Source organism: Scyliorhinus torazame, chromosome 1 (genome assembly GCF_047496885.1).
Source record: "Scyliorhinus torazame isolate Kashiwa2021f chromosome 1, sScyTor2.1, whole genome shotgun sequence".
In the NCBI taxonomy this organism is placed as follows: Eukaryota; Metazoa; Chordata; class Chondrichthyes; order Carcharhiniformes; family Scyliorhinidae; genus Scyliorhinus; species Scyliorhinus torazame.
Window position 1 is genome coordinate 88,774,261 of NC_092707.1, and position 141,830 is coordinate 88,916,090.

Consider the following 141,830-nt stretch of genomic DNA (forward strand, 5'->3'; position numbering starts at 1 on the left):
TGGAGACGGGTAATCGGGGGGGACTTCAACACGGTGCTGGACCCAGGGCTGGACCGGTCCAGATCTAGGACCGGGAGGAGGCCAGCAGCGGCCAAGGTGCTTAAGGGCTTCATGGAGCAGATGGGAGGAGTGGACCCCTGGAGATTTACCAGACCAAGGAGTAAAGAGTTTTCCTTCTTCTCCCATGACCACAAAGTGTACTCCTGGATAGACTTCTTTGTCCTGGGAAGGGCGCTGATCCCGAAGGTGGCAGGAACGGAGTATTCGGCTATAGCCATTTCAGATCATGCCCCACATTGGGTAGATCTGGAAGTAGGAGAGGAAATGGAGCAGCGCCCACTCTGGAGATTAGATATGGGACTGTTGGCGGACGAGGGGGTATGTGTAAGGGTGAGGGGATGTATTGAAAGGTACCTAGAGATCAATGATGAAGGAGAGGTCCAGGTGGGAGTGGTCTGGGAGGCGCTGAAGGCAGTGGTTAGAGGGGAGCTGATCTCCATAAGGGCCCATAAGGGGAAACAAGAGGGTAAAGAAAGGGAGAGATTGTTGGGGGAGATTTTGAGGGTGGATAGGCAATATGCGGAGGCTCCAGATGAAGGGCTATACAGGGAAAGATGGAGATTGCACACGGACTTTGACTTGTTGACCACTGGTAAGGCGGAGGCACAATGGAGGAAGGCACAGGGAGTGCAGTATGAATATGGAGAGAAGGCGAGCCGGCTGCTGGCCCAACAACATAGGAAGAGGGGGGGCGGCGAGAGAGATCGGAGGGGTTCGAGACGAGGAGGGAAAGATGGAACGGGGAGCGGAGAGGGTGAACGGGGTGTTTAAGGTATTTTACGAGAGGCTATATAAGGCTCAACCCCCGGAAGGGAAAGAGGGAATGATGCGTTTCCTAGACCAGCTGGAGTTCCCGAAGGTTGAGGAACAGGAGATGACTGATTTGGGAGCGCAGATTGAGGTGGAGGAGGTGGTAAAAGGAATTGGGAACATGCAGGCAGGGAAGGCCCCGGGACCGGATGGGTTCCCGGTGGAGTCTATAGGAAATACGTGGACCTGCTGGCCCCACTTCTGACGAGAACCTTTAATGAGGCTAGGGAAAAGGGGACACTACCCCCGACGATGTCGGAGGCGACGATATCGCTGATCCTTAAAAGAGACAAAGACCCGCTGCAGTGCGGGTCATACAGGCCTATTTCCCTCTTGAAAGTAGATGCCAAGCTTTTGGCCAAGGTGATGGCGACGAGGATAGAGGACTGTGTCCCTGGGGTGGTGCATGATGATCAAACAGGGTTTGTTAAAGGGAGGCAATTGAATGCTAACATACGGAGGCTGTTGGGGGTGATGATGATGCCCCCACCGGAGGGGGAGGCGGAGATAGTGGTGGCGATGGATGCAGAGAAAGCATTTGATAGAGTGGAGTGGGACTACCTGTGGGAAGTACTGAGGAGATTTGGATTTGGAGAGGGGTTCATTAGATGGGTTCAGCTCCTGTACAGGGCCCCGGTGGCAAGTGTGATTACAAATAGGCAACGATCTGACCACTTCCGACTATATAGGGGTACAAGACAGGGATGTCCCCTGTCCCCGTTACTGTTTGCGTTGGCAATTGAGCCATTGGCCATAGCGCTGAGGGGCTCTAGGAAGTGGAGGGGGGTACTTAGAGGAGGAGAAGAGCATCGGGTGTCATTATACGTTGATGATTTGTTGTTGTATGTCGCGGACCCAGTGGAGGGGATGTCTGAGATAATGCAGACACTCAGGGAGTTTGGAGAATTTTCAGGATATAAATTGAATATGGGGAAGAGTGAACTGTTTGTGATGCACCCCGGGGAACAGGGCAGGGAATAGACGATTTACCGTTGAGGAGGGTAAGAAGAGATTTCCGGTATTTAGGGATCCAGGTGGCCAGGAATTGGGGAACCTTGCATAAGCTTAACTTGGCATGACTGGTAGAGCAGATGGAGGAGGACTTTAGGAGGTGGGACATGGCGCCCCTGTCATTGGCGGGCAGGGTGCAGGCGGTTAAAATGGTGGTCCTTCCGAGGTTTCTTTTTGTGTTCCAGTGCCTCCCTGTACTGATTACAAAGGCCTTTTTTAAGAAGGTGGACAAGAGCATTATGAGCTTTGTGTGGGCTGGAAAGACCCCAAGAGTAAAGAGGGGGTTCCTGCAGCGCAGTAGGGACAGAGGAGGACTGGCACTGCCGAGTCTAAGTGATTATTATTGGGCCGCCAACGTGTCAATGATATGTAAGTGGATGAGGGAAGGGGAAGGAGCGGCGTGGAAAAGGCTGGAGGTGGCGTCCTGTAGGGGAACTAGCTTAAAAGCACTGGCGACGGCGCCGTTGCCGTTCTCCCTGAAAAAATGCACCACAAACCCAGTGGTGGTGGCAACTCTAAAAATTTAGGGGCAGTGGAGACGACATAAGGGAGTGACGGGTGCCTCAATGTGGTCCCCGATAAGGAACAACCATAGGTCCGTCCCGGGAAGGATAGATGGGGGATTTAAATCTTGGCAGCGAGCAGGAATTGCAAAATTGCAGGACTTGTTCTTAGACGGGACGTTCGCGAGTCTGGGAGCACTGACAGAAAAATATGGGTTGCCACCTGGGAATGCATTTCGCTATATGCAAGTGAGGGCATTTGTGAGGCAACAGGTGAGGGAATTTCCGCAGCTCCCGGCGCAAGAGATCCAGGACAGAGTGATTTTGGGGGCATGGGTGGGTGATGGCAGGGTGTCAGATATATTTAGGGAAATGAGAGACGAGGGGGAGACGATGGTAGAGGAGCTGAAGGGAAAATGGGAGGAGGAGCTGGGGGAAGAGATTGAAGAGGGGCTGTGGGCAGATGCCCGAAGTAGGGTAAACTCTTTGTCCTCGTGTGCCAGGCTCAGCCTGATACAATTCAAGGTTCTACACAGGGCGCATATGACGGGAGCTAGGCTGAGTAGATTTTTTGGAGTGGAGGATAGGTGCGGGAGATGCGCGGCCCAGGGAACCACACTCACATGTTTTGGTTATGTCCGGTATTGCATGAGTTCTGGGTGGGTGTGGCAAAAGTGATCTTGAAGGTGGTGGGGGTCCGGGTCAAACCAGGCTGGGGGTTGGCTATATTTGGGTTGCAGATGAGCCGGGAGTGCAGGAGGCGAGAGAGGCCGACGTGTTGGCCTTTGCGTCCCTAGTAGCCCGACGAAGGATTCTACTTATGTGGAAAGACGCTAAGCCCCCGGGTGTGGAGGCCTGGATCAACGACATGGTAGGGTTTATAAAACTGGAGCGGATAAAATATGCATTAAGAGGTTCGGCTCAGGGGTTCACCGGGCGGTGGCAACCGTTCCTCGACTATCTCGCAGAGCGATAAGGGAAAATAGGAAAGGCAGCAGCAGCAGCCCAGGGGGGAGGGGAGGGGGGGGGAGGGCTCATTTGGGTCTTCAGGGGTTTTATGTGTGTGTTTATATATTAGTTATTTATATTTGATTTCACAAAGTTACTATTTTAGTTATTATTTCTGTTGTTTCTTATTTTGTTGTTGGTAGTTGCCGATAGTCCGCATATTATTTATTTAAAAAACGATCCATGTATATATTATTACAAGGTTGTAAAATGGGAAATTTTTGTTTGATCGAAAAACTTTAATAAAATATATTTTTTTTAAATTAAAAAAATAAGTTCCATCCCACCATCAGACTCACCATGGACTACTCTCCAAAATCTGTTGCATTCTTGGACACACTAATCTCCATCAAAGACGGTCACCTCAGCACTTCGCTTTACCGCAAACCCACGGATAACCTCACGATGCTCCACTTCTCTAGATTCTACCCTAAACACATTAAAGAAGCCATCCCCTATGGACAAGCACTCCGTATACACAGGATCTGCTCAGACGAGGAGGAGCGTAACAGACATCTACAGATACTGAAAGATGCCCTCGTACGAACGGGATATGGCGCTCGACTCATCGATCGACAGTTCCAACGCGCCACAGCTAAAAACCGCACCGACCTCCTCAGAAGACAAACACAGGACACAAACGACAGAGTACCCTTCGTCGTCCAGTACTTTCCCGGAGCGGAGAAACTACGACATCTTCGCAGCCTTCAACATGTCATCGATGAAGATGAACATCTTGCCAAGGTCATCCCCACACCCCCACTACTTGCCTTCAAACAACCGCGCAACCTCAAACGAACCATTGTTTGCAGCAAACTACCCAGTCTTCAGAACAGTGACCACGACACCACACAACCCTGCCATGGCAATCTTTGCAAGACGTGCCAGATCATCGACATGGATACCACCATTACACGTGAGAACACCACCCACCAGGTACGCGTACATACTCGTGTGACTCGGACAACGTTGTCTACCTCATACGCTGCAGGAAAGGATGTCCTGAAGCGTGGTACATTGGCGAGACCATGCAGACGCTGCGACAATGAATGAACGGACATCACGGTACAATCACCAGGCAGGAATGTTCCCTTCCAGTCGGGGAACACTTCAGCAGTCAAGGGCATTCGGCCTCTGATCTCCAGGTAAGCATTCTCCAAGGCGGCCTTTAGGACACGCGACAACGCAGAATCGCCGAGCAGAAGCTTATAGCCAAGTTCCGCACACGAGTGCGGCCTCAACCGGGACCTGGGATTCATGTCGCATTACATTCAACCCCCACCATCTGGCCTGCGAAATCCTACCAACTGTCCTGGCTTGACACAATTCACACCTCTTTAACCTGGGGTTACCCCTATCTCTGGATATGTAAACGCTTAATTAACTGCAAATGCTCGCATTCTAAGCATTTTGGTGTTGAAAAGGACAATGTCAGGAGTGGATTTTTGAATTTGCATCTTTGCATCTTTGAATTTGTCTATATATATGTTTCTGGAACATACCTCTTCATTCACCTGAGGAAGGAGCAGTGCTCTGAAAGCTAGTGTTTGAAACAAGTGGTGTTGTAAGACTTCTTACGATAATCAGACTGCAGGTTTATTACTCTAATTACAGTCAGCCCTTGTGTTTATTACTCTTTTGATAATCTGACCGAGGGTTTATTACTCCAATGATAATCAGATTAAGGGTGTATTATTCTAATGATAATCACATTGGGGTCTGTTACTCGAATGATCACCAATCTCGGGGTGTATTACTCTAATGATAATCCGTTTGTGGGTTTCTTACTCTGGGAATCAGTTTGTGGGTTTATTACTCGAATGATAACCAGTCTGAGGGTTCACTACTCTGATGATAATCTGACTGAGGGTTTATTATTCCAATGATAATCAGATTGAAGGTTTATTACTCTGGTGATAATCGGGCTAAGAGTTTATTACTCTAATGATAATCAGAGGGTTTCTTACGCCAATGATAATCGGTCTGTGGGTTTATTTTTTAAATATAAATTTAGAGTACCCAATTGTTTCCCCCTAATAGCATGGCCAACCCACCTAACCTGCACATCTTTGGGTGGTGTGGTTGACACCCACGCGGACATGGAAAAAATGAGCAAACTCCACACAATGACACAGGGCTGGGATTGAACCCGGGTCCTCAGCGCCGTAGGCGGCAGTGCTAACCACTGCGCCACCGTGGCACCCAAATCTTTGGGTTATTACTCCAATGATAATCAGTCTGAGGGTGTTTTACTCTAATAATAATATAATAATATTATTACGGTAGCCTTGTGGATAGCACAATTGCTTCACAGCTCCAGGGTCCCAGGTTCGATTCCGGCTTGGGTCACTATCTGTGCGGAGTCTGCACGTCCTCCCAGTGTGTGCGTGGGTTTCCTCCGGGTGCTCCGGTTTCCTCCCACAGTCCAAAGATGTGCAGGTTAGGTGGATTGGCCATAATAAATTGCCCTTCCACAATTGTCCTTAGTGTTGGGTGGGGTTACTGGGTTATGGGGATAGGGTGGAGGTGTTGACTTTGGGTAGGGTGCTCTTTCCAAGAGCCGGTGCAGACTCGATGGGCCGAATGGCCTCCTTCTGCACTGTAAATTCTATGATAATCTATGATAATAATAATCACTTATTGTCACGAGTAGACTTCAATGAAGTTACTGTGAAAAGCCCCTTAATAATAATCAGTCTGAGGATTTATTGCTCCAATTATAGTCAGATTGAGGGTTTATTACTCAAATGATATCAGATTGAGGGGTTATTACTCTAATAATAATTAGCCTGTGGGTTTATTACTCTAATGGTCATAATCTGTGGGTGTATTATTCTAATACTCAGTTTGATGGTTTATTATTCTAATAATCAGTCTGAGGGTTTATTACTCTCATGATAAAAAGCCTGATGGTTTATTACTCAAATGATAATCAGCCTGAAGTTTTACTTCTCTAATGATAATCAGTCTGAGGGTTTATTACTCCAATGACAATCAGAAGATTTCTTTATCCAATGCTATCAGCCTGTGGGTTTATTACTCTAATGAAATCAGATTGAGGGTTTATTACTCTAATAATAATCAGCCTGTGGGTTTATTACTCTAATGGTCATAATCTGTGGGTGTATTATTCCAATAATCAGTCTGAGGGTTTATTACTCTCATGAGGATGCAAAGTGAGGAGGATGCAAAGAGGCTGCAGGGTGACTTGGACAGGCTGGCTGAGGAGGCAAGTACTTGGCAAAGGCAATATAATATAGGTAAATGTGAGGTTATCCACTTCGGTGGCAAAAACAAGAAGGCTGATTATTATCTGAATGGTGACAGTTTAGGAAAAGGGGAAATGCAACGAGACCTGGGTGCCATGGTTACTAAAGGTTGGCATGCAGGTTCAGCAGGGGTGAGGAAAGCACATGGCATGCTGGCTTTCATAGCGAGAGGATTTGAGTATAGGAGTAGGGATGTCTTGCTGCAGTTATACAGGGCCTTGGTGAGGCCACATCTTGAGTTATGTGTGCAGTTTCGGTCTCCTAATTTGAGGAAGGACATTCGTGCTATTGAGGGTGTCCAGCGAAGTTTCACCAGACTAATTCCCGGGATGGCAGGACTGATATATGAAGAAAGACTAGATCGACTGGGCTTGTAGTCATTGGAGTTTAGAAGAATGAGAGGTGATGTCATAGAACATATAAAATCCTGATGAGACTGGACAGGCTAGATGGGGGGAAAATGTTCCTGATGTTGGGGACATCCAGAACTAGGGGTCACAGCCTAAGAATAAGGGTAAGCCATTCAGGACTGAGATGAGGAAGAACTTTTTCTGCCAGAGATTGTGAAGTTGTGGAATTCTCTACCACAGAAAGCTATTGCGGCCAGTTCGTTGGATATATTCAAGAGGGAGCTGGACATGGCCCTTTCAGCTAAAGGGATCAAGGGGTATGGAGGAAAAGCAGGAGTGGGATACTGAATTTGCATGATCAGCCATGATCATATTGAATGGTGGTGCAGGCTCGAAGAGCCAAATGGCCTACTCCTCGACCTATTCTCTATATTTCTATGATAGTCAGCCTGATAGTTTATTACTTTAATGATAATCAGTCTGAGGGTTTATTACTCTAATGACAGAGGATTTCTTTCTCTAATGATATCAGTCTGTGGGTTTATTATTCTAATATTAATCCGTCTAAGGGTTTGTTACTCTAATGATTTGCCGCAGAAGGCTGTGGAGGCCAATTCACTGAGTGTCTTTAAGACAGAGATAGATAGGTTCTTGATTAATAAGGGGATCAGGGGTTATGGGGAGAAGGCAGGAGAATGGGGATGAGAAAATATCAGCCATGATTGAATGGCGGAGCAGACTCGATGGGCCGAATGGCAGAATTCTGCTCCTATGTTTTATGGTCTTAGGATAATTAATTGTGGGATTGTTACTCCAATAATAATCAGACTGAGGGTTTATACTCTAATATCATCAGATTGAGGGTTTATTACTCTAATGATAAGACAGGGGTTTCTTCACTGAGATTCAATCTGAGGGTTTATTACTCTAATGATAATCAATCTGAGGGTTTATTACAGTCAGGTTCATTACTCTAATGGGATCAGACTGGGGTCTGTTAATCTAATGATAACCACACTGGGGTCTGTTCCTGGTTCCAGTCCTTCTCAGGCCCCCCTCCCACAATCTTTTTTTCCAGTACATCAACCACTGTATCGGTGTCGCTTTGTGCTCTTGTCCGGAACTGGAAAAATGAATCAATTTAGTTTGAATTTTCACCCTTCTATCACATTGTCCATCTCTGACATGTCCCTTTCTTTACTTTCTGTCTCCAGTTCTGGGGATAGACTGTCTACCAATATTTATTACAAGGCCATCAACTTCCATGGTTTCCCTGAGTACATTTCCTCACACCGTGCTTCCTGTAAGGACTCCATTCCATTGTCCCAGTTTCTCCATTGCATCTATTCTGATGATGCTACCTTTCTGCATGGAGATTCCACACTATCCTCCTTGTTCCAGAATAAGGATTTTCCCCAACTGTGATTGACAGGGTCCTCAACCATAACCCCCCCCCATTTTCTGCAATACTTTCCTCTCTCTCCTTCTTTACTTCCTAGAACTAAAATAGTTTCCCTTGTCCTCACTTTCCACCCTTAGCCTCAATATTCAAAGAATCATTCCCCCACCATTTCCAGCATGATTCCACCAGCAAATACATCTTCCCATCTCTCCTTTGACAGAGTCATTGGACTTGAAAAGTTAGCTCTTTTCTCTCCCGACAGATGCTGTCAGACCTGCTGAGATTTTCCAGCATTTTCTCTTTCGTTTCAGATTCCAGCATCCGCAGTAATTTGCTTTTTCCCCATCCCTCCTGTCAGCATTCCACAGGTAGCCCCTCTGTGACACTCTGGTCCACTCTATCAACTACAATACCTCACCTCTTCCAACCACACTTTCTCATGTAATCGCAGTAGATGTAACACCTGCCCCTTCACCTCATCGCCATCCAAAGCCCCAAACACTCCTTCTATGTGAAGCAGCGTTTTCATTGTACTACTTTTAATTTAGTCGACTGTATTAGCTGCTCACGATGCAGTCTTTTTGAATGATTTATTTTATTTGTCATATGTACCGAAGTACAGTGAAAAGTATTTTTCTGCAGCCAAGGGAACATACACAGTACGTACATAGCAGACAAAAAGAATAATCGACAGAGTACATTGACAAATGGTACATCGACAAATAGTGATTGGTTACAGTGTGGAACAAGGGCCAACCAACTCCGGTACATGTGCAAGGGCAGCATAGAAACCAAATGCAGATTGGGTGACTGCTTTGTGGAACACCTCTGGTCAGTTCGCAAGCATAACCCTGACACCTTCCAGTCACTTTCCATTTCATCACCTTGCTCACATTTCGGTCCTTGGCCTGCTACAATATTCCAGTGAAGCCCAACGTAAGTTAGAGGAACAGCACCGCATCTTCCGCTTAGGCACTTTACAGCCTTTTGGATCCAACATTGAGTTCAACATCAGGCTCATGAACTCTTTTGACCCCCCCCCCCCCGCCAAAGTGGCAGTTTGTAGCTTGTTTTCACTTCCCAACAGCTGACCTTTATTCTCCTATTAACGCTTACTCTGGACCAATGCTTTGTTTCTTTATGACTATCATATCCACTCCCTTTGCCTTTTGTTCCATGGCATGATTGGTATTTAATATTTCCTGCACTCTAACCTATCTCTGACCTCTTTTGTTCCATCTGACCCACTCCCCTTTTTTTAACAGTTTCCTTCACACAGATACGACTGGACCAACTTCCAGTACTTTAAAAAAAATTATATTCAGACTGGGATTTGTTACTCTAATGATATTCGTTCTGAGGGCTAGAATAATAATCAGACTGGGGTTTGTTACTGTAAAGATATATAGGCTGAGGGGCTGGTACTTGAATGATAAACTGCTTTCTTCATTCTTTCACGGCACTTGGACATCACTGGCTAGGCCAGTAATAGATTTAGATTTATTGTCACGTGCACCGAGATAGAGTGAAAAGTATTTTTCTGTACTTTGCTGAAAAGTACAGCGAAGGAGGTTGAGGGGTGACCTGATAGAGGTCTACAAAATTATGAGGGGCAAAGACAGAGTGGATAGTCAGAGACTTTTTCCCAGGGTAGAGGGGTCAATTACTAGGGGGCATATTACTAGGTGCCGGAATGTGGCAACTAGGGGCTTTTCACAGTAACTTCATTTGAAGCCTACTTGTGACAATAAGCGATTTTCATTCATTTCATTTCATGGGTTTAAGGTGCAAGGGACAAGGTTTAGAGGAGATGTACGAGGTAAGTTTTTTTACAGGGGATAGTGAGTGCCTGGAACTCGCTGCCGGAGGAGGTGGTGGAAGCAGGAACGATAGTGACATTTAAGGGGCATCTTGACAAATACATGAATAGGATGGGAATAGAGGGATACGGACCCAGGAAGTGTAGAAGATTTTAGTTTAGACAGGCAGCATGGTTGGCGCAGGCTTGGAGGGCCGAAGGGCCTGTTCCTATGCTGTACTTTTCTTTGTTCTATTGTTCTGTGTACACTCCAGCCGGATCATACCACACATGAAAAACATAATTGTCCCTCCCAGGGCTGGTTTAGCTCAGTGGGCTAGATAGCTGGTTTGTAATGCAGAACAAGACTAGAAGCACAGGTTCAATTCCCGTACCAGTTTACCCGAACAGGTGCCGGAATGTGATGACTAGGATCTTTTCACAGTAACTTCATACTTGTGACAATAAAAGATTATTAAATTGTCCTTCAGAAGGTGGTGGTGAGCCACAGCCTTGAACTGCTGCAGTCCACGTGGTTCACCCACAGTGCTGTTAGGAAGTGAGTTCCAGGTTTTTCATCCACTGATAGTGGAGGAAAGGCAATGTATTTTCCAAGTCAGGATGCTGAGTGACTTGGGGGTGAACTATCTGCTGGTGGCATTCCCATGCGTCTGCTTCCCTTGTCCTTCTAGGTGGTAGAGATTGCGGGTTTGGAAGGTGCTGTCAAAAGAACCTTGGCGAGTTGCTGCAGTGCATCTTGTGGTGTATCTGGCTGCCACTGTGCACTGCTGGTGAAAGGAGTGAATCTTCAGAATCAACCATAAAGAACGATGTTGGACAGTGAATACAGTAGACTAAATTGAAAGTAAATTGTTGCTTCACCAGGAAAGAGTGTTTGGGGCTTTGGACAATGAGGAGGGAGGAAATAAAGGGGTGGGTGTTCTACCTTCTGCGATTGCATGGGAAGGTGCCGTGGGAAGAGGAGGACATATTGGGGATGATAGGGGACCAAAGTGTCACGGCGGGAACATCACCTTTGGAATGCTGATAGTGGAGGAAAGGGGAGGCAGTTGCATAGTGTTATTGTCAGTGGACTAGCACTCCAAAGACCCAGGGTAATGTTCTGGGAATCTGCGTTCAAATCCCACCACGGGATTCAATATTGACGCAGAAACCATTGTTGATTGTTGTTAAAAACCCATCTGGTTCTCAAATAACCTGTAGAGAAGGAAATCTGCCATCCTTACCCGGTCTGGCCTACATGTGACTCCAGACGCACAGCAATGTGGTTGCCTTTTAACTGCCACCTGCAATGGCGTAGAAAGCACTCGGTTCAAGGGCAATTAGGGATGGACAATGAATGCTGGCCCACATCACATAAAATAATAAAAACAAATGTTTCCTGAGGAGTTGGAACCAACACACATTTCTTTATCCAATAGCTGGATTTTGCCTCCTGACAGTCATGTACCTGTATTCCGAATCACATTCCCATAACTATTTATCTTCACACTCAAGCCAGAGGCTTAACTGTACTTTCAGCTGCCTGGATTACACAGCAAATAATGAATGCACGTGTGCAAATTGGACACCAATTGGTTTCCCCGACTGATACATCTACAGTTTGGCTGTTGTGCTGTGGGGTGTTTACATCTTTAGGGCAATTTTCCTGGGAGTTCATTGAGTGAAAGGGGTGAGGGTGGCATGGTAGCACAGTGGTTAGCACTGTTGCTTCACCGTGCCAGGGGTCCCAGGTTAGATTCCCGGCTTGGGTCACTGTCTGTGCAGAGTCTGCACGTTCTCCGTGTCTGCGTGAGTTTCCTCTGGGTGCTCCGATTTCCTCCCACAAGTTCCGATAGACGTGCGTTTAGGTAAATTGGACATTCTGAATTTTCCCTCTGTGTACCCGAACAGGCGCTGGAGTGTGGCGACTAGAGGATTTTCACAGTAACTTCATTGCAGTGTTAATGTAAGCCTACTTGTGACACTGATCAAGATTATAAAACAAAAACCATGATGACTACCTCCATATCTCCTACACCCTCACTTTGCTGTGTATTATTTTTCTCTGCTTCTTTTGACTCAATTAATTATTAACAAATCTGCCAGTGGTTTAGATTGTGCAGTGATCTTGGAGTCTACTTCCTGCCCTGTGGACAGATGGGCATCAATGCGAGGAAAAGATGATGGTAGGTTTCATTTTGCATCTTACTTGTAGAAACTGTATTCGAGTCATTTGCCTTTTGAATGATTCCAATTCGCCTTCCCACAATGTTTCTCGCTCTCTCTCTCACACACACACACTATCAATGGATAATAAATTGGAGCAGAAACTCTGGATGATTTTCCCCTTTTGGGTCCAGGAATATTGTGTACAATTTCTTTCACCACAAAGTCATCTGTAAGCCCTAGCCCACACTGAAACAGAATAATCAGAGACAGACTAAAGAATGTATAACTGCCGTTTAATGCATAACCTGGTTACATTATGGAAACGTGACTAATTCCTAAGTATGGGTGTTAGCATATATTTCCAAGGTGTGCAGGACACAGCCATGATTTCAACATTTGATCTAATCTACAAGGCACTACGGTTTACAAATGGATCGATGATAAAACCAGGCTCAGCTCCTCACAGCTTCTACATCATGGTAGACTTGTGGTTATCCAGTTTGTTGGTGCCTCAAGTTTGCACGTCATGCAGTGGTTTACAGTATCTGCACTCTAGGAGGTACTAAGCCCAGGCTGCCAATCCTCTAGGAGAAATCCAGGGGTCACCAGGAATTAAAGATTAATCGCCAGAACACTGCTGTCAGTAACCTGGGAGGAGGGAGGTTGAGGGGGGAATTCATGGAGGCATTAAAATAAATTCCTACATGACTTCCGGTGGCGGAAATTTTACAAATACTTCAATAAAAATACATATTTTGTAAAAAATGACTTCCAGTGGCGGATTGTAGAGCGAGGTCACACTAAAGATAGCTCCTGCCGGAGTTCTCGTTTTTGGTCTTTTTATTTTATTTATTTATTTTTAAAAATGTAAAGTACCCAATTCTTTTTTCCAAATGAAGAGGCAAAATTAGCATAGCCAATCCACCTACCCTGCCCATCTTTGGGTTGTGGGGGTGAGACCCATGCAGACATGGGGAGAATGTGCAAACTCCACACGGACAGTGACCTGGGGCTGGGATCAAACCCGGGTCCTTGGTGCAGTGAGGCAGCAGTGCTAACCACTGCGCCACCGTGCCGCCCTGTCTGGTCCTTTATGCCCAGTTCCCGGGGGGAAATTTGTGGGCAGACCCAGCCCATCTAATGGTTCTTTGTGAGGGGGTGTCATAGACTGCAAAAAAGACAGGTGGAAAGAAGGGTACAAGTGTTAGCCCTTGAGAGGAGATGGGGAAGGTGGGAGCAAAGATGGCGGAGGCAAGTTCGGCAGGTGGGCTGCACCTATCAGTGGATAAGCTGATGGAGGTAATTGCAGCAGTGTTTGAGAAAGGGAGACATGGGAAAGACCTCAGAGATGGTGCGGGAGCATGGATAGGAAGTGAAGGGGGTGGAGGAGACCTTGCCGTGGCACAGTGACCAGATAGCCTCACTAGAAGCTGAGCTGTTGGTGCTGGAGGGCAGGAACAAGGGCCTGAGGACGAAGGTCGAGAATCTGGAGAACAAGTCAAGGAGGCAGAACCTCAGGATCTTTGGGTTGCCGGAGGGCCTGAGGCCTACCGAGTACTTTGCCAAGAGGCCCACGAATGGATTAGTCACGTGGAACGTTAGGGATTAGGGGGGCCCAGTGAAACGAGTGAGAGTTTTCTCTCATTTGAAGAATTTAAGGGCCAATGTGGTGCTTTTGCAATAGACCCACCTGCAGATGAGGGATCAGACTAGGCTTCGGAAGGGCTGGGTAAGCCACGTGTTCCACTCGGGCTTTGATAGCTGGGTCCGAGGGATGGCAATCTTAATTAACAAAAGAGTCTGGTTCCAGGCAGATAGGGTGTGGCAAATCAGGGAGGTAGGTACGTAATAGTCACTGGGATGCTGGAAGGTAAGTTGGTGGTGGTGGTGAATGTGTACACTCCAAATTGGGATGATGTAGCCTTTATGAAGAGGTTGTTGGACGCAATACCAGACTTGGACAGGCACCAGTTGATCTTGGGGGGGATCTGAACTGTATTCCGAATCCAAAATTAAATTTGTCTAAGCCATTTGGTCCCTTCAGGGGTAGCAACGGTACTGATGACATTTATGAAGGGGATGGGAGGGGCGAAACCATGGATGCTTATGCATCCTGGGGCTAGGGAATTCTTCTTTTTCTCCCCAGTACATAAAGTATATTTGCAGATCATATGTTTAAATCTGCGAGGCTGGAAGCCACTTTTGGGGGGTGGGAGGGGAAGGGGTTGGAGAGAATGGGTGATCTGTTCCTGGAGGGGCGGTTTGCCAGCTTAGAGGGACTGTCGGAGAAGTTTGGGCTCTTGCAATCTGACTCGTTCAGATATTTACAGGTTCGCAATTTTGCGAAACAGATTTTCCCGACATTCCCTGTGGCGTCGTCAGCCTTGCTAATGGAGAGGGCACTGACTCGCAGGGTCGGATGATGGACAAATTATGTCGGGGGACTCAGTAGCGTCGGAGGGCGCTAAGGCCCAGTGGGAGGAGGCGTTAGGGCCTGTGTTGGTTGATATGGTGTGGAGTAAGGCCCTGTGGAGAGTAAACTCCATGTCATCGTGTTTGAGGCTTTGCTTAATAAAACCTAAAGTGGTATACAGGGCTCACCTGACTAGGTCCAGGATGAGTTGGTTCTTTGCAGGGGTAGAGGACAAGTGCGAGCGCTGTGCAAGGGGTCTGGCCAAACAAGTGCATATGTCCTGGTCGTATCCCAAGCTTCTGGGTTTCTGGGTCTCCTTCTTTAGCACCATGTCTGTGATTCTGAAAATTGAGCTGGAGCTCTGTCCCTTAGGGGCCATATTTGGGGGTTTCAGACACACCAGAGTTGCAGACGGGCCTGAAGGCTGATATCCTGGCTTTAGCCTCGATGATTGCCTGGAGGCGAGTGCTGATGTGGTGGTGGTCAGCTTCTGCACCCAGTGCCTCAGTGTGGCTGGGAGATCTGATGGAGTTCCTATACCTTGAGAAAGTGCACCGTCAGGGGAGCAATTTAGGGGTTTTACCAAAGGTGGAAGCCGTTAATTTCAAAGAGCTGATCACCGCCAATTGCTAAAAGAGATTTGGGGGGGGGGGGGGGGGGGGGGGGGGGGGGGGCTAGGTGTTTCTTGGAGTGGTGTGGTCGGTGGGATTGGGGGGTTGTTATGCTGATTGGTTGTTTTGTTTTTGTATTATGTATAAAATGAAAATAGTTGCATTCAAATATATTTTTCCAACATTTCTACAACACCTTTAGTCCAAAGATGTGCAGGTTAGGTGGATTGGCTATGCTAAATTGCTGCTTAGTGTCCAAAGGTGAAGTGGAGTTATGATTATACGGCGTGGAGTTGGCCTGGCTAAACCCAAGCTGCTTAACCTTTTTAAACAGACGCGGAGTGGGGAAAATCAGAGGCCAGCTCACCTGGAACAGCTCTTGAGCACCTGATTCTGCAACAGCAAGAGGCTTGGGAGAGCAGGCCTTTGGCTGCCTTCTCAGCCAGTGTACAGTACAGCACACCAGAGACGAGACATACTAAAGGTGACAAAAGTAGAGCTTAAAATCTCAAATGATGTTTCATGGACTGGAGCAGCAATCGAATTGGAGTCCAGAATAATCCAGAGAACTGAGAGATTCCCTCTCCAATCCTGTTTAATGCAGAGACATGCACACATTGTAAATTCTAAGTGTTTTTATCTTCATGTTTAATTGTGGTGCACAAACTCCGTTTCCTCAGCTCCATGTTTGACCTCCCTTTCATTTGCTGCTCATATTGTCCAGGAAATGACATATGCTGCAGAGTAACACTACCACCTGTTGACAGATAATGCAAAGTGCACATGCCTGAAAATACCCTCATACAGCAGAATGAGTGGAGTACCAGAGGAGAATACCGATTGGGAGATGAAAAAAAAAGGCCACAGCCTAACTAATTTGCCATTTCCCAACCTGGTTAGACTGATAAAGGAGTTGTTGGTAAATCATAGTGATCAATGATCACACAGCACTGTGGGTGTACCTAACACCACCTGAACTATAACAGTTCAAGAAGACAGCTCACCACCACCTGGAGGGACATTAGGGGTGGGCAATAAATGCTGGCCTAGCCAGCACACCATATCCTGTGAAAGAATACATTTTAAATTCTCTAACAAGGATAACAATTGGAGATTTGGGAGATGTATTTTGAACCATAAGGGGTTTGGACAGAGTAGATGGGGAGAGACTGTTCCCATTGGTGAAAGGGTTTAAAAATGAGAGAGCACTAACTTAGAGTAATTGGCAAAAGAAGCAATGGAGGCATGAGGGGGGACGGTTTCACGCAGCGAGTGGTTAAGATCTGAATATAGTGCCTGAGAGCGTGGTGGAGGCAGGTTCAATTGAAGCATTCAAGACATAATTGGATTATTTGAAAAGGAAGAATGTACAAGGTTCCAGGGAAAAGGCGGGGGAGTGGCACTCGATGAATTGCTCAGTGGGAGAGCTGCTGCACACACGATGGGCTGAAATGCCTCCTTCTGTGCTGTGATTCTGAGAGATTCCAGGACTAAAACAGACACGAGACAAATAAAACCCCCAATGGCTGACAGCTTTCAGAACCATAGCTACCAAATGACCTGAACTCCACCCCACTCACCACAGCATGCTCCTTGCACGATGGGGGTTTGGGTGCTGACGGAAATAACACATGTGGAGCCCAAACTTGGAATACGGCTTCATAAGCAGTCGGCAAGTGTTGGTGCTGTATCTCAGAGCTCCAGTGTACTCAGTTGTGAAGGGCTTGGAACACCAACCTGATCACCCGATTTCAACCATGACACATTCCTGGAAGGCTTTGAACAGCGGGGAGAGCAGCTCTCGACAGGACAAGCAGCAATATGCTGGGGAAATGACAGTTACACATACCTTGTCACGCCCGAGCAGGGCCGTGCACAGGCTGTAGTTGGCATTGAGACGTCTGTTCGATCCACTTGAGGGTGGTGGAAACGGTGGTTGGGGAAAACAAGGGGAAGGAGCCATCGTCTTCAGAATGCAGAGGCTAAAAACCAGCTCAATGCCATTCCAAAATGCAGCTTAAATTAAAGCTTTTCTCTCAATGCCTCCTGAAAGGGATTTTTCTCCAGGTACTGTAGTGACCATCTGACTGAGCTGAGGTTTCAAAAGGGATAACATCTAACATCATGAATGGCGGTCTTAGCATGTCCTGCTGTCACTGGCTCTCATGGGATGGGAAATGTTCTGTGAGCTTTACCAGTGAGCGTTCCTCATCTGTGCTACCTGGTGAAGCAGTGCCGTGTGGCTGGCGTACAGTTTCTGCCGCTGGTTGATGTCCATCCATTTCACTGCACCCGCATCGTCCCCCGCTTGAAGATTCAGCTTTCCCACACTGTCGCCTGGAGCAAGAGAGCAGCAGAACTCAGCAAAGGGGCTGGAGAGTTATATTGTTTGGGAAGGGTATAGCACACAGGAGGGGCAAAGAAAGAGGGGCGGGTGCCATACTGATAGATTCAATCACAATTCAAACCTGAAGATTGGACCATTCGACAAAAGGTTGGAAAGAGAGCGAATCACACATCACCCGAGGAAATATTCCCCAGTGAGAGTCACCACCACCAGGAGAGAGGTAGGGCAGAAAATTGACAAAATTTAAATACACAATACATCCAACAATACCAGGCCAGGGTGTCTAACCATGCTGAATTTTCCAGGACCGTTCCAGAATTTGGTTTCTGGCCAGTGTCTGAGCTTCTGTGGACACCATATGTCCCTGGATATGTTGTGTCTGTGCGCTGCACTGCTCCACATGAACAGGTCCAAGCCCACAAAACTACGAGGGAGCACAGGGAGCCAGTGCTAATTTACTGAATATGTTTCCGGCAAAGGAGGAAGCTGGAGATTCCGTCTTCATCATAGGTTTGTTCACAAAACCCTGATTATGTGCAGACTACTTTTCCACACAGCCGCTCCCTCCACAGGCAGAAACTGATTCTTATGCAAGTGCCCTAACCTTCCCCCAAATTACTCTTAATGGCAGCTACAGCATACACTCAAGTTATCAGGGCAGTTATAACAATAACAGCCAGCACTCTCCTTCTGAGAGTTGTTCAGCTTTGATGGGTGGGTTTGAAGTGGGATTGTCTATGGCTCACAGACCCACCATCAGCTCCTATGGGTCACACACCAGCACCTCCCCTACCCCCTGGCCAAGTGTCCCAATATTTCTTTTGACCCCAGAGTCGGTCACCATGACTCAGGCTTTTGATATTTTTCCAAGATTGGGCACCTCTGAATCTGCATCAAGCCTAGGCTCAGCCATTTGCTGAAATAAATGAAGATCTTTAGAGATGGTGAACCCCATTTTCATTTCACCACCAGGGAAGCATGGGAGGGTGGGGGGACTCCAGGTGCCGGGTTTCTGTTGAGCTGAAAGTTCAATGAAACTTTAGGTGTCAGCTGTGTTCACCCAACTCATAATGATTGAGAGTTCAAGTTCCACGTCCAAGACATGGCCACATATTCCAGGCTAACACTCCAGTGCAGCAGAGGGGATGCCACACTATTGGAGGTACCATCTTTTGGATAAGATGAGGCCCAGGTTGCTCTCTGAGGTAGGCAGAACCGATCCTAAGGCACTATTCAAAGAGGAGCAGGGGAGTTTTCCCCAGCGTGCAGTCTGATATTCATCCCTCAATCAACACAACAGCAAAACAAATAGTTTCATGGCTGTTTTGGGGATTTTGCTGTGGATAAATGGCTGTTACATTTCCCACAATGGTGAGTGCCTTTAACATCCTGATGTTGTGAAAGGCTCTATATAAATGCAAGTCTTTCTCTTAAAATCAATAATATAATGTATATTAAAAGAGGGGCAACAAGGGAGAGTGGGGAGCTAAACCCTCTACAGAAAGGCCTGAGGTTGGAAGATCAGGATCAGCACATGAGAACTTGAGCACACAGAAATTACAATGGAGCCTTCACTTCCCCTTCCCAGGATAACATCCAGTAATAACGGCAAAGCAAAAGTAATTACCCTGCTCATCATGGAAGTTCATAGCCACCGTCTCGATCCAAGCATTATCAGTATTCCGAGGATCGTCAACATATCCTTTGAAGACCTGAGGATGCAGAACTCAGTTTAAGATTCAAATGGAGGTGTACTTAGAATTCTGGCATCATTATCTTCAGCCTCCAACTGTACTGAGTCAAACTGCCTTGTAGTTTGACCGAGAAACAATTAAATTCTTGACCAACAGAACATAGAACAGTACAGCACAGAACAGGCCCTTCGGCTCTCGATGTTGTGCCGAGCATTGACCGAAACCAAGATCAAGCTATCCCACTCCCTGTCATTCTGGAGAGCTCCATGTGCCTAGTCAGGATGGCATTGGGGCGGTGTTGCTTCAAAGAGACGACACGTCATCCTGGGTACCAGTTACATATGCGTCACGGGCAATGACACCCACTGAGACCAGATATGCGCAGATTGAGAAGGAGTGTTTAGGTCTTCCTCACCGGCCTCCTCAAATTTCATGATTATGTCTACGGCTTGCCAACATTTACTGTTGAGACGGATCATAGGCCTCTGGTCCACATTATCCAAAAGGACCTGAATGACACGATGCCTCGTTTGTAGAGAATTCTGCTCAAACTCCGGAGGTATGATTTCAATTTGGTGTACACACCTGGTAAAGAGCTCATCATTACCTATGCATTGTCCTGCTCCGTCAACTCACCCAGTGAACCACTGGAGATCATCCAGCACATTGACTTGCAGGTACAACTGTGTGCAAGCACTCTCCCGGCAACAAGTGAGAAGATTGTTCTCATCTGAGAAGAGACGGCCAAAGACCCCCTGTTGTAGCAAGTCATCCACAACCTCAGCAATGGCTGGCAGAAAGGGCAATGCCCTCAATTCTACGTCAAGGACGACCTGACGCTGATCGATGGCATCCTGCTCAAGCTGGACAGGATAGTCATCCCGCTACGTCTCCAGAGCATGGTGCGTCAGATTCATGAGGGACACCTGGGCGTAGAAAAGTGCAGACACAGGGCCCAGCAAGCTGTCTACTGGCCTGGCATCAACCAGGACACCACGGACATAGTCCTGAACTGCGAAACCTGTCAGAGGTTCCAACCAGCGCAGAGCAAGGAGACGCTCCAACCACATGACCTAGAGACCTCTAAGTGCGATTGAGGGAGAGGAGTGAGAGACGGATAAGAACAGGTCAGAATGCTCGACTGATGGAGGAATGGGGCAGTGTGGAGGGAGGAACAGCACAATGACAGTGTGAGGGGACTAAGACCTCAAACTGAATATTTTTATAACATATATAAGTAAGTGCATTGCAATTTCTACAAATTTTTAAAACTGAACAACGACCTGTAAAATGGCTGGAACTATATTTGTCTGTGAACTACGTCTGAAACTACACCTGAACAAAATAAGCCATGTTGCAGTTTCAGGGAAATTCACACCTTGTTATCTCTGAGGAGCTACCAATGACCACCTATGGACTAAGGGAGTTACAGAAAGGCAATTCATATTTGATAACCCAGGCTGGCCAGCAGAGATGGAATATCTACGGAGACGATGGACTCGCAAACATTCCTTTTTTCCTCATAATGGCCGAGGCATTATCAGCCTGGAATACAAAGCCGATTCCCAGAAACTGGATAAGCATCCTTTGTCAAAGACATTGTGGCGAGGTAATGTCATGTAACATGGGCCTCTGGCTTGTGGAACAAGTAATATTGCCTTGCCGAACTGCATAGCTCAGTCTACAGTTTAATATTTGACTAGCAGGCCACATCAAAGGAGTGCTGGCCCAGGTTGGGCACCTGACCCCATCTACCCTGCTTCTGCTGGAAGCTATACCATCATCTACAAGACTGATTCATCTGCTTGTCTATCTCATCGTGTGAAGTCAATGCCACTAGTGATATCGAAACAAACCTGTTGGACTTTAACCTGGTGTTGTAAGACTTCTTACTGGAAAAGTGAATTAACTAGCACTGGTTTTTACCCAGCGACCTCAGTGAAGGAATATCTCATTGAACTTTGATTCTGAACTCTGGGACCCAAATGAAATAATATTTATTTTCTCTGTGGTCTCTATATTGTAAATCACTTGTTTCTCTGTCCCTCTTTCATATGTGAATACGAAGGGGGCATTGCTGACCGGGCGGGCAGGAGATCCGACAGATGGCAGCAATGAGTGGGGGCATCAACTGAAGGCGGGTCGGGGCTAAGGTCAGGATGGCATGGAGAGCAGAGCCCCGTGTGTGGCAGAGCAGTCAGATCTGGAAACTGAAGACAACTACGAATCGTCGGCTCTTGTTGGATGTAAAGATACTAAATTCAAATTACTGGATTATGAAGAAATCTGGAATTAAAAGTCTAATGATGGCCATGAAACCATTGATGATTGTCATAAAAACCCATCTGCTTCACAAATGTCCTTTAGGGAAGGAAATCTGCCATCCTTACCTGGTCTGGCCTATATGTGACTGCAGAGCCACAGCAATGTGGTTTTAGGGAAATACATCTGCCATCCTTACCTAGTCTGGCCTACATGTGACCCCAGAGCCACAGCAATGTGGTTACAAAATTCCTTATCAAGGGCAATTAGGGACAGGCAATAAACGCTGGCCTAGACTAGCGATACCCACACCCTGTAAATTAATTTTTAAAAACTCAAACTTTCTTTATAAAAAGCTTTCCACCACTGGGGTTTTCCACACCTCATTTTTAATATCTTGCAGAATAATTGACAGAGTTTGAATCTTCCGATTCATCAACAACTCCATTATCATTCTAACATTTGACTGCCAGGATGGGAGGCGAACTAGATGAACTGTGGTCTTTCTCCATCCAAAATCCCAGGCTGGATTCTCCGCAGCCACGTGCCGAAATCGCATTTGGCGAGGGGGCGGAGAATCGACATTTACGCGAGAATCGGGCCCGCGCCACTCCCGTGATTTTCCAGTCCCCGGAGAATAGCTCGCACGTGAATTACGTGAGGCGGTTGGGAGGCCCTCGCAGCAATACTCCATTCCCGACCGGCCGAATTTCCGATGGTGTGGTTCTAACCACGTCTGGCCGGTCGGAACTCAGTCCGTGGCCGCACTGGTGGGGGGGCGGGGGGATCAACCACCGGGCCGGCCAGGGTGGCGATCGGGCGGGTCAGATGGAACGGTGCGGGAACAGATCGGTGGGACCTTGTTTGTTGGTCCAGGTCTGCCGGCTGAGTCCGCCATCGCGTTCAGCGCGGCTACTGGAGGCCGCCGCCGTGCGCATGCGCGGACCCAGAGCCGGAAGTGCGGGGGCCCGTATCCGCAGCTAACCTGCGAGAATTACTCCGGGTCCCTGCCAGCGCCCTGCAGGTAGGTGAATTGCTCTATATTTTTTTCAGGAAAGTTTGGAGTAAAACGCCAGGATTTTTACGCCGGTGTGGGGAAAAAGCCCCATTTTTGGAATATCCAGACCCTTATTTCCAATGAATTACCAGCAGTAGTTCCAGGACACAAGAGATCCAATCCATGGTGGTCTGTCAGGATGCCAAAAGTACCCACTGTAAGGTTTTCGGGCAATTCGGCCCTTTTTGGAACTGCCCAAGAATAAAACTCAGAGACTGTAAACTGACTTTTCAGCCAAGAGAACGTAACCAGTTTTCCCAGCAGGCTTGGTCCGCTGAGCTGAGTAGGGACATAAGTATTTACAAACCCCCCCTAGGAGCTACAAGGAAGAAGGAGCCAGACAACGAGATAAGATCAAAACACAGACAAAGGGGCACGGGAATACACAGGGGGCCTGCCTGCAAGCAGGACAATGGGATGGTCATAGCCCCATGCAAATGTAAATGACTTTGCCTCCACCAGAGCAGTATCCAATCAACACCCCATCAACATAGCAGCGATCTCCAGAGCAGATGGAAGACTTTGAACTTCTTCACAAGGGAGCTCAACCTCGTTATCTCAAAAAGCAGACTGGAGGCGGACCTAGGGGAGGTACTCCTATCTTGACAGGTCTGACAGGCTCAACGGGGGCAGGACCAGCGGGAACTTTAAACCTTATGGATTCAATGCAAAAGGGGCTGGCCGAACACAGGACAAAGCCAGGTAAAACAATATAAAAGGGGCTGTGTTTCGATTGAGGGTCTCTTGGTTCTTGGCTCGACCTCTGCACCCCTGACTTGACCTCTGCAGCCTGTGACCGTAAGTACCCTGCAGCAGCTTGCGAAACTCCCTTGACTTTAATAGTGGTTGAGGCTTTGGGGAAGGGAACTTGTTTTGTGCCTTGTGCTATTGCTAAAAACTGTGTAATCATAAGAATTTTCGTTGTGTCCGTTATAGTACTTTTGAATAGACTTAGTTTGTGTTAGAGCATAAGATTTTATTATATTTTCTTCTGTTGATGATTTTGACCTGGGTTTTGCAATAAACCTTGATTTGATGATAATTGGAGTCGTTTAAATTCTTCAATCTTTCACCAGCGATCTCTGACCAAGTCATTGTTAAAATATTCCTCACCTTAATTCCGGGTTCAAGAATCGAGGGTCATCTTGAGCGATTCACTCAGGACAGACTGCTGGTTAGGAAATAAACAGCAGTGTCCTATTCTCTCTCTTGGGAAAGCTACTCTAGCGAAGTAGGAACCGGGTGGGTGTTGCACCACCGGCAAGAGAGAGAATCACCTGGGTATTGGTAGGGGTCTGGAGATCTGTGTGATATAAGCCTCAGGCTGCCGGTTAGGAATAAACGGCAGGCTTGATTCAGTGCTCTCTTCAGTGGAAGTATCCCAGTGCGACATCCCCTGGCCTCTGAAGTTTCAGTGCCAGCTGGAGAGAGACACACACAGATACTCAAACCCCAGATATCGGCCCAGTAGTGGAGTAGCAGAGATGGCACCCTCTACAATGGCAACCGCGGCAGGACCCCGGTGGTTTGGAGTATGTGACTTGGCAGAGGGGGTGAGGGAACGAAGTAAAATGGAGGAGAGAATCTCCTCGTATTTGTGGCAAAAGGTCAACCTCACCAAACCTTGGGTCTCAGAACTAATCAATGCGGAGCAACCGGTAATGGCAGCGGCTGCATGGACAGAAAGTAAGGCGCACAAAAGGCACTTGGAGAAGGCAGTTTGGCTGGTTTGCCTGTCTCAGCAGGTAGTCAACACAGAGCAAAGGATCGAAGAGTTAGAGCAGGAGGCTAGCGCAGCGGAACGACTGCGGGAGGAATTGGCAGAAATGAAACAGGAAAGCGAGTCTAAGCGGTGCGAGAAGGACTATCTCCACTGCCAGATAGTGGAGGGGAAAGAAAAGGAACGGAGGCTCCAGGAACTCTATGCTCGGAGTACAGAGCAGTGTAGGAAGCTGGAGGGGAAGTTCCGGGACATCCAGGCAGCGTACCGAGTGGCTCGCGAGGAAGTAGGGGACTGTGTCCATGGGCCGTGCCAGGCACGAATAACGGAGTTGGAGGAGACCTTGTCCAAGTTCAGGGGACAGATACACCTGGTAGGTCCAGGGGGGTTCCCTAGGGGCAAGGTGCTCCTCGCAGCGGATGATTCCCCAAAGGCCAAGGGGAATAGACCGCCTCCTGAGGCACCGGGATTGTGTCCGGGTCGGCAGGGGGGGATCGGACTGCACGTTCAGGGGCAAGTCCAAGGGGGGTCGGCAGGGTACCCCCAGCTGGCGGCGTGTCCGCCTGGTTTCGTATGTGGGTCCCCATGGGATGGGGACAGACCGCTGCCTGGGATGCCGGTGATGGGGCCGGGTCAGCAGGTAGGGTTTGGACCGCCCGGTCAGGGGCAGGTCCAAGGGGGGTCAGTGGTGTATCCCCAGATAGCGGCGTCTCCTATATGGGTAGTTAGCCCGGGGACAGGGGGGCTACCCAACGGGGCAGGAGAGCTGGACAGTGGGGAGGAGGAGCAGGAACCCCAGGTAGGGCAGATGTGCCCTGTCAGACAAAGAAGGTATGGTCCCCCGGCGGGGCTGGCGAATAGGGGACCGGTTGAGGGCGACATTATCATTCCTCATGGGGCATCCGCGCTCAGGGGGATGGTGGCCCACGTTCCCAGGCTAACTCCAAAAGGGGATCCGTCGCTTCATTTTATGGAGGTGGAACAGGCAGCCAGCATTAATGAATGCGACGAGGGGGAGCAAATAAGGATGCTCCTGATGACCCTAGATCCCCAACTATGCAGGGCAGTGACCTCCGGGAATGGGGGACGACCTGACACATGGGTGGCAGCACGGACTGCTGTTCTGGAGGCAATGGGCTTGAATCTGGGTAGCCCCTTCATGAGGGTGGGGGAAACCAAGCAGCAGCTAGGGGAATCGCCAAATATGTTCGCAGACAGGCTGTGGACTGTCTATGTGGAGGCGTGTGGGACTCCCGCGGATAGGCAGAATTTAGATGAGAGAACAGCCCACTGGCTGAAGACCCTCGTAGCTAACTGTCTCCCTCACGTTAGGGCAAAGGCCGAACACTGGTTCGACCCGCAGAGTCCGGACCTTAATGAGGCAGAGGTCCTTAGAAAACTCACCCTTGCATATCGCAACGGGGAGAGGAGAGAGGAAAAGCCCCATAAGGGTCAGGTGCATGGAATCACACCAGCACCCCCTAAGAGCGAGTGGAAGCATGAGGGCTCCCGGACCTCCGACAAGAAACCGGTATGCTACGGGTGTGGGAAGGCCGGGCATTTCAAGAGTGAATGTAAAAACCCTAGCAAGCAGGAGAGGGCTCCCGCAGTAGAGAGTCAGACCCCGGCGGTAGGAGCAGCTGCCCCGGGAACCATCGAGATAAGTAAAATTTTAGCCCTTTTGCAAGGCTCAGGACAGGTGGCAATGGCAACGGGCCAGGGCCTGCCCGCACCCACACCACAAGAACCCGTATGACTACCCAGGGAGCAGCCTCAGGAAAAAGGGAGCGCAGGGGTAGTTCTAGCCCCAGACCCTGGTCCGGTCCAGGTGCAGGGTCCCATTCTGGAGGCTGCCTCAGCGGCTATTTGCAGTTTAAATCCCTTAAGGTGGGACCCATGCGAACGCCACATCAGCCAATTTAAATTGTTCCACCCCATAAGGGCAAGAAAGAGCAAGGTGGGGGGAAGACTGGGGGTGGTAGTGGAGAAACCCCCCGTAGAATTAACGACGGTGGGGGAGGTCCCTGACTCCACGGTCACACAACCGGGGACAAGGTGCTGTCCCGAAGGGGCAGCCCCAAAGAAAACGACAGTGCTGCAAGCACCCAGCCCAGGGACAGTAACGATTCCCAAGCCATTACCTGTGGGTCAGGTGGCCTGCCTTAGTATAGAGGCTAAGGAGGCGGAGGAAGTGGAGGTATCACCTTGGGCTTGGGAACCAGTCAGGGGACGAAGGAGCAACCGGGTCTCCAAGCCCCCTCTAAGATGGTCCCCATCACACCTCCCTAGAACCCGGTCCCGCAGTAAGGGGGCCCGAGTAGAAGGGAACGCTGAGGGATCCCCGAACCCTGTTGGGGAAGGAGAGGCAAGGGGCAGCCCGAACCCCCGGGAGGGGACGGTCTGGCCCGAGCCGTTGGACCAAACAGGTGAACTGCCCCAGTTTAGCGGGGCACAGTTTTAATTTGGCCACCCGGAGACGGGTGGCATTGTATATAGCATTCCCCCCCTGTTAGTTCTAATTAGTGTGTAGTGGTGTGTGGATTATTTAGGATCGTGGGATCACAGAAGCGCCTAGTGCAATGGTATAATGATAGCAGCAGGCACTAGGACCCTGGTGGAGCCGGGCTGTGGACACAGAACCACAGACAGGCTGCGGCAACTTCAAAGCGGGAGCTGCTGCTGCCGCCGGATAGCAGCAGGCACTAGGACCCTGGGGGAGCCGGGCTGTGGACACAGAATCACAGACAGGCTGCGGCAATTTCATGTTGATTTCACAACTTCAAAGCGGAAGCTGCTGCTGCCGCTGGATAGAACCCATGCACTTTAAGGTAGGTAGGGCTGTAGAGGCAAGGATGTGTTTTGTCTGTTTTACAGATGGGGCACCCGACGATGTGGAGCTTGCTGATGATCTTGGCGACGGTGGGACCGGGAGAACTCCGCAGAGGCGAGACAGAAGAGTCCTTCGACTGACCGGGTTAGGGTGACTGAGGGCAGGCGGGTGTGTTTAACCTGTGAGGGGGACGTTCCTTTGGGGAGATGGTGGTGGCCCAGGAAGCTGAGGCTGGACATGAGGGATCGGTCCTCGGACTGGGAACGCCTGGACAACACCTACCGGACCATCACGGGGTCACCGGGTAGGATCACCGTTTGCTGGGATAAGTGGTGGACTTCTGACCAGGGCATTTATTCGTGTTTATGGGGATCTACCAAGGCATGTCCACAAGGGGCATTAATCACTTTTGTAAGGTGATGGCAGAACCCAGGGAACGGGGTGAATTGACCGCACTGGGGAGGGATGTGTAACGCCCAGGGAAGGGATGACTGTAAAAGCTACCGAACTGCTGGTTCAGGTAAAGCGACCTCTGCCCACAGCCCAACCGATCGACCCTCACAACTGTCCGATCACCACCAGGGGGGCCTGAGAATGGTTTAGTGTTTGTCCCCACAAAGAAAATGTTGTACAAGGGGGTACATTATGCTGTCGCCTCAGTTGGACTAAACCTCTCAGCTGCAGGTATCGACGACGGAGGAAAAATGAAGAGCCTTCAACGGGAAGAAGCCCAGTGCAGCCCACAAAAGAGAAGCCGTAGTGTGATAAATAGAGTCACATGTAAATAGTTGTATGGATTCGCGGGTTTCAGTTACTTGATTGTGATATATGTACAGGGACCCTTACGTTTGGGGTTCCGGTGAAATGTGTGTATGTTACTGTGTGTTTGAATTAAGTATGGTCTTGTCTTTCCCTTTCAATGAAATCAGGGGTAGCCTAGATTAAGGGAACTGTCTTGGGACTTGTAGTTTCGCATGTTGTTGAGGGGGGGCCTACGGTCCACACAAAAGGAAATGATTGCCCTTCACCTGTGTCGATACGGTCCAAGCGGGTAGGGACGTATCGAAGGGGCATCTGTAAGGTTTTCGGGCAATTCGGCCCTTTTTGGAACTGCCCAAGAATAAAACTCAGAGACTGTAAACTGACTTTTCAGCCAAGAGAACGTAACCAGTTTTCCCAGCAGGCTTGGTCCGCTGAGCTGAGTAGGGACATAAGTATTTACAAACCCCCCCTAGGAGCTACAAGGAAGAAGGAGCCAGACAACGAGATAAGATCAAAACACAGACAAAGGGGCACGGGAATACACAGGGGGCCTGCCTGCAAGCAGGACAATGGGATGGTCATAGCCCCATGCAAATGTAAATGACTTTGCCTCCACCAGAGCAGTATCCAATCAACACCCCATCAACATAGCAGCGATCTCCAGAGCAGATGGAAGACTTTGAACTTCTTCACAAGGGAGCTCAACCTCGTTATCTCAAAAAGCAGACTGGAGGCGGACCTAGGGGAGGTACTCCTATCTTGACAGGTCTGACAGGCTCAACGGGGGCAGGACCAGCGGGAACTTTAAACCTTATGGATTCAATGCAAAAGGGGCTGGCCGAACACAGGACAAAGCCAGGTAAAACAATATAAAAGGGGCTGTGTTTCGATTGAGGGTCTCTTGGTTCTTGGCTCGACCTCTGCACCCCTGACTTGACCTCTGCAGCCTGTGACCGTAAGTACCCTGCAGCAGCTTGCGAAACTCCCTTGACTTTAATAGTGGTTGAGGCTTTGGGGAAGGGAACTTGTTTTGTGCCTTGTGCTATTGCTAAAAACTGTGTAATCATAAGAATTTTCGTTGTGTCCGTTATAGTACTTTTGAATAGACTTAGTTTGTGTTAGAGCATAAGATTTTATTATATTTTCTTCTGTTGATGATTTTGACCTGGGTTTTGCAATAAACCTTGATTTGATGATAATTGGAGTCGTTTAAATTCTTCAATCTTTCACCAGCGATCTCTGACCAAGTCATTGTTAAAATATTCCTCACCTTAATTCCGGGTTCAAGAATCGAGGGTCATCTTGAGCGATTCACTCAGGACAGACTGCTGGTTAGGAAATAAACAGCAGTGTCCTATTCTCTCTCTTGGGAAAGCTACTCTAGCGAAGTAGGAACCGGGTGGGTGTTGCACCACCGGCAAGAGAGAGAATCACCTGGGTATTGGTAGGGGTCTGGAGATCTGTGTGATATAAGCCTCAGGCTGCCGGTTAGGAATAAACGGCAGGCTTGATTCAGTGCTCTCTTCAGTGGAAGTGTCCCAGTGCGACATCCCCTGGCCTCTGAAGTTTCAGTGCCAGCTGGAGAGAGACACACACAGATACTCAAACCCCAGATATCGGCCCAGTAGTGGAGTAGCAGAGATGGCACCCTCTACACCACCGACACCAATTACTCATGTAATTATACATCAAAGCACAAAGGCTCGTGTAAACCAAATCTTTGTTCTACGAATATATTTTATCCATTATGTACTGTGATAATTAATAAAATTTTCACACATGTAGTACAAACCATTGATTAAGGAACAACAGGATGTGCTACTCATTAAACATTTTCATTAAACAGTCAGGCTTGCTACCCACAGTTATGTTTGAGAAGCTGAGTTAGGGCAGGACCGAGGTTCTCAGGGACCCACCCTATCTAAGTAAACATTCTTCCTACCCCCCCCCGGATTACCTTTACCTTTCCCACTGCTCTCTGGTCAATTTCTGAGTAGCCCCTTTCTCTGCTATTCTGATTCTGGGATTGTTAAAGAGAGCCAGAGTGCAAAATATTCCAAACTGTTTATATTCACCTCTCTGGGGAGAAACAGTTTGAGGATCCGCTGAAGTGAGGCTATGTTTTACTGTACACCATCGAGCCAGCTGCACTAGGAACTGCCTGTTCTCTAATACACATAAATCAAATCTCTCCCCGTACAGCCATTGCATTGGTTATCTTTACTCGTAATGCATCTTCACTGTTTAGTGCAGGAAAACTGACTAGTCTTTCATAAACATCTCCCATTCCCTCCCTTTCTCACACACATGCACTCTGTGTAATGCCTGATATTTATATAGGATATATAGAAACAGGCCACTCTGCCCAACCAGCCCATGCTGGTGTTTCTGCTCAACATGAGTCTCCTCCCATAAACCTAGCATTGCAACCATCTATTCCCTTCTCCCTCATCTGTGAGATATAACGGTACAGCTTCTTTAATCAGCTAGTGTTCGTAGACACTGCGGAGCACCATGCTGCCTGTTTGGATTAGATGATCCCCGGTTTAATCTCCAGGCTATGCCAGGTTCACTGTTGGCAAGTAGGTGGATCTCTCCAATTGGTCTCAGAGAACCCGCTGACATTCATGTTCTAGGCTTGTACCATCAAGAGCCATCACCTGGGAAAGATATGGAGTTCTGACAGGCAACAACGGATCAGTACCCGCGCAAACGTCAACACTTTCCTAGATTTAGCATGTGCTCATTGCAGCATAAAACTTCCTCTGCACATTCCTTCAACAGCACCTTTCAAACCCGAGATCTCTACCATCTGGAAGGATAAGGGCAGCAGACAGCTGGGCACACTACCGCCTGCAAGTTTCCGTTCAAGCCAGACACCACCCTGACTTGGAAATATATCGCCATTCCTTCACTGTCGCCGGGTCAAAATCCTGGAACTCCCTCCCTAACAGCACAGTGGGTGTACCTACAACACATGGATTGCAGTGGTTTACGAAGGCAGCTTACCACCACCTACTAAAGGGCAATTAGAGATGGGCAATAAATGCTGACCGACATCCCATGAATAAATAAAAAATACTCTGCCCCGACATCAAATATAAAACCAAAATGTTGGACAAAGAAATGCCCTAATGAAATTCCTAACCCCAAAGAGAAAACTGCTCACAAAAAATTCTACATTAAATGTCAGCACTATAGACATACCATGTGGAGAGACAGTCTCCATGTTTCTATCCTCCATTATGTATAATTAGGACATAAATACTATAACAGTATTTATGTCCTAATGTATAATAGGTGGCACGGTTGCACAGTGGTTAAGACTGTTGCTTCACAGCGCCAGGGTCCCAGGTTTGATTCCCGGCTTGTGTCACTGTCTGTGTAGAGTCTGCACGTTCTCCCCGTGTCAGCGTGGGTTTCCTCCGGGTGCTCCGGTTTCCTCCCACAAGACCCGAAAGACATGCTTGTTAGGTGAATTGGATATTCTGAGTTCTCCCTCAGTGTACCCGAACAGGCGCCAAAATGTGGCGACCAGGGGCTTTTCATAGTAACTTCATTACAGTGTTAATGTAAGCCTACTTGTGACACTAATAAAGATTATTATACTGACCATCTCTCCAGCTTGGAACAGGGTGTTGATTAATAATTTCATTTCTTGTCTCTCAGCTTCTGGTAACTGCAGGGAGTTCAATGCTTCTTCTCCAAACTCTCTCCTGAGAGTGACTGACACTTTCTCACCCGGGTCAATCATTCCCTGGGAGGAAAAAAACAAAGAGATACGTCTTTTGAAATGATCACCTGGTCTGTACCCATCGTTCTAACTTTCAGTCCTGAACCTTTTAGACATTGACCCAGCAACCAATTCAAGCAGCATGAACTGTTATCCCAGACAGACTCTTCGAAACCAGAATCCCTGGAACTGAGTGGCAATCCCAGATTAATGTACATTGTGATGGAACTGAAGGCCAATTGGAGATGAGAGAAACACGCTGATTCAAAAATGTAATTGATCAACATGGGACTTGTATGGGGCAGTGGCACGTGTTTCCCCACATTGTGCTGAGTGTTCCGTGGAGTTTTAAGAGCAAAGGAGAGATAGAGGGATTCAGTGAGTGTTCCAGCTCCTGATACCATCATGTAAATTCTCCTCCAGAGGAAACTCAGGGCTGCGTGGCCCGTTTCGATGTCAAACACCAGTCAATGCTCACTGTGCACGTAAAGAACAGCACTCCTGGGCAGGAACACTGGTGCGTCAGGAACCGTATCACACAAAAATCTACTGCTCACTGCAGAGGGAGGGAGGAGAGAAATCTGGAGGGGAAAAGAGCATCAAAAATGATCGGCATCTGACAAGAGTCCAAAAGGTTGTTTTGAAGCCTCCGGATAGGCTGGAATCTGATTAGACACAGGGTCAGTATTTCTTGCACCCTTACTTACCCCAGGAATTGCCCACTCCTCGTTGTCTCTTCTACGTATTGCTACAAACTGCAAGACAGGCTTCCCAGAATGACTGTGAGTCATTGTTTTCCCAGCCTCCCTCTTCCACCTACAAGAGAGTGAGAGAAAGGTTCCTGAGATGCAGATCAGTGGGCAGGAAATTTCATTAGATGCATCAGAAGTTAATGGAGGTCTTGTTAGTGCTACAGGTAGGGCAATGCATTTTACAGTCCAGGTTTTTGCTCAAGGCTGTTTTCCATTGGCTGCAATTGGAGAATGAAAACTCAAATACTGACTTCCAGTGGCAACATGTAGGGGAGCAGTCACACATGAGGTAGCTCCCACAAAATAACTTTATTTAAGCCCTTTTCGCCCAATTTCTGTAGGAAATTTGGGCTGAAGTTTATTCGTGTCGATGGGTTAAGTATCCCACATCAAGGGGATACCCAATAGATACAGGACCAGGCAGCAGGAAAAGAAGGAATTATCATCTAACTTGGAAGCTTCGCAAGCCTTATCTGGAAAGCAAATGGTGGCGACTTCTACGGTATCAGGGTCCACTCCACTAACTGCTGAGATACGTACAGGCTGCAGAGTAGATCATGCTAAATTGCCCCTTAATTGGAAAAAAAATTTGGGTACTCTAAATTTTTACAAAAGAGATACGTACAGGCATCTTAACGGGGCAGCTTCAGACATTACATTGGGAGGTCACGGAGGACCATGAGAAAGCGATTGAGGCAGCGATATCCTCGATTCGAGCAGTCCTGGCTAAGGTGGTGAAGGTGCAGGGCATGGTACTGAAAGAGGTGGGGGGGTTGCTCTGTCTGGGCAGAATGATCCGATCACCTCCCTAAAAATGGAGATGGCACAGGTGGCAGCCAACAACAAAATATCAAGGGAAAATTGGTGTAGGAGACAGAGTTTGCAGGTGGTCGGGTTGCCGGAGGAACCGAGCCTGACAAAGTTCAGGTCGCAGTTGTTTTGGAAGATGGTGGAGGAGGGGGAAATGGAGATCCCTCCTGACTTGGATTGAGCCAACAGGTCGCTGAGGCAGAAGTCCCGTGCAGATGAGCCACTGCGTGCGATCATTGTGCGCATACACAGTTTCCCAGACAAAGAAAGAGTTTTACGGTGGCCAAAGGATCATTGCAATTGCAGGTGGGAGGGCCATGCGGTGAGAATTTATCAAGATGTTGGAGCGGAGCTGGCCAAGTGGTGTGCAGCATTTAACAAGGCCAAGACTGCGTTGTATCACAATAAGATTTGATGTGGTTTACCCCATTCGCCTCCGAGTGACTTATGAAAACAAAGACCATTACTTTGAGACTCCAGAGGAGGCTGAAGCGTATGTGCAAAGAAGTGGACTGGGGTTGAGACAAAGTGTTTTGTATTGGTTGGGTGTTGTTTGTATGGAGGTGGGTGGGAGATTTCTGGTATTTGATGGGGTGTTTATTGGGTGGTTTTGTAGCTTTTTCTGTGAAATGTAATTGTGCAGGTTGGAGGATGGGTGTTGTTTATTGTTCATACTTCTTCCCTTTTATTTCTCTCTCCTAGAACTAATAAAATTGGACTTGGGCAGGGGGTTGGTTGGTGTTATGGAATTTTGGTGTTATGAAAGTGTTGGAGCCACCCTGCTAGCTAAAATAGTTTGCTAATGGCAGTGAAGGGGTGGGGATATCTGAAAACTACATGTGGAAAGAGTTAGACAGGAAGTGTGCTTAATCTTAAACGGGTAGCATCACCAACAACAAACACGCCACCACCCCCATTCTCACTGAGCCTTCTCACTGAGCCTTCCGAGTCATGCCTTAAATATCCAAATTGTGGAGGAGCCACAGTTACACTTTGCTACACCCCAAGTATTTAAAATTATCTCATTTTTCCCTTCTCTCCCATTCAGTCTCTGACATCTGGTCAAAACGTAACATACTCTTTCCTCTGTAAAGATTCTGTGAAACAAATGTATGGTTTTTAAGCATCAAAACCTTAACACATATACAGTACCACAGGTATGTTCAGTTCCCTGGTTCTTCCAGTAACTTTTTCAATGTATTTCCCCAGATATTGAACTAATTTATGGAGTCTACTTCAATAGTTGTGTATGATTGCACAACATTCAGTGAAAACCTCCCCTTCTGACTCCTAAAATCCTCACTTTTAATTTGTCTCTGGTATTTTAACCTATTGTCACAGACGACTGATTGGGTTAACTTCTTTCATAATCTCAAAGGTTTCTACTGTGTTACCCTGAAGTTCCTTTCCAAAGAAAACAAAGGCAAATTCTTTAATTTTCCCTCATAACTTAAAATTCCAAAATCCAGAGTCATCCTTTTTCCTTATCGGTGTCCCCTCAAGAGCAATAATGTACCTCTTGTGATCTGGTGTCAGGGTTAAGCATTCAGATTGAGTTAAGGTAGGTTTAAAGGAAGGTAACATTTGAGCCATTACAGGGAAAATCAGATGGCAAAGAGAGTTTGACTGGATAGATGGAGAGGAACTATTTCCTCTGGCAGAGGCTTCAAAAACAATCTTAACATTAAAGCTGGGCCATTCAGGGCTGATATCAGAAAGTACCTGCTCATAAAGGGTGGTGCAAATCTGGGACGTCCCTCCCCAAAATTTGTCAAGGCTGGTGAGTCGGTTGAGAATTTGCAAACAGAGATTGATAAAGTTTTGCTTGGTAAGGGTATTGGATATGGAATCAGGGAGGGTAAATGGGAGTTAGGATGCAAATCAGCCATGATTGAACCAAATGGCTGAACAGCCTACACCCCTTCCGTGAGACTGCCTCAAAGCAAAGTGGCAGCTGTTGGACATCATTACACTGCAAGGTCTTGCCATACAAACTCATCCTCCAAATTCAATGTCTTGAGATTACCAAATAAACAAAGAGTACATACCTCGTCACAATCGGGTCTGCTGCATGATTAGGGCCCCATCTTCCCAGGAGTCCTCGGCCCCTCACTCCAGTCCTTCCACAAGGATTTCTGAATAAAAGACAGCAGAGCCAATTATTTTGTGCATCAGCCAGAACACTCAGACAGCGTGACGACCCTGACTTATACAAGAAATCCAGGTACGACCTCCGCAAAGCCATCCGAGATGCCAAGAGAGAATATCAAACCAAGCTAGAGTCACAGACAGACTCTCGGCGGTTGTGGCAAGGACTAAACAACATAACGGGCTACGGGCTCCGCCTTCAACACCATAATCCCAGCCAAGCTCATATCAAAGCTCCAAAACCTAGGACTTGGCTCCCCATTTTGCAACTGAATCCTCGATTTTCTGACCAACAGACGACAATCAGTAAGAATGAACAACACCTCCTCCACAATAGTCCTCAATACCGGGGCCCCGCAAGGCTGTGTACTTAGCCCCCTACTCTACTCCCTGCACACACACAACTGCGTGGCAAAATTTGGTTCCAACTCCATCTACAAGTTTGCTGACGATACAGCACGGTAGCATAAGTGGATAGCACTGTGGCTTCACAGCGCCAGGGTCCCAGGTTCGATTCCCCGCTGGGTCACTGTCTGTGCGGAGTCTGCACGTTCTCTCTGTGTCTGCGTGGGTTTCCTCCGGGTGCTCCGGTTTCCTCCCACAGTCCAAAGACGTGCAGGTTAGGTGGATTGGCCATGATTAAAAAAATTGCTCTTAGTGACCAAAAGGTTAGATGGGGTTATTGGGTTACAGGGATAGGGGGGAAGTGAGGGCTTAAGTGGGTCGGTGCAGACACGATGGGCCGAATGGCCTCCTTTTGCACTGTATGTTCTATGTTCTATGATACGACCATAGTGGGCTGGATCTCGAATAACGACGAGTCAGAATACAGGAAGGAGATGGAGAACCTAGTGGAGTGGTGCAGCGACAACAATCTCTCCCTCAATGCCAGCAAAACTAAAGAGCTGGTCATTGACTTCAGGAAGCAAAGTACTGTACACACCCCTGTCAGCATCAACGGGGCTGAGGTGGAGATGGTTAGCAGTTTCAAAATCCTAGGAGTGCACATCTCCAAAAATCTGTCCTGGTCCACCCACGTTGATGCTACCACCAAGAAAGCACAACAGCACCTATACTTCTCAGGAAACTAAGGAAATTCGGCATGTCCACATTAACCCTTACCAACCTTTACAGATGAACCATAGAAAGCATCCTATCAGGCTGCATCACAGCCTGGTATGGCAATTGCTCGGCCCAGGACCGCAAGAAACTTCAGAGAGTCGTGAACACCGCCCAGTCCATCACACGAACCTGCCTCCCATCCATTGACTCCATCTACTCCTCCCACTGCCTGGGGAAAGCGGGCAGCATAATGAAAGACCCCTCCCACCCGGCATACTCACTCTTCCATCGGGCAGGAGATACAGAAGTCTGAGAACACACACGAACAGACTCAAAAACAGCTTCTTCCCCGCTGTTACCAGACTCCTAAATGACCATCTTATAGACCCTCTAACCTCATTAACACTACACCCTCTATGCTTCATCCGATGCCGGTGCTTACATAGTTACATTGCGCATCTTGTGTTGCCCTATTATGTATTTTCTTTTCTTCCCTTCCCATGTACTTAATGATCTGTTGAGCTGCTCGCAGAAAAATACTTTTCACTGTACCTCGGTACACGTGACGATAAACAAATCCAATCCAATCCAATCCAAGTAGTTATCCTGGAACTGACTCAATTGGAAGAATTAATGAACATTCACCTGACTTTGGTTCAGGACACTGTGGGGATACCTCATTAGACTAAGGCTAAAACATCTTAATGAGTGAAACTGATGTTATAACTTGCAAAGGACAAAGAAAAACTGAGCACTAAATGGGGATTTAGTTAATCCCGTCACACTGTTCCCTCTTTTGTCTTCTTTGGCAACTGGATTTTGCTTTCCATCCAGCGGCACAGTGGTTAGCACGGCTGCCTCAGTTCCTTGGGTGACCGTCTGTGTGGAGTTTGCACTTTCTCCCTGTGTCTGCATGGGTTTCCTCCGGGTGCTCCGGTTTCCTCTCTCAGTCCAAAGATGTGCAGGTTAGGTGGACTAGCCATGATCAATGGGCGGGGGTTTCAGGGATAGGGCAGGGGAGTGGGCCACAGTTGAATGCTCTTTCGGAGGGTCAGTGCAGACTCGAATGGCTGTAGGGTTGCGCTGTAATGATTCTATGGATTTCTTCCATGGATCATCCTACATTGTACATAGGAGGTACATTGGCACCTGCTCACAGAACACTTTCTAAAATGCTAAAGTACATGATTGCTCTCCCTTCATATCTCCTGCTAAAAGGGAAACTCCTGGTCGCTGCTTGGTGCCTCGCCACAACAACGCATAGAAACTTAATCCAATCTTGTTGCAATTATAGGAGCAAACTCACAACCTAACACACAATAGTGTGGGGTCAATATTTTGGGCATTGCATGGAGGGTTGTACAAGGATGCGATGAATAGTTTGTGCAGAAAGTCATCACAATTTGTGAGAGTCTTTTCTGAATCTTTGCGTTCTTCTGATTTCAAAACCCCGTCATAACCTGTCCTTGGGAATTTCAATTGTTATAACTCACTGCTCATTTACTGAGAAGAGGACAAATCTGAGCCAATGCTCCTCACAAAACCTCAAGAACGTAGATACAGCACATTCTCCCCATGTCTGCGTGGGTTTCACCCCCAGAACTCAAAGATGTGCCGTGTATGCGGATTGGCCACGCTAAATTGCCCCTTAATTAGACAAAAAATGATTGGGTAATCTAAATTGTTTTAAAAAGAACATAGATACAGACTTTCTTTTCCATCCATCTACCCCCTCCAATTTGTTGTTTAAGGGAGGCAGTTGTATTGTCACTGAATGAATAATCCAGAGGCCCAGGGTAATGCTCTCGGGTCCCTGGATTGGATCCCACCACATCAATAATAATCTGAAATGAAGTCTCATGATGGCCATGAAACCATTGTCGATTGTTGTAAAAACCCATCTCATGTCCTTTAGGGAAGGAAGTCTGCCATCCTTACCTGGTCTGGCCTACATGTGACTTCAGATCCACAGTATTGTGGCTGACTTTTAACTGCCCTCTGAAACGGCCTAGCAAGCCACTCAGTTCAAGGGCAATTAGGGATGGGTAAAAAAAATGCTGTGCTTGCCAGCGACACCATTATCCCATGAAGCAATAAAGAAAAAACACGGTACCTATAGACACTTAAGAATAATGCCCTAACCTTTCCCCAATCGGTAACAGCTGCTCCTGCTTACAACTCAAGCATTTCATTGTGACAGAATTGCAATGTTTACATTCCCCACCGTGATTTACTTTTAAAAAGAAAAACTGCAAATTTTGTGCACACCTAGCTGAGTCATGTTATTACTCGAGATATTAGGATTCCAAATTCAGGGATAGCACAGCCGGGAGACAGAATGAAGCCCTGACAGAATACCTCAATTCTCAACTTCAGAAGAGTACTGACTTCAGCACCTCTTTCTATTTAGCACACCAAGCAGTCTGTGATCTGAGATGGTTATTTCCAAGTTAGAAGTTGTTCCATTGCTATGTGACCCTGCAGTGGAGATTTTCATCCCATCGGCCAATGTAAAACCCACACCACAACCCATTCAGCCTTTCATAATTTCAAAAATGTGCCCCAAATATTCTCTCTCCCGTTCTTTTTCATTCCAATGAGAAGAAGTTCAATGAAAAGGGGCCGCTTGTTAAATTGTTCCCGAGGCAAGAGGGGCACAATTTTCCCATCTGGAGACTACGTGCTGACGCCGGAGTGAAAACCCGGAGTGCTTTACTCCGGCGTCGGAGGCCGTTCCCAGACCCCGATTCTCCCACCCCTGGGGGGCTAGGAGCGGCGCCACGTCATTTACGCGCGCCAGGCCTTGGCACCGCGTAAAAGCGGCGCCACGTAAATGACGTCATCCGCGCATGCGCGGGTTGACCGGCGCCAATGCGCGCATGCGCAGTTGCCGTCCTCCCCGCGGCCGCCCCGCAAGAAGATGTCGGATAGATCTTGCGGGGCAGTGGAGGAAAAGGAGGTCCTCCTTCAGAGAGGCCGGCGCGCCGATCGGTGGGCACCGATCGAGGGCCAGACCCCTTTTGAGTTCTACCCCGGTGAAAGAACCCCCCTCGCCTCCCCACAGGCCGCCCCCTCCCCACTGTTCCCGTGCTATTCCCGCCGGCAGCGACCAGGTGTGGATGGCGCCGGCGGGAAGCCGTCGTTTTGGGCAGGCCGCTCGGCCCATCTGGGCCGGAGAATAGCGGGTGTAGCGGAGAATCGCCATTTTGGGTGTCCCGGGCGATTCTCCGGCCTGTGCCGCGCAGAACTCGACGGGGCCGTTCTCGCCGCTTGGGTGCATCGCGGGAGGGCGTCGGACTGGAGTCGCGGGGAAAAATTGCGCGCCAGGCGATTCTCCCAACCGGCACGGGAGCGGAGAATCGTGCCCGAGGTGTTATATGTTTCCATTGCCAGCATTCAAGATCGGCACTGAAATGACATTGACAGTGGAGAGATTCAGTCTGACTATGTTGGCTCAGGTTCTCCAGTTAGGAGTGCTGTAAGCCCACAGCCACTGGATTCACACCATACAAACCGATTTCACCAAGTCCCTCACAGCCAGCTAGACGGTAGAGACTTTGCACCCCATTGGGATGCATTTAAACCAGAATGAATACAAAGTCCATGTCTAACTTAGTGCACCACCGGATTCCCCAGAAAAATAAATTCTACTGCTTTATTCTGTTCAAAATAGAAATATCTTAAGGTTTGCCATATTGAGGTGATCAGGAAACACATTTATACATCCCTCATGTGGTACTCCAGTGAATAGAAACAGCACTTCTCAACGTCACTGGAGACGAAAGTCAGTGGCAGGGGCTCTCAGACGCTCTGCAATGAACAATTTCGAGGGACCATGTGAAAGGAATGCATACACAGTTTTATAGCAATTATTCAGCTTATCACCCTCTCAGGTCTATTTTATATAAGTTTCAACGGCAGAAAACAGCACCATATTATGAGAGGAACAGGGGTTCAAGTTGGCAGAGGCATTGCATGGACATAGAGAGGAGGCCTCACCTTGGGAATCCATTGACCACATTATATGAAACAATATGGGACATTCTATCCACGCCACCATCCAAATGATTGAACTTCAATGGTGTGTCCAGCTCTCCTTCATCACTGTAAGTGAAAACAAAAAGATCAGTCCTGTTACTGTGCTGTGACATGAGGAATGCGATGAATGTAGGAATTTCAGATATTGTATTGTAAGTATTTGGTGCAGGAAGAGTTAAAAGCCGGTGTCGGAGATGTGTTTGACAGCTGCAGTCATGTTTTAAAAGCATCTTGGTTTGAAGGATTGGGGCCAAGGGTGCAATTAAAGCATTGTAAAAAGCGTGGGCTAATGGAGTGCTGTTTTGATTAAGGGGATTCCTGATGGAGTTAATTAGATTTCAGCTTGATAAGGTGATGTCGTTGCTGGGTGGAGCTAAGGTATCAAGCATTTTGTAGGAGTACCAGGTTAGTGCAGTTCTCAGGGGCGGCACAGTGGTGTAATGGTTAGCACTGCTGAGTCACAGCGCTCAGGCCCCGGGTTCAATCCCGGCCCCGGGTTGCTGTCCGAATGGAATTTGCACATTCTCCCTCTAGCTGCATGAGTCTCACCCCCACAACCCAAAAATGTGCAGGGTAGATGGATTGGCAACATTACATTGCCCCTTAATTGGAAAAATTAAAAAATATATTTAAAAAGGTCAGTGCAATTCTGGATGAAGCTGTGACAAGTCAGGCAGATGACTCTCTGTAGTTCAGTTAACAGTATTTAAAGCATTGCAGACTTTTCTGAGAACAAGGAGGAGCTAAAACAAGCTGAAAAACAGTTTCTGACAAGCTGAGAAACAATTTCTGAAGACATACAGCCAGAGTTTCTGCATGGGTCTGACAGGAGTCAGGTCTTATCTTTAAAGCACTGTCAAGAGATTTTTCGTTCTTAAAGAATGTATCTGTAAAGCAGGTATTCCTATGTGCTGTTGGTCATTACAGTGGATAAAGAGCTCAGATGGTTTATTTTCTTGTTGTTTAAGTGGGAATAAAGATAGCAATTAAGGGTACTGTATTCACTGTATTGAGTAGTACTGTTTAAGGGGTAACTCCAAGTTATTTTCTAATGTGATATTAAAGATTATAATACTGTGTTAATAATAGTTTGTTTTAATATATCATATCCCTATTTCTGTGTCTAATCTCTCCTGTAGCAAAGTATCCTTTCCTCACAGTCTTACAAAATTAAAATATTGGTGTTTCTGGCCAGTATCGTAGCCACAATTGGGGTCTGGTCTGGGATCGGATAGGAAGAGGGAGGAGGCATGTCATGGGTTCAATGGCACACACTCTATAAATTACAGACTCAAGTGAGTTATGAAAGCCACAATGCCATAAGCTGCACTCCCACTTCTGAAAGACAAGGTTCCAGGTTCAAGTCCCACTCCAGTGACTGAGCACACACATCAAAGCTCACACCCCAGTGCAGTACCGAAGGGGAGCTGCAATGTCAGAGGTGCCGACTTTCAGATGAAATGTTAAACAGAGGATCCACTTGCCCTTTTCGGATGGACACAAGAGATTCCATGGTACTATTTCAAGGAACAGCAGGTGAATTAACCTTTGTGTCCTGGCCAGTATTTATCCCTCAATTAACATTTTAAAAATTTACTGAGTCATTGTCGCATTGCTAATTGCGGGAGTTTGCGGGGAGTATAAATTAGCTGCCATGTTTCCGACATTACAATTGTAAGCCAATGACGGCTCCCGACTCCATCCATCTTCAGTAACCGCCCTATCCTCAGAGGGTGACATGAGCCAGAGCCCTGGCTTCTACACCAACCCAGCATTATGTTCCTGTTTACTTTATTTTTAACATTAAAACATGTGTGCTGAGCCTATCAAAAGTCAGCCTGCTTCATATGTCACATTCACCACATGGTACAAAGTGCACCAATAAATGTATCTAAGTATGTGCATTGTGTAGTAATACCATAGCAACTACCACAGAACTCGCAGAGCATTCAACCATTAGTATCATGTATGTTATTGGTCCAAATGAATCTTTGGAAAGAATGGATCGATTCTTAATTCTGTTGAAGAGAGAATCTTAAAGTGACCCTTGTTTGATAAATAGTGAAGCTCACTTCAGAAATGATTACATTTCAAAAATGGCTCTGAGCCATTTTAAAAAAAAAATTTGATTTATTTTTTTAAATTTGCAGTTCCCAATTCTTTTTTTTCCAATGAAAAGGCAATTCACCTAACCTGCACACCTTTGGGTTGTGGGGGTGAAACCCACGCAGACATGGGGAGAATGTGCAAGCTCCACAAGGACAGTAACCCGGGGCCAGGATCGAACCCGGGTCCTTGGCACCGTGAGGCAGCAGGGCGCCACCCATATAAATGCAATTCTTACTTTTGTAAAAGCAAAATACTAGATGCTGGAAATCTGAAATAAAAACAGAAAATGCAGAATAAACTGTGGGTTTGGCAACGTGTAGAAAGAGAAAGTTAACGTTTCAATTCCATATGACCTCCCCCAAGGGTCATGTGGACCCCCCCCCCCCCAGGTCATATGGGCTTGAACTCTCTCCCCAGGTGCTGCCAGACCCACATTTAATCCAGCATTTTCTGTCTTTGTTACTTTTTTTAAATTGCCATTTATTAAGGAAGTGTTTGTTTTGTTGATATTTATTTAGCATCCCTGTTTTGCTTTTCTCCCTTTTCAAGCGAACTAGCCCATTTTTGAACTCGTTGAGTGGTTTGTAAAAGTGCCAAGTGCTCAGGGAGCATCCCAGACTCAGGAGTCAGTTCAGAGGCTTGACCACATCATTTTCCATTGTGACACTAATGGGACCCATCTGCCCTCTCAGGTGGATACAAAATATCCTATGGCACAACTTCAACGAAAAGCAGGATGCTTCTTGACAGTATCCTGGCCCATGTTTATCCTTCAACCAATATCACTCAAGAGCAGATTATCTAGTGATTATCACATTGCTGTTTCTGGGTTCTGTATTGTGTGCAAATTGCCTGCCGCGTTGAGACATTATAACAGTGACCGCACTTCAAATACATTTTTTACTTTTTCCAGTTCTGATGAAAGGTCAACAATCTGAACTTTTTTAAATTATCCGTTCATGGGACATGGGCGTCGCTGGCCAGGCCAACATTTATTGACCATCCCTAATTGCCCTTGAGGCGGCAGTTAAGAGACAACTACATTGCTGTGGGGCTGGAGTCACAGGTAAGGAGGCAGATTTCCTTCCCTAAAGGTCATTAGTGAACTAAATGGGTTTTGGGTTGTGTGTTGGGCCCTCAGATATTCAATGTATTTATTAATGACTTTGACAACGTGATAGGCACACATCCAAATTTGCCAATGACACAAAGGTAGATGTCATTGTAAGCAGAGTTAATGGAAGCAGAAAGTTATCCAGAGATATCAATAGATCATGCGGGTAACCAAAATTGTGGCCAATTAATTTTAACGTGGATAAATATGAGGCCATCCATTTTGGACTTTACCAAACTGGAAAATTCCTAAATGGTGAAAAGCTAGAAACAGTGGAGCTTCAAAGAGGCCTGGGAGTCCATGTGCGCGGGTCATTAAGATCTTGTGAACAGATACAGAAAATAATCAGAAAGGTGTTTGGCACGTTTCTATCCAGCGATCTAGAATACAAGGAGGTAAAAGAAATGGTTCAGCTGTATAAAGCTCTCTCTAGACTGCACCTGGAGGAAAGTGAGTGGTTCTGGGCAGTACAGCATGTACTCACCAAAATACCACCCGAGCAGAGGGATAAATGATGCAAAGAGAGATTACACCAACTAGGGTTGTATTCCCTCAGGTTTACAAATGAAAGGGGCGATTCGATTGAAATTTTCAAGCTATCAAGAGGAATAGATAGGACAGAAAGACAGAAACTATTTCTGCTGGAAGGGGAGCCCAGGTCGAGGCGGCTGTTTGGGAGTGAAATTAGGAAACATATCTGTACACACACACCACACACACACACACACACACACACACACACACAGAGTAAAAGCAGTTTGGAACTCTCTTCCACAAACAGCAACTGATGCAAAGTCAATTGTAAATTCAAAATCAGAGATGGATAGATTTTTGTTATCCAAAGGTATTAAGGAATATGGGGCAAAGTATGCAAGTAGTTGCAGATCTGTAATGGTCTCATTGAATGATGGAACAGGATCAAGGGACTAAATGGTCTATCCTATTCCTATGTTGGGTACAACTAGGTGTCAATAGAATACAAGTTAAATTGAGCCCAAGTCTCCAGATACAGTCACCAAGGAACAGCATGTTGATGAGAAAAATGAATGAACCAAGGATAAACCGTTGAGGATTTCTTGAGGTAACAGTGTGGCTGGCGGTGGGAAGATAAGCCGTTATACCATAAAACGTCAGAGCAGAAGTAAGCCTTTTACCCCATCAAGTCCGCTACACCATTTAATGAGATTATGGCTTTTCTGATATGATAATCCTCAACTCCACTTTCCTGCGTTATCCCCATATCCCTGGATTCCCTTACTGATTAAAAATCTGTCTATTCCAACCTTGAACATACTTAACGACACATCTCCTACAGCCGTCGGTGGTAAAGAATTCCAAATATTGTGAGGGCGGTGGGGTGGCACAGTGGTTAGCACTGCTGCATTACAGCGCCAGGGACCCGGATTCAATTCCAGCCTTGGGTGACAGTCTTGTGTATAGTTTGCACATTCTCTCAGTGTCTTCATGGGTTTCCTCCCACAATCCAAAGATGTGCGGGTTAGGTGGGGTTACGGGGATAGGGCAGAGAAATGGGCCTGGGGAGGGTGCTTTTTCAGAGGGTTGCTACAGACTTGAGGGGCCGAATGGTTTCCTTCTGCACCGTAGGAACTCGATATTCACTGCCCTCTGAGAGAGGAAATTCCTCTTCATCTGTTTTAAATGGGTGACTCCTTATTCTGAGATTATGCCCTCTGGTCCAAGACTCTTCCACAAGGGGAAACAACCTCTCGGCATCTCCCCTGTCTAGTCTCCTGAGAATCCTATATTTCGCAATAAGGTCACCTCTCATTCTTCGAAATTCCAATGAGTACAGGCTCAGCCTACTCAACCTCTTCTTGGAAGAAAATCTCAGCAAAACCTTTCTGATTATTTTCTGTATCTGTTCACAAGATGTTATGGCGGGGATCAATCTAGTGAACCTGCTTTGACTGCCTCTAATATGGGCGGCATGGTAGCACAGTGGTTAGCACTGTTGCTTCACAGCGCCAGCGTCCCAGATTTCTATTCCCGGCTTGGGTCACTGTCTGTGCGGAGTCTGCACGTTCTCCCCGTGTCTGCGTGGGTTTCCTCCGGGCGCTCCAGTTTCCTCCAAGTCCCGAAAGATGTGCTTGTTAGGTAATTGGGACATTCTGAATTCTCCCTCTGTGTACCCGAGTAGGCGCCGGAGTGTGGCAACTAGGGGCTTTTCACAGTAACTTCATTGCAGTGTTAATTGAAGCCTGCTTGTGACAATAAAGATAATTATTATGCCAGCTGGACTCGAAACGTTAGCTCTTTTCTCTCCCGACAGATGCTGCCCGACCTGCTGAGATTTTCCAGCATTTTCTCTTTGGTTTCAGATTCCAGCATCCGCAGTACTTTGCTTTTATCCAGTGAAGGGCAGCACCAATGCTTAATGTACAGGGTATTTGCTGGAGCGAGGTCACATATCACTCATTTCATCAGCATACCTGTAAGGCGGGTCTGCCCAGGGTGGTCGCCTGAACAGCGAGGGGGCAGTGTAGTCGACTGGCTTATAATCTGCCCATGACACTGCCCAGTCCACCTTTTCATCGGGGACAGGGAAACGTTGAATTTCAGAGCCTGGGTACACCTCACCACGTGCCTTCACATGGAGGCACTTGCGAAAATCCATGGGCAGCACAAACTCCACTGATGCAGACTTGAATAGATGAAGGTGATGGAAGAGTCGCACTGCAGCCAATCTGCAAAATAGTATTGTATTCCATTGAATTGGCATGAATCAAAATGTTTTAAAATGACATGTATTTTAACAGTCTGTCAGTAATGTTTTAAACGTATTAACCCAAACTTTCAATACAGAAAGCCTGCGACTATGGCATTACAATGTTAGGCAGGGGAGGGGGGGGGAAATAATTCACAACTTGACACATAGCTCCCTCTCACCAGCAATGACAGAATGGCGAGTGACAGGCAGACATCACTAACCACAAAGAGCTGATATAAAGAGCATTGATCACTACAGATGTGGTTATCAGTCAGCACAACAGGGAGATATCATCTTGACTCTGCCATGGAAAACAGTTCTTAGACAAGATTGTGCATTCAATTGTCAAAACGTGCTCTCTCTCTATCTATCCCAGTCTGTCTCTCTCTATCTATCCCAGTCTCTCTCTATCTATCCCAGTTTCTCCTTCTATCCATCCCAGTCTCTCGCTCTATTCATCCCAGTCTTTCTCTCCCTCTATCCATCCCAGTCTCTTTCTCTCTCTCTATCCATCCCAGTCTTTCTCTCCCTCTATCCATCCCAGTCTCTTTCTCTCTCTCTATCCATCCCAGTCTCTTTCTCTCTCTTTATCCATCCCAGTCTCTCTCTCTCTCTCTATCTATCCCAGTCTCTCTCTCTCTATCCATCCAAGTCTCTTTCTCTCTCTCTATCCATCCCAGTCTCTCTCTCTCTCTATCTATCCCAGTCTTTCTCTCCCTCTATCCATCCCAGTCTCTTTCTCTCTCTCTATCCATCCCAGTCTCTTTCTCTCTCTCTATCCATCCCAGTCTCTTTCTCTCTCTCTATCCATCCCAGTCTCTTTCTCTCTCTATCCATCCCAGTCTCTTTCTCTCTCTCTATCCATCCCAGTCTCTCTCTCTCTCTATCCATCCCAGTCACTCGCTGTACCCCAGTCTCTCTGTCTACCCCAGTCTCTCTCTCTCTAGCCCAGTCTCTCTCTCTAGCCCAGTCTCTCTCTCTCTCTCCCAGTCTCTCTCTCTCCCAGTCTCTCTCTCTCTCTCTCCCAGTCTCTCTCTCTCTCTCCCAGTCTCTCTCTCTCTCTCCCAGTCTCTCTCTCTCTATCCCAGTCTCTCTCTCTCTATCCCAGTCTCTCTCTCTCTATCCCAGTCTCTCTCTCTCTATCCCAGTCTCTCTCTCTCTAGCCCAGTCTCTCTCTCTCTCCCAGTCTCTCTCTCTCCCAGTCTCTCTCTCTCTAGCCCAGTCTCTCTCTCTCTAGCCCAGTCTCTCTCTCTCTCTCCCAGTCTCTCTCTCTCTCTCTCCCAGTCTCTCTCTCTCTCCCAGTCTCTCTCTCTCTCTATCTCAGTCTCTCTCTCTCTCTCCCAGTCTCTCTCTCTCTCTATCCCAGTCTCTCTCTCTTTCTCTATCTCAGTCTCTCTCTCTCTCTCTCTCTATCCCAGTCTCTCTCTGTCTACCCCAGTCTCTCTCTCTCTAGCCCAGTCTCTCTCTCTCTCTATCCCAGTCTCTCTCTCTTTCTCTATCTCAGTATCTCTCTCTCTCTCTCTATCCCAGTCTCTCTCGGTCTACCCCAGTCTCTCTCTCTCTAGCCCAGTCTCTCTCTCTAGCCCAGTCTCTCTCTCTCTCTCCCAGTCTCTCTCTCTCCCTCCCAGTCTCTCTCTCTCTCTATCTCAGTCTCTCTCTCTCTCTGTCCCAGTCTCTCTCTCTATCCATCCCAGTCTCTCTCTCTCTCTCTATCTCAGTCTCTCTCTCTCTCTGTCCCAGTCTCTCTCTCTCTGTCCCAGTCTCTCTCTCTCCAGCCCAGGCTCTCTCTCTCTCTCTCTCTATCTATCCCAGTCTCTCTCTCTCTCTATCTATCCCAGTCACTCTCTCTATCCATCTGAGTCTCTCTCTCTCTCTCTATCCATCCGTCTTTCTTTCTCCATCCCAGTCTCTCTCTCTCTATCCATCCCAGTGTCTCTCTCTATCCAGCCCAGTGTCTCTCTCTATCCATCCCAGTCTCTCTCTCTCTATCCATCCCAGTCTCTCTCTCTATCCATCCCAGTCTCTCTCTCTATCCATCCCAGTCTCTCTCTCTCTATCCATCCCAGTCTCTCTCTCTCTATCCATCCCAGTCTCTCTCTCTCTATCCATCCCAGTCTCTCTCTCTATCCATCCCAGTCTCTCTCTCTCTATCCATCCCAGTCTCTCTCTCTCTCTATCCCAGTCTCTCTCTCTCTATCCATCCCAGTCTCTCTCTCTCTCTATCCCAGTCTCTCTCTCTCTATCCATCCCAGTCTCTCTCTCTCTCTATCCCAGTCTCTCTCTCTATCCCAGTCTCTCTCTCTCTATCCCAGTCTCTCTCTATCCATCCCAGTCTCTCTCTCTCTCTATCCCAGTCTCTCTCTCTCTATCCATCCCAGTCTCTCTCTCTATCCATCCCAGTCTCTCTCTCTATCCATCCCAGTCTCTCTCTCTATCCATCCCAGTCTCTCTCTCTCTATCCATCCCAGTCTCTCTCTCTATCCATCCCAGTCTCTCTCTCTCTATCCATCCCAGTCTCTCTCTCTATCCATCCCAGTCTCTCTCTCTCTATCTATCCCAGTCTCTCTCTCTCTATCCATCCCAGTCTCTCTCTATCTATCCCAGTCTCTCTCTCTATCCATCCCAGTCTCTCTATCCATCCCAGTCTCTCTCTCTCTATCCATCCCAGTCTCTCTCTCTCTATCCCAGTCTCTCTCTCTACCCCAGTCTCTCTCTCTCTAGCCCAGTCTCTCTCTCTCTCTATCTCAGTCTCTCTCTCTCTCTACCCCAGTCTCTCTCTCTCTAGCCCAGTCTCTCGCTCTCTCTCCCAGTCTCTCTCTCTCTATCCCAGTCTCTCTCTCTCTACCCCAGTCTCTCTCTCTCTACCCCAGTCTCTCTCTCTCTCTCTATCTCAGTCTCTCTCTCTCTCTACCCCAGTCTCTCTCTCTCTAGCCCAGTCTCTCTCTCTCTCTCCCAGTCTCTCTCTCTCTATCCCAGTCTCTCTCTCTCTATCCCAGTCTCTCTCTCTCTCTAGCCCAGTCTCTCTCTCTCTCTCCCAGTCTCTCTCTCTCCCAGTCTCTCTCTCTCTCTATCCCAGTCTCTCTCTCTCTCTATCCCAGTCTCTCTCTCTCTATCCCAGTCTCTCTCTCTCTATCCATCCCAGTCTCTCTCTCTATCCATCCCAGTCTCTCTCTCTATCTATCCCAGTCTCTCTCTCTATCCATCCCAGTCTCTCTCTCTATCCATCCCAGTCTCTCTATCCATCCCAGTCTCTCTCTCTCTATCCATCCCAGTCTCTCTCTCTCTATCCCAGTCTCTCTCTCTCTATCCCAGTCTCTCTCTATTCATCCATCCCAGTCTCTCTCTCTATCCATCCCAGTCTCTCTCTATCCATCCCAGTCTCTCTCTATCCATCCCAGTCTCTCTCTCTATCCATCCCAGTCTCTCTCTCTCTATCCATCCCAGTCTCTCTCTCTCTATCCATCCCAGTCTCTCTCTCTATCCATCCCAGTCTCTCTCTCTATCCATCCCAGTCTCTCTATCCATCCCAGTCTCTCTCTCTCTATCCATCCCAGTCTCTCTCTCTCTATCCATCCCAGTCTCGCTCTCTCTATCCATCCCAGTCTCGCTCTCTCTCCCAGTCTCTCTCTCTCTCCCAGTCTCTCTCTCTCTCCCAGTCTCTCTCTCTCTCTCAGTCTCGCTCTCTCTCCCAGTCTCGCTCTCTCTCCCAGTCTCGCTCTCTCTCCCAGTCTCGCTCTCTCTCCCAGTCTCTCGCTCTCTCTCCCAGTCTCGCTCTCTCTCCCAGTCTCGCTCTCTCTCCCAGTCTCGCTCTCTCTCCCAGTCTCTCTCTCTCTCCCAGTCTCTCTCTCTCTCTCTCCCAGTCTCGCTCTCTCTCTCCCAGTCTCTCTCTCTCTATCCCAGTCTCTCTGTCTACCCCAGTCTCTCTCTCTCTAGCCCAGTCTCTCTCTCTCTCCCAGTCTCTCTCTCTCCCAGTCTCTCTCTCTCTAGCCCAGTCTCTCTCTCTCTCTCCCAGTCTCTCTCTCTCTCTCCCAGTCTCTCTCTCTCTCCCAGTCTCTCTCTCTCTCTATCTCAGTCTCTCTCTCTCTCTCCCAGTCTCTCTCTCTCTCTCCCAGTCTCTCTCTCTCTCTATCCCAGTCTCTCTCTCTTTCTCTATCTCAGTCTCTCTCTCTCTCTATCCCAGTCTCTCTCTGTCTACCCCAGTCTCTCTCTCTCTAGCCCAGTCTCTCTCTCTCTCTATCCCAGTCTCTCTCTCTTTCTCTATCTCAGTCTCTCTCTCTCTCTCTCTATCCCAGTCTCTCTCGGTCTACCCCAGTCTCTCTCTCTCTAGCCCAGTCTCTCTCTCTAGCCCAGTCTCTCTCTCTCTCTCCCAGTCTCTCTCTCTCTCTCCCAGTCTCTCTCTCTCTTTATCTCAGTCTCTCTCTCTCTCTGTCCCAGTCTCTCTCTCTATCCATCCCAGTCTCTCTCTCTCTCTCAGTCTCTCTCTCTCTCTGTCCCAGTCTCTCTCTCTCTACCCCAGTCTCTCTCTCTCCAGCCCAGGCTCTCTCTCTCTCTATCTATCCCAGTCTCTCTCTCTCTCTATCTATCCCAGTCACTCTCTCTATCCATCTGAGTCTCTCTCTCTCTCTCTATCCATCCGTCTTTCTTTCTCCATCCCAGTCTCTCTCTCTCTATCCATCCCAGTGTCTCTCTCTATCCAGCCCAGTGTCTCTCTCTATCCATCCCAGTCTCTCTCTCTCTATCCATCCCAGTCTCTCTCTATCCATCCCAGCCTCTCTCTCTATCCATCCCAGTCTCTCTCTCTATCCATCCCAGTCTCTCTCTCTATCCATCCCAGTCTCTCTCTCTCTATCCATCCCAGTCTCTCTCTCTCTCTATCCATCCCAGTCTCTCTCTCTCTATCCATCCCAGTCTCTCTCTCTCTATCCATCCCAGTCTCTCTCTCTCTATCCATCCCAGTCTCTCTCTCTCTCTATCCCAGTCTCTCTCTCTCTATCCATCCCAGTCTCTCTCTCTCTCTATCCCAGTCTCTCTCTCTCTATCCATCCCAGTCTCTCTCTCTCTCTATCCCAGTCTCTCTCTCTCTATCCCAGTCTCTCTCTCTCTATCCCAGTCTCTCTCTATCCATCCCAGTCTCTCTCTCTCTCTATCCCAGTCTCTCTCTCTCTATCCATCCCAGTCTCTCTCTCTATCCATCCCAGTCTCTCTCTCTATCCATCCCAGTCTCTCTCTCTCTATCCATCCCAGTCTCTCTCTCTATCCATCCCAGTCTCTCTCTCTCTATCCATCCCAGTCTCTCTCTCTATCCATCCCAGTCTCTCTCTCTCTATCCATCCCAGTCTCTCTCTCTATCCATCCCAGTCTCTCTCTCTCTACCCCAGTCTCTCTCTCTCTATCTCAGTCTCTCTCTCTCTCTCTACCCCAGTCTCTCTCTCTCTAGCCCAGTCTCTCTCTCTCTCTCCCAGTCTCTCTCTCTCTATCCCAGTCTCTCTCTCTCTACCCCAGTCTCTCTCTCTCTACCCCAGTCTCTCTCTCTCTACCCCAGTCTCTCTCTCTCTCTATCTCAGTCTCCCTCTCTCTCTACCCCAGTCTCTCTCTCTCTAGCCCAGTCTCTCTCTCTCTCTCCCAGTCTCTCTCTCTCTATCCCAGTCTCTCTCTCTCTATCCCAGTCTCTCTCTCTCTCTAGCCCAGTCTCTCTCTCTCTCTCCCAGTCTCTCTCTCTCTCCCAGTCTCTCTCTCTCTCTATCCCAGTCTCTCTCTCTCTCTATCCTAGTCTCTCTCTCTCTATCCCAGTCTCTCTCTCTCTATCCATCCCAGTCTCTCTCTCTATCCATCCCAGTCTCTCTCTCTATCCATCCCAGTCTCTCTCTCTATCCATCCCAGTCTCTCTATCCATCCCAGTCTCTCTCTCTCTATCCATCCCAGTCTCTCTCTCTCTATCCATCCCAGTCTCTCTCTCTCTATCCCAGTCTCTCTCTCTCTATCCCAGTCTCTCTCTATTCATCCATCCCAGTCTCTCTCTCTCTATCCATCCCAGTCTCTCTCTATCCATCCCAGTCTCTCTCTATCCATCCCAGTCTCTCTCTATCCATCCCAGTCTCTCTCTCTCTATCCCAGTCTCGCTCTCTCTCCCAGTCTCTCTCTCTCTCTCCCAGTCTCGCTCTCTCTCCCAGTCTCGCTCTCTCTCCCAGTCTCGCTCTCTCTCCCAGTCTCGCTCTCTCTCCCAGTCTCGCTCTCTCTCCCAGTCTCTCGCTCTCTCTCCCAGTCTCGCTCTCTCTCCCAGTCTCGCTCTCTCTCCCAGTCTCGCTCTCTCTCCCAGTCTCTCTCTCTCTCCCAGTCTCTCTCTCTCTCTCTCCCAGTCTCGCTCTCTCTCTCCCAGTCTCTCTCTCTCTCTCTATCTCAGTCTCTCTCTCTCTCTCTCCCAGTCTCTCGCTCTCTCTCCCAGTCTCGCTCTCTCTCCCAGTCTCGCTCTCTCTCCCAGTCTCGCTCTCTCTCCCAGTCTCTCTCTCTCTCCCAGTCTCTCTCTCTCTCTCTCCCAGTCTCGCTCTCTCTCTCCCAGTCTCTCTCTCTCTCTCTATCTCAGTCTCTCTCTCTCTCTCTCCCAGTCTCTCGCTCTCTCTCCCAGTCTCGCTCTCTCTCCCAGTCTCGCTCTCTCTCCCAGTCTCGCTCTCTCTCCCAGTCTCGCTCTCTCTCCCAGTCTCGCTCTCTCTCCCAGTCTCGCTCTCTCTCCCAGTCTCGCTCTCTCTCCCAGTCGCTCTCTCTCCCAGTCGCTCTCTCTCCCAGTCTCTCTCTCTCCCAGTCTCTCTCTCTCTCTCTCCCAGTCTCGCTCTCTCTCTCCCAGTCTCTCTCTCTCTCTCCCAGTCTCTCTCTCTCTCTCCCAGTCTCTCTCTCTCTCTCTCCCAGTCTCTCTCTCTCTCTCCCAGTCTCTCTCTCTCTCTCCCAGTCTCTCTCTCTCTCTCCCAGTCTCTCTCTCTCTCTCCCAGTCTCTCTCTCTCTCTCCCAGTCTCTCTCTCTCTCTGTCCCAGTCTCTCTCTCTCTCTGTCCCAGTCTCTCTCTCTCTCTGTCCCAGTCTCTCGCTCTCTCTCCCAGTCTCTCGCTCTCTCTCCCAGTCTCTCGCTCTCTCTCCCAGTCTCGCTCTCTCTCCCAGTCTCGCTCTCTCTCCCAGTCTCGCTCTCTCTCCCAGTCTCTCTCGCTCTCTCCCAGTCTCTCTCGCTCTCTCCCAGTCTCGCTCTCTCTCCCAGTCTCGCTCTCTCTCCCAGTCTCGCTCTCTCTCCCAGTCTCGCTCTCTCTCCCAGTCTCGCTCTCTCTCCCAGTCTCGCTCTCTCTCCCAGTCTCGCTCTCTCTCCCAGTCTCGCTCTCTCTCCCAGTCTCGCTCTCTCTCCCAGTCTCTCTCTCTCTCTCCCAGTCTCGCTCTCTCTCCCAGTCTCGCTCTCTATCCCAGTCTCTCGCTCTCTCTCCCAGTCTCGCTCTCTCTCCCAGTCTCGCTCTCTTTCCCAGTCTCGCTCTCTCTCTCCCAGTCTCGCTCTCTCTCTCCCAGTCTCGCTCTCTCTCTCCTAGTCTCGCTCTCTCTCTCCCAGTCTCGCTCTCTCTCTCCCAGTCTCTCTCTCTCTCTCCCAGTCTCTCTCTCTCTCTCCCAGTCTCTCTCTCTCCCAGTCTCTCTCTCTCTCCCAGTCTCTCTCTCTCTCTATCTCAGTCTCTCTCTCTCTCTATCTCAGTCTCTCTCTCTCTCTGTCCCAGTCTCTCTCTCTCTCTGTCCCAGTCTCTCTCTCTCTACCCCAGTCTCTCTCTCTCCCAGTCTCTCTCTCTATCCCAGTCTCTCTCTCTATCCCAGTCTCTCTCTCTATCCCAGTTTCTCTCTCTATCCCCGTCTCTCCCTCACTCTATCCCCGTCTCTCCCTCACTCTATCCCCGTCTCTCGTTATCCCAGTCTTTCTCTCTATCCCAGTCTCTTTCTCTTGCTCTATCCATCTCAGTCTCTTTCTCGCTCTCAATCCATCCCAGTCTCTTTCTCTCTCTATCCATCCTAGTCTCTATTTCTCTATCCATCCATCCCAGTATCTCTATTCATCCCAGTCTCTCTCTATCCATCCCAGTCTCTCTCTCGATCCATCCCAATCTCTGTCTTGTTCCATCTCAGTCTCTCTCTCGATCCATTCTAGTCTCTCTCTCTATCCATCCCAGTCTCTCTCTCTATCCATCCCAGTCTCTCTCTCTATCTATCCCAGTCTCTCTCTATCTATCCCAGTCTCTCTCTATCTATCCCAGTCTCTCTCTATCTATCCCAGTCTCTCTCTATCTATCCCAGTCTCTCTCTCACTATCCATCCCAGTCTCTCTATCACTATCCATCCCAGTCTTTCTCTCTCTCTATCCCAGTCTCTCTCTCTCTATCCCAGTCTCTCTCTCTCTATCCCAGTCTCTCTCTCTCTATCCCAGTCTCTCTCTCTCTATCCCAGTCTCTCTCTCTCGCTCTCTATCCCAGTCTCTCTCTCTCTCTATCCATCCCAATCTCTCTCTCTCTCTATCCATCCCAATCTCTCTCTCTCTATCCATCCCAATCTCTGTCTTGTTCCATCTCAGTCTCTCTCTCTCGATCCATCCTAGTCTCTCTCTCTCTCTATCCATCCCAGTCTCTCTCTCTCTCTATCCATCCCAGTCTCTCTCTATCCATCCCAGTCTCTCTCTATCTATCCCAGTCTCGCTCTCTCACTATCCATCCCAGTCTTTCTCTCTCTCTATCCCAGTCTCTCTCTCTCTCTATCCCAGTCTGTCTCTCTATCCCAGTCTCTCTCTCTCTCTATCCCAGTCTCTCTCTCTCTATCCCAGTCTCTCTCTCTATCCCAGTCTCTCTCTCTATCCCAGTCTCTCTCTCTATCCCAGTCTCTCTCTCTCTCTATCCCAGTCTCTCTCTCTCTCTCTCTCTATCTTTCTCTATCCCAGTCTCTCTCTCTCTCTCACGCTCTCTATCCCAGTCTCTCTCTCGCGCTGTCTATCCCAGTCTCTCTCTGGCGCTCTCTATCCCAGTCTCTCTCTCTTTCTCTATCCCAGTCTCTCTCTCTCTATCCCAGTCTCTCTCTCACGCTGTCTATCCCAGTCTCTCTCTGGCGCTCTCTATCCCAGTCTCTCTCTGGCGCTCTCTATCCCAGTCTCTCTCTCACGCTCTCTATCCCAGTGTCTCTCTCACGCTCTCTATCCCAGTCTCTCTCTCACGCTGTCTATCCCAGTCTCTCTCTGGCGCTCTCTATCCCAGTCTCTCTCTGGCGCTCTCTATCCCAGTCTCTCTCTCTTTCTCTATCCCAGTCTCTCTCTCTCTCTCTATCCCAGTCTCTCTCTCTATCCCAGTCTCTCTCTCACGCTCTCTATCCCAGTCTCTCTCTCACGCTCTCTATCCCAGTCTCTCTCTCACGCTCTCTATCCCAGTCTCTCTCTCTTTCTCTATCCCAGTCTCTCTCTCTCTCTCTATCCCAGTCTCTCTCTCTATCCCAGTCTCTCTCTGGCGCTCTCTATCCCAGTCTCTCTCTCTCTCTCTCTCTATCCCAGTCTCTCTCTCTTTCTCTATCCCAGTCTCTCTCTCTCTCTCTCTCTATCCCAGTCTCTCTCTCACGCTCTCTATCCCAGTCTCTCTCTCACGCTGTCTATCCCAGTCTCTCTCTCACGCTCTCTATCCCAGTCTCTCTCTCTTTCTCTATCCCAGTCTCTCTCTCACGCTCTCTATCCCAGTCTCTCTCTCACGCTGTCTATCCCAGTCTCTCTCTCTGGCGCTCTCTATCCCAGTCTCACTCTCTTTCTCTATCCCAGTCTCTCTCTCTCTATCCCAGTCTCTCTCTCTCTATCCCAGTCTCTCTCTCTCTATCTCAGTCTCTCTCTCTCTATCCCAGTCTCTCTCTCTCTATCCCAGTCTCTCTCTCTCTATCCCAGTCTCTCTCTCTCTATCCCAGTCTCTCTCTATTCATCCATCCCAGTCTCTCTCTCTCTATCCCAGTCTCGCTCTCTCTCCCAGTCTCTCTCTCTCTCTCCCAGTCTCTCTCTCTCTATCCCAGTCTCTCTCTCTCTATCCCAGTCTCTCTCTCTCTATCCCAGTCTCTCTCTATTCATCCATCCCAGTCTCTCTCTCTCTATCCATCCCAGTCTCTCTCTATCCATCCCAGTCTCTCTCTATCCATCCCAGTCTCTCTCTCTCTATCCCAGTCTCGCTCTCTCTCCCAGTCTCTCTCTCTCTCTCCCAGTCTCGCTCTCTCTCCCAGTCTCGCTCTCTCTCCCAGTCTCGCTCTCTCTCCCAGTCTCGCTCTCTCTCCCAGTCTCGCTCTCTCTCCCAGTCTCGCTCTCTCTCCCAGTCTCTCTCTCTCTCTCTCCCAGTCTCGCTCTCTCTCTCCCAGTCTCTCTCTCTCTCTCTCTCTATCTCAGTCTCTCTCTCTCTCTCTCCCAGTCTCTCGCTCTCTCTCCCAGTCTCGCTCTCTCTCCCAGTCTCGCTCTCTCTCCCAGTCTCGCTCTCTCTCCCAGTCTCGCTCTCTCTCCCAGTCTCGCTCTCTCTCCCAGTCTCGCTCTCTCTCCCAGTCTCGCTCTCTCTCCCAGTCTCGCTCTCTCTCCCAGTCTCGCTCTCTCTCCCAGTCTCGCTCTCTTTCCCAGTCTCGCTCTCTCTCTCCCAGTCTCGCTCTCTCTCTCCCAGTCTCGCTCTCTCTCTCCCAGTCTCGCTCTCTCTCTCCCAGTCTCGCTCTCTCTCTCCCAGTCTCGCTCTCTCTCTCCCAGTCTCGCTCTCTCTCTCCCAGTCTCTCTCTCTCTCTCCCAGTCTCTCTCTCTCTCTCCCAGTCTCTCTCTCTCTCTCCCAGTCTCTCTCTCTCTCCCAGTCTCTCTCTCTCTCTATCTCAGTCTCTCTCTCTCTCCCAGTCTCTCTCTCTCTCTATCTCAGTCTCTCTCTCTCTCTGTCCCAGTCTCTCTCTCTCTACCCCAGTCTCTCTCTCTCTACCCCAGTCTCTCTCTCTATCCCAGTCTCTTTCTCTATCCCAGTCTCTCTCTCTATCCCAGTTTCTCTCTCTATCCCAGTCTCTCCCTCACTCTATCCCCGTCTCTCCCTCACTCTATCCCCGTCTCTCGTTATCCCAGTCTTTCTCTCTATCCCAGTCTCTTTCTCTTGCTCTATCCATCTCAGTCTCTTTCTCGCTCTCAATCCATCCCAGTCTCTTTCTCTCTCTATCCATCCTAGTCTCTATTTCTCTATCCATCCATCCCAGTATCTCTATTCATCCCAGTCTCTCTCTATCCATCCCAGTCTCTCTCTCGATCCATCCCAATCTCTGTCTTGTTCCATCTCAGTCTCTCTCTCGATCCATTCTAGTCTCTCTCTCTATCCATCCCAGTCTCTCTCTCTATCCATCCCAGTCTCTCTCTCTATCTATCCCAGTCTCTCTCTATCTATCCCAGTCTCTCTCTATCTATCCCAGTCTCTCTCTCACTATCCATCCCAGTCTCTCTATCACTATCCATCCCAGTCTTTCTCTCTCTCTATCCCAGTCTCTCTCTCTCTATCCCAGTCTCTCTCTCTCTATCCCAGTCTCTCTCTCTCTATCCCAGTCTCTCTCTCTCTATCCCAGTCTCTCTCTCTCTATCCTAGTCTCTCTCTCTCTATCCCAGTCTCTCTCTCTCTATCCCAGTCTCTCTCTCTCTATCCCAGTCTCTCTCTCTCGCTCTCTATCCCAGTCTCTCTCTCTCTCTATCCATCCCAATCTCTCTCTCTCTATCCATCCCAATCTCTGTCTTGTTCCATCTCAGTCTCTCTCTCTCGATCCATCCTAGTCTCTCTCTCTCTCTATCCATCCCAGTCTCTCTCTCTCTCTATCCATCCCAGTCTCTCTCTATCCATCCCAGTCTCTCTCTATCTATCCCAGTCTCGCTCTCTCACTATCCATCCCAGTCTTTCTCTCTCTCTATCCCAGTCTCTCTCTCTCTCTATCCCAGTCTGTCTCTCTATCCCAGTCTCTCTCTCTCTCTATCCCAGTCTCTCTCTCTCTATCCCAGTCTCTCTCTCTATCCCAGTCTCTCTCTCTATCCCAGTCTCTCTCTCTCTCTATCCCAGTCTCTCTCTCTCTCTCTCTCTATCTTTCTCTATCCCAGTCTCTCTCTCTCTCTCTCTCTCACGCTCTCTATCCCAGTCTCTCTCTCGCGCTGTCTATCCCAGTCTCTCTCTCGCGCACTCTATTCCAGTCTCTCTCTGGCGCTCTCTATCCCAGTCTCTCTCTCTTTCTCTATCCCAGTCTCTCTCTCTCTATCCCAGTCTCTCTCTCACGCTGTCTATCCCAGTCTCTCTCTGGCGCTCTCTATCCCAGTCTCTCTCTGGCGCTCTCTATCCCAGTCTCTCTCTCACGCTCTCTATCCCAGTGTCTCTCTCACGCTCTCTATCCCAGTCTCTCTCTCACGCTGTCTATCCCAGTCTCTCTCTGGCGCTCTCTATCCCAGTCTCTCTCTGGCGCTCTCTATCCCAGTCTCTCTCTCTTTCTCTATCCCAGTCTCTCTCTCTCTCTCTATCCCAGTCTCTCTCTCTCTCTCTCTATCCCAGTCTCTCTCTCACGCTCTCTATCCCAGTCTCTCTCTCACGCTCTCTATCCCAGTCTCTCTCTCACGCTCTCTATCCCAGTCTCTCTCTCACGCTCTCTATCCCAATCTCTCTCTCACGCTGTCTATCCCAGTCTCTCTCTGGCGCTCTCTATCCCAGTCTCTCTCTCTCTCTCTCTCTATCCCAGTCTCTCTCTCTTTCTCTATCCCAGTCTCTCTCTCTCTCTCTCTCTATCCCAGTCTCTCTCTCACGCTCTCTATCCCAGTCTCTCTCTCACGCTGTCTATCCCAGTCTCTCTCTCACGCTCTCTATCCCAGTCTCTCTCTCTTTCTCTATCCCAGTCTCTCTCTCACGCTCTCTATCCCAGTCTCTCTCTCACGCTGTCTATCCCAGTCTCTCTCTCTGGCGCTCTCTATCCCAGTCTCACTCTCTTTCTCTATCCCAGTCTCTCTCTCTCTATCCCAGTCTCTCTCTCTCTATCCCAGTCTCTCTCTCTCTATCCCAGTCTCTCTCTCTCTATCCCAGTCTCTCTCTCTCTATCCCAGTCTCTCTCTCTCGCTCTCTATCCCAGTCTCTCTCTCTCTCTATCGATCCCAATCTCTCTCTCTCTATCCATCCCAATCTCTGTCTTGTTCCATCTCAGTCTCTCTCTCTCGATCCATCCTAGTCTCTCTCTCTCTCTATCCATCCCAGTCTCTCTCTCTCTCTATCCATCCCAGTCTCTCTCTATCCAGCCCAGTCTCTCTCTATCTATCCCAGTCTCGCTCTCTCACTATCCATCCCAGTCTTTCTCTCTCTCTATCCCAGTCTCTCTCTCTCTCTATCCCAGTCTGTCTCTCTATCCCAGTCTCTCTCTCTCTCTATCCCAGTCTCTCTCTCTCTATCCCAGTCTCTCTCTCTATCCCAGTCTCTCTCTCTATCCCAGTCTCTCTCTCTCTCTATCCCAGTCTCTCTCTCTCTCTCTCTCTCTCTATCTTTCTCTATCCCAGTCTCTCACTCTCTCTCTCACGCTCTCTATCCCAGTCTCTCTCTCGCGCTGTCTATCCCAGTCTCTCTCTCGCGCACTCTATTCCAGTCTCTCTCTGGCGCTCTCTATCCCAGTCTCTCTCTCTTTCTCTATCCCAGTCTCTCTCTCTCTATCCCAGTCTCTCTCTCACGCTGTCTATCCCAGTCTCTCTCTGGCGCTCTCTATCCCAGTCTCTCTCTGGCGCTCTCTATCCCAGTCTCTCTCTCACGCTCTCTATCCCAGTGTCTCTCTCACGCTCTCTATCCCAGTCTCTCTGTCACGCTGTCTATCCCAGTCGCTCTCTGGCGCTCTCTATCCCAGTCTCTCTCTGGCGCTCTCTATCCCAGTCTCTCTCTCTTTCTCTATCCCAGTCTCTCTCTCTCTCTCTATCCCAGTCTCTCTCTCTCTCTCTCTATCCCAGTCTCTCTCTCACGCTCTCTATCCCAGTCTCTCTCTCACGCTCTCTATCCCAGTCTCTCTCTCACGCTCTCTATCCCAGTCTCTCTCTCACGCTCTCTATCCCAATCTCTCTCTCACGCTGTCTATCCCAGTCTCTCTCTGGCGCTCTCTATCCCAGTCTCTCTCTCTCTCTCTCTCTCTATCCCAGTCTCTCTCTCTTTCTCTATCCCAGTCTCTCTCTCTCTCTCTCTCTATCCCAGTCTCTCTCTCACGCTCTCTATCCCAGTCTCTCTCTCACGCTGTCTATCCCAGTCTCTCTCTCACGCTCTCTATCCCAGTCTCTCTCTCTTTCTCTATCCCAGTCTCTCTCTCACGCTCTCTATCCCAGTCTCTCTCTCTTTCTCTCTATCCCAGTCTCTCTCTCTCTATCCCAGTCTCTCTCTCTCTATCCCAGTCTCTCTCTCTCTATCCCAGTCTCTCTCTCTTTCTCTATCCCAGTCTCTCTCTCTTTCTCTATCCCAGTCTCTCTCTCACGCTCTCTATCCCAGTCTCTCTCTCACGCTCTCTATCCCAGTCTCTCTCTCTTTCTCTATCCCAGTCTCTCTCTCTTTCTCTATCCCAGTCTCTCTCTCTCTCTATCCCAGTCTCTCTCTCTCTCTATCCCAGTCTCTCTCTCTCTCTATCCCAGTCTCTCTCTCTCTATCCCAGTCTCTCTCTCACTATCCCAGTCTCTCTCTCTTTCTCTATCCCAGTCTCTCTCTCTTTCTCTATCCCAGTCTCTCTCTCTATCCCAGTCTCTCTCTCTCTATCCCAGTCTCTCTCTCTCTATCCCAGTCTCTCTCTCTCTATCCCAGTCTCTCTCTCTCTATCCCAGTCTCTCTCTCTATCCCAGTCTCTCTCTCTATCCCAGTCTCTCTCTTTCTCTATCCCAGTCTCTCTCTCACGCTCTCTATCCCAGTCTCTCTTTCTCTATCCCAGTCTCTCTCTCACGCTCCCTATCCCAGTCTCTCTCTCTTTCTCTATCCCAGTCTCTCTCTCTCTATCCCAGTCTCTCTCTCTCTATCCCAGTCTCTCTCTCTCTATCCCAGTCTCTCTCTCTCTATCCCAGTCTCTCTCTCTCTATCCCAGTCTCTCTCTCTATCCCAGTCTCTCTCTCTTTCTCTATCCCAGTCTCTCTCTCTCTCTATCCCAGTCTCTCTCTGGTGCTCTCTATCCCAGTCTCTCTCTCGCGCTCTCTATCCCAGTCTCTCTCTCTTTCTCTATCCCAGTCTCTCTCTCGCACTCTCTATCCCAGTCTCTCTCTCTTTCTCTATCCCAGTCTCTCTCTCGCGCTCTCTATCCCAGTCTCTCTCTCTTTCTCTCTCTCACGCTCTCTTTCCCAGTCTCTCTCTCACGCTGTCTATCCCAGTCTCTCTCTGGCGCTCTCTATCCCAGTCACTCTCTCGCGCTCTCTATCCCAGTCTCTATCTCACGCTCTCTATCCCAGTCTCTCTCTCACGCTCTCTATCCCAGTCTCTCTCTCACGCTGTCTATCCCAGTCTCTCTCTGGCGCTCTCTATCCCAGTCTCTCTCTCTCTATCCCAGTCTCTCTCTCTCTATCCCAGTCTCTCTCTCTCTATCCCAGTCTCTCTCTCTCTATCCCAGTCTCTCTCTCTCTATCCCAGTCTCTCTCTCTATCCCAGTCTCTCTCTCTCTCTCTATCCCAGTCTCTCTCTCTCTATCTTTCTCTATCCCAGTCTCTCTCTCTCTCTCTCACGCTCTCTATCCCAGTCTCTCTCTCGCGCTGTCTATCCCAGTCTCTCTCTCGCGCTCTCTATTCCAGTCTCTCTCTGGCGCTCTCTATCCCAGTCTCTCTCTGGCGCTCTCTATCCCAATCTCTCTCTCTCTCTATCCATCCCAATCTCTCTCTCTCTATCCATCCCAATCTCTGTCTTGTTCCATCTCAGTCTCTCTCTCTCGATCCATCCTAGTCTCTCTCTCTCTCTATCCATCCCAGTCTCTCTCTCTCTCTATCCATCCCAGTCTCTCTCTATCCATCCCAGTCTCTCTCTATCTATCCCAGTCTCGCTCTCTCACTATCCATCCCAGTCTTTCTCTCTCTCTATCCCAGTCTCTCTCTCTCTCTATCCCAGTCTGTCTCTCTATCCCAGTCTCTCTCTCTCTCTATCCCAGTCTCTCTCTCTCTATCCCAGTCTCTCTCTCTATCCCAGTCTCTCTCTCTATCCCAGTCTCTCTCTCTCTCTATCCCAGTCTCTCTCTCTCTCTCTCTCTATCTTTCTCTATCCCAGTCTCTCTCTCTCTCTCTCTCTCACGCTCTCTATCCCAGTCTCTCTCTCGCGCTGTCTATCCCAGTCTCTCTCTGGCGCTCTCTATCCCAGTCTCTCTCTCTTTCTCTATCCCAGTCTCTCTCTCTCTATCCCAGTCTCTCTCTCACGCTGTCTATCCCAGTCTCTCTCTGGCGCTCTCTATCCCAGTCTCTCTCTGGCGCTCTCTATCCCAGTCTCTCTCTCACGCTCTCTATCCCAGTGTCTCTCTCACGCTCTCTATCCCAGTCTCTCTCTCACGCTGTCTATCCCAGTCTCTCTCTGGCGCTCTCTATCCCAGTCTCTCTCTGGCGCTCTCTATCCCAGTCTCTCTCTCTTTCTCTATCCCAGTCTCTCTCTCTCTCTCTATCCCAGTCTCTCTCTCTCTCTCTCTATCCCAGTCTCTCTCTCACGCTCTCTATCCCAGTCTCTCTCTCACGCTCTCTATCCCAGTCTCTCTCTCACGCTCTCTATCCCAGTCTCTCTCTCACGCTCTCTATCCCAATCTCTCTCTCACGCTGTCTATCCCAGTCTCTCTCTGGCGCTCTCTATCCCAGTCTCTCTCTCTCTCTCTCTCTATCCCAGTCTCTCTCTCTTTCTCTATCCCAGTCTCTCTCTCTCTCTCTCTCTATCCCAGTCTCTCTCTCACGCTCTCTATCCCAGTCTCTCTCTCACGCTGTCTATCCCAGTCTCTCTCTCACGCTCTCTATCCCAGTCTCTCTCTCTTTCTCTATCCCAGTCTCTCTCTCACGCTCTCTATCCCAGTCTCTCTCTCACGCTGTCTATCCCAGTCTCTCTCTCTGGCGCTCTCTATCCCAGTCTCACTCTCTTTCTCTATCCCAGTCTCTCTCTCTCTATCCCAGTCTCTCTCTCTCTATCTCAGTCTCTCTCTCTCTATCCCAGTCTCTCTCTCTCTATCCCAGTCTCTCTCTCTCTATCCCAGTCTCTCTCTATTCATCCATCCCAGTCTCTCTCTATTCATCCATCCCAGTCTCTCTCTATCCATCCCAGTCTCTCTCTATCCATCCCAGTCTCTCTCTCTCTATCCCAGTCTCGCTCTCTCTCCCAGTCTCTCTCTCTCTCTCCCAGTCTCGCTCTCTCTCCCAGTCTCGCTCTCTCTCCCAGTCTCGCTCTCTCTCCCAGTCTCGCTCTCTCTCCCAGTCTCGCTCTCTCTCCCAGTCTCGCTCTCTCTCCCAGTCTCGCTCTCTCTCCCAGTCTCGCTCTCTCTCCCAGTCTCGCTCTCTCTCCCAGTCTCGCTCTCTCTCCCAGTCTCGCTCTCTCTCCCAGTCTCGCTCTCTCTCCCAGTCTCGCTCTCTCTCCCAGTCTCGCTCTCTCTCCCAGTCTCGCTCTCTCTCCCAGTCTCGCTCTCTCTCCCAGTCTCGCTCTCTCTCCCAGTCTCGCTCTCTCTCCCAGTCTCGCTCTCTCTCCCAGTCTCGCTCTCTCTCTCCCAGTCTCGCTCTCTCTCTCCCAGTCTCGCTCTCTCTCTCCCAGTCTCGCTCTCTCTCTCCCAGTCTCTCTCTCTCTCTCCCAGTCTCTCTCTCTCTCTCCCAGTCTCTCTCTCTCTCCCAGTCTCTCTCTCTCTCTATCTCAGTCTCTCTCTCTCTCCCAGTCTCTCTCTCTCTCTATCTCAGTCTCTCTCTCTCTCTGTCCCAGTCTCTCTCTCTCTACCCCAGTCTCTCTCTCTCTACCCAAGTCTCTCTCTCTATCCCAGTCTCTTTCTCTATCCCAGTCTCTCTCTCTATCCCAGTTTCTCTCTCTATCCCAGTCTCTCCCTCACTCTATCCCCGTCTCTCCCTCACTCTATCCCCGTCTCTCGTTATCCCAGTCTTTCTCTCTATCCCAGTCTCTTTCTCTTGCTCTATCCATCTCAGTCTCTTTCTCGCTCTCAATCCATCCCAGTCTCTTTCTCTCTCTATCCATCCTAGTCTCTATTTCTCTATCCATCCATCCCAGTATCTCTATTCATCCCAGTCTCTCTCTATCCATCCCAGTCTCTCTCTCGATCCATCCCAATCTCTGTCTTGTTCCATCTCAGTCTCTCTCTCGATCCATTCTAGTCTCTCTCTCTATCCATCCCAGTCTCTCTCTCTATCCATCCCAGTCTCTCTCTCTATCTATCCCAGTCTCTCTCTATCTATCCCAGTCTCTCTCTATCTATCCCAGTCTCTCTCTCACTATCCATCCCAGTCTCTCTATCACTATCCATCCCAGTCTTTCTCTCTCTCTATCCCAGTCTCTCTCTCTCTATCCCAGTCTCTCTCTCTCTATCCCAGTCTCTCTCTCTCTATCCCAGTCTCTCTCTCTCTATCCCAGTCTCTCTCTCTCTATCCCAGTCTCTCTCTCTCTATCCCAGTCTCTCTCTCTCTATCCCAGTCTCTCTCTCTCTATCCCAGTCTCTCTCTCTCTATCCCAGTCTCTCTCTCTCTATCCCAGTCTCTCTCTCTCGCTCTCTATCCCAGTCTCTCTCTCTCTCTATCCATCCCAATCTCTCTCTCTCTATCCATCCCAATCTCTGTCTTGTTCCATCTCAGTCTCTCTCTCTCGATCCATCCTAGTCTCTCTCTCTCTCTCTCTATCCATCCCAGTCTCTCTCTCTCTCTATCCATCCCAGTCTCTCTCTATCTATCCCAGTCTCGCTCTCTCACTATCCATCCCAGTCTTTCTCTCTCTCTATCCCAGTCTCTCTCTCTCTCTATCCCAGTCTGTCTCTCTATCCCAGTCTCTCTCTCTCTCTATCCCAGTCTCTCTCTCTCTATCCCAGTCTCTCTCTCTATCCCAGTCTCTCTCTCTATCCCAGTCTCTCTCTCTCTCTATCCCAGTCTCTCTCTCTCTCTCTCTCTATCTTTCTCTATCCCAGTCTCTCTCTCTCTCTCTCTCTCACGCTCTCTATCCCAGTCTCTCTCTCGCGCTGTCTATCCCAGTCTCTCTCTCGCGCACTCTATTCCAGTCTCTCTCTGGCGCTCTCTATCCCAGTCTCTCTCTCTTTCTCTATCCCAGTCTCTCTCTCTCTATCCCAGTCTCTCTCTCACGCTGTCTATCCCAGTCTCTCTCTGGCGCTCTCTATCCCAGTCTCTCTCTGGCGCTCTCTATCCCAGTCTCTCTCTCACGCTCTCTATCCCAGTGTCTCTCTCACGCTCTCTATCCCAGTCTCTCTCTCACGCTGTCTATCCCAGTCTCTCTCTGGCGCTCTCTATCCCAGTCTCTCTCTGGCGCTCTCTATCCCAGTCTCTCTCTCTTTCTCTATCCCAGTCTCTCTCTCTCTCTCTATCCCAGTCTCTCTCTCTCTCTCTCTATCCCAGTCTCTCTCTCACGCTCTCTATCCCAGTCTCTCTCTCACGCTCTCTATCCCAGTCTCTCTCTCACGCTCTCTATCCCAGTCTCTCTCTCACGCTCTCTATCCCAATCTCTCTCTCACGCTGTCTATCCCAGTCTCTCTCTGGCGCTCTCTATCCCAGTCTCTCTCTCTCTCTCTCTCTATCCCAGTCTCTCTCTCTTTCTCTATCCCAGTCTCTCTCTCTCTCTCTCTCTATCCCAGTCTCTCTCTCACGCTCTCTATCCCAGTCTCTCTCTCACGCTGTCTATCCCAGTCTCTCTCTCACGCTCTCTATCCCAGTCTCTCTCTCTTTCTCTATCCCAGTCTCTCTCTCACGCTCTCTATCCCAGTCTCTCTCTCACGCTGTCTATCCCAGTCTCTCTCTCTGGCGCTCTCTATCCCAGTCTCACTTTCTTTCTCTATCCCAGTCTCTCTCTCTCTATCCCAGTCTCTCTCTCTCTATCCCAGTCTCTCTCTCTCTATCCCAGTCTCTCTCTCTCTATCCCAGTCTCTCTCTCTCTATCCCAGTCTCTCTCTCTCGCTCTCTATCCCAGTCTCTCTCTCTCTCTATCGATCCCAATCTCTCTCTCTCTATCCATCCCAATCTCTGTCTTGTTCCATCTCAGTCTCTCTCTCTCGATCCATCCTAGTCTCTCTCTCTCTCTATCCATCCCAGTCTCTCTCTCTCTCTATCCATCCCAGTCTCTCTCTATCCAGCCCAGTCTCTCTCTATCTATCCCAGTCTCGCTCTCTCACTATCCATCCCAGTCTTTCTCTCTCTCTATCCCAGTCTCTCTCTCTCTCTATCCCAGTCTGTCTCTCTATCCCAGTCTCTCTCTCTCTCTATCCCAGTCTCTCTCTCTCTATCCCAGTCTCTCTCTCTATCCCAGTCTCTCTCTCTATCCCAGTCTCTCTCTCTCTCTATCCCAGTCTCTCTCTCTCTCTCTCTCTCTCTATCTTTCTCTATCCCAGTCTCTCTCTCTCTCTCTCACGCTCTCTATCCCAGTCTCTCTCTCGCGCTGTCTATCCCAGTCTCTCTCTCGCGCACTCTATTCCAGTCTCTCTCTGGCGCTCTCTATCCCAGTCTCTCTCTCTTTCTCTATCCCAGTCTCTCTCTCTCTATCCCAGTCTCTCTCTCACGCTGTCTATCCCAGTCTCTCTCTCACGCTGTCTATCCCAGTCTCTCTCTGGCGCTCTCTATCCCAGTCTCTCTCTGGCGCTCTCTATCCCAGTCTCTCTCTCACGCTCTCTATCCCAGTCTCTCTCTCACGCTCTCTATCCCAGTCTCTCTCTCACGCTCTCTATCCCAGTCACTCTCTGGCGCTCTCTATCCCAGTCTCTCTCTGGCGCTCTCTATCCCAGTCTCTCTCTCTTCTCTATCCCAGTCTCTCTCTCTCTCTCTATCCCAGTCTCTCTCTCACGCTCTCTATCCCAGTCTCTCTCTCACGCTCTCTATCCCAGTCTCTCTCTCACGCTCTCTATCCCAGTCTCTCTCTCACGCTCTCTATCCCAATCTCTCTCTCACGCTGTCTATCCCAGTCTCTCTCTGGCGCTCTCTATCCCAGTCTCTCTCTCTCTCTCTCTATCCCAGTCTCTCTCTCTTTCTCTATCCCAGTCTCTCTCTCTCTCTCTATCCCAGTCTCTCTCTCACGCTCTCTATCCCAGTCTCTCTCTCACGCTGTCTATCCCAGTCTCTCTCTCTATCCCAGTCTCTCTCTCACGCTCTCTATCCCAGTCTCTCTCTCTTTCTCTATCCCAGTCTCTCTCTCACGCTCTCTATCCCAGTCTCTCTCTCACGCTGTCAATCCCAGTCTCTCTCTCTCTGGCGCTCTCTATCCCAGTCTCACTCTCTTTCTCTATCCCAGTCTCTCTCTCTTTCTCTATCCCAGTCTCTCTCTGGCGCTCTCTATCCCAGTCTCTCTCTCTTTCTCTATCCCAGTCTCTCTCTCACGCTCTCTATCCCAGTCTCTCTCTCTTTCTCTATCCCAGTCTCTCTCTCTTTCTCTATCCCAGTCTCTCTCTCTCTCTATCCCAGTCTCTCTCTCTCTATCCCAGTCTCTCTCTCTCTCTATCCCAGTCTCTCTCTCTCTCTATCCCAGTCTCTCTCTCTCTCTATCCCAGTCTCTCTCTCTCTCTATCCCAGTCTCTCTCTCTCTCTATCCCAGTCTCTCTCTCTATCCCAGTCTCTCTCTCTCTATCCCAGTCTCTCTCTCTCTATCCCAGTCTCTCTCTCTTTCTCTATCCCAGTCTCTCTCACGCTCTCTATCCCAGTCTCTCTCTCACGCTCTCTATCCCAGTCTCTCTCTCACGCTCTCTATCCCAGTCTCTCTCTCTCTCTATCCCAGTCTCTCTCTCTCTATCCCAGTCTCTCTCTCTTTCTCTATCCCAGTCTCTCTCTCTCTCTATCCCAGTGTCTCTCTCTCTCTATCCCAGTGTCTCTCTCTCTATCCCAGTGTCTCTCTCTCTATCCCAGTCTCTCTCTCTTTCTCTATCCCAGTCTCTCTCTCTTTCTCTATCCCAGTCTCTCTCTCTCTATCCCAGTCTCTCTCTCTCTATCCCAGTCTCTCTCTCTCTATCCCAGTCTCTCTCTCTCTATCCCAGTCTCTCTCTCTCTATCCCAGTCTCTCTCTCTCTATCCCAGTCTCTCTCTCTCTATCCCAGTCTCTCTCTCTCTATCCCAGTCTCTCTCTCTCTATCCCAGTCTCTCTCTCTTTCTCTATCCCAGTCTCTCTCTGGCGCTCTCTATCCCAGTCTCTCTCTGGCGCTCTCTATCCCAGTCTCTCTCTCTTTCTCTATCCCAGTCTCTCTCTCGTGCTCTCTATCCCAGTCTCTCTCTTTCTCTATCCCAGTCTCTCTCTCGCGCTCTCTATCCCAGTCTCTCTCTCTTTCTCTATCCCAGTCTCTCTCTCTTTCTCTATCCCAGTCTCTCTCTCACGCTCTCTATCCCAGTCTCTCTTTCTCTATCCCAGTCTCTCTCTCACGCTCTCTATCCCAGTCTCGCTCTCTCTCCCAGTCTCGCTCTCTCTCCCAGTCTCGCTCTCTCTCCCAGTCTCTCTCTCTCCCAGTCTCGCTCTCTCTCTCCCAGTCTCTCTCTCTCTCTCTATCTCAGTCTCTCTCTCTCTCTCTCCCAGTCTCTCGCTCTCTCTCCCAGTCTCGCTCTCTCTCCCAGTCTTGCTCTCTCTCCCAGTCTCGCTCTCTCTCCCAGTCTCGCTCTCTCTCCCAGTCTCGCTCTCTCTCCCAGTCTCGCTCTCTCTCCCAGTCTCGCTCTCTCTCCCAGTCTCGCTCTCTCTCCCAGTCTCGCTCTCTCTCCCAGTCTCTCTCTCTCTCCCAGTCTCTCTCTCTCTCTCTCCCAGTCTCGCTCTCTCTCTCCCAGTCTCTCTCTCTCTCTCCCAGTCTCTCTCTCTCTCTCCCAGTCTCTCTCTCTCTCTCCCAGTCTCTCTCTCTCTCTCCCAGTCTCTCTCTCTCTCTCCCAGTCTCTCTCTCTCTCTCCCAGTCTCTCTCTCTCTCTGTCCCAGTCTCTCTCTCTCTCTGTCCCAGTCTCTCTCTCTCTACCCCAGTCTCTCTCTCTCTACCCCAGTCTCTCTCTCTCTACCCCAGTCTCGCTCTCTCTCCCAGTCTCGCTCTCTCTCCCAGTCTCGCTCTCTCTCCCAGTCTCGCTCTCTCTCCCAGTCTCTCTCGCTCTCTCCCAGTCTCGCTCTCTCTCCCAGTCTCGCTCTCTCTCCCAGTCTCGCTCTCTCTCCCAGTCTCGCTCTCTCTCCCAGTCTCGCTCTCTCTCCCAGTCTCGCTCTCTCTCCCAGTCTCGCTCTCTCTCCCAGTCTCTCTCTCTCCCAGTCTCGCTCTCTCTCCCAGTCTCGCTCTCTATCCCAGTCTCTCGCTCTCTCTCCCAGTCTCGCTCTCTCTCCCAGTCTCGCTCTCTCTCCCAGTCTCGCTCTCTTTCCCAGTCTCGCTCTCTCTCTCCCAGTCTCGCTCTCTCTCTCCCAGTCTCTCTCTCTCTCTCCCAGTCTCTCTCTCTCTCTATCTCAGTCTCTCTCTCTCTCCCAGTCTCTCTCTCTCTCTATCTCAGTCTCTCTCTCTCTCTGTCCCAGTCTCTCTCTCTCTCTGTCCCAGTCTCTCTCTCTCTACCCCAGTCTCTCTCTCTCTACCCCAGTCTCTCTCTCTCCCAGTCTCTCTCTCTATCCCAGTCTCTCTCTCTATCCCAGTCTCTCTCTCTATCCCAGTCTCTCTCTCTATCCCAGTCTCTCCCTCACTCTATCCCCGTCTCTCCCTCACTCTATCCCCGTCTCTCGTTATCCCAGTCTTTCTCTCTATCCCAGTCTCTTTCTCTTGCTCTATCCATCTCAGTCTCTTTCTTGCTCTCAATCCATCCCAGTCTCTTTCTCTCTCTATCCATCCTAGTCTCTATTTCTCTATCCATCCATCCCAGTATCTCTATTCATCCCAGTCTCTCTCTATCCATCCCAGTCTCTCTCTCGATCCATCCCAATCTCTGTCTTGTTCCATCTCAGTCTCTCTCTCGATCCATTCTAGTCTCTCTCTCTATCCATCCCAGTCTCTCTCTCTATCCATCCCAGTCTCTCTCTCTATCTATCCCAGTCTCTCTCTCTATCTATCCCAGTCTCTCTCTATCTATCCCAGTCTCTCTCTATCTATCCCAGTCTCTCTCTATCTATCCCAGTCTCTCTCTATCTATCCCAGTCTCTCTCTCACTATCCATCCCAGTCTCTCTATCACTATCCATCCCAGTCTTTCTCTCTCTCTATCCCAGTCTCTCTCTCTCTATCCCAGTCTCTCTCTCTCTATCCCAGTCTCTCTCTCTCTATCCCAGTCTCTCTCTCTCTATCCCAGTCTCTCTCTCTCGCTCTCTATCCCAGTCTCTCTCTCTCTCTATCCATCCCAATCTCTCTCTCTCTATCCATCCCAATCTCTGTCTTGTTCCATCTCAGTCTCTCTCTCTCGATCCATCCTAGTCTCTCTCTCTCTCTATCCATCCCAGTCTCTCTCTCTCTCTATCCATCCCAGTCTCTCTCTATCCATCCCAGTCTCTCTCTATCTATCCCAGTCTCGCTCTCTCACTATCCATCCCAGTCTTTCTCTCTCTCTATCCCAGTCTCTCTCTCTCTCTATCCCAGTCTGTCTCTCTATCCCAGTCTCTCTCTCTCTCTATCCCAGTCTCTCTCTCTCTATCCCAGTCTCTCTCTCTATCCCAGTCTCTCTCTCTATCCCAGTCTCTCTCTCTCTCTATCCCAGTCTCTCTCTCTCTCTCTCTATCTTTCTCTATCCCAGTCTCTCTCTCTCTCACGCTCTCTATCCCAGTCTCTCTCTCGCGCTGTCTATCCCAGTCTCTCTCTCTTTCTCTATCCCAGTCTCTCTCTCTCTACCCCAGTCTCTCTCTCACGCTGTCTATCCCAGTCTCTCTCTGGCGCTCTCTATCCCAGTCTCTCTCTGGCGCTCTCTATCCCAGTCTCTCTCTCACGCTCTCTATCCCAGTGTCTCTCTCACGCTCTCTATCCCAGTCTCTCTCTCACGCTGTCTATCCCAGTCTCTCTCTGGCGCTCTCTATCCCAGTCTCTCTCTGGCGCTCTCTATCCCAGTCTCTCTCTCTTTCTCTATCCCAGTCTCTCTCTCTCTCTCTCTATCCCAGTCTCTCTCTCTCTCTCTCTATCCCAGTCTCTCTCTCACGCTCTCTATCCCAGTCTCTCTCTCACGCTCTCTATCCCAGTCTCTCTCTCACGCTCTCTATCCCAGTCTCTCTCTCACGCTCTCTATCCCAATCTCTCTCTCACGCTGTCTATCCCAGTCTCTCTCTGGCGCTCTCTATCCCAGTCTCTCTCTCTCTCTCTCTCTATCCCAGTCTCTCTCTCTCTCTCTCTCTATCCCAGTCTCTCTCTCACGCTCTCTATCCCAGTCTCTCTCTCACGCTGTCTATCCCAGTCTCTCTCTCACGCTCTCTATCCCAGTCTCTCTCTCTTTCTCTATCCCAGTCTCTCTCTCACGCTCTCTATCCCAGTCTCTCTCTCACGCTGTCTATCCCAGTCTCTCTCTCTGGCGCTCTCTATCCCAGTCTCACTCTCTTTCTCTATCCCAGTCTCTCTCTCTCTATCCCAGTCTCTCTCTCTCTATCCCAGTCTCTCTCTCTCTATCCCAGTCTCTCTCTCTCTATCCCAGTCTCTCTCTCTCTATCCCAGTCTCTCTCTCTCTATCCCAGTCTCTCTCTCTCTATCCCAGTCTCTCTCTCTCGCTCTCTATCCCAGTCTCTCTCTCTCTCTATCGATCCCAATCTCTCTCTCTCTATCCATCCCAATCTCTGTCTTGTTCCATCTCAGTCTCTCTCTCTCGATCCATCCTAGTCTCTCTCTCTCTCTATCCATCCCAGTCTCTCTCTCTCTCTATCCATCCCAGTCTCTCTCTATCCATCCCAGTCTCTCTCTATCTATCCCAGTCTCGCTCTCTCACTATCCATCCCAGTCTTTCTCTCTCTCTATCCCAGTCTCTCTCTCTCTCTATCCCAGTCTGTCTCTCTATCCCAGTCTCTCTCTCTCTCTATCCCAGTCTCTCTCTCTCTATCCCAGTCTCTCTCTCTATCCCAGTCTCTCTCTCTATCCCAGTCTCTCTCTCTCTCTATCCCAGTCTCTCTCTCTCTCTCTCTCTATCTTTCTCTATCCCAGTCTCTCTCTCTCTCTCTCTCTCTCTCTCACGCTCTCTATCCCAGTCTCTCTCTCGCGCTGTCTATCCCAGTCTCTCTCTCGCGCACTCTATTCCAGTCTCTCTCTGGCGCTCTCTATCCCAGTCTCTCTCTCTTTCTCTATCCCAGTCTCTCTCTCTCTATCCCAGTCTCTCTCTCACGCTGTCTATCCCAGTCTCTCTCTGGCGCTCTCTATCCCAGTCTCTCTCTGGCGCTCTCTATCCCAGTCTCTCTCTCACGCTCTCTATCCCAGTGTCTCTCTCACGCTCTCTATCCCAGTCTCTCTCTCACGCTGTCTATCCCAGTCTCTCTCTGGCACTCTCTATCCCAGTCTCTCTCTGGCGCTCTCTATCCCAGTCTCTCTCTCTTTCTCTATCCCAGTCTCTCTCTCTCTCTCTATCCCAGTCTCTCTCTCTCTCTCACGCTCTCTATCCCAGTCTCTCTCTCACGCTCTCTATCCCAGTCTCTCTCTAACGCTCTCTATCCCAGTCTCTCTCTCACGCTCTCTATCCCAATCTCTCTCTCACGCTGTCTATCCCAGTCTCTCTCTGGCGCTCTCTATCCCAGTCTCTCTCTCTCTCTCTCTCTATCCCAGTCTCTCTCTCTTTCTCTATCCCAGTCTCTCTCTCTCTCTCTCTCTATCCCAGTCTCTCTCTCACGCTCTCTATCCCAGTCTCTCTCTCACGCTGTCTATCCCAGTCTCTCTCTCACGCTCTCTATCCCAGTCTCTCTCTCTTTCTCTATCCCAGTCTCTCTCTCACGCTCTCTATCCCAGTCTCTCTCTCACGCTGTCTATCCCAGTCTCTCTCTCTGGCGCTCTCTATCCCAGTCTCACTCTCTTTCTCTATCCCAGTCTCTCTCTCTTTCTCTATCCCAGTCTCTCTCTGGCGCTCTCTATCCCAGTCTCTCTCTCTTTCCCTATCCCAGTCTCTCTCTCACGCTCTCTATCCCAGTCTCTCTCTCTTTCTCTCTATCCCAGTCTCTCTCTCTCTATCCCAGTCTCTCTCTCTCTATCTCAGTCTCTCTCTCTCTATCCCAGTCTCTCTCTCTCTATCCCAGTCTCTTTCTCTTGCTCTATCCATCTCAGTCTCTTTCTCGCTCTCAATCCATCCCAGTCTCTTTCTCTCTCTATCCATCCTAGTCTCTATTTCTCTATCCATCCATCCCAGTATCTCTATTCATCCCAGTCTCTCTCTATCCATCCCAGTCTCTCTCTCGATCCATCCCAATCTCTGTCTTGTTCCATCTCAGTCTCTCTCTCGATCCATTCTAGTCTCTCTCTCTATCCATCCCAGTCTCTCTCTCTATCTATCCCAGTCTCTCTCTCTATCTATCCCAGTCTCTCTCTATCTATCCCAGTCTCTCTCTATCTATCCCAGTCTCTCTCTATCTATCCCAGTCTCTCTCTCACTATCCATCCCAGTCTCTCTCTCACTATCCATCCCAGTCTTTCTCTCTCTCTATCCCAGTCTCTCTCTCTCTATCCCAGTCTCTCTCTCTCTATCCCAGTCTCTCTCTCTCTATCCCAGTCTCTCTCTCTCTATCCCAGTCTCTCTCTCTCTATCCCAGTCTCTCTCTCTCTATCCCAGTCTCTCTCTCTCTATCCCAGTCTCTCTCTCTCGCTCTCTATCCCAGTCTCTCTCTCTCTCTATCGATCCCAATCTCTCTCTCTCTATCCATCCCAATCTCTGTCTTGTTCCATCTCAGTCTCTCTCTCTCGATCCATCCTAGTCTCTCTCTCTCTCTATCCATCCCAGTCTCTCTCTCTCTCTATCCATCCCAGTCTCTCTCTATCCATCCCAGTCTCTCTCTATCTATCCCAGTCTCGCTCTCTCACTATCCATCCCAGTCTTTCTCTCTCTCTATCCCAGTCTCTCTCTCTCTCTATCCCAGTCTGTCTCTCTATCCCAGTCTCTCTCTCTCTCTATCCCAGTCTCTCTCTCTCTATCCCAGTCTCTCTCTCTATCCCAGTCTCTCTCTCTCTATCCCAGTCTCTCTCTCTCTCTCTCTCTATCTTTCTCTATCCCAGTCTCTCTCTCTCTCTCTCTCTCACGCTCTCTATCCCAGTCTCTCTCTCGCGCTGTCTATCCCAGTCTCTCTCTCGCGCACTCTATTCCAGTCTCTCTCTGGCGCTCTCTATCCCAGTCTCTCTCTCTTTCTCTATCCCAGTCTCTCTCTCTCTATCCCAGTCTCTCTCTCACGCTGTCTATCCCAGTCTCTCTCTGGCGCTCTCTATCCCAGTCTCTCTCTGGCGCTCTCTATCCCAGTCTCTCTCTCACGCTCTCTATCCCAGTGTCTCTCTCACGCTCTCTATCCCAGTCTCTCTCTCACGCTGTCTATCCCAGTCTCTCTCTGGCGCTCTCTATCCCAGTCTCTCTCTGGCGCTCTCTATCCCAGTCTCTCTCTCTTTCTCTATCCCAGTCTCTCTCTCTCTCTCTATCCCAGTCTCTCTCTCTATCCCAGTCTCTCTCTCACGCTCTCTATCCCAGTCTCTCTCTCACGCTCTCTATCCCAGTCTCTCTCTCACGCTCTCTATCCCAGTCTCTCTCTCACGCTCTCTATCCCAATCTCTCTCTCACGCTGTCTATCCCAGTCTCTCTCTGGCGCTCTCTATCCCAGTCTCTCTCTCTCTCTCTCTCTATCCCAGTCTCTCTCTCTTTCTCTATCCCAGTCTCTCTCTCTCTCTCTCTCTCTCTCTCTATCCCAGTCTCTCTCTCACGCTCTCTATCCCAGTCTCTCTCTCACGCTGTCTATCCCAGTCTCTCTCTCACGCTCTCTATCCCAGTCTCTCTCTCTTTCTCTATCCCAGTCTCTCTCTCACGCTCTCTATCCCAGTCTCTCTCTCACGCTGTCTATCCCAGTCTCTCTCTCTGGCGCTCTCTATCCCAGTCTCACTCTCTTTCTCTATCCCAGTCTCTCTCTCTCTATCCCAGTCTCTCTCTCTCTATCCCAGTCTCTCTCTCTCTATCCCAGTCTCTCTCTCTCTATCCCAGTCTCTCTCTCTCTATCCCAGTCTCTCTCTCTCTATCCCAGTCTCTCTCTCTCTATCCCAGTCTCTCTCTCTCGCTCTCTATCCCAGTCTCTCTCTCTCTCTATCGATCCCAATCTCTCTCTCTCTATCCATCCCAATCTCTGTCTTGTTCCATCTCAGTCTCTCTCTCTCGATCCATCCTAGTCTCTCTCTCTCTCTATCCATCCCAGTCTCTCTCTCTCTCTATCCATCCCAGTCTCTCTCTATCCAGCCCAGTCTCTCTCTATCTATCCCAGTCTCGCTCTCTCACTATCCATCCCAGTCTTTCTCTCTCTCTATCCCAGTCTCTCTCTCTCTCTATCCCAGTCTGTCTCTCTATCCCAGTCTCTCTCTCTCTCTATCCCAGTCTCTCTCTCTCTATCCCAGTCTCTCTCTCTATCCCAGTCTCTCTCTCTCTCTATCCCAGTCTCTCTCTCTCTCTATCCCAGTCTCTCTCTCTCTCTCTATCTTTCTCTATCCCAGTCTCTCTCTCTCTCTCTCACGCTCTCTATCCCAGTCTCTCTCTCGCGCTGTCTATCCCAGTCTCTCTCTCGCGCACTCTATTCCAGTCTCTCTCTGGCGCTCTCTATCCCAGTCTCTCTCTCTTTCTCTATCCCAGTCTCTCTCTCTCTATCCCAGTCTCTCTCTCACGCTGTCTATCCCAGTCTCTCTCTGGCGCTCTCTATCCCAGTCTCTCTCTGGCGCTCTCTATCCCAGTCTCTCTCTCACGCTCTCTATCCCAGTCTCTCTCTCACGCTGTCTATCCCAGTCGCTCTCTGGCGCTCTCTATCCCAGTCTCTCTCTGGCGCTCTCTATCCCAGTCTCTCTCTCTTTCTCTATCCCAGTCTCTCTCTCTCTCTCTATCCCAGTCTCTCTCTCTCTCTCTATCCCAGTCTCTCTCTCTCTCTCTATCCCAGTCTCTCTCTCTCTCTCTCTATCCCAGTCTCTCTCTCACGCTCTCTATCCCAGTCTCTCTCTCCCGCTCTCTATCCCAGTCTCTCTCCCACGCTCTCTATCCCAGTCTCTCTCTCACGCTCTCTATCCCAATCTCTCTCTCACGCTGTCTATCCCAGTCTCTCTCTGGCGCTCTCTATCCCAGTCTCTCTCTCTCTCTCTCTCTATCCCAGTCTCTCTCTCTTTCTCTATCCCAGTCTCTCTCTCTCTCTCTCTCTATCCCAGTCTCTCTCTCACGCTCTCTATCCCAGTCTCTCTCTCACGCTGTCTATCCCAGTCTCTCTCTCACGCTCTCTATCCCAGTCTCTCTCTCTTTCTCTATCCCAGTCTCTCTCTCACGCTCTCTATCCCAGTCTCTCTCTCACGCTGTCTATCCCAGTCTCTCTCTCTGGCGCTCTCTATCCCAGTCTCACTCTCTTTCTCTATCCCAGTCTCTCTCTCTTTCTCTATCCCAGTCTCTCTCTGGCGCTCTCTATCCCAGTCTCTCTCTCTTTCCCTATCCCAGTCTCTCTCTCACGCTCTCTATCCCAGTCTCTCTCTCTTTCTCTCTATCCCAGTCTCTCTCTCTCTATCCCAGTCTCTCTCTCTCTATCCCAGTCTCTCTCTCTCTATCCCAGTCTCTCTCTCTCTATCCCAGTCTCTCTCTCTTTCTCTATCCCAGTCTCTCTCTCACGCTCTCTATCCCAGTCTCTCTCTCACGCTCTCTATCCCAGTCTCTCTCTCTTTCTCTATCCCAGTCTCTCTCTCTTTCTCTATCCCAGTCTCTCTCTCTCTCTATCCCAGTCTCTCTCTCTCTCTATCCCAGTCTCTCTCTCTCTATCCCAGTCTCTCTCTCACTATCCCAGTCTCTCTCTCTTTCTCTATCCCAGTCTCTCTCTCTTTCTCTATCCCAGTCTCTCTCTCTATCCCAGTCTCTCTCTCTCTATCCCAGTCTCTCTCTCTCTATCCCAGTCTCTCTCTCTCTATCCCAGTCTCTCTCTCTATCCCAGTCTCTCTCTCTATCCCAGTCTCTCTCTCTTTCTCTATCCCAGTCTCTCTCTCACGCTCTCTATCCCAGTCTCTCTTTCTCTATCCCAGTCTCTCTCTCACGCTCCCTATCCCAGTCTCTCTCTCTTTCTCTATCCCAGTCTCTCTCTCTCTATCCCAGTCTCTCTCTCTATCCCAGTCTCTCTCTCTCTATCCCAGTCTCTCTCTCTCTATCCCAGTCTCTCTCTCTCTATCCCAGTCTCTCTCTCTCTATCCCAGTCTCTCTCTCTATCCCAGTCTCTCTCTCTTTCTCTATCCCAGTCTCTCTCTCTCTCTATCCCAGTCTCTCTCTGGTGCTCTCTATCCCAGTCTCTCTCTCGCGCTCTCTATCCCAGTCTCTCTCTCTTTCTCTATCCCAGTCTCTCTCTCGCACTCTCTATCCCAGTCTCTCTCTCTTTCTCTATCCCAGTCTCTCTCTCGCGCTCTCTATCCCAGTCTCTCTCTCTTTCTCTATCCCAGTCTCTCTCTCACGCTCTCTTTCCCAGTCTCTCTCTCACGCTGTCTATCCCAGTCTCTCTCTGGCGCTCTCTATCCCAGTCACTCTCTCGCGCTCTCTATCCCAGTCTCTATCTCACGCTCTCTATCCCAGTCTCTCTCTCACGCTCTCTATCCCAGTCGCTCTCTCACGCTGTCTATCCCAGTCTCTCTCTGGCGCTCTCTATCCCAGTCTCTCTCTCTCTATCCCAGTCTCTCTCTCTCTATCCCAGTCTCTCTCTCTCTATCCCAGTCTCTCTCTCTCTATCCCAGTCTCTCTCTCTTTCTCTATCCCAGTCTCTCTCTCTCTATCTTTCTCTATCCCAGTCTCTCTCTCACTCTCTCACGCTCTCTATCCCAGTCTCTCTCTCGCGCTGTCTATCCCAGTCTCTCTCTCGCGCTCTCTATTCCAGTCTCTCTCTGGCGCTCTCTATCCCAGTCTCTCTCTGGCGCTCTCTATCCCAGTCTCTCTCTCTTTCTCTATCCCAGTCTCTCTCTCTCTATCCCAGTCTCTCTCTCACGCTCTCTATCCCAGTCTCTCTCTCACGCTGTCTATCCCAGTCTCTCTCTGGCGCTCTCTATCCCAGTCTCTCTCTGGCGCTCTCTATCCCAGTCTCTCTCTCACGCTCTCTATCCCAGTCTCTCTCTCACGCTCTCTATCCCAGTCTCTCTCTCACGCTCTCTATCCCAGTCACTCTCTGGCGCTCTCTATCCCAGTCTCTCTCTGGCGCTCTCTATCCCAGTCTCTCTCTCTTTCTCTATCCCAGTCTCTCTCTCTCTCTCTATCCCAGTCTCTCTCTCACGCTCTCTATCCCAGTCTCTCCCTCACGCTCTCTATCCCAGTCTCTCTCTCACGCTCTCTATCCCAGTCTCTCTCTCACGCTCTCTATCCCAATCTCTCTCTCACGCTGTCTATCCCAGTCTCTCTCTGGCGCTCTCTATCCCAGTCTCTCTCTCTCTCTCTCTATCCCAGTCTCTCTCTCTTTCTCTATCCCAGTCTCTCTCTCTCTCTCTATCCCAGTCTCTCTCTCTCTCTCTCTATCCCAGTCTCTCTCTCACGCTCTCTATCCCAGTCTCTCTCTCACGCTGTCTATCCCAGTCTCTCTCTCTATCCCAGTCTCTCTCTCACGCTCTCTATCCCAGTCTCTCTCTCTTTCTCTATCCCAGTCTCTCTCTCACGCTCTCTATCCCAGTCTCTCTCTCACGCTGTCAATCCCAGTCTCTCTCTCTCTGGCGCTCTCTATCCCAGTCTCACTCTCTTTCTCTATCCCAGTCTCTCTCTCTTTCTCTATCCCAGTCTCTCTCTGGCGCTCTCTATCCCAGTCTCTCTCTCTTTCTCTATCCCAGTCTCTCTCTCACGCTCTCTATCCCAGTCTCTCTCTCTTTCTCTATCCCAGTCTCTCTCTCTCTCTATCTCTCTATCCCAGTCTCTCTCTCTCTCTATCCCAGTCTCTCTCTCTCTCTATCCCAGTCTCTCTCTCTCTCTATCCCAGTCTCTCTCTCTCTCTATACCAGTCTCTCTCTCTATCCCAGTCTCTCTCTCTCTATCCCAGTCTCTCTCTCTCTATCCCAGTCTCTCTCTCTCTATCCCAGTCTCTCTCTCTCTATCCCAGTCTCTCTCTCTTTCTCTATCCCAGTCTCTCTCACGCTCTCTATCCCAGTCTCTCTCTCACGCTCTCTATCCCAGTCTCTCTCTCTTTCTCTATCCCAGTCTCTCTCTCTCTCTATCCCAGTCTCTCTCTCTCTATCCCAGTGTCTCTCTCTCTATCCCAGTCTCTCTCTCTTTCTCTATCCCAGTCTCTCTCTCTTTCTCTATCCCAGTCTCTCACTCTTTCTCTATCCCAGTCTCTCTCTCTCTATCCCAGTCTCTCTCTCTCTATCCCAGTCTCTCTCTCTCTATCCCAGTCTCTCTCTCTCTATCCCAGTCTCTCTCTCTCTATCCCAGTCTCTCTCTCTCTATCCCAGTCTCTCTCTCTCTATCCCAGTCTCTCTCTCTCTATCCCAGTCTCTCTCTCTCTATCCCAGTCTCTCTCTCTTTCTCTATCCCAGTCTCTCTCTGGCGCTCTCTATCCCAGTCTCTCTCTGGCGCTCTCTATCCCAGTCTCTCTCTCTTTCTCCATCCCAGTCTCTCTCTCGTGCTCTCTATCCCAGTCTCTCTCTTTCTCTATCCCAGTCTCTCTCTCGCGCTCTCTATCCCAGTCTCTCTCTCTTTCTCTATCCCAGTCTCTCTCTCACGCTCTCTATCCCAGTCTCTCTTTCTCTATCCCAGTCTCTCTCTCACGCTCTCTATCCCAGTCTCTCTCTCTTTCTCTATCCCAGTCTCTCTCTCTCTCTCTCTATCCCAGTCTCTCTCTCTCTATCCCAGTCTCTCTCTCTCTATCCCAGTCTCTCTCTCTCTATCCCAGTCTCTCTCTCTCTATCCCAGTCTCTCTCTCTCTATCCCAGTCTCTCTCTCTCTATCCCAGTCTCTCTCTCTCTATCCCAGTCTCTCTCTCTATCCCAGTCTCTCTCTCTTTCTCTATCCCAGTCTCTCTCTCTCTCTATCCCAGTCTCTCTCTGGCGCTCTCTATCCCAGTCTCTCTCTCGCGCTCTCTATCCCAGTCTCTCTCTCTCTCTCTATCCCAGTCTCTCTCTCGCACTCTCTATCCCAGTCTCTTTCTCTTTCTCTATCCCAGTCTCTCTCTCGCGCTCTCTATCCCAGTCTCTCTCTCACGCTCTCTATCCCAGTCTCTCTCTCACGCTCTCTATCCCAGTCTCTCTCTGGCGCTCTCTATCCCAGTCTCTCTCTCACGCTCTCTATCCCAGTGTCTCTCTCACGCTCTCTATCCCAGTCTCTCTCTCACGCTGTCTATCCCAGTCTCTCTCTGGCGCTCTCTATCCCAGTCTCTCTCTGGCGCTCTCTATCCCAGTCTCTCTCTCTTTCTCTATCCCAGTCTCTCTCTCTCTCTCTATCCCAGTCTCTCTCTCTATCCCAGTCTCTCTCTCACGCTCTCTATCCCAGTCTCTCTCTCACGCTCTCTATCCCAGTCTCTCTCTCACGCTCTCTATCCCAGTCTCTCTCTCACGCTCTCTATCCCAATCTCTCTCTCACGCTGTCTATCCCAGTCTCTCTCTGGCGCTCTCTATCCCAGTCTCTCTCTCTCTCTCTCTCTATCCCAGTCTCTCTCTCTTTCTCTATCCCAGTCTCTCTCTCTCTCTCTCTCTATCCCAGTCTCTCTCTCACGCTCTCTATCCCAGTCTCTCTCTCACGCTGTCTATCCCAGTCTCTCTCTCACGCTCTCTATCCCAGTCTCTCTCTCTTTCTCTATCCCAGTCTCTCTCTCACGCTCTCTATCCCAGTCTCTCTCTCACGCTGTCTATCCCAGTCTCTCTCTCTGGCGCTCTCTATCCCAGTCTCACTGTCTTTCTCTATCCCAGTCTCTCTCTCTCTATCCCAGTCTCTCTCTCTCTATCCCAGTCTCTCTCTCTCTATCCCAGTCTCTCTCTCTCTATCCCAGTCTCTCTCTCTCTATCCCAGTCTCTCTCTCTCTATCCCAGTCTCTCTCTCTCTATCCCAGTCTCTCTCTCTCGCTCTCTATCCCAGTCTCTCTCTCTCTCTATCGATCCCAATCTCTCTCTCTCTATCCATCCCAATCTCTGTCTTGTTCCATCTCAGTCTCTCTCTCTCGATCCATCCTAGTCTCTCTCTCTCTCTATCCATCCCAGTCTCTCTCTCTCTCTATCCATCCCAGTCTCTCTCTATCCAGCCCAGTCTCTCTCTATCTATCCCAGTCTCGCTCTCTCACTATCCATCCCAGTCTTTCTCTCTCTCTATCCCAGTCTCTCTCTCTCTCTATCCCAGTCTGTCTCTCTATCCCAGTCTCTCTCTCTCTCTATCCCAGTCTCTCTCTCTCTATCCCAGTCTCTCTCTCTATCCCAGTCTCTCTCTCTATCCCAGTCTCTCTCTCTCTCTATCCCAGTCTCTCTCTCTCTCTCTCTCTCTCTCTATCTTTCTCTATCCCAGTCTCTCTCTCTCTCTCTCACGCTCTCTATCCCAGTCTCTCTCTCGCGCTGTCTATCCCAGTCTCTCTCTCGCGCACTCTATTCCAGTCTCTCTCTGGCGCTCTCTATCCCAGTCTCTCTCTCTTTCTCTATCCCAGTCTCTCTCTCTCTATCCCAGTCTCTCTCTCACGCTGTCTATCCCAGTCTCTCTCTGGCGCTCTCTATCCCAGTCTCTCTCTGGCGCTCTCTATCCCAGTCTCTCTCTCACGCTCTCTATCCCAGTGTCTCTCTCACGCTCTCTATCCCAGTCTCTCTCTCACGCTGTCTATCCCAGTCGCTCTCTGGCGCTCTCTATCCCAGTCTCTCTCTGGCGCTCTCTATCCCAGTCTCTCTCTCTTTCTCTATCCCAGTCTCTCTCTCACGCTCTCTATCCCAGTCTCTCTCTCACGCTGTCTATCCCAGTCTCTCTCTCTGGCGCTCTCTATCCCAGTCTCACTCTCTTTCTCTATCCCAGTCTCTCTCTCTTTCTCTATCCCAGTCTCTCTCTGGCGCTCTCTATCCCAGTCTCTCTCTCTTTCCCTATCCCAGTCTCTCTCTCACGCTCTCTATCCCAGTCTCTCTCTCTTTCTCTCTATCCCAGTCTCTCTCTCTCTATCCCAGTCTCTCTCTCTCTATCCCAGTCTCTCTCTCTCTATCCCAGTCTCTCTCTCTCTATCCCAGTCTCTCTCTCTCTATCCCAGTCTCTCTCTCTTTCTCTATCCCAGTCTCTCTCTCACGCTCTCTATCCCAGTCTCTCTCTCACGCTCTCTATCCCAGTCTCTCTCTCACGCTCTCTATCCCAGTCTCTCTCTCTTTCTCTATCCCAGTCTCTCTCTCTTTCTCTATCCCAGTCTCTCTCTCTCTCTATCCCAGTCTCTCTCTCTCTCTATCCCAGTCTCTCTCTCTCTATCCCAGTCTCTCTCTCACTATCCCAGTCTCTCTCTCTTTCTCTATCCCAGTCTCTCTCTCTATCCCAGTCTCTCTCTCTATCCCAGTCTCTCTCTCTCTATCCCAGTCTCTCTCTCTCTATCCCAGTCTCTCTCTCTCTATCCCAGTCTCTCTCTCTATCCCAGTCTCTCTCTCTATCCCAGTCTCTCTCTCTTTCTCTATCCCAGTCTCTCTCTCACGCTCTCTATCCCAGTCTCTCTTTCTCTATCCCAGTCTCTCTCTCACGCTCCCTATCCCAGTCTCTCTCTCTTTCTCTATCCCAGTCTCTCTCTCTCTATCCCAGTCTCTCTCTCTATCCCAGTCTCTCTCTCTCTATCCCAGTCTCTCTCTCTCTATCCCAGTCTCTCTCTCTCTATCCCAGTCTCTCTCTCTCTATCCCAGTCTCTCTCTCTATCCCTGTCTCTCTCTCTTTCTCTATCCCAGTCTCTCTCTCTCTCTATCCCAGTCTCTCTCTGGTGCTCTCTATCCCAGTCTCTCTCTCGCGCTCTCTATCCCAGTCTCTCTCTCTATCCCAGTCTCTCTCTCGCACTCTCTATCCCAGTCTCTCTCTCTTTCTCTATCCCAGTCTCTCTCTCGCGCTCTCTATCCCAGTCTCTCTCTCTTTCTCTATCCCAGTCTCTCTCTCACGCTCTCTTTCCCAGTCTCTCTCTCACGCTGTCTATCCCAGTCTCTCTCTGGCGCTCTCTATCCCAGTCACTCTCTCGCGCTCTCTATCCCAGTCTCTATCTCACGCTCTCTATCCCAGTCTCTCTCTCACGCTCTCTATCCCAGTCTCTCTCTCACGCTGTCTATCCCAGTCTCTCTCTGGCGCTCTCTATCCCAGTCTCTCTCTCTCTATCCCAGTCTCTCTCTCTCTATCCCAGTCTCTCTCTCTCTATCCCAGTCTCTCTCTCTCTATCCCAGTCTCTCTCTCTCTCTCTATCCCAGTCTCTCTCTCTCTATCTTTCTCTATCCCAGTCTCTCTCTCACTCTCTCACGCTCTCTATCCCAGTCTCTCTCTCGCGCTGTCTATCCCAGTCTCTCTCTCGCGCTCTCTATTCCAGTCTCTCTCTGGCGCTCTCTATCCCAGTCTCTCTCTGGCGCTCTCTATCCCAGTCTCTCTCTCTTTCTCTATCCCAGTCTCTCTCTCTCTATCCCAGTCTCTCTCTCACGCTCTCTATCCCAGTCTCTCTCTCACGCTGTCTATCCCAGTCTCTCTCTGGCGCTCTCTATCCCAGTCTCTCTCTGGCGCTCTCTATCCCAGTCTCTCTCTCACGCTCTCTATCCCAGTCTCTCTCTCACGCTCTCTATCCCAGTCTCTCTCTCACGCTCTCTATCCCAGTCACTCTCTGGCGCTCTCTATCCCAGTCTCTCTCTGGCGCTCTCTATCCCAGTCTCTCTCTCTTTCTCTATCCCAGTCTCTCTCTCTCTCTCTATCCCAGTCTCTCTCTCACGCTCTCTATCCCAGTCTCTCTCTCACGCTCTCTATCCCAGTCTCTCTCTCACGCTCTCTATCCCAGTCTCTCTCTCACGCTCTCTATCCCAATCTCTCTCTCACGCTGTCTATCCCAGTCTCTCTCTGGCGCTCTCTATCCCAGTCTCTCTCTCTCTCTCTCTATCCCAGTCTCTCTCTCTTTCTCTATCCCAGTCTCTCTCTCTCTCTCTATCCCAGTCTCTCTCTCACGCTCTCTATCCCAGTCTCTCTCTCACGCTGTCTATCCCAGTCTCTCTCTCTATCCCAGTCTCTCTCTCACGCTCTCTATCCCAGTCTCTCTCTCTTTCTCTATCCCAGTCTCTCTCTCACGCTCTCTATCCCAGTCTCTCTCTCACGCTGTCAATCCCAGTCTCTCTCTCTCTGGCGCTCTCTATCCCAGTCTCACTCTCTTTCTCTATCCCAGTCTCTCTCTCTTTCTCTATCCCAGTCTCTCTCTGGCGCTCTCTATCCCAGTCTCTCTCTCTTTCTCTATCCCAGTCTCTCTCTCACGCTCTCTATCCCAGTCTCTCTCTCTTTCTCTATCCCAGTCTCTCTCTCTCTCTATCTCTCTATCCCAGTCTCTCTCTCTCTCTATCCCAGTCTCTCTCTCTCTCTATCCCAGTCTCTCTCTCTCTCTATCCCAGTCTCTCTCTCTCTCTATCCCAGTCTCTCTCTCTCTCTATCCCAGTCTCTCTCTCTCTATCCCAGTCTCTCTCTCTCTATCCCAGTCTCTCTCTCTCTATCCCAGTCTCTCTCTCTATATCCCAGTCTCTCTCTCTTTCTCTATCCCAGTCTCTCTCACGCTCTCTATCCCAGTCTCTCTCTCACGCTCTCTATCCCAGTCTCTCTCTCTTTCTCTATCCCAGTCTCTCTCTCTCTCTATCCCAGTCTCTCTCTCTATCCCAGTCTCTCTCTCTTTCTCTATCCCAGTCTCTCTCTCTTTCTCTATCCCAGTCTCTCTCTCTCTATCCCAGTCTCTCTCTCTCTATCCCAGTCTCTCTCTCTCTATCCCAGTCTCTCTCTCTCTATCCCAGTCTCTCTCTCTCTATCCAAGTCTCTCTCTCTCTATCCCAGTCTCTCTCTCTCTATCCCAGTCTCTCTCTCTCTATCCCAGTCTCTCTCTCTTTCTCTATCCCAGTCTCTCTCTGGCGCTCTCTATCCCAGTCTCTCTCTGGCGCTCTCTATCCCAGTCTCTCTCTCTTTCTCTATCCCAGTCTCTCTCTCGTGCTCTCTATCCCAGTCTCTCTCTTTCTCTATCCCAGTCTCTCTCTCGCGCTCTCTATCCCAGTCTCTCTCTCTTTCTCTATCCCAGTCTCTCTCTCACGCTCTCTATCCCAGTCTCTCTTTCTCTATCCCAGTCTCTCTCTCACGCTCTCTATCCCAGTCTCTCTCTCTTTCTCTATCCCAGTCTCTCTCTCTCTCTCTCTATCCCAGTCTCTCTCTCTCTATCCCAGTCTCTCTCTCTCTATCCCAGTCTCTCTCTCTCTATCCCAGTCTCTCCCTCTCTATCCCAGTCTCTCTCTCTCTATCCCAGTCTCTCTCTCTCTATCCCAGTCTCTCTCTCTCTATCCCAGTCTCTCTCTCTTTCTCTATCCCAGTCTCTCTCTCTCTCTATCCCAGTCTCTCTCTGGCGCTCTCTATCCCAGTCTCTCTCTCGCGCTCTCTATCCCAGTCTCTCTCTCTCTCTCTATCCCAGTCTCTCTCTCGCACTCTCTATCCCAGTCTCTTTCTCTTTCTCTATCGATCCCAATCTCTCTCTCTCTATCCATCCCAATCTCTGTCTTGTTCCATCTCAGTCTCTCTCTCTCGATCCATCCTAGTCTCTCTCTCTCTCTATCCATCCCAGTCTCTCTCTCTCTCTATCCATCCCAGTCTCTCTCTATCCAGCCCAGTCTCTCTCTATCTATCCCAGTCTCGCTCTCTCACTATCCATCCCAGTCTTTCTCTCTCTCTATCCCAGTCTCTCTCTCTCTCTATCCCAGTCTGTCTCTCTATCCCAGTCTCTCTCTCTCTCTATCCCAGTCTCTCTCTCTCTATCCCAGTCTCTCTCTCTCTATCCCAGTCTCTCTCTCTATCCCAGTCTCTCTCTCTCTCTATCCCAGTCTCTCTCTCTCTCTCTCTCTCTCTATCTTTCTCTATCCCAGTCTCTCTCTCACGCTCTCTATCCCAGTCTCTCTCTCGCGCTGTCTATCCCAGTCTCTCTCTCGCGCACTCTATTCCAGTCTCTCTCTGGCGCTCTCTATCCCAGTCTCTCTCTTTCTCTATCCCAGTCTCTCTCTCTCTATCCCAGTCTCTCTCTCACGCTGTCTATCCCAGTCTCTCTTTGGCGCTCTCTATCCCAGTCTCTCTCTGGCGCTCTCTATCCCAGTCTCTCTCTCACGCTCTCTATCCCAGTGTCTCTCTCACGCTCTCTATCCCAGTCTCTCTCTCACGCTGTCTATCCCAGTCGCTCTCTGGCGCTCTCTATCCCAGTCTCTCTCTGGCGCTCTCTATCCCAGTCTCTCTCTCTTTCTCTATCCCAGTCTCTCTCTCTCTCTCTATCCCAGTCTCTCTCTCTCTCTCTATCCCAGTCTCTCTCTCTCTCTCTATCCCAGTCTCTCTCTCTCTCTCTCTATCCCAGTCTCTCTCTCACGCTCTCTATCCCAGTCTCTCTCTCACGCTCTCTATCCCAGTCTCTCTCTCACGCTCTCTATCCCAGTCTCTCTCTCACGCTCTCTATCCCAATCTCTCTCTCACGCTGTCTATCCCAGTCTCTCTCTGGCGCTCTCTATCCCAGTCTCTCTCTCTCTCTCTCTCTATCCCAGTCTCTCTCTCTTTCTCTATCCCAGTCTCTCTCTCTCTCTCTCTCTATCCCAGTCTCTCTCTCACGCTCTCTATCCCAGTCTCTCTCTCACGCTGTCTATCCCAGTCGCTCTCTGGCGCTCTCTATCCCAGTCTCTCTCTGGCGCTCTCTATCCCAGTCTCTCTCTCTTTCTCTATCCCAGTCTCTCTCTCTCTCTCTATCCCAGTCTCTCTCTCTCTCTCTATCCCAGTCTCTCTCTCTCTCTCTATCCCAGTCTCTCTCTCTCTCTCTCTATCCCAGTCTCTCTCTCACGCTCTCTATCCCAGTCTCTCTCTCACGCTCTCTATCCCAGTCTCTCTCTCACGCTCTCTATCCCAGTCTCTCTCTCACGCTCTCTATCCCAATCTCTCTCTCACGCTGTCTATCCCAGTCTCTCTCTGGCGCTCTCTATCCCAGTCTCTCTCTCTCTCTCTCTCTATCCCAGTCTCTCTCTCTTTCTCTATCCCAGTCTCTCTCTCTCTCTCTCTCTATCCCAGTCTCTCTCTCACGCTCTCTATCCCAGTCTCTCTCTCACGCTGTCTATCCCAGTCTCTCTCTCACGCTCTCTATCCCAGTCTCTCTCTCTTTCTCTATCCCAGTCTCTCTCTCACGCTCTCTATCCCAGTCTCTCTCTCACGCTGTCTATCCCAGTCTCTCTCTCTGGCGCTCTCTATCCCAGTCTCACTCTCTTTCTCTATCCCAGTCTCTCTCTCTTTCTCTATCCCAGTCTCTCTCTGGCGCTCTCTATCCCAGTCTCTCTCTCTTTCCCTATCCCAGTCTCTCTCTCACGCTCTCTATCCCAGTCTCTCTCTCTTTCTCTCTATCCCAGTCTCTCTCTCTCTATCCCAGTCTCTCTCTCTCTATCCCAGTCTCTCTCTCTATCCCAGTCTCTCTCTCTTTCTCTATCCCAGTCTCTCTCTCACGCTCTCTATCCCAGTCTCTCTCTCACGCTCTCTATCCCAGTCTCTCTCTCTTTCTCTATCCCAGTCTCTCTCTCTTTCTCTATCCCAGTCTCTCTCTCTCTCTATCCCAGTCTCTCTCTCTCTCTATCCCAGTCTCTCTCTCTCTATCCCAGTCTCTCTCTCACTATCCCAGTCTCTCTCTCTTTCTCTATCCCAGTCTCTCTCTCTTTCTCTATCCCAGTCTCTCTCTCTATCCCAGTCTCTCTCTCTCTATCCCAGTCTCTCTCTCTCTATCCCAGTCTCTCTCTCTCTATCCCAGTCTCTCTCTCTATCCCAGTCTCTCTCTCTATCCCAGTCTCTCTCTCTATCCCAGTCTCTCTCTCTTTCTCTATCCCAGTCTCTCTCTCACGCTCTCTATCCCAGTCTCTCTTTCTCTATCCCAGTCTCTCTCTCACGCTCCCTATCCCAGTCTCTCTCTCTTTCTCTATCCCAGTCTCTCTCTCTCTATCCCAGTCTCTCTCTCTATCCCAGTCTCTCTCTCTCTATCCCAGTCTCTCTCTCTCTATCCCAGTCTCTCTCTCTCTATCCCAGTCTCTCTCTCTCTATCCCAGTCTCTCTCTCTATCCCAGTCTCTCTCTCTTTCTCTATCCCAGTCTCTCTCTCTCTCTATCCCAGTCTCTCTCTGGTGCTCTCTATCCCAGTCTCTCTCTCGCGCTCTCTATCCCAGTCTCTCTCTCTTTCTCTATCCCAGTCTCTCTCTCGCACTCTCTATCCCAGTCTCTCTCTCTTTCTCTATCCCAGTCTCTCTCTCGCGTTCTCTATCCCAGTCTCTCTCTCTTTCTCTATCCCAGTCTCTCTCTCACGCTCTCTTTCCCAGTCTCTCTCTCACGCTGTCTATCCCAGTCTCTCTCTGGCGCTCTCTATCCCAGTCACTCTCTCGCGCTCTCTATCCCAGTCTCTATCTCACGCTCTCTATCCCAGTCTCTCTCTCACGCTCTCTATCCCAGTCTCTCTCTCACGCTGTCTATCCCAGTCTCTCTCTGGCGCTCTCTATCCCAGTCTCTCTCTCTCTATCCCAGTCTCTCTCTCTCTATCCCAGTCTCTCTCTCTCTATCCCAGTCTCTCTCTCTCTATCCCAGTCTCTCTCTCTCTCTCTATCCCAGTCTCTCTCTCTCTATCTTTCTCTATCCCAGTCTCTCTCTCACTCTCTCACGCTCTCTATCCCAGTCTCCCTCTCGCGCTGTCTATCCCAGTCTCTCTCTCGCGCTCTCTATTCCAGTCTCTCTCTGGCGCTCTCTATCCCAGTCTCTCTCTGGCGCTCTCTATCCCAGTCTCTCTCTCTTTCTCTATCCCAGTCTCTCTCTCTCGATCCCAGTCTCTCTCTCACGCTCTCTATCCCAGTCTCTCTCTCACGCTGTCTATCCCAGTCTCTCTCTGGCGCTCTCTATCCCAGTCTCTCTCTGGCGCTCTCTATCCCAGTCTCTCTCTCACGCTCTCTATCCCAGTCTCTCTCTCACGCTCTCTATCCCAGTCTCTCTCTCACGCTCTCTATCCCAGTCACTCTCTGGCGCTCTCTATCCCAGTCTCTCTCTGGCGCTCTCTATCCCAGTCTCTCTCTCTTTCTCTATCCCAGTCTCTCTCTCTCTCTCTATCCCAGTCTCTCTCTCACGCTCTCTATCCCAGTCTCTCTCTCACGCTCTCTATCCCAGTCTCTCTCTCACGCTCTCTATCCCAGTCTCTCTCTCACGCTCTCTATCCCAATCTCTCTCTCACGCTGTCTATCCCAGTCTCTCTCTGGCGCTCTCTATCCCAGTCTCTCTCTCTCTATCCCAGTCTCTCTCTCTTTCTCTATCCCAGTCTCTCTCTCTCTCTCTATCCCAGTCTCTCTCTCACGCTCTCTATCCCAGTCTCTCTCTCACGCTGTCTATCCCAGTCTCTCTCTCTATCCCAGTCTCTCTCTCACGCTCTCTATCCCAGTCTCTCTCTCTTTCTCTATCCCAGTCTCTCTCTCACGCTCTCTATCCCAGTCTCTCTCTCACGCTGTCAATCCCAGTCTCTCTCTCTCTGGCGCTCTCTATCCCAGTCTCTCTCTCTTTCTCTATCCCAGTCTCTCTCTCTTTCTCTATCCCAGTCTCTCTCTCTTTCTCTATCCCAGTCTCTCTCTGGCGCTCTCTATCCCAGTCTCTCTCTCTTTCTCTATCCCAGTCTCTCTCTCACGCTCTCTATCCCAGTCTCTCTCTCTCTCTATCTCTCTATCCCAGTCTCTCTCTCTCTCTATCTCTCTATCCCAGTCTCTCTCTCTCTCTATCCCAGTCTCTCTCTCTCTCTATCCCAGTCTCTCTCTCTCTCTATCCCAGTCTCTCTCTCTATCCCAGTCTCTCTCTCTCTATCCCAGTCTCTCTCTCTCTATCCCAGTCTCTCTCTCTCTATCCCAGTCTCTCTCTCTCTATCCCAGTCTCTCTCTCTTTCTCTATCCCAGTCTCTCTCACGCTCTCTATCCCAGTCTCTCTCTCACGCTCTCTATCCCAGTCTCTCTCTCTTTCTCTATCCCAGTCTCTCTCTCTCTCTATCCCAGTCTCTCTCTCTCTATCCCAGTGTCTCTCTCTCTATCCCAGTCTCTCTCTCTTTCTCTATCCCAGTCTCTCTCTCTTTCTCTATCCCAGTCTCTCTCTCTCTATCCCAGTCTCTCTCTCTCTATCCCAGTCTCTCTCTCTCTATCCCAGTCTCTCTCTCTCTATCCCAGTCTCTCTCTCTCTATCCCAGTCTCTCTCTCTCTATCCCAGTCTCTCTCTCTCTATCCCAGTCTCTCTCTCTCTATCCCAGTCTCTCTCTCTCTATCCCAGTCTCTCTCTCTCTATCCCAGTCTCTCTCTCTGGCGCTCTCTATCCCAGTCTCTCTCTGGCGCTCTCTATCCCAGTCTCTCTCTCTTTCTCTATCCCAGTCTCTCTCTCGTGCTCTCTATCCCAGTCTCTCTCTTTCTCTATCCCAGTCTCTCTCTCGCGCTCTCTATCCCAGTCTCTCTCTCTTTCTCTATCCCAGTCTCTCTCTCACGCTCTCTATCCCAGTCTCTCTTTCTCTATCCCAGTCTCTCTCTCACGCTCTCTATCCCAGTCTCTCTCTCTTTCTCTATCCCAGTCTCTCTCTCTCTCTCTCTATCCCAGTCTCTCTCTCTCTATCCCAGTCTCTCTCTCTCTATCCCAGTCTCTCTCTCTCTATCCCAGTCTCTCTCTCTCTATCCCAGTCTCTCTCTCTCTATCCCAGTCTCTCTCTCTCTATCCCAGTCTCTCTCTCTATCCCAGTCTCTCTCTCTTTCTCTATCCCAGTCTCTCTCTCTCTCTATCCCAGTCTCTCTCTGGCGCTCTCTATCCCAGTCTCTCTCTCGCGCTCTCTATCCCAGTCTCTCTCTCTCTCTCTCTATCCCAGTCTCTCTCTCGCACTCTCTATCCCAGTCTCTTTCTCTTTCTCTATCCCAGTCTCTCTCTCGCGCTCTCTATCCCAGTCTCTCTCTCACGCTCTCTATCCCAGTCTCTCTCTCACGCTCTCGATCCCAGTCTCTCTCTCTTTCTCTATCCCAGTCTCTCTCTCACGCTCTCTTTCCCAGTCTCTCTCTGGCGCTCTCTATCCCAGTCTCTCTCTCGCGCTCTCTATCCCAGTCTCTCTCTCACGCTCTCTATCCCAGTCTCTCTCTCACGCTCTCTATCCCAGTCTCTCTCTCACGCTGTCTATCCCAGTCTCTCTCTGGCGCTCTCTATCCCAGTCTCTCTCTCTCTATCCCAGTCTCTCTCTCTTTCTCTATCCCAGTCTCTCTCTCTTTCTCTATCCCAGTCTCTCTCTCTTTCTCTATCCCAGTCTCTCTCTCACGCTGTCTATCCCAGTCTCTCTCTCTTTCTCTATCCCAGTCTCTCTCTCACGCTCTCTATCCCAGTCTCTCTCTCTTTCTCTGTCCCAGTCTCTCTCTCTCTATCCCAGTCTCTCTCTCTCTATCCCAGTCTCTCTCTCGCACTCTCTATCCCAGTCTCTCTCTCTTTCTCTATCCCAGTCTCTCTCTCACGCTCTCTATCCCAGTCTCTCTCTCACGCTCTCTATCCCAGTCTCTCTCTCACGCTCTCGATCCCAGTCTCTCTCTCTTTCTCTATCCCAGTCTCTCTCTCGCGCTCTCTATCCCAGTCTCTCTCTCTTTCTCTATCCCAGTCTCTCTCTCACGCTCTCTATCCCAGACTCTCTCTCACGCTCTCTATCCCAGTCTCTCTCTCACGCTCTCTATCCCAGTCTCTCTCTCTTTCTCTATCCCAGTCTCTCTCTCACGCTGTCTATCCTAGTCTCTCTCTGGCGCTCTCTATCCCAGTCTCTCTCTCTCTATCCCAGTCTCTCTCTCTTTCTCTATCCCAGTCTCTCTCTCTCTATCCCAGTCTCTCTCTCTCTATCCCAGTCTCTCTCTCTTTCTCTATCCCAGTCTCTCTCTCTCTATCCCAGTCTCTCTCTCTCTATCCCAGTCTCTCTCTCTTTCTCTATCCCAGTTTCTCTCTCTCTATCCCCGTCTCTCTCTCTATCCCAGTCTCTCTCTTTCTCTATCCCAGTCTCTCTCTCTCTCTATCCCAGTCTCTCTCTCACGCTCTCTATCCCAGTCTCTCTCTCACGCTCTCTATCCCAGTCTCTCTCTCTCTATCCCAGTCTCTCTCTCTATCCCAGTCTCTCTCTCTTTCTCTATCCCAGTCTCTCTCTCTCTCTATCCCAGTCTCTCTCTCACGCTCTCTATCCCAGTCTCTCTCTCTCTATCCATCCCAGTCTCTCTCTCTCTATCCCAGTCTCTCTCTCACGCTCTCTATCCCAGTCTCTCTCTCACGCTCTCTATCCCAGTCTCTCTCTCTCTCTATCCCAGTCTCTCTCTCTATCCCAGTCTCTCTCTCTTTCTCTATCCCAGTCTCTCTCTCTCTATCCCAGTCTCTCTCTCACGCTCTCTATCCCAGTCTCTCTCTCTCTATCCATCCCAGTCTCTCTCTCTCTATCCCAGTCTCTCTCTCACGCTCTCTATCCCAGTCTCTCTCTCACGCTCTCTATCCCAGTCTCTCTCTCTCTCTATCCCAGTCTCTCTCACGCTCTCTATCCCAGTCTCTCTCTGGCGCTCTCTATCCCAGTCTCTCTCTCTCTATCCCAGTCTCTCTCACGCTCTCTATCCCAGTCTCTCTCTCTCTCTATCCCAGTCTCTCTCTCACGCTCTCTATCCCAGTCTCTCTCTCACGCTCTCTATCCCAGTCTCTCTCTGGCGCTCTCTATCCCAGTCTCTCTCTCTCTATCCCAGTCTCTCTCTCACGCTCTCTATCCCAGTCTCTCTCTCTTTCTCTGTCCCAGTCTCTCTCTCTCTATCCCAGTCTCTCTCTCTCTATCCCAGTCTCTCTCTCGCACTCTCTATCCCAGTCTCTCTCTCTTTCTCTATCCCAGTCTCTCTCTCACGCTCTCTATCCCAGTCTCTCTCTCACGCTCTCTATCCCAGTCTCTCTCTCACGCTCTCGATCCCAGTCTCTCTCTCTTTCTCTATCCCAGTCTCTCTCTCGCGCTCTCTATCCCAGTCTCTCTCTCTTTCTCTATCCCAGTCTCTCTCTCACGCTCTCTATCCCAGACTCTCTCTCACGCTCTCTATCCCAGTCTCTCTCTCACGCTCTCTATCCCAGTCTCTCTCTCTTTCTCTATCCCAGTCTCTCTCTCACGCTGTCTATCCTAGTCTCTCTCTGGCGCTCTCTATCCCAGTCTCTCTCTCTCTATCCCAGTCTCTCTCTCTTTCTCTATCCCAGTCTCTCTCTCTCTATCCCAGTCTCTCTCTCTCTATCCCAGTCTCTCTCTCTTTCTCTATCCCAGTCTCTCTCTCTCTATCCCAGTCTCTCTCTCTCTATCCCAGTCTCTCTCTCTTTCTCTATCCCAGTTTCTCTCTCTCTATCCCCGTCTCTCTCTCTATCCCAGTCTCTCTCTTTCTCTATCCCAGTCTCTCTCTCTCTCTATCCCAGTCTCTCTCTCACGCTCTCTATCCCAGTCTCTCTCTCACGCTCTCTATCCCAGTCTCTCTCTCTCTATCCCAGTCTCTCTCTCTATCCCAGTCTCTCTCTCTTTCTCTATCCCAGTCTCTCTCTCTCTCTATCCCAGTCTCTCTCTCACGCTCTCTATCCCAGTCTCTCTCTCTCTATCCATCCCAGTCTCTCTCTCTCTATCCCAGTCTCTCTCTCACGCTCTCTATCCCAGTCTCTCTCTCACGCTCTCTATCCCAGTCTCTCTCTCTCTCTATCCCAGTCTCTCTCTCTATCCCAGTCTCTCTCTCTTTCTCTATCCCAGTCTCTCTCTCTCTATCCCAGTCTCTCTCTCACGCTCTCTATCCCAGTCTCTCTCTCTCTATCCATCCCAGTCTCTCTCTCTCTATCCCAGTCTCTCTCTCACGCTCTCTATCCCAGTCTCTCTCTCACGCTCTCTATCCCAGTCTCTCTCTCTCTCTATCCCAGTCTCTCTCACGCTCTCTATCCCAGTCTCTCTCTGGCGCTCTCTATCCCAGTCTCTCTCTCTCTATCCCAGTCTCTCTCACGCTCTCTATCCCAGTCTCTCTCTCTCTCTATCCCAGTCTCTCTCTCACGCTCTCTATCCCAGTCTCTCTCTCACGCTCTCTATCCCAGTCTCTCTCTGGCGCTCTCTATCCCAGTCTCTCTCTCTCTATCCCCGTCTCTCTCTCTCTATCCCAGTCTCTCTCTCTCTCTCTCTCCGTATCTGTCCCTGTCCCTCTCGCGCACTATCTCTCTCTCTCTATCCCATATATTATCTCTTTCTCGGCAATCCCAGATCTTTCCCATTACCTCACAACCGATTTCCCCATTCGGTAACACATCATATCCGGGTGGCCGTTGCCGTGGTAACCAATTGCTGTCAAACCTGCGCGCATGCCCAGTGTAGGCAAAATCGAGATTGTGATTAATTGGGCGGCCATCCTTTAGACTGGCAGTTTGCATCATACTGGCGAGCAGACGAGGAAATGATCCACCTCGAATCATAGTCATTGAGACTTTTTTATTTTGAGAAATTTAGAGTACCCATTTTTTTTACAATTAAGGGGCAATTTATAATAATCTTTTTATAATAATCTTTATTGTCACAAGTAGGCATACATTAACACTGCAATGAAGTTACTGTGAAAAGCCCCTACTTTAAAAAAAATATATATTTATTAAAGTTTTTTAACACAATTTTTCTCCCTTACAAACAATAAACCCCCCCCTCGTAACAAAAAAAAACGAGAAATCGCGCAGAGCAAGATATATACATGGCAAAATGATATACTTACACAGCTTTGTACACTGGCCCTCACCCGTACGTGCCAGTTTCCCCAATCCTTCATGTTATCTTTTGCTCATCCACGCTCCCAGGCAGTCCCCCCTTTCCCCCCTTCCACCCCCCCCTCCCAGGACGTCCCCTCCACCCCCCCCCCAACCCCCCCAAGGTTGCTGCTGCTGACCGACCTTCCTCTAACGCTCCGCGAGATAGTCTAGGAACGGTTGCCACCGCCTGTAGAACCCCTGCGCAGACCCTCTCAAGGCGAACTTAATCCTCTCCAACTTTATGAACCCAGCCATATCATTTATCCAGGCCTCCAGGCTGGGGGGGCTTCGCCTCCTTCCACATTAGCAAGATCCTTCACCAGGCTACTAGGGACGCAAAGGCCAGAATGCCGGCCTCTTTCGCCTCCTGCACTCCCAGTTCGTCCACTACTCCAAATATTGCTAGCCCCCAGCTTGGCTTCACCCGGACTTTCACCACCTGAGATATTGCTCCCGCCACTCCTCTCCAGAACCCCTCCAGTGCCGGGCATGACCAAAACATATGGACATGGTTCGCCGGGCTCCCTGGGCACCTTCCACATTTGTCCTCTACCCCAAAGAACCTACTCAACCTCGCCTCCGTCAAGTGCGCTCTGTGGACCACCTTAAATTGTATCAGGCTGAGCCTGGCACATGAGGAGGAGGAATTAACCCTACCTAGGGCATCAGCCCACAGACCTTCCTCGATCCCCTCCCCCAGCTCCTCCTCCCATTTACCCTTCAACTCTTCAACCAGCGCTTCATCCTCTTCTTTCAACTCCTGGTGTAGTTCCGACACCTTGCCCTCCCCGACCCATACACCCGAGATCACCCTATCTTGAACTTCTTGTGCCGGGAGCAACGGGAATTCCCTCACCTGTCGCCTCACAAATGCCCTCACCTGCATATATCTAAAGGCATTTCCCGGGAGTAACTCAAACTTCTCCTCCAGTGTCCCTAGGCTCGCAAACGTCCCGTCGATGAACAGGTCCCCCATTCTTCCAATCCCCGCCCGATGCCAGCTCTGGAACCCCCCGTCCATCTTCCTGGGGACAAACCGGTGGTTACCCCTGATCGGGGACCACACCGATGCTCCCATTGCACCCCGGTGCCGTCTCCACTGGCCCCAGATCCTTAGCGTTGCCGCCACCACCGGGCTCGTGGTATACTTTGTCGGCGAGAGCAGCAGCGGTGCCGTCACCAACGCCCCCAGGCTCGTTCCTTTACAGGCGCCATCTCCATCCTCTTCCATGCCGCCCCCTCTCCCTCCATAACCCACTTGCGGATCATCGCCACATTTGCTGCCCAGTAGTAGCTCCCCAGGTTTGGCAGCGCCAACCCTCCTCGGTCCCTACTGCGTTCCAGGAACCCTCTCCTTACTCTCGGGGTCTTATTCGCCCACACAAACCCCATAATACTCCTGCCTACTCTCTTAAAAAAGGCCTTAGTGATCACGATGGGAAGGCACTGAAACACAAACAGAAACCTCGGAAGGACCACCATTTTGACCGACTGCACTCTACCCGCCAGCCTACAAGCGATCAGCGAGGTGAAGGCTAAAACATCCGGCCCTGCTCCCGCCTGCAACTCGGGCCAGTCCGACACCTCGAATATGGCTTCGAGGGGATCAAGCTCCACATCCACATGTAAGACCCCCGAGATTGTACTAAATATATCCTCCAAAACCTTTCCAGCTTCCGGCAGAACCAAACCACATGAATATGGTTTGCGGGCCACTCCCATATCGCTCACAGACATCCTCCACCCCTTCGGACAGCCAGTTCATCTTTGATTTTGTGAGGTGCGCCCTATTCACAACTTTCAGCTGTATCAGCCCCAGCCTTGCACACAAGATTAAGACATTCACCCTCCTCAGCACCTCACACCACAATCTCTCTTCCATCGCCCCACCCCTCCAGCTCCTCCTCCCACTTTGCCTTAATCCCTTCCATAGACACCCCATCCTCCTTCAGGATGCTCCCATATGATGTGTTAGGTGCTCTGGATCCGTGGAACACATACAGGCTACCAACACTTAAAATAGTAGAACACTATTTTATTAAGTTAGAAACTGTTGAACATACTTCCACTGTGGGTTAACACGATGTTAGATTAAACTAAAGACCTATGCCTGTCCGAACCAGTCTATGCACTCAGCACATGGTGAGGACCTGTGCTGCAGGCTGTAAGCTCTGTCCTTCTGAGAGGCTGCATCCCGAATGAGCGGGAAAGCTGATGCCCTCTGTCTTTACAGTGAGTGTGCTCTAACTGGTGATTGGCTGCGGTGTTGTGTGTGTTGATTGGTCTTGCTGTGTGTCCATCAGTGTGTGTGGCTGCACCATGATATACTGGTGTATATTTCATAGATTATCATAGAATTTACAGTGCAGAAGGAGGCCATTTGGCCCATCGAGTCTGCACCGGCTCTTGGAAAGAGCACCCTACCCAAGGTCAACACCGCCACCCTATCCCCATAACCCAGTAACCCCACCCAACACTAAGGGCAATTTTGGACACTAAGGGCAATTTATCATGGCCAATCCACCTAACCTGCACATCTTTGGACTGTGGTAGGAAACCGGAGCACCTGGAGGAAACCCACGCACACACGGGGAGGATGTGCAGACTCCACACAGACAGTGACCCAAGCCGGAATCGAACCTGGGACCCTGGAGCTGTGAAGCAATTGTGCTATCCACAAGGCTACCGTGCTGCCCCATATTATGACACCATAGATAGCCGAAACAACCCACCTCTCCTGCCCTCCCGTTGGCAGCACCGCCTCCAACAATGAAGAGGCTGGCGCTATTGGGAAGGTCGGGAAAACCTTTCTCGCAAAATCCTGAACCTGCAGGTACCAAAACCCTTCCCCCCTGCGGCCAACCCATACTTCTCTCCCAACTCCTCCAAGCTCGCGAATCACCCCCCAAGAAACAAACCCTTCATTTCCTTAATCCCGCTCTCATCCCATCTCCGATCCATTCTCCCCGGCTCAAACCCATGATTCCCCCTAATCGGTATCCCCCTTAACCCAGCCTCCAGCTTAAAATGTTGCCTGAACTGCCGCCAAATCTTCAATGTGGCGACCATCATTGCAGTGTCAATGTAAGCCTACTTGTGACAATAAAGGATTATTATTGACTTCCGGGTGCGGCTATGCAGAGCTAGGTCGCATGTTCGGTAGCTCCTGCTTGGAACGGACTTTTGGGCTCTTTACAGGGCCCCCAACGGCATTTGTTCGACATTTCCCGGTGTGGGAAGAAGACTGCAACATTCCCCCAACAGTGTCCCCCAGGAATGGTATGTCTCTTGGTCACCGGACCCGGCAGAAACAGTAAAAGATTTGGCTGAGCCAAAAGCCTCTTCCAGCATGCAGGCGGGGGAAGGGCAAGCTTAAAGGCTGCAAGCTGACTTGAGGGCCTTTATTAAAGGTGAATTCTAGCAGCAGAGGGAACAACTGTGAAAAGATCTACCAAGGCCACTGAAGAAGCGGGGACGAGGCTTCAGGTGGCGGCCATGGAGGAGTAGGTCGCGCATTCGGCAGCTCCCGTCTGGAACGGACTCTCAGACCTTTTTCAGGAGTTTCCACAGATTTTTGGGGCAGATTGGTGAAGCGAACACTGCCAAAAGGATTCCCTCTCGAGACTTCCGGTTGCAGCTATGCGGAGCTAAGTCGCACATTCGGCGGCTCCCACAAAAACTGACTTTTGGGCTCTTTTCAGGGCCCCCAAGGGCACTTTTACGATGTTTCCCGGTGTGGGAAGGAGTGAATAATAGCTCCCCGTCAGTATATGGCTTTAACTAGGAACGTGGCGACAAAAAAGGTGGTGGTGGACCTGAAGAAGGGAGTGAAGAAGGACAAAATGACGGCGGGCGGAGACCAGGCAGCGTGGAGGCAGTGGGCAGAGGAGCAACAGGAGGGTATCCAGCGCTGCCTCAGAGAAATTAAAACGGACCTGCTAGAGTCGATGAAGGCTTCTATTGATAAGCTGCTGGAGACACAGACGGCCCAGGGGGTGGCGATCCGCAAGGCCCGACAAAAGATCTCTGACAATGAGGACGAGATCTTAGGCCTCGCGGTAAAGGTCGAGGCGCACGAGGCGCTCCACAAGAAATGGCAGGAGCGGTTCGAGGAGATGGAGAATCGGTCGAGGCGGAAGAATCTGCGGATTCTGGGCCTCCCGGAGGGGCTGGAGGGGCCGGACGTGGGGGCCTATGTGGTCACCATGTTGAACTCGCTGATGGGAGCGGGGTCCTTCCAGGGGCCCCTGGAGCTGGAAGGGGCCCATAGAGTGTTGGCGAGGAGACCCAAGGCTAACGAGCCTCCGCGGGCGGTGCTGGTGCGGTTTCATCGGTTCGCTGATCGGGAGTGTGTGCTCAGGTGGGCCAAGAAGGAGAGGAGCAGCAGGTGGGAGAACGCGGAGGTTCGGATATATCAGGACTGGAGTGCGGAGGTGGCGAAGAGGGGGGCCGGGTACAATCGAGCGAAGGCGGTGCTGCATAGGAAGGGGGTGAAGTTTGGCATGTTGCAGCCGGCGCGATTGTGGGTTACCTACAAGGACCGGCACCATTATTTTGAGTCTCCGGAGGAGGCGTGGGCCTTTGTTCAGGCCGAGAAGCTGGACACAGACTGAGGGTCAGGATGGGCGATTGGGGACTGCGGTGGATATGTTATGCCTATTTTTGGTTCGGGGTGGGGAGGGCCTTTGCATTGTTTTGGGTTTCTTTTTCTCTGTGTTTTTCTCTTTCGGGTTGAGGAGGGTGGATGGGGCGGGTTGGGCACTGTTTTGGTTGGTGGCAGGGCCTGGTAGGTGGAGAGCGCGGGATTTTTTTCCCGCGCCGTAGACTGGGGGGGGGGGGGGGGGGGGGGCCGGTGTGGGGAAGCAAGGATTATTTCCCGCGCTTAGAACGGAAGGGGGAGGGGGAGAGCCTGTGGATGGGGAGCGGGAGAGGAGGGTATGCCACACAATGGGAGGAGTCGAAGGGGAGTCGGGAGTGGCCGGGGTCAGCAGGAGTCAGCTGACTTGCGGAAGTGCAATGGGGGGAGTAAACCAGCTGGGATGGTGATGTACAATCAATTACTCGTCAGGCAAGGAGAGTCATACTAATCGGCTTTAATCAGCTAGAACTGTACCCAGCAGCTTCGATACAGAAAGTGAAGGCTGCTGGGACGGCATGGGTTCTTATACCCCGCCTCTCAGGGTGGAGCTACATACGTTGGCCAATGGTAGATTCCTAGGTCTAGCCAATGGCCATCCACCTCTCAGGTACTGCAATACCTGGTATTACCACAGATGGGGGGGGGGGGGGAATCGAGTTGCTGCTGCTAAGGTCAAGGTGGAGCTGGAGCGAGTGGGGGGGTCGAGACGGGGGTATGCCGCTGTGGGGAACGGGCCGGGTGTGGGGTGCGGGTGCGTGGCTGGCCGAGGAGGGGTCATGGCTAGTCGGCGGGTAGCCCCCTGATCCGGCTGATAACCTGGAATGTAAGGGGACTGAATGGGCCGATTAAGCGGGCCCGCGTGTTCGCGCACCTGAAGGGGCTCAAGGCGGATGTGGTTATGCTCCAGGAGACACACCTGAAGGTGGCAGACCAGGTAAGACTGAGGAAAGGGTGGGTAGGTCAGGTGATTCACTCGGGGCTAGATGCCAAAAATCGAGGGGTGGCGATCTTGGTGGGAAAGAAGGTGTTATTCGAGGCGTCGAGCATTGTGGCAGATAATGGTGGTAGGTACATAATGGTAAGTGGTAAGTTGCAGGGAGAGAGGGTGGTACTGGTCAATGTGTATGCTCCGAACTGGGACGATGCGGGTTTTATGCGGCGTATGTTGGGTCGGATCCCAGACTTGGAAGTGGGGGGCCTGATAATGGGAGGAGACTTTAACACGGTGTTGGATCCTGCACTGGATCGCTCCAGGTCTAGGACGGGTAGGAAGCCGGCGGCGGCTAGAGTGTTGAGGGGATTTATGGACCAAATGGGAGGGGTGGACCCTTGGAGATTTGCAAGGCCGGGGGCTAGGGAATTTTCATTCTTCTCACATGTCCATAAGGCTTATTCTCGAATCGACTTTTTCATTTTGAGTAGGGCGCTGATAGCGAGAGTAGAGGATACCGAGTATTCGACAATAGCCATTTCTGACCACGCCCCGCATTGGGTGGACTTGGAGATGGGGGAGGAGAGGGACCAGCGCCCGCTGTGGCGCTTGGAGGTGGGGCTGTTGGCGGACGAGGAGGTGAGCGAGCGGGTCTGAGGAAGTATAGAGAGGTATTTGGAGACCAACGACAACGGGGAGGTCCGAGTGGGGATGGTATGGGAGGCACTGAAGGCGGTGGTGAAGGGAGAGCTGATCTCCATTAGGGCCCACAAGGAGCGGAGGGAGCGGGGGGAGAGGGAGAGGCTGGTGGGGGAGATGGTGAGGGTAGACAGGAGGTATGCGGAAGAACCTGAGGAAGGATTGTTGAGGAAGAGGCGCAGCCTCCAGGCCGAATTCGACCTGGTGACCACCAGGAAGGCGGAGGTGCAGTGGAGGAAGGCCCAGGGGGCGGTCTACGAGTATGGGCAAAAGGCAAGCCGGATGCGCGGGATGCAGCTAGGGAGATCGGGGGGAGTTGAGGACAGGGGAGGGAGCATGGTGCGGAGTGGGGTTGGCATCAATGGGGTCTTCAGGGACTTCTATGAGGAATTGTACCGATCCGAGCCCCCATGGGAGGAGGGAGGGATGGGCCGTTTCCTGGACCAATTGAGGTTTCCAAAGGTGGAAGAGGGACTGGTGGCGGGACTGGGGGCCCCGATTGGGCTGGAGGAGCTGATCAAAGGGCTAGGAAGCATGCAGGCGGGGAAGGCACCGGGGCCGGACGGTTTCCCGGTCGAGTTCTATCAAAGATTCTGGACCTGTTGGGCCCGCTGTTAGTTAGGACCTTCAATGAGGCAAGGGAGGGGGGGGCTTTACCCCCGACGATGTCCCGGGCACTGATCTCCTTGATCCTGAAGCGGGACAAGGATCCCCTGCAATGTGGGTCTTACAGACCGATTTCCTTGCTAAATGTAGATGCCAAGGTGCTGGCGACGGTCTTAGCCACGAGGATTGAGGATTGTGTGCCGCAGATCATCCATGAAGACCAGACGGTGTTTGTGAAGGGGAGACAGTTGAACGCGAATATGCGGAGGCTTTTGAACGTTATCATGATGCCGGCGAGGGAGGGGGAGGCGGAGATAGTGGTGGCGATGGACGCTGAGAAAGCCTTCGCTAGGGTAGAGTGGGGGTACCTGTAGGAGGTGCTGAAGAGGTTCGGGTTTGGGGAGGAGTTTGTCAGGTGGGTTAGGCTGTTGTATGAGGTCCCGATGGCGAGTGTGGCCACAAATAGGAGGAGGTCTGAATACTTTCGGTTGCACCGAGGGACGAGACAGGGGTGTCCCCTGTCCCCCCTGCTCTTAGCACTGGCGATTGAACCCCTGGCTATGGCACTAAGAGAGTCGAGGAACTGGAGGGGGTTGGTGTGGGGTGGGGAGGAGCACAGGGTGTCGCTTTATGCGGACGACCTGCTGCTGTATGTGGCGGACCCGGTGGGAGGAATGCCAGAGGTAATGAGGATGCTTAGGGAATTCGGGGACTTTTCGGGGTACAAGCTCAATATGGGGAAGAGCGAGCTGTTCGTAGTTCAGCTAGGGGACCAGGAGAGGGGGATTGGCGAGCTCCCACTAAAAAGGGCGGCGAGGAGCTTCAGATATTTGGGGGTCCAGGTGGCCAGGAGCTGGGGGACCCTGCATAGGCGCAACTTTACAAGGCTGGTGGGAGCAAATGGAGGAGGAGTTCAAGAGGTGGGACGCGTTGCCGCTGTCCTTGGCGGGTAGGGTGCAGTCAATTAAAATGACAGTGCTCCCAAGGTTTTTGTTCCTGTTCCAGTGCCTCCCCGTGTTTATCCCGAAGGCTTTTTTCAGGCGTGTTAACAGGAGTATAATGGGGTTTGTGTGGGCGCGAGGGACTCCGAGGATGAGAAGGGTGTTCCTGGAGCGGAGTAGAGATAGGGGGGGGCTGGCACTGCCCAACTTCTGTGGGTACTACTGGGCCGCCAATGCGACGATGGTGCGCAAGTGGGTGATGGAGGGGGAGGGGGCTGCATGGAAGAGGCTGGAGATGGCGTCCTGTGTGGGCACTGAGAGAGTCGAGGAACTGGGGGGGAACATAGGGCACCCCTGTATCGCACCCCGGTGCAGTGCAAAGTACTCCGAGTTCATGCTGTTAGTGCGAACACTCGCTGTCGGCTCCTTATACAACAGTCTCTCCAATACTGCCATCAAGTGACCCCACTCTACTCGATCAAACACCTTCTCTGCCTCCAGTGCCACCACCGCCTCCACCTTCTTTCCCTCTGCCGGAGATAGGATCACATTCAGCAACCTCCTGACATAGCTGCCTTCCCTTCACAAACCCTGCCTGATCCTCCCCAATCACCGTCAGAAGGCATTCCTCCAGCAGTGACGTCAGCACCTTTGCCAATATCTTGGCATCTACATTCAGTCGGGATATGAACCTGAACGACCCACACTCCACTGGATCCTTATCCTTCTTTAGCACCAGCGAAACCGAAGCCTGCCCCATCGTCCACGCAAGACACCCCTGCTCATCGCATCCTCAAACATTCCCACCATCAACGGGGCTAACTTATCCTTAAACTTCTTATGACGAGCCCCGCTGCCTTCCCTACCTGCAGCCTCCCAATCGCTCCCTTTACTTTCTCCCCCACCGGCCCCTCCAAGCTTGCTGTATCCGCCTCACCCTGCCTCGGATACTCCACCCCGTCCAGGAACTCCCTCATCTCCCACTCCTCCCCCAGTGGCTCCGACCTATATAAATCCTTAGAAAACTCCTCAAATACTTTATTGATCTCCTCCGGAGCCACCACCAGCTTCCCCATCCTGTCCCGCACCTGGACTATCTCCCTTGCCGCTGCCTCATTCCGGAGCTGGCCGGCCTGCATATGCCCTGCCTTCTCCCATACTCATAGACCGCACCCCTCACCCTTCTCATCTGACGCACCACTTTCCCTGTGGAAAACTGGTCGAATCTCACCTGCAACTCCTTCCTCTTGGCCAAGAGACCCAGGTCCGGGTTCTCCGCATATCTCCCATCCACATCCAGAATCTCCTCGATCACTTTTTGGCATTCCTCTCTCTCCTCCTTGTCCAACTTCGCTTTGATCAAGATCACCTCCCCCCTCATCACTGCCTTCAGAGACTCCCAGACCACCGACCGCGAAACCTCCCTCGTGCAGTTAAACCCCACATATTCCTCGATCACCCTCCCAATCTTGTGACAAAAGCTCCGGTCCGCTAACAACCCCACGTCCATTCTCCACCCCGGCCTCTGGGCATCCGCTTCTCCAAAACCACATCCAACCAATCTCCGGACCCCAGCCAATAGGGCCTTCCCCACCCATCACCTTGTGTAACGGGGAGAGGAACAAATACTCCCGTCCCCTCGGGTGTAAGAACCTCCACTCTCCCATCTCTCTCATGAGCCCAGCTAGTGCCTTCGTCAACCATCCCCCCCACCCCCGCCCCCCCCCCCCCCCCCCCCCACCCCGCCCCTTCACAAATCCCACATCATCCCAGTTGGGACCATATGCGCTCGCCAGTGCCACCAACCTCTCCTCTACCACCCCCGTCACAATCACGTATCTGCCCCCCTGATCCCCCACCTGATCCCCCTTCTTTATCTGAAACCTCACCATCTTGCCCACCAATATCGCTACCCCCTGAGCTCTGCTATCGAACCTCGAGTTGAAAATCTGACTCACCCAACCCTTCCTAAGCCCCACCTGATCCTTCCCCCTCAGATGGTGTGGTAATACCAGGTATTGCGGTACCAGAGAGAGGAATAACCATTGGCTAGACCGCGGGGTCTACCATTGGGTAATGTACATAGCCCCGCCCTGAGAGGCGGGGTATAAGAACCAATGCCATCCCAGCAGCCTTCACTTTTGTAACATTGCTGCTGGGTACAGTTCTATCTGATTAAAGCTGAATCGATATGACTCCTCGTGGACTCAAGCGTATTGATTGTGTATCAATTTAATCAGATAAGTACTTTTGAAGGATGGATCTCCGCATCAAGCCGGCGTGCCTTCAGCTCAGCCCGCACGCAGAAAACTCTACCGAGATTTTTAAGCATTGGCTGGCATGCTTCCAGAGCTACCTCGAGACGGCTGCCGACACCCCCACGGAAAGGCAGAAAATGCACCTCCTACGCTCGCGGGTCAGCCCGGTGATCTACCCCCTGATCGAAGGGGCGGCGAACTATGATAAAGCCATGGAACTGCTGGAACGACACTACATTCGTCCACTTAATCAGGTCTTCGCCCGTCACCTGCTGGCAACGAGACGGCAGAGCCCAGATGAGACGCTAGAAGATTTCTACAGGGCGCTGATCGTGCTGGGCCAAAACAGCGGCTGCCCAGCGGTGACGGCGAATGAGCACTCCGAACTTTTAATTCGAGACGCTTTTGTGGCAGGTATGATCTCCCCCGACATTCGCCGAAGGCTGCTCGAAATGGAGACGCTCCCGGGCCCTGGCAGGGTCCATGGACGTGGCGTAGAAAAACGCCCTTGCGTACGCCCCCGCGCGCACTGCGCCCTCCTGGGCTGCGTGACACCCCGCCGCGGCAGCCCCCCAGACTTACCCGCTTAACCCCCAGACTTACCCGCTAACTCCGCAGGCCTGCGCGGCAAGGCGCCCCGCTACCGCCGCCGGCCAACGCTGCTTCTTCTGCGGCCAGGCGAATCACCCGCGCGCGCGCTGCCCGGCCCGCACCGTCACCTGCAAAGGGTGCAGCAAGAAAGGCCACTATGCCGTGGTCTGCCTCGCCCGCGCGGTGAACGCGGTGTCCAATGACTACCCTCAGCCATTCCTCCAGCCGCCCGCTGCGCAACCACAGCCATTCTTCCAAGTCCCGACCGTTCCAGGCCCACCGCCACACTCCCTTTTCCCAGCACCGCCGGCCCAACGCGCACCGCAGCCTTTGCCTCGCCAGGCAGCGTCGCAGCCGCAGCCATTCTTCCCCCCGGCAACCATGCTGGAGGAGTATGCGCAGCCATTTTGTCCCTCGCTGGTCCAATCGTCGTGGTCTCCGTCCCCGAACTCCATGGGCGATCCCTGGCCGGCGCCATCTTGGATGGGGCCTCAAGCCCCCAGCGCGGCTGGCTACGTGCTGCCGGACCAAAACCCCTTGCTGCAGCTGGCCTCCGCCACACTGGAGCAGCATGCGCCGCCAGTTTACTCCTCCCCGCCGCCATCTCCGGAGTCCCCGGACTCCACGTGCGATCCATGGCCGGTGCCAGCTTGGATGGGGCCTCAAGCCCCCAGCGCGGCTGGCTACGTGCTGCCGGACCAAAACCCCTTGCTGCAGCTGGCCTCCGCCACGCTGGAGCAGCGTGCGCCGCCAGTTTGCTCCTCCCCGCCGCCATCTTCCGAGTCCCCGGACTCCACGTGTGATCCATGGCCGGCGCTATCTTGGATGGGGCCTCAAGCCCCCAGCGCGGCTGGCTATGCGCTGCCCGACCAAAACCCTTTGTTGCAGCTGGCCTCCGCCTCGTGCGAGCAGAGTGCGCCGCCATTTTGTCCCTCCCTGCCGCCATTTTGTTTCTCCCCGCCTCCATCTTCTGAGTCCCCGGACTCCATGTGCGATCCATGGACGGCGCCATCTTGGATGGGGCCTCAAGCCCCCAACACGGCTGACAATGCGCTGCCCGATCTTCACTCCTTGCTGCAGCTGGCCTCCATTACCCTGGACCAGAGTCGGCCCCGAACGCTAGCAAAGGCCACCATGACGATCGGCATCAACGGCCACGTGACGTCATGCCTCATCGACTCCAGGGAGCACGGAGAGCTTTGTCCACCCCGACACGGTAAGGCGCTGTTCTCTGGTCACCTATCCCACCCAACAAAGGATCTCCCTGGCCTCCGGGTCACACGCGGTGCAGATAAAAGGGTTCTGCCTCGTGAACCTCACCGTCCAAGGCAGGGAATTCCGCAATTTCCGCCTTTACGTGCTGCCGCACCTCTGCGCAGCCACCCTTCTGGGACTGGATTTCCAGTGCCACCTACAAAGCCTTACTTTTAAATTCGGCGGCCCTATACCCCCCCTTACTGTTTGCGGCCTCGCGACCTTTAAGGTCGATCCGCCTTCCCTGTTTGCGAACCTCACCCCGGATTGCAAACCCGTCGCCACCAGGAGCAGACGGTACAGCGCCCAGGTGCGGACCTTCATCAGGTCCGAGGTCCAAAGGCTGCTGAGGGAAGGGGTCATCGAAGCGAGCAACAGCCCCTGGATGGCTCAAGTAGTGGTGGTAAAGACCGGGGAGAAGCATAGGATGGTCATCGGCTACAGCCAGACAATCAACCGGTTTACGCAACTGGACGCGTACCCCCTCCCCCGTATTGCCGACCTGGTAAACAGGATCGCGCAATACAAGGTCTTCTCCACGGTGGATCTCAAGTCTGCCTACCACCAGCTACCCCTCCGTAATAGCGACCGGCAGTACACTGCCTTCGAAGCAGATGGGCGGCTCTACCACTTTTTAAGGGTTCCATTCGGTGTCACAAACGGGATCTCGGTCTTCCAGCGTGAGATGGACCGAATGGTTGACCGGTACGGCTTACACGCAACGTTCCCGTATCTTGACAACGCCACCATCTGCGGCCATGACCAGCAGGACCACGACACCAACCTCCGTAAATTTCTCCAGACCGCGCACCTCCTTAATCTGACCTACAATAAGGAGAAGTGCGTGTTTAGCACTGACCGTCTAGCCATCCTAGGCTATGTAGTGCGAAATGGAGTCGTAGGCCCCGACCCTGAGCACATGCGCCCTCTCATGGAGTTCCCCCTGCCTCACTCCCCCAAGGCCCTAAAGCGCTGCCTCGGCTTCTTTAGCTACTATGCACATTGGGTCCCTAATTACGCCAACAAGGCTCGACCCCTAATCCAATCCACAACCTTCCCCCTGTCGACGGAGGCCCGCCCTGCCTTCTGCCGCATCAAAGCGGACATCGCAAAAGCCACGAAGCGCGCCATCGACGAGTCCCTCCCCTTCCAGGTCGAGAGCGATGCGTCTGACGTAGCTCTGGCCGCCACCCTCAACCAAGCGGGCAGGCCCGTGGCTTTCTTCTTCCGCACTCTCCATGCCTCCGAAATTCGCCACTCCTCGGTCGAAAAGGAGGCCCAGGCCATAGTGGAAGCTGTGCGGCACTGGAGGCATTACCTGGCCAGCAGGAGATTCACTCTCCTCACGGACCAACGGTCGGTGGCCTTCATGTTCGATAATGCGCAGCGGGGCAAGATTAAGAACGACAAGATCTTGCGGTGGAGGATCGAACTCTCCACCTTCAATTATGAGATCTTGTATCATCCCGGGAAGCTGAACGAGCCTCCTGATGCCCTATCCCACGACACTTGTGCCACCGCACAAGTAGACCACCTCCGAGCCCTCCACGAGGACCTCTGCCACCCGGGGGTCACCCGGTTCTTCCATTTTGTTAAATCCCGGAACCTGCCTTACTCCATCGAGGAGGTCAGGACTGTCACCAGGGACTGCCGAATCTGCGCGGAGTGCAAACCGATAAAGGCTTCCCGTCCCTTTGAACGCCTCAGCATGGACTTCAAAGGCCCCCTCCCCTCCACCGACCGCAACACGTATTTCCTGAACGTGATTGATGAGTACTCCTGGTTCCCATTCGCCATCCCCTGCCTGGACATGACCACAACCGCCGTCATCAAGGCACCCCAAACTATTTTTACACTGTTCGGTTTCCCTGCATACATCCACAGTGATAGGGGGTCCTCCTTTATGAGCGTCGAGCTGCGCCGGTTCCTGCTCAGCAAAGGCATCGCCTCGAGCAGGACGACCAGCTACAACCCCCGGGGAAACGGGCAGGTAGAAAGGGAGAACGGAACGGTCTGGAAGACCGTCCCGCTGGCCCTTCGGTCCAGGAATCTCCCAGTCTCCCGCTGGCAAGAAGTCCTCCCAGTGGCCCTGCACTCCATTCGGTCACTGCTCTGTACTACCACGAACCAGACACCTCATGAACGTCTCCTCGTTTTCCCCAGGAAGTCCTCCTCTGGGACCTCGCTCCCAACCTGGCTAGCAACACCCGGACCCGTCCTGCTGCGGAAACATGCGAGGGCACACAAGTCGGACCCGCTGGTCGAAAGGGTCCACCTGCTGCATGCCAACCCCCGGTACGCCTATGTATCGTTCCCCGACGGATGCCAAGATACGGTCTCCCTCCGGGACCTGGCGCCCACCGGAGCCCCACGCGCGCCCGAGCCACTGCCCTCCCCCCCCCCCCCCTCCGTACCTGACCGGAGGGTGGTCAGTACTGCCTGCCGCCAGAACCCCGACCCAGAGCCGAGCAGGCACCGACGCCCCCTACAGGCACCCCTTCCCTCTGCCCATTTTTCGACCTTACAGCGCCACCTAGGGGTGACGAAACTGCCTGGGAGGAAGACACCACATTCCCGGAGTCACTACTGCCGGGGCCCTCACCAGGATCGCCGCCGCAACATAGACGCTCCAGTAGGACGACCAGGCCGCCCAATCGTCTGATTGCAGCACCATGAAGAAATTAACAACGCAAGAACTTTCTCCGCAACCCTCGATAGCATGGTACCTGCAATACCTGGTCCTACCATGAAAAGGCGACAGTAATATTGGCCATCACCCCGCTGGCTCTTTTTTTTAACAGGGGGTGAATGTGGTAATACCAGGTATTGGGGTACCAGAGAGAGGAATAACCATTGGCTAGACCGCGGGGTCTACCATTGGGCAATGTACATAACCCCGCCCTGAGAGGCGGGGTATAAGAACCAATGCCGTCCCAGCAGCCTTCACTTCTGTAACGTCGCTGCTGGGTACAGTTCTCTCTGATTAAAGTTGAATCGATATGACTCCACGTGGACTCAAGCGTATTGATTGCGTATTAGATGGGTCTCCTGCAACATCACCATGTCAGCCTTTAAGCTCTTTAAGTGTGTAAAAGTCCTTGATCTCCTCACGAGTCCCCCTAACACCCCTCACATTCCACTTCACTTTACTGACTGGGGGTCTCTCAGCCCCCACCGTCCCTCCTATCCGCCATCATCATAACCCAGGGCCCTGCCCTTCAGGCCTGACCAGCTCCATCCCTTTGTTACCGTCGAACCCCTCCCCTTTCTGAATCCCTATGGTAAACCACTGTTACACCTGTATTAGGTGATGTAAGGTAGGACCTGTACTACAGGTTCGCCGGTAGTCCCTGCCTGCTGGCTCCGCCCAGTAGGTGGAGTATAAATATGCATGTCCTCTATTCAGCAGCCATTTCGCCAGCTGCCGTGGGAGGCCACACATCTTACTGCAATAAAGCCACAGTTGTATCCAACCTGAGTCTTTGTACAATTGATCGTGCATCAATCGCCCCATCCACTTCCTCTTGAAAACACCTCTCCCAGTATCGATCCCATCTTCTCCCCACCTTTCACACTTCCCAGGACAATCGAAACCTGTTCGACCAGGTTCCAATGACTGTGGCCCCTCCCCCCTGCTCACTCCCATTCACTAGCCTTTGCTGCTACTGTGGAGGCCCCTGCCCAGGCCCCCTACCCTCTTCCCAATCCCCTTCCCATGACCCAATCCCTGAAAACAAAGACAGTCAAACAGAGCCGGTGCAAAAACTGCGCCTCAGAAAACCACCATAACCCCAAAGCCCAATATAATTGTAAACAGCTGTAGACTATAACAAAGATAAACTACTCTCCCCCATTCAGCCAAACCAAAAACCCAGCTTTTCTCCCACAAAGGGGACAAAAAACAATCCAAAAAGACAGATAAAGGCTAAGTAGAGTCCCCACCCCTCAGTCCAGGTCCCAGTCTCAGTCCCATCTCTCATTTCAGTTCCTGTCTTTGGCCTTCACAAATGCCTCCACCGTCTCGAAGTAGAAGTCTCTCGAATTGTAGGTCACCCTCAGCTTCGCCGGGTAGACCACGCCAAACCTCATGCCTTTACTGAAGACTGCTGCCTTCGCCCTTCGGAAGGCTGCCCGCCTTCTCGCCAGCTCCACCATCAAGTCTTGGTAAATTTGAATACCAATGCCTTCCCACTTCATATCACGCCTTTGCTTCTTAGGACTTCGTCCTTGACGTGACCCTTCTGGAAACAAAGTAGAACTGCCCTCGGTAGCTTGTTCACTTTCGACTTTGGCCTAAGCGATCGATGAGCCCTGTCCAGCTCATATCGGGAAGGTTCCTTCAACTTCTCTTCTTGCCCCTGTACCTCGGCCGATGTCTTCGGCACTGCCGCCATCACCGGAGCCATCGCCTTCTCCACCCACTCCTTCATCGCAGCCATCATCTCCCTTCGCAGCACCGCCAACTGCCTCTCGAATTCTCCGGCCATCACCTTGGTCAGAGATTGCACTGTGAAGGGCGTGGCCCCACCCAGCGATCCAGCCGCCACCATCTTCCCTGCTGCTGGGCTGACCCGTTCACTCGACGGCGAACTTTCACTCGCCTCCTTCTTCTCAGCGGCTTACTTCTGGGTTTTAGACATTCCCCAGCTACCTCATGTTTTCCTGCACCAGCTTGTTCAAAAACTGCCCCTGAAACCAGGCATTAAACTACAAAAACGAGAGCCTCGAGCAGGAGCCACCCGGCGTGCAACCTCTACATGCCGCCATTGGCGTCTCACTTTACAATTGTCAGAAGCCTCCTTTCTTTCAGTTTCATGTACGTTTAGTCATTCCGGGAGTCGTAGCTTTGCTTGTCTATTGTTCCCCCTCATAGAAATGTCTCTGTTCCATACCTGGACCTCCTCTTCTTTGAAGGCCTTGCATTATTCCATTGCTGCTTTGCCTAGCAATGTTTGATTCCAATCAATGTGGCTCTCCTCCAGTTAAGTATTTTCAAGCTTGATTCTACTTTGTGCTTTTGTTGGAAACTATCTAAACCTGATATGATCATTATTTCCCAATGTTCTCTAATTGAAACACATTCCCTTTTATTGAACTTCATTTCCCGGAGCTACATCCAGCGCTACATCCTTCCTCACTGGGCTGCAAACACACTGAGAAGAATTTTCTTGTACACATTTTAAGAATTCCTCCCTCTCTTTGCACTTTACACATTTTGCTTTCCCAGTGTTTATTGGGGTAATTGAAATCTCTCATTATCGCTATTCTGTAGTTCCTCAATTTCTCTGCTGTCATGGGAGGGTATCTTTAAGAAATGGGTGTTTATCAAATAACTGCAGTGATGTCAGTGTGTGGGAGGAGCTGGGCTGTCTGTCTGGCTTTTACTTTCATTTTTGAGCTGGCAGCTGTAGTGTGTTTAGTTCAGTTTTCAGAGTTGGAGAGCTGCATTCACAGCAAGAAGATGTTATGATCTCTCTCTGCAATCTAAAGAATGTCTCCAAATCACTTGATGATTTCAAAGTAATACCTGTTTCTGTAGAGAATTTAAACCTGCTGTCTTTATTTAAAAAGGGGTTAACTTATGGATGTTTGGGAAGTTATTAAGGGTTATCTATAGAGTATTGTATCTGTGGAGTTACGTGTGTTGGTAGTTGATAAACTGTTTACTGAGTGTTTATAAAATGTTTATTGGATTCTTAGAATAAACATTGTTTTGTTTAAAAATACTTTTAGTTCTCTGTTGCATCACACCTGTAAAGTGGATCCTTGTGCTCCCCATAATGAAGAATAAAGATAGATGGGTGACGGTGAGAGGGGCTGGAAGGAAGCAGTTAGTACAGGGATCCCCTGTGGTCATTCCCCTTAGTAACAAGTATACCGCTTTGGATACTGTTGGGGGGGGGGGGGGGGGGGACTTACCAGGGATAAGCCATGGGGTGCAGGTCCCTGGCACAGTGTCTGTTCCTGTTGCTCAGAAGGGAAGGGGGGAGAGGAGTAGAGCATTAGTCATTGGAGACTCTATAGTCAGCGGGATAGATAGGAGATTCTGTGGGAACGAGAGAGACTCGCGGTTGGTGTGTTGCCTCCCAGGTGCCAGGGTGCGTGATGTCTCGGATCGTGTTTTCGGGATCCTTAAGGGGAGGGGGAGCAGCCCCAAGTCGTGGTCCACATAGGTACCAACGACATAGGTAGGAAAAGAGATAGGGATGTAAGGCAGGAATTCAGGGAGCTAGGGTGGAAACTTAGATCTAGGACAAACAGAGTTATTATCTCTGGGTTGTTACCTGCGGCACGTGATAGCGAGAAGAGGAATAGGGAAAGAGAGGAGTTGAACACGTGGCTACAGGGGTGGTGCAGGAGGGAGGGTTTCAGATTTCTGGATAATTGGGGCTCATTCTGGGGTCGGTGGGACCTCTACAAATGGGATGGTCTACACCTGGACCAGAGGGGTGCCAATATCCTGGGGGGGGGGGGGAATTTGCTAATGCTCTTCGGGAGGGTTTAAACTAGTTCAGCAGGGGCTTGGGAACCTGAATTGTAGCTCCAGTATACAGGAGGTTGAGAGCAGTGAGGTTATGAGTAAGGTTTCAAAGTTGCAGGAGTGTACCGGCAGGCAGGAAGGTGGTTTAAAGTGTCTTCTTCAATGCCAGGAGCATCCGCAATAAGGTGGGTGAACTTGCGGCATGGGTTGGTACCTGGGACTTCGATGGTGTGGCCATTTCGGAGACATGGATAGAGCAGGGACAGGAATGATTGTTGCAGGTGCCGGGGTTTAGATATTTCAGTAAGCTCAGGGAAGGTGGTAAAAGAGGGGGAGGGGTGGCATTGTTAGTCAAGGACAGTATTACGGTGGCAGAAAGGACGTTTGATGAGGACTCGTCTACTGAGGTAGTATGGGCTGAGGTTAGAAACAGGAAAGGAGAGGTCACCCTGTTAGGGGTTTTCTATAGGTCTCCGAAAAGTTCCAGAGATGTAGAGGAAATGAAATGAAATGAAAATCGCTTATTGTCACAAGAGGGCTTCAATGAAGTTACTGTGAAAAGCCCCTACTCGCCACATTCCGGTGCCTGTTCGGGGAGGCTGTTACGGGAATTGAACCGTGCTGCTGGCCTGCCTTGGTCTGCTTTCAAAGCCAGCGATTTAGCCCAGTGTGCTAAACAGCCCCAGGATTGCAAAGGATTGCAAAGATGATTCTGGATAGGAGCGAAAGCAACAGGGTAGTTGTTATGGGGGACTTTAACTTTCCAAATATTGACTGGAAACGCTTTAGTTCGAGTACTTTAGATGGGTCCGTTTTTGTCCAATGTGTGCAGGAGGGTTTCCTAACACAGTATGTAGATAGGCCAACGCAAGGCGAGGCCGTATTGGATTTGGTACTGGGTAATGAACCAGGACAGGTGTTAGATTTGGAGGTAGGTGAGCACTTTGGTGACAGTGACCACAATTCGATTACGTTTACTTTAGTGATGGAAAGGGATAGGTATATACCGCAGGGCAAGAGTTATATCTGGGGGTAAGGCAATTATGATGCAATGAGGCAAGACTTAGGATGCATCGGATGGAGAGGAAAACTGCAGGGGATGGGCACAATGGAAATGTGGAGCTTGTTCAAGGAACAGCTACTGCGTGTCCTTGATAAGTATGTATCTGTCAGGCAGGGAGGAAGTGGTCGAGCAAGGGAACCGTGGTTTACTAAGGCAGTCGAAACACCTGTCAAGAGGAAGAAGGAGGCTTATGTAAAGATGAGACATGAAGGTTCAGTTAGGGCGCTCGAGAGTTACAAGTTAGCTAGGAAGGACCTAAAGAGAGAGCTAAGAAGAGCCAGGAGGGGACATGAGAAGTCTTTGGCAAGTAGGATCAAGGATAACCCTAAAGCTTTCTATAGATATGTCAGGAATAAAAGAATGACTCGGGTAAGAGTAGGGTCAGTCAAGGACAGTAGTGGGTAGTTGTGCTTGGAGTCCGAGGAGATAGGAGAGGTGCTAAATGAATATTTTTCGTCAGTATTCACACAGGAAAAAGACAATGTTGTCGAGGAGAATACTGAGATTCAGGCTACTAGACTAGAAGGGCTTGAGGTTCATAAGGAGAAGGTGTTAACAATTCTGGAAAGTGTGAAAATAGATAAGCCCCCTGGGCCGGATGGGATTTATCCTAGGATTCTCTGGGAAGCTAGGGAGGAGATTGCTGAGCCTTTGGCTTTGATCTTTAAGTCATCCTTGTCTACAGGAATAGTGCCAGAAGACTGGAGGATAGCAAATGTTGTCCCCTTGTTCAAGAAGGGGAGTAGAGACAACCCCGGTAACTATAGACCAGTGAGCCTTACTTCTGTTGTGGGCAAAACCTTGGAAAGGTTTATAAGAGATAGGGTGTATAATCATCTGGAAAGAAATAATTTGATTAGACATCGTCAACACGGTTTTGTGAAGGGTAGGTCGTGCCTTATAGAGTTCTTTGAGAAGGTGACCAAACAGGTGGATGAGGGTAAAGCAGTTGATGTGGTGTATATGGATTTCAGTAAAGCGTTTAATAAGGTTCCCCACGGTAGGCTACTGCAGAAAATACGGAAGCATGGGATTCAGGGAGATTTAGCAGTTTGGATCAGAAATTGGCTAGCTGGAAGAAGACAAAGGGTGGTGGTTGATGGGAAGTGTTCAGACTGGAGTCCAGTTACTAGTGGTGTACCACAAGGATCTGTTTTGGGGCCACTGCTGTTTGTCATTTTTATAAATGACCTGGAGGAGGGCGTAGAAGGATGGGTGAGTAAATTTGCAGATGACACTAAAGTCGGTGGAGCTGTGGACAGTGCGGAAGGATGTTACAAGTTACAGAGGGACATAGATAAGCTGCAGCGCTGGGCTGAGAGGTGGCAAATGGAGTTTAATGCAGAAAAGTGTGAGGTGATTCATTTTGGAAGGAATAACAGGAAGACAGAGTACTGGGCTAATGGTAAGATTCTTGGCAGTGTGGATGAGCAGAGAGATCTCGGTGTCCATGTACATAGATCCCTGAAAGTTGCCATTCAGGTTGAGAGGGTTGTTAAGAAGGCGTACGGTGTGTTAGCTTTTATTGGTAGAGGGATTGAGTTTCGGAGCCATGAGGTCATGTTGCAGCTGTACAAAACTCTGGTGCGGCCGCATTTGGAGTATTGCGTGCAATTCTGGTCGCCGCATTATAGGAAGGATGTGGAAGCATTGGAAAGGGTGCAGAGGAGATTTACCAGGATGTTGCCTGGTATGGAGGGAAGATCTTATGAGGAAAGGCTGAGGGACTTGAGGCTGTTTTCGTTAGAGAGAAGAAGGTTAAGAGGTGACTTAATTGAGGCATACAAGATGATCAGAGGATTGGATAGGGTGGACAGTGAGAACCTTTTTCCTCGGATGGTGATGTCTAGCACGAGGGGACATAGCTTTAAATTGAGGGGAGATAGATATAAGACAGATGTCAGAGGTAGGTTCTTTACTCAGAGAGTAGTAAGGGCGTGGAATGCCCTGCCTGCAACAGTAGTGGACTCGCCAACACTAAGGGTATTCAAATGGTCATTGGATAGACATATGGACGATAAGGGAATAGTGTAGTTGGGCTTTAGAGTGGTTTCACAGGTCGGCGCAACATCGAGGGCCGAAGGGCCTGTACTGGGCTGTAATGTTCTATTAAACGTTGTGGGTCAGGTGAACTCCATAGTATACTTTGGGGTTCTCTAAACCCTGGCCCATAATACTGTAATTCAGCTGGAAATGTTCTTCTCTATATCATTTCCACTCTTGGTGCCTGTAGTAAAGTCAAGTTGCCATAGTACCAGATGACCATAGGCTGCTTTCCCCTTTGAGGGAGAGAGCTGACTAGTGGTGGATTAACCTGAGGGTCACCACACCCCAGGTGAGGGGCAAGGTTGAGAAGGCGGGGCTTCATGAATAACCTCAGCCGGTACGGGAATTGAACTCACGCTGCTGACCTCACTCTGCACCTGGCTTCACTACCCAGCCCACTGAGCTAACTGAGACAAACGAGCTCTGGAACTGCTCCACTGTCCTTCATTCTAACCAAATCGGTACTGGGCGAGATTGACTGGCCCCTCTGTGGTGTGTTTCTCGGTGGCGGGAGGCAACCCTGCTGCTGTCAATGGGATTTGCTGCTGAATCCATCCCACTCTGCCAGGAAACCGATGGTGGGGGTGCACTGGTCGGCAGGACCAGAAGATCCTGCTACGATCTTTGACCCCTCACGATTATCTGGCTTCTCTTCTACAATAGTTTATTTTATCAGTATTGCCATAGCCCTCCTTTGTTCTCACCCTTACCATTTCTGAATACCTTACTGGCAGGAATATTGGGCGGGATTCTCTCAGCCACGCCGGTTCGGAGAATCTCCGTTTCCGACGGTATTATGTGTGACGCCGGTCCGCCGCCGTTTAGCGATTCTACCAACTAGCGAAAACGGCGTGGTCGTGATCGGCGCCGGGCGGCCTGGAGAATTGCCTGACGGGGTCCGTTTAGCGATTCTCCGGGGCCAGGTGATTCTGCGGCCCGGATGATCCGAAGTCCCGACCGTATGACCCCCAGGTCACGCCGGCGCCGTTCTAACCTGCTTTTAAAAATTGTGAGCCAGTCGTGCTGGCTCACGGTGCGGAAGCAGGAGGTGAGGGGTCGGCATGGGGGGGACCTACGGCTGGCGGGACGGGCACTGGCGGGGCTGGGGGGGGCGAGGGGGTGACGGGGGGAGGGCCTCCAGGTTCGGGGGGGGACGTGGGGAGGACAGCCCCGCCAGTGCGGAAAGGCCTGCCATGGCAGGGCGGTGCCCAAGCCACAGCCACCATTATGGTGCAGTGGGGGTGGGCTGAAGGGGTGCAGTGGGCCATTGGCGGTTTGGGTGTGTGGAGAGAGTCAGGCGGGGGAGTCTCACTTGATGGTTCACCTCCGACCTGACAGCCGGCAACTTCCGAGTCCTCGGCTCCGCCTGCGAGGTCCAGTGCCCTCTGCTCACGGATGGTGAGGGGGCGCAGTACGGGTGGACCCCCTCCGGTTCTCTCCCACTCCCTGTGGTTGTGGGCAGTCTTATCCTGGGGGGTGGGGGGGGGGGGGTAGAGGAACAAACATCAATGTCAGGTGGTCCGACGCAGGCAGTGCAGATGTTGGGTAAACGATGGCACGGCAGCACGGGACACCCGGCCAAAACACCTGGCCTGGGTGGCTGCAGCCCATGTGGGTCAGGTAGGGGGTTGCGCCGTCCCCTTGGGGCGGCGCCTTTCACATGTGAGGGTGGTATGGGGAGGGTGATGCCAGGGGCACGTTACTGTGTACTCACCCTGCCTGCCCTCGTAAGGTCATGCATCTTCTTGCGGCACTGGTCGCCAGTAGTGGGGTGTGCCCCACAACGCTGACGGCATTGCCCACCTCCCCCCACAAACGCCGGACGGTGCTGCACGGTTGGTGGTGTCACCGTCTGGGGCACAGGCCCGCCCTCCTCTCCTCCACCACGTGCAGCAGCGTGTCCAGGTCATGGTCCCTGAATCTCGGGGCAGCACGGCGGGCGGTGGCCATCTTGCGGGTCTCGGGACTGAGCGCTGCTCGCGCACCTTAAGCGATGCGGGCCAGCGTCATCGACGCTGGTCTGGGGCCTCTCCCCCCTGCTTCTCACGGCACCCGTTCTGGCCCCTTTTGCGGGCCAGAATCGCTACTGACAGCGGCCCGTTCACGCCATCGTAAAACGCTCCGGTTTTTACGACGGTGTCAACACTTAGCCGCTGGATCGGAGAATCCCGCCCATTAAGTTCCTAACTGTCCACGTCTTCGAGCCAGCTCTCAATATAGCATTAACCTTCCATTATGAGTAGTGCACGGGGTGGTGAGTTACAGTTCATTCAGGGAATCAGAGTTGCTATGGCAATAAGCACTTTTAAATACATGCTGCGATCTGGAGCTATGGATAATGATAGAAAAGGTGCAGAGCGGAAACAGAAAAAAATCTTATAGAACCAAAGAGAGAGTCGGGAAAGAGACTGGAAACTAACATAAAAGAGAATCCCTAAGGGGTGAGGCTGATTGGGGATCAAAAGTGGATTTTATGCATGGAGCCAGAGGGCATAGCTGAGGTATTAAATGAATACTTTGCATCCATCTTTACCAAAGAAAAAAATGCTGCAGAGGTTATGGTGAATGAGAAGGTATTTCAGGGACTTGAAGCATTTAAAATTGATAAGGAGGAAGTATTAGATAGGCTGTCTGTACAAAATTGGTACTGGATGAGGTGTGAGAGTGGAAATTTCGTCGGCACTGGTCCTAATTTTCTAATCTTCCTTGAAAATCGCTTATTGTCACAAGTAGGCTTCAAATGAAGTTACTGTGAAAAGCCCCAAGTCGCCACATTCCGGCGCCTGTTCGGGGAGGCTGGTACGGGAACCCTTAGACTCGAGTTGATGCCAGAGGACTGGAGAATTGCACATGTTACACCCTTGTTCAAAAAAAAGACTACAAAGATAAGTCCAGTAACTACAGGCCAGTCAGTTTAGTGTCAGTGGTGGGGAAGCTTCTAGAAACAATAATTAGGGACAAAATGAATAGTCACTTGGGAAAATGTGGATTAATTAAGAAAAGCAAATGTGGATTTGTTAAAGGCAAATTGTGTTTAACTAACAGGCTGGAGTTTGCTTTAAGAGGTATCCGAGAGGATCGATGAGGGTGATGCTTTTGATGTGAACCACGGACTTCCAATTGACATTTGATACAGTGCTGTGGAACCAACTTGTGAGCCAAGTTGGGACCCTTGCCTTTCCTGATATAGTTTAATGACCCAGACCTTGATGTACGGGGCACAATTTCAAAATTTGCAGATGATACAATGCTTGAAGCATTGTGAACTGTGAGAAGCATAATGTAACATTTCAAAAAGACAAAAGAATGGGTCGACAGCTGACAGATGGAACTCAATTCAGAGAAGGGTAAAGTAATTCATTTTGGTGGGAAGAACAAGGAGAGGCAAAATAAAATAAAGGGCACAATTCTAAAAGGGGTGTAGGACCTGGGTGTAAATGCGCATAGATCATTGAAGGTGGCACAGTGACACAGTGGTTAGCACTGCTGCCTCACAGCACCAGTCACCCAGGTTCAATACCGACCTTGGGTCACTGTCTGTGTGGAGTCTGCACGTTCTCCCCGTGTGTGCGTGGGTTTCCTCCGGGTGCTCCGGTTTCCTCCCACAGTCCAAAGATGTGCAGGTTAGGTGGATTGGCCATGCTAAAAGTTGCCCCTTAGTATCAAAAGGTGTGCAGGTTAGGTGGGATTACGGGGGATAGGGTGGGGGAGTGCGCCTAGGTGGGGTGTTCTTTCAGAGGGTCAGTGCAGACTCAATGGGCCAAATGGCCTCCTTCTGCACTGTAGGAATTCTATGGCAGACTGGTTAATGAAACATACAGGGGTATAGATCACAAGAGTAAGGACGTTGAGTTAAGCTTGTACCAAGCACTGGTTTGGCCTCAGCAGCAGTATATGTCCAGTTCTGGGTGGGGCATATTAGAGAAAGAATCACAAGAATGATTCCAGGGATGAAGAACTTTAATTAGGTGGATAGATTGGAGAAGTTGGGACTCGGAGAAGAGAAAGTTGAGAAGAGTTTTGGTCGAGGTGTTCAAAATCCTGACGGTTCTGAACAAAGCGGAGAAACCATTTGCACTGCTGGAAGGATCGAGAATGAGGGGGGCACACAGCTAAAGTAATTGGTGAAAGAAGTAATGGAGACATGAGGAGAAAGTTTCTCAATTGTCAAGTGGTGAGGTTCTGGAATATTCTGCCCGAGAGGGTGGTGGAAGCATTGAAGAGGGAACTGGATTGTTATCTGAAAGGGAAGAATGTGCAGGGTTATAGAAAAAAGGCGAGGGAGAGACAGTAGGTGCATTGCTCCTTCAGAGAGTTAGCACAGATACAATGGGCAGAATGTAACAATTCTGTGCTCCAACTGCATGGCTAACCAGGAATCTCAACCACTCACACGGCCTGCCATTGGTGTGCTAAGGGAGGATTTGTGGGTTGATCCTCAATGTGTTTGGCAATGTTGTGAACGCGCCTTCCTTGTCCATAAAGTCCTGGGGTGGGCCTTGAAACCAGAGCTTCTGGCTCAGAGGCAACGACACTATCCACTGCGCCACGGAACCACCTAAAATACCATGTACAGAATTATATTGCAAGTTACACATTTATCCTAGAGTTCACTGTTATTGCACCCTTGTGTCACTGGTGGTGTTGTCGTGCCTCAGTGTTGCCTTTTCCAGCTTCCCAACCTGTCGTCCGGAGAAATCTCCACATGTTCCAACCAACTTCAACCCTTGCTGCCCTTTGGCAATTTGGGAAACAAAAGATGTTACATAGAAATAAAGGTAGAATTACTTGAAAATGAGGACCGAATAACATCTGTGCACCCTAGCCCAATTATCCTTTGCCCTATAACTGCTTCACTCCAAGACATCACTGGGCTGTTACTTCTGTATGGAATGCCACAAAATCAACTCACTCTTAAAGGTGAAGGTTGGAAGTCATGGGCTGGGGGGGGGGGGGGGGGGGGGGGGGGCGGGGCAGGGGGGGGGCGATGACAATCAGACAGAAAACTCAAATCCTTGTCACCATTATGAAAATTGACAGAAAGCAAATGTAAGTTGTTGGGTATGATTACCTTCTGATGTTCACAGACTCTCAATCATATAACCAGTGGAAGAATGATGTGAATTTGTGGGCACGAGTGACCTTTCTACCAAGAGGAAATAAAGTATGGGTTTGGCATTGGCACTTCCCATCTGAAGTAAAATCAGAAGTTTATTTTATGAGCTGTATGCCTGACAGTTGAATAGCGATGAAGGTTTGGACTTTCTAGTGGAGTTCTTGAATTACATTTACAACAAAGATGATCTGTTTAATGCCTATGACACATGATCAAACTTTGATAGATTTTGAAAAACAGATGGTCAGAAAAATCATTAACCTCTTAAAAAATGATATAAGAGATAGACCAACTTCAATTTGTGGATTGCTGGAGCAGTGCTAGGGTTTCAATTGCTGGATTGTATGCATTTGCAGCACAAAGAGATGCATTTGTAGCACAAAGGGGTGGGGAGGTGGAGGAGGAAGGATTTTGATCTGCACATACATACCAACATCCATGGTACAACCAGATCTATGGTACAACCCTACCAATTAAGCTTGTCAAAATAATAATAATAATAATCTTTATTATTGTCACAGGTAGGCTGACATTAACACTGCAATGAAGTTACTGTGATAATCCCCTAGTCATCATACTCCGGCGCCTGTTCGGGTACACAGAAGGAGAATTCAGGATATCCAATCCACCTAACAAGCACTCAGAGCCTGCGCGGACCAGCTGGCAGATGTGTTCGCGGACATCTTTAACCTGTCCCTACTCCACTTCGAGGTCCCCAACTGCTTCAAGAAGACCGCCATCATACCGGTGCCAAAAAGGAACCAGGGAACGTGCCTCAATGACTACTGTCCGGTGGCCCTGACGTCAGTCGTAATGAAGTGCTTCGAGAGGTTGGTCATGAAGTGGATCAACTCCATACTCCCAGAATGCCTTGATCCACTGCAATTCACATACTGCCGCAACCGGTCCACAGCAGATGCCATCTCCCTGGCCCTACACTTAACCCTAGAGCGTCTCGACAACAAGGACTCCTACATCAGACTCCTATTTATTGACTACAGCTCCGCCTTCAACACCATAATCCCAGCCAAGCTCATATCAATGCTCCAAAACCTAGGACTTGGCTCCTCATTCTGCAGTTGGATCCTGGACTTTCTGACCCACAGACCACAATCAGTAAGAATAAACAACAACACCTCCTCCACAATAGTCCTCAATACCGGGGCCCCGCAAGGCTGCGTACTTAGCCCCCTACTATACTCCCTGTACACACACGACTGCGTGGCAAAATTTGGTTCCAACTCCATCTACAAGTTTGCTGACAACACGACCACAGTGGGCCAGATCTCGAATAATGACGAGTCAGAATATAGGAGGGAGATAGAGAACTTAGTGTAGTGGTGCAGCGACAACAATCTCTCCCTCAATGTCAGAAAATTTAAGAGATGGTCATTGACTTTAGGAAGCAAGGTACTGTACACACCCCTGTCGGCATCCACGGGGCCGAGGTGGAGATGGTTAGCAGTTTCAAATTCCTAGGGGTACACATCTCCAAAAATCTGTCCTGGTCCACCCACGTCGATGCTACCACCAAGAAAGCACAACAGCGCCTATACTTCCTCAGGAAACTAAGGAAATTCGGCATGCTCACATTAACTCTTGCCAACTTTTACAGATACACCATAGAAAGCATCCTATCTGGCTGCATCACAGCCTGGTATGGCAACTGCTCAGCCCAGAACCGCAAGACACCTCAGGGAGTCGTGAACACCGCCCAGTCCATCACACGAACCTGCCTCCCATCCATTGACTCCATCAACACCTCCCACTGCCTGGGGAAAGCGGGCAGCATAATCAAAGACTCCTCCCACCCGGCTTACTCACTCTTCCAACTTCTTCCATCAGGTAGGAGATACAGAAGTCTGAGAACACGCACGAACAGACTCAAAACAGCTTCTTCCCCGCTCTTACCAGACTCCTAAACAATCCTCTTATGGACTGACCTGATTAACACTACACTGTATGTTTCATCCGATGCCAGTGCTTATATAGTTACATTGTGGACCTTGTATTGCCCTATTATGTATTTTTTTTTCATATTATTTTCTTTTCATGTATTTAATGATCTGTTGAGCTGCTCGCAGACAAATACTTTTCACTGTACCTCGGTACACGCAACAATAAACCAATCCAATCCAATGCAAGCACGTCTTTTGGGACTTGTGGGAAGAAACTGGAGCACCTGGAGGAAACCCACGCAGATATAGGGAGAACGTGCAGAATCCCATCAAACCCTGCTCAGCTTGGCCCTGTCCAACTACATCCTGCCAAATCTATTCCATCCATGCCTAGTCTACGCATTGCTATCCTACCCATCCTCAGTCTGTCCATCCATAGCCTCCACAGTCTTATCTTCCTCAACACCATCTTTCCCAACTTTATCCTGCTCAACGCAAATCCGCAATCCCAACCTACCCAAAATTATCCTGCGCATCACTATTGTACCCAACCCTATTCTGTTCATTCCTGCCCTGCCCATCTCTCTTTTAACCAACCTCATCTTACCTCCCTATCTGAAAGGAGAAGGAAGTGTTAACAACAAATATAAGTAAAATTGTAAGGGCGGCATGGTGATGCAGTGGTTAGCACTGCTGCCTAATGGCGCCGAGTAGCCGGGTTTGTTCCAGGCCCCGGGTCAATGTCTGTGTAGAGTTTGCACATTCTCCATGTGTCTGTGTGGTTCTCACCCTCTGTGGTAGTCACCACTAGTTGTATTATATGTATTACGGCACTGCCCGTACAGTAGCGGTACATGGGTAAATCCCTGCCTGCTGGCTCCGCCCAGTAGGCGGTGTATAAATGTGTGTGTGTGCCGGTGCTGCAGCCATTCTGGTGGCAGCTACAGGAGGCACAACATCTTTGCTCAATAAAGCCTCGATTATTCCACTACTCTCGTCTTTGTGGTAATTGATAGTGCATCAATTAATTGAGCAAAGATTTTTTTAAACGATGGATCTCCACATCAAGCCTGATCACCTGCAGCTGAGCCCTCAAGCAGCCAACGCCACGTCCACCTTTGACCACTGGCTAGCCTGCTTCGAAAACTACCTCAGGACAGCCGCTGAGGAACCCTCGGACTCGCAGAAGCTGCAAGTCCTCTATTCACGGGTGAGCCCTGACATTTTTCCTCTCATCTGGGATGCACCCACTTACTCCGAAGCGATGGAGCTCCTGAAGGGACATTACGTTCGACCAGTCAATCAAGTATACGCCAGGCACCTCCTGACCACGAGACATTAACCCCCCGGGGAGTCTCTGGATGATTTCTGGCTTGCCCTGCTCATCCTAGGTAGGAACTGTGACTGCCAGGCAGTTTCGGCAGTCCAGCACACCAAACCTTTAATTCGTGACGCTTACGTTACGGGCATGAAGTCTGCGTACGTCCGTCAGCGGCTACTGGAAGGGGGTACGCTCGATCTTGCGGGAACTAGGCAGCTCGCTAATTTGTTAGAAGTGGCCTCCCAGTGCTACGCCCCGACTGCATGGCACCCTCGTGGGCCCCACCAGCTGCCGACTCCAGCTCACCGCAAGCCTGCACTGCGTGGCGGCCAGCCAACTCTGGGGGGCCTAAGTGCTATTTTTGCGGGCAAAACAAACACCCCAGGCAGCGCTGCCCGGTGCGGAGCGCGACCTGCAATGGCTGTGGGAAGAAGGGACACTTTGTTTCTGTTTGCCAGGCCCGGTCGGTCGCCGCTGTTTCCAGGCCCGGCATTCCTAAACTCCCCACGTGCGACCCACGGGTGCCGCCATTTTTCCCTTTGCAAGCCACGTGCGGCCCGTGGGCACCGCCATCTTCTTCACCGCAAGCCACGTGCGGCCCATGGGTGCCGCCATCTTTGATGTCGCCCGCCATGTACACCCTGTGGGCGCCGCTATCTTCGGCGCCATTTTGGACGGCGTCTCAGGACCCCTGCTCATCTGGCCGTTCATCGCCTGCCGCTACCTCCACAAGCGCTGATCAGCCCGGGACCTCCCAGCACCTGCCGCAGCTCGCCTCTACCACCCTGGATCAGTCCCGGCCCCGCAACCTCGCGACCGCGACAACGACGGTGAAGATCGATGGGCACGAGACGACCTGCCTCTTTGACTCCGGGAGCACAGAGAGCTTCATTCACCCCACTACGGTAAGGCGCTGCTCCTTCCCGGTACACCCCGTCACCCAGAAAATCTCCCTGGCCTCCGGATCCCATTCCGTGGAAATCCGGGGGTACTGCAACGCCGTCCAGGGCGCAGAGTTCAGCAACTTCCGGCTCTACGTCCTCCCCCACCTCTGCGCTGCCCTGTTATTCGGCCTGGACTTTCAGTGCCATCTCCAAAGCCTAACCTTAAAATTCGGCGGACCCCTACCCCCCCCTCACCGTATGCTGCCTCACGACCTTTAAGGTCGATCCACCTTCCCTGTTTGCGAACCTCACCCCGGATTGCAAACCCGTCGCCACTAGGAGCAGATGGCACAGTGCCCAGGACAGGACCTTTATCAGGTCGGAGGTCCAACGGCTTCTGCGGGAAGGGGTCATTGAGGCCAGCAACAGCTCCTGGAGAGCCCAAGTGGTAGTAGTAAAGACCGGGGAGAAGCACAGGATGGTCATTGACTACAGTCAGACCATCAATCGGTACACACAGCTCGACGCGTACCCCCTCCCACGCATATCTGACATGGTCAATCAGATTGCGCAGTATCGAGTCTTTTCCACAGTAGACCTGAAGTCCGCCTACCACCAGCTCCCCATCTGCGTTCGAAGCAGATGGCCGCCTCTATCACTTCCTTAGGTTTCCTTTTGGCGTCACTAATGGGGTCTCGGTCTTCCAGCGAGAGATGGACCGAATGATTGACCGGTACGGACTGCGGGCCACCTTCCCGTACCTAGATAATGTCACCATCTGTGGCCACAAACAGCAGGACCACAACGCAAACCTCCAAAAATTCCTCCAGACCGTCAAACTCCTTAATCTTACATACAATAAGGAGAAATGCGTGTTCCGCACCAACCGCTTAGCCATCCTTGGCTATGTCATGGAAAATGGAGTCCTAGGGCCCGACCCCAACCGTATGCACCCCCTCATGGAACTCCCACTCCTGCCTGCCCCAAGGCCCAGAAACGATGCCTGGAGTTTTTCTCCTACTATGCCCAGTGGGTCCCTAATTATGCGGACAAGGCCCGCCCACTCATTCAGTCCACAGTTTTTCCCCTGACGGCTGAGGCCCGCCAGGCCTTCAACCGTATCAAGGTAGACATCGCCAAGGCCACGATGCACGCGGTTGACGAGTCCCTCCCCTTTCAGGTCGAGAGCGATGCATCGGACGTAGCTCTGGCCGGCACCTTCAACCAGGCGGGCAGGCCTGTGGCCTTCTTTTCCCACACCCTCCATGCCTCCGAAATTCGGCACTCCTCTGTCGAAAAGGAGGCCCAAGCCATTGTGGAAGCTGTGCAACATTGGAGGCATTACCTGACCGGCAGGAGATTCACTCTCCTCACTGACCAACGGTCGGTTGCCTTCATGTTTAATAATACACAGCGGGGCAAGGTCAAAAATGACAAGATCTTGAGGTGGAGGATCGAGCTATCCACCTATAACTATGAGATCTTGTACCGCCCGGGGAAGCTCAATGAGCCCCCTGATGGTCTATCCCGGGGTACATGTGCCAGCGCACAAGTGGACTGACTCCGGGATCTCAACTATGACCTCTGCCACCCGGGGGTCACCCGGTTCTTCCATTTCATCAAGGCCTGCAACCTGCCCTACTCCATTGATGAGGTCAGGACCGTCACCAGAGACTGCCAAGTCTGCGCAGAGTGCAAGCCGCACTTCTACCTGCCAGATCGAGCGCACCAGGTGAAGGCCTCCCGCCCCTTTGGACGCCTCAGCGTGGACTTCAAAAGGCCCCTCCCCTCCACTGACCGCAACACGTACTTTCTGAACATGATTGGTGAGTACTCCCTTTCGACATCCCATGCCCCGACATGACTTCTGCCACGGTAATTAAAGCCCTCCACAGCATCTTCACTCTGTTCGGTTTCCCCACCTACATCCACAGCGATCGGGGATCCTCCTTCATGAGTGATGAGCTGCGTCAGTTCCTGCTCAGCAAGGGCATTGCCTCGAGTAGGACGACCAGCTACAACCCCCGGGGAAATGGGCAGGTGGAGAGGGAGAACGGGACGATCTGGAAGGCCGTCCTGCTGGCCCTACGGTCTAAAGATCTCCCCGTCTCCCACTGGCAGGGGGTCCTCCCTGACACGCGCCACTGCATCCGATCGCTCCTCTGCACCGCGATTAACGAGACCCCTCACGAACGTGTGTTTGCCTTCCCCAGGAAGTCCACCTCCGGGGTCTCGCTCCCAACATGGCTGACAGTTCCTGGACCCGTCCTCCTTCGCAAGCATGTGTGGACCCATAAGTCGGACCCCTTGGTCGAAAGAGTCCACCTCCTACACGCGAACCCGCAGTACGCCTAAGTGGCACACCCCGACGGGCGCCAGGACACAGTCTCCCTCCAGGACCTGGCACCTGCTTGATCCCCACCCACGGCCCCCGACCCAACACCCCCTCTCCACCCCCCCCCCCCCCCGGTTGCCTCATTCACCCCTGGGCCACTCACCCACCCCCCAGTAGTCACCACTAGTAGCATTACATGTATTACGGTAAGGCCCCTATAGTAGAGGTACATGGGTAAATCCCTGCCTGCTGGCTCCGCCCAGTAGGCGGTGTATAAAAGTGTGCACTCGCCGGTGCTGCAGCCATTCTGGTTCCAGCTACAGGAGGCACAACATCTTTGCCCAATAAAGCCTTGATTAGTCCACTACTCTCGTCTTTGTGGTAATTGATAGTGCATCACCCTCACAACCCAAAGATGTGCAGAGTAGGTGGATTGGCCATGATATATTGCCCCTTAATTGGAAAAAAATAAGCAAAATTGTATTATAAGGACTCCAGATGCTCCTGCAAGACCGTGTAGGAATTGAGCAGGGTGGGAGTTTCCTGAGAGAGATTGAAGATGCTGCTTTGTCCATTGTAACTTAGTGCAGACATGACGGTGTACTTACTGTGTATGAACAGTGATTGGATAACTGTATTGAAGTATCAAATCATGTTAATTTGTGATCGGTAAATGCAAATGAACAATTATCTGTATAGCAGTACAAGAATGGTGCATTGTGGTTGATCAAGAAGCTTATTTTCCATCTTGTATGACCAAAGCTTCCCTGCAAATGCTTGAATAAAACCGGTGAGCAAGGAAATTGAGCCTTGTTTGGTCTCTGCGGAATTGTAGGCTATTGAATCCCTCCCTTTCACTATCCAAATCTGGGCTACATACAGCCTCTCCTGCCTGTGTGATTGGAGCAAGCAGCAGACCAAGAGAAAGTCCTGCCCATTGCTAACCCAGTAAAATTTCTTCTGTGACCCAGACAGGGAATTGGGCTGAAACCATTAGCTCTCTGTCCTCAACTGGACTGGGAGGGGTCGGTTGGGCCAGTTGACCAGATGGTTAGAGATTGATACAGAATGATGCTAACCCCCAATGGGGTTTCATCCCCATACCAGCTGTGACAGCTCATGGAGGCCTACCTCCTTGCCTTCCCCTCAAGTTGCATACAACCACAAGAGAGAGAGAGAGAGATGCCTCTGGACCTTTGTTGGACGATAGCCAGACTATGGTAGCTACTATAACAATAAGAATAGTGTTGTAACATCCAGTGCCCACTTAGTGTCGCTGTGCAACAGTCTATGCTGTAATAACGGTCACACTCTCTGGCCACTTGGTGTCTCTGTGTTCCCACTTTCCACTATAGAGCTGGACAGAAGGTGCCCATTTGTACCCCACCCCCGCCCCCCCCCTGCCATTTTGTCAACCATGACAGCGAATCATCTCTGTAATTCCAATTCTGTACCTTTTTTCACATCCCATAATACTCTTACTCCCAAGCAAATATCCATCTCCCTTTTGAATAGCTCAATTCATTTTTAATCTGGATCAGTGTATCCGATATTCACATAACCCTCTGTGTGAAGGAGTTTTCATTGGATTTACCCTTTCCCTCATTTAATTGTAAGATGAATTATTCATAATTAAATGAATAATTAGTCTGACATCTGCTACCTTAGTGACTGGAAGAACACAACAAGCTGATTCAGGCATTACCTACCATTCATTACAATTGTCGGCTTTTCCAGAACTCACTGATTCAGAAGGTTTTGGTTTAAACTCTGTGGTAAACCACTGTGTTCCTATATTAAGGGTTGTACGGTAGAACCTGCACTACAGGTTCACCTGGGCCCCCTGCATGCTAGCTCCGCCCAGGAGCCGGGTTATAAATATGTGTGGCCTTCAGCTCGCAGCCATTTCGTCAGCTGCTGTAGGAGGCCACACTTCAGATACTAATAAAGGTTCAGTTTGAATTCAACTCCGTCTCCAGCCAAACTGATCGTGCCTCAATTTATTAGTATCAGATTCAGAAGATGGACCTCCGGATTAAACCAGATCGACTGCAGCTGGATCCACACGCAAGCGATGCCAGAAAGGACATTCAGCAGGACCACGACGCCAACCTCGCTAAATTTCTCCGCACCGCCACTCTCCTCAACCTCACGTCCAACAAGAAGTGTGTGTTCAGCACCAACCGCTTAGCCATCCTCGGCTACGTGGTCCAGAACGGACTTCTGGGGCCCGACCCCAACCGCATGTGCCCCCTCATGGAGCTCCCCCTCCCCCACTGCCCCAAGGCCCTCAAACGCTGCCTGGGGGTCTTCTCATATTACGCACAGTGGGTCCCAAACTATGCGGACAAGGCCCACCCACTCATACACTCCACTCATTTCCCCCTGACGGCAGAGGCCCAACAGGCTTTCGCCCGGATCAGAGCTGATATTGCCAAGGCCACAATGCACGCTGTAGACTAAACACTTCCTTTCCAAGTAGAAAGCGACGCATCGGACGTCGCCCTTGCCGCCACCCTCAACCAGGCAGTCAGGCCCGTGGCATTCTTTTCCCGCACCCTCCATGCCTCCGAAATTCGGCACTCATCCGTCGAAAAGGAGGCCCAAGCCATTGTGGAAGCTGTGCTACATTGGAGGCATTACCTGGCCGGCAGGAGATTCACTCTCCTCACCGACCAACGGTCGGTAGCCTTCATGTTCAACAACACGCAGCGGGGCAAGATCAAAAATGACAAATTCTTGCGGTGGAGAATTGAGCTCTCCACCTATAACTACGAGATTAAGTATCGCCCTGGCAAACTCAACGAGGCCCCAGACGCCCTATCCCGAGGTACATGTGCCAGCGCACAGGTAGACCGACTCCGGACCCTGCACGACAGCCTTTGTCACCCAGGGGTCACTCGGTTGTACCACTTCATTAAGGCACAGAATTTGCCCTACTCCGTCGAGGAAGTAAGGATGATTGCCAAGGACTGCCAGGTCTGTGCGGAGTGCAAACCGCACTTCTACCGGCCGGACCGCGCGCACCTGGTGAAGGCCTCTCGCCCCTTTGAACGCCTCAGCTTGGATTTCAAAGGCGCCCTCCCCTCCTCCGACCGACACATGTATTCCCTCAGTGTGATCGATGAATACTCCCGTTTTCCCTTCGCCATCCCATGCCCCGCTGCCACCGTCATTAAAGCCCTTAATTCTACCTTCACTCTGTTCGGCTTCCCCGCCTACATCCACAGTGACAGGGGATCCTCATTCATGAGTGATGAGCTGCGTCAGTTCCTGCTCAGCAGGGGTATCGCCTCCAGCAGAACGACGAGCTACAACCCCCGGGGAAACGGACAGGTAGAAAGGGAGAATGGGACGGTATGGAGGGCCATCCAGCTGGCCCTACGGTCCAGAAATCTCCCGGCCTCCTGCTGGCAAGAGGTCCTCCCTGATGCACTACATTCCATTCGCTCATTACTTTGCACTGCTACTAACAGTACACCGCATGAACGCCTTTTTGCCTTCCCCAGGAAGTCAACATCCGGGGTATCACTCCCAACTTGGCTCACAGCTCCGGGAACCGTGCTTCTCCGTAAACATGTGCGGCTCCACAAGGCGGACCTGTTGGTGGAAAGGGTGCACCTGCTCCACGCAAACCCACAGTATGCCTACGTGGCGTTCCCCGACGGCCGCCAGGATACCGTCTCCCTCAGGGACCTGGCACCAGCAGGTTCTGCCCCCACACCACCTCCGCCGCCCCCGGCGCCACCCTCCCCTCCCCCGCCGCCCTCATCACCACCCCTAGGACCGTCCGTCCTCCCCCTGCCCACCCTGTTGATGAAGAGGATTTCGGCACGCTCCCGGAGTCAACTTTGACCACGACAGCACCAACATCGCCGGCTCCACTTCGTCGATCCCAGAGGACGATCAAGGCGCCGGACCAGCTGAACCTCTGACCGGCCCACCGGGTGACCAGAGACATTTTTTTTTCACTGTTCTGTAAATATTAAAGATTGCGAATTGTATCTCGTTATCCACCACCCCCGCCAGACTCAATTTTAACAGGGGCTGAATGTGGTAAACCACTGTGTTCCTATATTAAGGGTTGTACGGTAGAACCTGCACTACAGGTTCACCTGGGCCCCTGCATGCTAGCTCCGCCCAGGAGCCGGGTTATAAATATGCGCGGCCTTCAGCTCGCAGCCATTTCATCAGCTGCTGTAGGAGGCCACACTTCAGACACAAATAAAGCCTCAGTTTGAATTCAACTTCGTCTCCAGCCAAATTGATCGTGCCTCAAACTCCATTCCTGCTTAAACACAAAGTCTGTTATTGATATTTTGGTGCCTTACTGAGGGAATGCTGCACTGTCCTTAATCGGAACGTAATGCTCAGACCCCAACTGGAGGATGTAAAACATCCCGTGGTACCATTCAGGAAAGATCAGTGGATTTCTCCCAGTGCCCTGTCTAACATGTATCCCTCAAACAACCCACCATAAACAGACTAACTGTCCATTTATCTGACCTGCTGCTCATGGGTCATTGCGAAGGGCATCACATTTCCTACATTACAATAATAATTCAGACAATTCATTCAAAGTGCTTTGAGATGTACCCCGGCTGTGAAAAGTGCTACCTGAAAGAAAATACTGTTGTTCTTATTTCTAATCAACTTCTGTGCAATTGAAAATCAGAAGAAATGTATCACAGGTGGCTGATCCAATATCACATATTTGCCACTATCACTGATAATTGTAATTACCCCCACAAGATTCCACCAGAGCAGGATTGTCTGCGTGCAGTGCACCATCAATGTAGTATTGTGTGCACAGTGTACGGCCAGTGCAGTATTGTGTGCACACAGTGGACCAGCAATGCAGTATTGTGTGCACAGTGTACGGCCAGTGCAGTATTGTGTGCACACAGTGGACCAGCAATGCAGTATTGTGTGCACAGTGTACGGCCAGTGCAGTATTGTGTGCACACAGTGGACCAGCAATTCAGTATTGTGTGCACAGTGTACGGCCAGTGCAGTATTGTGTGCACATAGTGGACCGGGCAATGCAGTATTGTGTGCACAGTGTACGGCCAGTGCAGTATTGTGTGCACAGTGTACGGCCAGTGCAGAGTTGTGTGCACACAGTGGACCAGCAATGCAGTATTGTGTGCACACAATGTACCAGCAATGCAGAATTGTGTGCACAGTATACCACCGCTAATTCAGCATTGCATGCACAGTGTACCACCAGTGCAGTATTGTGTACACACAGTGGACCAGCAATGCAGTGTTGTGTGCATACAGTGTACCACCAGTGCAGTATTGTGTGCACACAGTGGACCAGCAATGCAGTGTTGTGTGCATACAGTGCAGCATCATTGCAGTAGTGTGTGCACACAGTGTACCACCAATGCAGTATTGTGTGCACAGTATACCGCTGCTAATTCAGCATTGAATGCACAGTGTACCACCAGTGCGGTATTGTGTGCATACAGTGTACCAACAGTGCAGTATTCTGGCTGAGGTTGTTCATGAAGGCCCGCCTTCTTAACCTTGTCCCACACCTGAGGTGTGGTGACCCTCAGGTTAACCACCACCAGGCAGCTCTCCCCCTCAAAGGGGAAAGCAGCCTATGGTAATTTGGGACTATGGTTGTCTTTACATTACGTGCACATAGTGTACCACCAGTGCAGTGTTGTGTGCACAGAGTGTGCCATCAGTGCAATATTGTGTGCGACACACTGACACAAAATGTAGTGCATGAGAAGGGAATTTATTCATTGGAATTTTAGACAATGGTAGCCCATTGTTTTTTTTGTGGTGGTGTTCTGTGAGTGTATTTTATTGACTTTCTTGAGTGGGGTATCTGAGGATTCCCTCTCATTTGCCTGTGGGACATGTTGGGGAGAGGTGGGGGGGTGGGGGGGGGGATGTTCTCTTTGTCTGCAATCAGTGATTCAAAGTTGCCCTACTACTGAAAGAAATGTTTTACCTCCTTGATTTTCCGCTCAACTTCCCTTGCGCATCGCCATACATTGAGGGGTAAATATTGGCTGAGACAGAGGAGGTGAAATAATGCCTTGGGATCTTTCACCCGAGAACGCAGAAGCGTCTCACTTTAACATCTGACACAGTTGCAGCACTCAGTACAGCAATGGAGTGTCGGCCCAGAATGTGGGCTCAAGCCAGTGCAGTGGGGCTCGCACTGCGAGATCATTGAGTGCGATTCGTTGACAAGAGGAAGTACTGACAACCTGATCCACAACCGAAACGTGCCCTGTTCTCTCTTCCGATGCTGATTGGCCTGGCCTAGAATGGCCGGCAGCATCTTTCTTCCCTTGGGTTGAGTGTTAACGCTGCCAAATTTATGATTGGGCAGAAACAACAAGATAAAATGCTGTACAATCTCAGCAGGTCTGACAGGGTCTGTGGAGAGAGAAGGGAGCTCACGTTTTGACTCTGAGTGACTCTTTGTCAAAGCGATTGGGCAGTGTTTGCACAACCTGTGATTCAGAGGGACTGAAATTCAACGGCTCTTCAATGAATGGCATGTTTGAAACCTAAACTCTTCAGAGATTTAAATATGAAGCAATCCTAATCGGCAACTCATCCTGGTCCTTGCTTTTGCAACTCCTCCTCGTCACGTTTTGCACCCATTCTGGTTATCACGGTAGCACAGTGGTTAGCACTGTTGCTTCACAGCGCCAGAGTCCCAGGTTCGATTCCCGTCTTGGGTCACTGTCTGTTCAGAGTCTGCACGTTCTCCCCGTGTCTGCGTGGGTTTCCTCCCACATGTCCCGAAAGACGTGCTGTTGGGTAATTTGGACATTCTGAATTCTCCCTCTGTGTACCCGAACAGGCGCCAGAGTGTGGCAATTAGGGGATTTTCACAGTAACTTCATTGCAGTGTTAATGTAAGCCTACTTGTGACAATAATAAAGATTATTATTATCGGGAACTGGCTGCAAAACAACGGCAAGAGTCCATCTCTTTTCTGTGCCAATCTGCATTGTCGAAGCGGTCAATCTGTCATGGCTGATTGAGTTCAGGGTAGCTGCTGAAGGATCTGTTTTCTTACAGTGAGTGGAGAGTGAGAGACGGAGACACACACACACACGCACACACACAGGGGCACGCCTTCCGTTTCATCCCACGTTTACAGTTAACAAATGATAAACAGTTTTTAAAAAATCACCTCAAGCTTCTTTAGCAATTCACTCAAGTAAATTCATCTCAGTTCTAACTTGCATGTTTTCTCTTGGCCCAAATAAATTTCTTCTTTTCCCACCCAAACATTCGAAGAGGTCAGAGGTTGACCAAATATTCTGTTAAATCTATGGCTAGTTGGATTAAACACGTTCATTATATGCTTATGAGTGTGTGGGTGAGTAAAAATGTGTCAGTGAGTGAGAGCATTGAGTGTTTGCAGAGAATGAGTGTGTGCATGCAGCAAAATTGAGAAAATGTGAACGTTAATGTGGTCCGTTGAGTGTGTTGGATTCAAAGTGGTATTTGTAAATAGATTGGATTAAATGTGATTGAATTTGTGAATACGTGCATGTGTAGTGTTTGTTGCTGGTGAATGTTTCGGGTTTGGGGATTTTGAACAGTGGCAGTGTGTGTACCATCTACAACCTGCACTGCAGTAAAACACCAAGGTTCCTCGGACAGCACCTTTCAAATCCACGACCACTCCCATCTAGAAGGACAAGGGCAGCAGATACCTGGAAAGCCCACCACCTGGAGGTTCCCCTCCAAGTCACTCACCATCCTGACTTGGAAATATATGACCATTCCTTCACTGTCACTGGGTCAAAATCCTGGAACTCCCTCCCTAACAGCACTATGTGTGTACCTACACCTCAAGGACTGCAGCGGTTCAAGAAGGCAGCTCACCACCACCATCTTGTAGATGGTACACACGACAGCCACTGTTCGTCGGTGGTGGAGGGCTTCAATGTTTGTGGAAGGGGAGCAATCAAGCGGGCTGCTTTGTCCCGGATGGCATTGAGCTTCCTGAGTGTTGTTGGAGCTGCACTCGTCCAGGTAAGTGGAGAGTATTCCACTACATTCCTGACTTGTGCCTTGTAGATGGTGGACAGGCTTTGGGGGGGGGTCAGGGGGTGAGTTACTCGCCTTAGGGTTCCTAGTTTTTGACCTGCCCCGGTAGCTGTTAAGTAATGGGTTAAGAGACATTCCAATTAGTTGTCTCATTTATGTTAAGTAACCAATAATTGACACTGATATGTAAAGAGGCTTCAGGTGGCCTTTGTGTCAGGTGATGTGAAGATAGAGTTTTGTGCAGAGCCTGTTGAAGTGAAATAAAGATGTTTGTGAAAAGGAGAAGAATCTTTGACTCTTTATACAACAGCAGCTAGATGTCTACCAAATGGGTGCAGAGGATGGTTGCTGGGCAAATGTGAAGGGTTGAAAGATACAACTTTTCCAGACCAAACTAAGGAGTGAGTGAGAAGAAAAAAAAAGATATATGGCTGAACCGAGGATAAAGATGGCCGGATATGACTACTCCCCCTTATTTTCTGAAAGGGGATCGTACGATCAATGGAGAAGTGCAGTAGTTATGTGGACTAAGGTAACTGCCTTGGGAAAGGGAAACAAGGTATGGCATTGGCTCTTTCTCTACCATATGGCAGTAAAATCCGAAACAAAGTGTTTTCTGAGCTGGAATTGGAAGAGTTAGACTCAGAAGAAGGTCTGGAGACTCTATTACGTTATATGGATAAGATTTATAAAAAGGATGACTTGTTAAGTGTGTATGAAGCATGGTCGGATTTCTGGAAAATAGAGGAATTCTCCATGGAAGACTATTTTTTTTAAAAAAAATTTTAATTAAAATTTTGCAAAGTTTTTCATAATAAATAGTAATAATCCTAACACAACAAAATAGAGTGAACATTAACATAGTGCAAAAAGAAAATATACTATAGCAATTGACTAGACGTGACCCCACATGCCTCAGTCTTCCCACACCCTCTCAACGGAGCACTCACCCCCACTCCCCGATGGGTCGCTGCTGCTGCTGACGTTTTAATTTTCTCTGAGAAATCATCGGACGGTATTATACCCCCGCTCAACAGCAGCAGCTCTGTACACTTGGCAAAATTATTTACACACATAAGTATGCATCTGTTTGTGGTGTTGTCCCTTGCTTCTCCAGACGGATTTCGCTGCCGTTGTCGTCTCGTGCTCACTTCCGCTTCAGCGGCCCTCCCATCTTCCCCGTTTTCTCTGTTCCTGTGGATGTTAAGTTTGTTAATGTTTCCCTGCCTCCCCCCTCCCCCTCCCTGGCTCTCCTCTATTGTTCCCTGTCTCTTCCCTCTAACCCCCCCCCACCCGCTTCTGCGCAAACCCCCCCCCCCATGGTTCGCCTTTCCTTCCTCTTAGATTTAGCTGTCCCTCTCCCCCTCTCCGGGTCTATCTCTCCCTCTCATGCTTTGGCTACTTTCCCCTGTTTCTTAGCTACCTGGCTATTCTTCTGCTTGTTCGTTGGCCACAAACAGGTCCCGGAACAATTGGGTGAATGGCTCCCATGTTCTGTGGACGCCGTCGTCTGACCCTCAGATGGCGAATTTGATTTTCTCCATTTGGAGAGATTCCGAGAGGTCGGACAGCCAGTCTGCAGCTTTGGGTGGTGCTGCTGACCGCCAGCCGAATAGGATTCTACGGCGGGCGATCAGGGAGGCAAAGGCAAGGGCGTCCGCCCTCCTTCCCAGGAATAGATCTGGCTGGTCTGAAACCCCGAAGACTGCCACTTTCGGGCACGGCTCCACCCTCACCCCCACCACTTTGGACATTGCCTCGAAGAAGGTTTTCCAGTACTCCACAAGTCTGGGGCAAGACCAGAACATGTGGGCGTGGTTGGCCGGGCCTCCTTGGCACCGTTCACATCTATCCTCCACCTCCGGGAAGAACCTATCATACGGGTTCTTGTTAAGTGGGCTGTATGTATTACTTTTAGCTGCGTCAGGCTGAGCCTTGCGCACGTGGAGGTGGAGTTGACCTTATGCAGTGCTTCGCTCCAGAGTCCCCACCCTATTTCGATCCCCAGGTCCTCCTCCCATTTCTTTCTTGTTGCGTCCAGTACGGTGTCGGCCCTTTCTATCAGTCGGTCATACATGTCACTACAGTTTCCTTTATCTAGGATGCTTGCGTCCAGTAACTCTTCCAGTAATGTCTGTCGTGTTGATTGAGGGTACATCCTTGTCTCCTTTCGTAGGAAGTTTTTTAGTTGCAGGTACCTTAGCTCATTCCCCCTGGCTAGCTGGAATTTCTCTGTCAGTTCGCCCAGTGTTGCGATCCTGCCGTCCGTGTATAGGTCCCTGACTGTCAGTGTCCTTCTGTCCTGTCCCTACCTTTTGAAGGTGGCGTCAGTCAGCGCTGGTGTGATCCTATGGCTGTTGCAGATGGGAGCTTTACCCGACATTCTGGTCAGGCCAAATTGTTGCTGTAGTTGGTTCCAGGACTGGAGGGGTGGCTATTACCACCGGGCTGCTGGAGTGTTTTTTGGGTGGGAATGGGAGCGCCACCATGGCGAGGGTCCGGAGGGAGGTCCCCATGCAGGAGGCCTCTTCCGCGAGCACCCATTCGGCTTCTGGCTCCTTGATCCATCCCCTTATTCGCTCGGCCGTCGCCGTTCAGTGGTAAAGTTGTACGTTTGGGAGGGCAAGCCCCCCCCTGGATTTTGTTTTTTATGAGACCTTCTTTGGGATCCTAGCATTCTTCCCCCCCCCCCATACGAATGGCATGATTAGTTTGTCTAGTGCTTTGAAAAAAGCTTGGGGATATTGATCAGGATGGATCTGGATAGGAAGAGGTACCTGGGCAGCACGTTCATTTTGATCGTCTGGACTCTCCCCGCGAGGGAGAGTGGGAGTGTGTTCCATCTTTGCAGGTCCTTTTTTACTTCCTCTGTCAGACTGGTGAGGTTCCATTTGTGGATCCCTTTCCAGTCTTGGGCTATTTGGATCCCCAGGTAGCGGAATTTGAGTCGGGCTTGTTTAAACGGCAGTCCCGTTAGGGCTGCCCCCCCTACTTGTGGGTGTACCGGGAAGATCTCGCTTTTGCTCATGTTGAGTTTGTAGCCCGAGAAGGCGCCAAACTCTTTCAGGAGCGCGATGATTCCGTCCATGCTGCTCTGTGGGTCCGAAATGTAGAGGAGCAGGTCATCTGCATAGAGTGAGACTCTGTGCTCTCTGCCTCCCCTTCGGATCCCCCTCCAGCTTTTTGCTGCTCTGAGCGCGATTGCTAGAGGTTCGATCGCTAGAGCGAACAGCAGCAGGGACAGTGGACATCCTTGTCTGGTGCCCCTGTGCAGCTGGAAGTATTGGGAGTTGGTGTTGTTTGTCCGTACGCTCACCATGGGAGCGTTGTATAGGAGTTTTACCCAGGAGGTGAACCCTGTTCCAAGCCCGAACCGCTCCAGTACCTCTATGAGGTATTTCCATTCGACTCTGTCGAAGGCCTTTTCTGCATCTAGGGAGACCATCACCTCTGGTACTCTCTCCCCGGAGGGGGTCATTATCACGTTCAGCAGGCACCTGATGTTCGAGGTAAGCTGTCTACCTTTGACAAAGCCCGTCTGGTCCGCTGCGACCACCTCAGGTACACAGTCTTCTAACCTTTTGGCTAGGAATTTGGCCAGTATTTTGGTGTCAGCATTCAGCAATGAGATGGGTCTGTATGACCCACATTCCGTTGGGTTTTTATCTTTCTTAGGTATCAGCGAGATTGAGGCCTGTGCTAGCGTGGGTGGCAGTGTGCCCCTAGCCAGCGAGTCTGTGAACATCTCCAGCAGTTGCGGGGCCAGTGGTGTTGCAAATGTTTTGTAGAAGTCCGCCGGGAACCCGTCGGGTCCCGGCGCCTTCCCCGCCTGCATGGAGCTAATGCTGTCCATGATCTCTCCCAGTGCTAGTGGTGCTTCCAAGCCCCGTTTTTTGCCCTCCCCCACGACTGGAATGTCCAGTCCAACAAGGAACCGTTTCATCCCAGACTCCCCTGTTAGGGCATCTGAGGTGCACAGCCCTTGGTAGAAGGCATTGAAGGTTTTGTTGACCTTTTCTGGTTCTGTTTCTAATGTGCCTCTGTTGTCTCTGATTTGTGCAATTTCTCTGGTGGCTGCCTGCTTTCTCAGCTGGTGTGCCAACAGGCGACATGGAAGACTATATACTGGAATTTGGCAGACTATGTAAAAGGCTGCAGAAACACAACCTGGCATTTCCACAGTCTGTGTTGGCCTTTAAATTACTTGACTGTGCTAGAGTGAGCAACATGGATAGGCTCCTGGTTTTGACAGGAGTTCAGTTTGCGGATAAGGATACCTTATTCGATCAGATGACAGAAGCTTTAAAAACGTTTCTGGGGAAACATTCGATTCCGAAGGCTCTGATGACCCAAATAGGTCAGCCTGCAATAAAGAGAATATGGAAGATACACTAGTAACAGGATGGCGAAATCGCATGGCTTCAAACAGGTTCCAAGACTATAGAAGGAGATCGGGACCCGAAATTATGAAGACAGAAACCCAGTTCGAACCTACAATGGGAAGATGAACCCCAGAAATGCCCGGGGTATGATAAATCGATGTTTTCGATGTGACTCTCAATACCATTATGCTTTCAACTGTCCAACACGTTATAATAGAATGTTTGAAACGACAAATGACACGGAAGAGTCAGAAGAGGAAAAAGATAGTGACCAGAAAGAAGGCATTGTCCTATTGACAAGCAGTTTTACGCCGGTAATGAGGGTGTTGGTTGCAGAATCCTTCAATTGTGCTGTATTGGACATTGGCTGCACATCTACTGTGTGTGGAATTGACTGGTTAAAATGTTACCTGGACTCCTTGAATGCTGAAAATCGTAACAAGTTAAGGAATTTGAAAGTTCCACAAGTTTCAGGTTTGGGGATGATAATACTCTGAAGTCGCTGGTGATCCCTTGCAATATTGCCGGAGTGAATCATGTCATTAGCACGGATATTGTATCAAGTGACA

General features: G+C 50.5%; 1 protein-coding gene across 4 annotated transcripts; it reads right to left on the bottom strand.

The window, feature by feature from the left end:
- Positions 1–12,659: 12,659 nt before the first annotated feature.
- LOC140409450 (ADP-ribose pyrophosphatase, mitochondrial-like) lies at positions 12,660–95,304 on the bottom strand. Of its 4 annotated transcripts, none has more exons than XM_072497883.1 (8): positions 95,258–95,304; positions 46,296–46,550; positions 40,584–40,688; positions 35,423–35,509; positions 32,520–32,628; positions 31,693–31,836; positions 19,382–19,466; positions 12,660–17,744 (listed from the first exon to the last, which is right to left on the bottom strand). In XM_072497883.1, exons 1-8 carry the CDS (start codon positions 95,290–95,292, stop codon positions 17,599–17,601), a joined length of 966 nt encoding a protein of 321 aa, XP_072353984.1. In that variant the 5' UTR covers positions 95,293–95,304; the 3' UTR covers positions 12,660–17,598. The 4 variants fall into 4 exon arrangements, with proteins under 4 accessions (XP_072353984.1, XP_072353992.1, XP_072353997.1 ...); XM_072497891.1 differs by lacking the exon at positions 95,258–95,304 and adding an exon at positions 46,753–47,553; XM_072497896.1 differs by lacking the exon at positions 95,258–95,304 and adding an exon at positions 46,795–46,817.
- Between the last annotated feature and the right edge of the window lie 46,526 nt (positions 95,305–141,830).

Coding starts and splice junctions, on each gene's coding strand:
- LOC140409450 (XM_072497883.1), bottom strand. CDS start 95,292: ATGATGTGTTACCGAATGGGGAAATCGGTTGTGAG. Junction 35,510..40,583: donor GTGGTCAATGGATTCCCAAG/GTGAGGCCTCCT, acceptor TCTTTTATTCAG/AAATCCTTGTGGAAGGACTG. Junction 32,629..35,422: donor GCAGACCCGATTGTGACGAG/GTATGTACTCTT, acceptor ACTCTCTTGTAG/GTGGAAGAGGGAGGCTGGGA.